Genomic DNA, 114,311 nt, shown 5'->3' with positions numbered 1-114,311 from the left:
TCACTGGCACCGGCGTAGGAGTGAAGGGCTGAGGAGTCATTCTGGGTGTAACCTCTAACAGCTGGTCCCGTCTAGGGCTGGGCGATTTGGCCTAAAATAAAATCGCAGATTTTTACCCACCAAACCCGATTATTGATTTTAATAGATATTCTTTTCTATAAATGAGAAATAAATATCTATTTTAAGTTTGGATTTTATTTGAAGATTAACAAAAAGCTAAATTTGGTTGCCACAGACTTTAGGCAAACTCTAAACACTAGATTTTTCCAGCGCATGCAGCCATGTTGACATTTTACTATTTTTACTTCTTTTAAATAATCTTTTTTTTTTTTTAAATCTATTATTGACCATAAATTTGAATAACGATTAAAAATCTATTAATGGCCCAGCTCTAGTCCGGTCATCCTCGCTGCGGTGGAGCCCCAGGCACAAGGTGCTCTCCCGGGGGCTGCCTTGTCCCTCGCCCTGCGTCGCGTCCTTTGGCCCCAGTGGATCTTTGTGAGAGCCGATGTGTTTCAACTATGTTTGTTTGTGTGTGTGTGAAGAGTAAAAAGTGTTGGCCAAATGGCCTCACCTCCGAGTGAAATCTGCGTGGAACGTGTCCCTCTTGATTCACTGTAAGTGTTTTGGTGAAATGGGCTGGGCTGGGGTTCTAGTGAAGGTGGACGTTTCATAAATCATGGGGCATTCACAGCCTCCTGAAGCTGGTGACCGGAAGAACATCTAAATCCACAAAGAATATTCTGCTTGGATGAACAAATACGCTTTATTGGTTGAGTTGAGGAAAATCATGAAACTAGTAACTGGTGCCGGGGTAAAATGTAAACTGTGGCGAAGTCCATTAAAGTAGAACCACAGTCCAACACCAACACATTAAAAGGAGCAGGTTCATGTTAGTGTTATGACACCTCTTTGGAAAGAGTATGGAAGAGCCGGCCACCCTGAGGTATCTGTACGGCCGTGGTCATTAAGGGTGTGGTCAGGAGATGGTTCCCCTAGTTTGGGCCCCTAATTGACCAACAGTTGTGAGTGGCTGGTAGTGGATAATAACACCTACACCTAGTGGTGAAATACGGGCCCTTTAGCGGAGTACTTGGTGGTTCTGCGGTTCTACAGGTGCATAACGACAAGCGCAGATCAAGCTCCTCAAAACAACGATCCAACTTTTATTTTGTAACTCACCATTTTGTTGCTCCTCAAGTAGAACACACAACCGATCAGGGTTTGGCCGTTGTTAATAAATGACAAAACAAAAAGACGATTTGTGCTTCACTTCATCAAGATCAGTTTAATAAAATCCACTCCAATGCAAACATGCATCAGTTTAGGGTGCGATTATGCTTGTTTTTTTTCCCATGACTTCAAAATAGATCACATAGATTAAATACAGTGCTTTTTTATTAATATACGTACAGCCAAGACAGCAAACAGTGGCTCGACGCCCAGAAGAAAAGCTGTATGCCTCGTGTCACACAGAACCTAACTGGGACGAACCGACAGGAGGATGAGGTTGAAGCCCAGACTCGTAAAGTGCTTGGATTTTAAGTTATTTTTCTAAAAGACAGGCCTCAGACACGTCAGTTGAAAGCGCAGCCGTCCATTTGGTCACATCGTTAAAACAGACAGGGAAGAATTAACAAAATCTTCTTTTATGTTCACCTGACACTGAAAAAGGGAAGCGAGTTGTCCCCGTGTCCACAACGGGCCGACAAGACTCTCTGCTCTCACGCGCACGGTAATAGCGTTAAATCTGTTCTCTCTAATCCTGGATCAGGGACCGCAACTAAGCACCATTCTAATCTTTGCATTCAACCGCTAAAAACGTCCACTCCAGCCGCCCCCCCCCCCTCTCAGTTATCCATCCTTACAAAAGCACGTCTTCTATGGTAGTGTTATGTCAACTGATAAAATATCTCATTTTCTTTACAGCCAAAAATCCTGTACACGCAAATAAATTATACAAAAATAAAACACTGCATTTCTTCTTGCCTCATTATAGGTTAACGGAGGAATAGTTTCAGTCTTGTTAAACAATCAGGCCAAGCTTAATCTATCGGGTACGGTGCAAAATAAACGTTTGAACAACTCGAACGGGCGATCACTGCAGGCTAAACTATAAGGTTAGACGACGTTGAGAACGCTCTCCCCTCGGGCCTGCCTCAATGCGTTAGCCCGACCCCTTGTATACAATCATAGCATCACAATAAAGACTTCCACTAACACCGGGTCGTCACGACGACCGCCGACTCATTCACATTGAGACGCGCTGAGCGTTACGCGAGGAGAGGATCAGTCGAGGAAAACCCGGCGCAGAACGAAGAAGAAAAATATACGATAAACACGGACGGTTTAATAATAATAAAAACAGCTATGTTTGCTATACTCGGCAGCCAATTAGCAAAGGAAAGAAACGGGGGAGTTAGTGTAGCCTGGGCAGGAGACGCATCTGAGCACAGGATGGAGAGAAAGAGGAGACTGGGGGTGGGGGGGCAGTGTCGCCGTCTACTGGTTCTTCTTGTCTTCGGGGGGGGAATACGGTGGAGGCTTGTCCTACGAGAGAGCACAAGGGGAGACAACATGAGGGAACACATTTGGGGTTCAAATGCAACAGGCCCGCTAGGGTTGCCTTGTGTCGATGGACGAGCCAGCCCCAACCACCCTCCCTCCCTCCCCCCCCCCCTCGGAGGACCGCTGGCAGGATCTCACCAGACCCCAGCCTCCATCATTGTACTAGGATTACCGATCCGTCCACAAAGGGATAAGAGTTGATGTGATCAAAGCGTCATCACTCTCTAAAACAAATGGCTTCCTTATAGTATAAGACAAAAGAAAAGTTTTTTGTCCCCTTTATTTACTTTATTTATTTATTCAATAACATTTCAACATTTGACCCACCCCCTGACCCTAGCCCCCTACAGGGCAAGAACAAAATAATCTTGAGAAGGAACGCAGAGTGGGAGATCCCTCCTTCCAGGTATGATCAAGACTCAGGAGGGGAATGGCCGCCATAATCGACGTACTTACATACAGACAAAACATTTTAAAATAGGTGACGGGGTGCTGGTTGATTTTGACCTGTATGGACTCAATAGCTGACTCTGGATCAGCCATTGAGTGTCAGCCCGCCTGGTGCCTGTCGGCCCCCAGGGGGCGCTGGGGTGGCGGTGAACTCACCTGCGGCAGGTAGACGTGGGAGGGAGGGAGCGTGGCGCAGCTGGCGCTGGCCGCGGCCTCGGCTGCCTTGGCCTCCGCTGGGGTTGAGACAGGGAGGGAGGAGGCGGGTGAGGGACAGACACGGGGGAGGGAGGGGGACAGAGACGGGAGAGACAGAGGGGGGGGGGGGGGGGGGGGGGGGGGGGGGGGGGGGGGGGGGGGGGGGGGGGGGGGGGGGGGGGGGGGGGGGGGGGGGGGGGGGGGGGGGGGGGGGGGGGGGGGGGGGGGGGGGGGGGGGGGGGGGGGGGGGGGGGGGGGGGGGGGGGGGGGGGGGGGGGGGGGGGGGGGGGGGGGTGGGGGGGTGGTGGGGGAGGGGACAGAAACAGAAGAGGGAGGGCTCGTTAGTACAATATGGTCGGCCTCAGCGACTTCATCCCCTAGAGCAGCTTTTCTTGAATCTCCGGGGCTGGAGCCAAACCGGTATTGATCCCGTTAGGAGGTGCGAATGCGGCTTGAGAACCCAAAGGAGTGATCTTGAAGCTCCTTCTATACAGCGCTTTTCTAACCAGTGGCCATCAAAGCGCATCATCTTATTGCCTCACATTCCCCCCTTCATGCACTGTGGCGGTGCCAACCATGCAAGGCGACGCCGCTCGTCCGGGAGCAGTTAGCCGTGAGGACGTCTCGCTCAGGGACACCTCGACACGAAGAGCCGGGGATCAAACTAGCGACCTTCCTCTTCCACCCGAGCCACATGCCGCCCCAATGAAATCAGAATGAATAAGTCTCACCTGCTGATGTGGACGGCAGGTCCGGGACATGTGGGGGCTGCTGACCCAGGGGGGCAGAGTAGGGAGGGGGGGGCATGTAGGCTGCAGGGCCGTCAAACGCTGGAGGGTTCGGGTAGAACCCACCTGGAACCGGGGGGGGAGGGGGGGGGGAGAGAGAAATGTCACCCAGGATCGCTACCCAACGAGCAGTGTGGATCGGCCAACAGGTGGCTCCGTTCCTGGACCAGATCCACCCGACACGCCAGAGATTGAGTGGTCGGAATACATCTCTGCTGTCACCACTCACTCCAACACAACTTGATTAGCTCCACTCCAACACATCATGACCTTGATTAGGCATAGGTGTCATTCAGACTGAATGCTGAATGCCCCCCCCCCCCACCTTTACTAGTAAAGGTCCTACTGAGTGTACCTGTGGGCGGGGCGTTGGGGTAGTTGTAGCCCGGCGGGGGGCCGGCCGGGTACATCCCGTTGGTGGTGGGGGGCGGGGGGTAGGCGTACGCCCCGTTGGCCATGTATGGGCAGCCGCCAAACCCGGCCGTGGCTGGCTGACCTCTGGACGCTGCGGGGCACAAGGGACCACAGGTGAGTTATCAATCACACGGTCGATGAATCTTCAACAATCAATCATCACACGCTCCGGCGTCACACAACTCCCCGCCCGTGAGCGATGATCAGTGATGGAAATGATCATCAACCACGTGATTATTAGTCTTCAACCACGTCTGGGAGCAATGACCTCCCCTCCATGCGGTTCTGTGCCCGTACCTTGGGCGGCCACCTGCAGCATGCACTGGCCGAATTCGATGGCTCCGCCAGCAGCGAAGACCAGCTTGAACGTCGCGGCGCCTTCCCAGCCGCCTGGAACACACGCAGCCCGCTTCAATATGATTACATCTCAAACAGGCGAATGTTTTGTGTGCATTCTAGTGCTTGCATTAGAAACACATGGATGTCCTACACTAATGTGCTCCTCCCCGTGTATCCCTGGTTAGGGTTGAGTGATTATTTATACATGATTCCCGTCATACACCCGAGCACTGCTCGGGAAACCAAACCCATTCATCCTACCCCGGTCCACGACAACAACGACCGCGCGGGATTCTACCCAGAGCTGTGACTGTCCTACAGAGAGGCTGTGAGGCCTGGGACTGCCTTGAAGAGAGGCTGGGAGGCCTGTGACTGCCTGACAGAGAGGCTGTGACTGTCTTACAGGGGATATGTACTGTAGGTGGCAGGGTGGCGGTCGTACCTCCGGGCTCGGCGTTGACGGAGCCCTTGATGTAGTTGGCTCCCAGGACGGGCTGCTTGATTTCACAGCCCTTCATCAGGTAGAAGGCATCATGAAGGACTGCAGGGCGTCCTTCCCCTTGGCCAGGAAGATCACCTGCGCCGTGGCACACACCAACTCATTTAAGCGGTTGAAAATGCAACGGAATTATCTAGAAGAGGCTGATGAGGCTGTGAGGCTAATACTGTTATGTGATATGTTTTGGGTCAATGAGCAAATCAAGTCCACACATTATTAACCTTTCTTCATTGACGATAACATCAAACTTACATTTGGCTTGCACATTAAAAGATTACTCAATCATAAAGAACGGGGTTAAGTCAGTATTGATGCGTTACCACCTTCAGATGGCAGCACAACAACCTAGCCTTGACTCGAGGCCTGTCTTTAAAAGCTTTTCATTTTCTCCACCAGCATTTAGTTTTTATAAAACTTCAAAAGGCTTCAGTTCCATCGGGTGAATGAACTGTTCTAATATAGCTACAGCATCAGAATGTAAAAGGTAACGATGAGGACGATGATGTGCGTGGTGGGCTGTGTGGCCCTCATCTCTCACCCTGTAGGGCGTTAGATAGATGCTTCCCTTCTTGCTCTTCCTGAAGGCCTCCGGGAGGCTGTCGGCCTCACAGAACACCAGCTCCACGCTGTCGTGGTTCATCAGGATACTGGAAGGAGAGCACACAGGAGGATCAGAGGAAGACACTAGGATGGTACCAGAGATCAGAGGTTTTCATACTGGGGCCGGATACTTTTTTCCCAGCTCCTAGGGTCTGGGGGGTTAATCCCAGTGTGTCTGCATTCCACCTCTGCGGAATCCTTGAGCAAAATGCCTAACCCCAACTTCATAATACACTATGTTGCTTTGGATAAGTCATCTGCTTGACGACTTAATGGTAAGGAGTAAAACAATTGCAAATACGAGTCCAAACCAGCTCCAAGTACTATTGCAAAACCATATGGTTTGGTTGTAGTCCATGCTGAAGGGTTTCATAACGTTGCATTATTCACCACGACCCAACAACACATGTGCATAACTCCACCAGTAAACTGAGATCCCAGTAAGCGCCAGGCCTTGCCCAGTGGCCTCGCTGTGGATCATTAACTCAAAGGTTCGTGACACCGTTTCCTCGAACGATAAAACGTCAGGTTATGAAGCCGTTAACTGTCACGTTATCCCGTTGTATGCCCGTCCACCGTCCATACAGTCCGTGGATTATGAACCCTGGCAGGGGATGTTGTTCATCCAGGAGCAGAAAGTCCCGAGTGGACCAGCCTCAGTCAGGACGGGACGCGGGTCCGATCTCCGTCCATGATGGACTGTCTGTCAGCTGATGTACGAGTAGTGTGAAGTAATGGACGTGGATCGGACGACATCGTGCCCACAGACAGCCAGAGAGGGGTGAGGTTGGTGCTTAGTTAACGAGCTGCGTGATGAGTTACCTTTCACTGTTGTTGATGATGACGCCCCCCGACTCGGAGCTGTTCTTGTTCAGCGCCATCTCGACGTCCTCCCACGCGTGTTGCTCTAAAGGACGGGGAAACGGATGATGTGACGGGAATCGAAGTGGTATCTTGTGTGTGTATGTCTGGCGCTCGTACTACGCTGGTAGTGCGTGAGTGTGTGTTGCGACGACGGAAAATACGTCGATGCACCTGCACTTCCGCATCAGGCTCCGCCCACACCGCGACGTCAGGGCGTCTGATCTATTAAATAGAGGCTCTGTAGCGCGGACGCTGCAGGATCTATTCCATATAATGATGAGGTGTATCCTTTATTATCCTGGAGTAATTTGCCCATAGTAGTCCTCTACTGTGATCGTTTTTATTTTATTTTACATATACAGTTTATACCAACAGTATAAAAGTCTGAGCTATTTAGTCTAGTCTCTCCCTACAATGAACATTAACATTTACATATAGGGCATTTAGCAGACGCTTTCATCCAAATTGACTTACAATGAGTACATTTGTCAGAAAAACAATAATTTATCTCTGTTGGTACATTAAGGATGCTCATAGAACTAAGTGCAAAGCACTAACCATCACTAGGTTAACCCATTCCCTGTATGTAACAAAGATATCGGTCACAGGATGTGTTTATCAGTTTATCAGACAATGTTTTGAAGACCTCCCAAGGAAGGTTATTCTTCGTATATTTCCATTAAACCGTGAGTAGCAAAGAGGTTATGGTGACCAAGAGACAGGGCGTGTGAGAGAGCTGTCTGTGGTCCCACTCTCACAGGAGGCATTGCCAGACGCAGAGAAGAGGCACTTTTGCAAACCCACTAACCTTCACTTCTTAATTAATTCCGAGAACTATGTGGTACTAGTGAAACTGGCCTAGAGTGGGGTTGGATGGAAACGCTTACTGGATGAGAAGGAGAGAAAGAACACATACATCTATTGACCGCAATCTCACCCTCACTGGCTGTATATTAGATAGGTTTTTTTTTGTAGAGGTTGAAAACTCCCATACACAAGGCCGAGGCAGACTATTCAAAGTGTCTCCAAGGGTATGGGTATTTATCGAGAGGACGCCTCAAAACTCTTTGCTCAAGAGCTGTGGTCAGGTTGGGGTAGGCCTTATATGTCCGTCTAGCTTGTGTCCACAGGATGTATTTGTGTAAGGCTTATGAGAAAAGATGACAAGCTGTTGAGATGTAATCAACCCCCAACTGTCCCATCGCCCCAGATGAAGAAACACTAATGCATAACAGTTACCGCCTTCGACAGGAAGTCAGGACTTCCTGCTCTGTCATAAAAGTGGATATCAAACAGCTCGTAGACGCCTCTCTCTCCTCCTCTCTCTCTCTCTGTATCTCAGTCCCTCTCTCTCTCTCTCTCTCTCTCTCTCTCTCTCTCTCTCTACTCTCTCTCTCTCTCTCCTCTCTCTCTCTCTCTCTCTCTCTCTCTCTCCCTCTCCTCTCTCTCCCTCTCTCTCTCTCTCTCCTCTCTCCTCTCTCTCTCTGTGTCTCTCTCTCCTCTCTCTCAGTGTCTCAGTATCTCTCCAGTGATAAGCTGGGACCTTTTGCACGTTTCAAGCGTGCCTTACCTCCTTCTAACTCCTACAGCAGGGGAGCACCAGCTGTTGATCCCTCGCCACCATGGCGTCCAAGTCGCAAAGTGGGTTGGCCGTCCCCGGAGACGGTTCCATGGATGCACCTGACCAGGTACGGGCCGTCCCATGACATGTGGACAGAAGGGGCTTTTGTTTTGCTCTGCTACCCTCAGCTGAGGTCTGTGGGCAATAACTGAGTCTGTGTGATCTGGGGGTACGATCTGTCACACTCAGTGGTTCTGTGTTCTGTCTGTATCAAATTGAATATTTAGATGACCAAGTGGTTGTGGTTTTAGTTAGTTTAAAATATGTAGAATAAGAAGGTATGTGCAGTATATGAGTAGAGGAAGTCATCGGAGGAGAAACAGGAAGTTATTTCGGCCTAACTGCTATTTTAAAAAATGTACTGTATGATTCATCTGAGCGATTCGTCAACTAATGCCTTATTAAGCATGTCACTCCTCTGTGTGTGTGTGTGTGTGTGTGTGTGTGTGTGTGTGTGGTGTGTGTGTGTGTGTGTGTGTGTGTGTGTGTGTGTGTGTGTGTGTGTGTGTGTGTGTGTGTGTGTGTGTGTGTGTGAGTGGGTAGTGGGTGTTCAATAAGAGAGAAAGAGGGCTCTGTTTGTTTTTGTTTCATTGCACACTCTGAATGTATACCTCCAGTATGAAAGAGGCAGTCAGAGAATGTCAGGTTTTGCACATCGCAATTTGAATACATGCCTGCAAGTATTGTGCTGCAGAGAACTGATGAGAGTGTTATAGCGAAGAGTCAGTTTCCTTATCTGACTCGACGAGGAAGCTTTTCACTGACGCAGCTGTCTTACCGGCATGGTGATAACTCACACACTTTGCTTATCTTTCAAGCCAAAACATAACGATTTTTATTAAATACAGTATTTCCTGTAAATTGAATAATTGAAAGAAATACAAACGCACAAATAACCTGTGCTTGGCAACAACATGTGTACTCAGAATGCAGGGTATTTTTGTATGAAAGGATAAATGTCAGTGTCAATGCTCAATGCTGTTTATTCAGTGTGTGTAGGTCGGTGTGTGTGTGTGTGTGTGTGTGTGTCTGTGTGTGTGTGCGTGTGTGTGTGTGTGTGTGAGTGTGTGTCTGTGTGTCTGTGTGTGGGTGTGGGTGTGTGTGTTTGTGTTTGTGTGCCGCAATACCTCAGCTTTGTCAATATTCTACATTCAATTTAATATTCAGTAGTCAACAGTTAGTTTGCCATTACTTATTTTGTTATTTTATTTGTTATTATGTGTGTGTGTGTGTGTGTGTGTGTGTGTGTGTGTGTGTGTGTGTGTGTGTGTGTGTGGGGCGGGGGTTGTGGGTGTGTGTGTGTGTGTGTGTCTGTGTGTTCCAGCAGTTACCCATTCATTCGTCATTCATTCTTAATGACCCTAACCCTCACCCACTCACTGTTCCTTCACAGCGGGTTCCTGGCTCCCCTCGGAATCGACACAGACAGGTAGAAGGACTCACGGTTCCACGCGTCCGTCTCCATCTCTCCTTATCGTTCTCCTGTCTGTGATGGAATATCTCCTCGTGTGTGTTTCATGTTTCCTCGCCTCGTTTGTCAGATCTCGCCCGGCAACACACGTAAGCTAGGAATGACCAGGAAGAAGGAGAGAAGGGTGAGATGGACGTGCATCCTGTACCCACTATCGATCTCAGATTACTGCGCTCTCTGGTGGTTTTGGAGTAAAGTCAATGTCTGACTGTTCTCAGGATCTACAAGATGATGAGGACCCAGAAGAGAGGAGAAAAACATAAAGAGCTTGAAGTATGCTGCGTCTCTTTACATAACTATTTCATGCATATAATATACCAGGATAATAACTACAAAGAATTTACGATACATCTCTGTATTTTTTATATATTCAGTGGAATAAAACAAGTCTTCAGGAACCACATAACTGAGGATCCATAAAGTAAAGGATTAATGCATTTGCATGCCATCCCAAACCACGTACAACGTCAAACATGTTGCAATTCAAAATGCAACATGTTTGACGTTGTACGTGGTTTTGGGATGGCATGCAAATGCATTAATCCTTTACTTTATGCGTGCTTGCATTTTGAAATGCAAGCACGCAAAGACTTTCTTTTCAAACCCGGTTCAAACCTTGGTTAACCAACCCCAGCCATAACCACATCACCTCACTTGCAATGTATCACGCACATCATGTCCACCCGTCAACACACAGTGTATATTCCTACACCACTTCCCTTTACGGAAGATAATATGATCAAAAACATTTAGGTATAGGAATCGGTTCTCTCTTTCCTCCTCGCTGCTCGTGCCATCGTCCAATCAGGGTTGAGCAGGAGTCAGGTAGCACCTAGCGGTGAGGCCTGACTTCCTCTTCCTGCTTTCTATTGGTGCAATAATGACCAATAGGGAAACCGCGGTCGTGTACAATTCGGTCACAAACCACGCCTTCACACACCGATGGTGGCGTCAGCCATGCAAGGCTACAGCCAGGGACAGCAGACTCCAGACCACTCAGAGTAAACCCAGGGAAGAGTCTGGATGGGCTGAATACAGCTGACACCTCTGACTCCATCTGCATCTCCTTTTGTACAGCTGAAGCCGTTGTATCGGGAGCTGCTGTACACCATCGTCCACAAGCTGGGGAAGCCTGCCTCCAGCGAGACCTTCTCAGACGGACAGCTCCACAGCTACATCAGAGAAGTACTAACCACCCCGCCCCGTGCACTCTGTCATTGTACAAGCTCATACTTAGTCCTGCAGGAGTCATCTAGAAGGCTGTCAGGTTTCTTTGGTGTCTGCCTCTCACTTTTTTTTTTTTCAGGCCTTCCCGATGAGCCAATCAGAGCACGACAGCTTGATGGAGAAAGTCCGGAGTTGTGAGGTGAGAACAGGAGGTTGAGATGACCCATTAACACTACTGACTAGACCCTACATCTCCAAATATGGCCTTCCTGTTCTACAAAGCGTCCGTTTGTTGGATGTGACGACGGTCTTCTTTCCACAGCCCCCTGTGTACTGTCTGATGGCCACGGTGAAGGAGGCCAAGGGGATTCTGGGAAAAGACGTCAGTGGTGAGAGCCTCAACCGGTTGTATTCAAAATATTACAGTCACCTTCACCTGACCTAAGACCTCCTGGTGTGTGTGTATGCGTGTCCGTGCGTGTGTGTGCATGTGTGCATGCATGCCTGTGTGTGTTTGTGTGTGTGTGCGTGTATGTGCGCACGTGTTTGTGTGCTTGCGTGTGCCTGTGAGTGTACGGGCGGACTGGCCATCGGGAGGTTCGGGAGATTTCCCGAACGGCCGGACGATTTCAGGCCGAGCCGCCGGCCGTAATTCTTTTCGATTTTTTTTATTATTATTATTATTATTTTAGATATTATTATTTATTTATTTTTGTTGTAAAAGATGTAAAAAAAAATGAAAAAGTTAAGTAAGCCCTGATTTGGGGTGGCCTGCTGCCGGATATTTGCTTACAGCGCGAAACGGAGCTCTTGCTTGAACTTGAAACGGGGCCTATGTATTACTGTCAATTAAGAGGGGGGAGCACCCCCACAGTGTATGGGGGCAAAGCGAGCGGCCAAAGCGAGCGGCCGAACGGCCCCTCCCAACTTGGACTGCTCCGCGGTCTGTCATTTCTGATTGGCTCAGCCTGATACACGGCCGGGTCACTTACTGACTCACTTACTGATCTCGCTGAAGTTACACAGAAATACGAAAATGTCAAAAGGAAAAAAGGTGGTGGAGAGGAAAAAGAATTGGGTGGCGCTCCGAAGTTGAGGTTGAAAAGGAAAAAAATGTTAGAGCAAGACGCAGCCAAATGTGCTAAATTAACCGACCTTTTCCGTGGAAAAGCCAAGGTTGACGGCGACGCCCCTGTCAGCAAGACCAATGGTGAGGCGGGAACAGGACACGGCATGCTCGCAGCAGCGAGCATGTTTGGCAATATAATAATGACTTAAACTAATTATGGAAGTAACAGAGACGTCGGAGAACTATTCATAATATTGTAATGACCACGGAAGAGGCAGTGAATGAAGTATTGATTAGCTAACTCTAACTATTTAAATCCAACTAGGCCTATATCAATAAAGGAAAGTCTGTCTGTCTGTGTGTGTCCTAATTTTTCTCCTAAACGGCTTGACCTATCACTCTGAAATGTTGCATAGCCCCTCTATATACCTGGCCAGAGACTGACAGAGCCATTTTTTCTAATTTGTCAATGCAAACGTTGGTTAAAAAAAGCTTGATTAGTGATTTATGTGAAGCAGTAACCAGCAGACAATTTTATTTCACTAAAATAATTCTATCTTGCACTATTAAGATCATTTTCAGCCTTGATTTACCTTTCTAGCCACTTGCAATTTCTAATATTTTGTACATGGACAAGATTGCTTATAAAATATTTCCCAGTGATGTTCACAATATCTAAACACATGCAAATCCCAACATTGACATGCAGTTGCAATGCACATATCCCAGATAAGGACTAGTTTTTATTATTTACACCGTGGCAAAATTCTACGCAGGCTATTCCCGCGGTCTCATAAAAGGCCTCTCCATCCCAAAGTCCCGGGCCAAATTTTTGTCCCAGTCCATCCCGTGCATGCGTGCGTGTGTTTGAGTGCGTGTACGTGCGCATTCATGTGTGCGCTCGTGTTTATATGCTTGCCGGGTGCGTGTGCGTTAATGCGTGTGTGTGTGTGTGTCCCAGGGTTCAGCGACCCCTACTGCCTGCTGACCATCCTGGAGGATGAGAAGGAGAGTCGCGCTCGGAGCTCCAGGGCCAAACCCCGCAAGTCGGTGGTGAAGGACGCCGCGGCGGACGAGAGCATCTACAGAACGGAAATCAAGTGGCAGACCCTCAACCCTGTCTGGAACGAGATCTTCATACTGTGAGGGCGTGTGTGTGCGAGTGTGAGTGGATGTGTGTGTGTGTGTGTGTGTGTGTGCGCGCGTGTGTCTGTTTGGTTGCAGCAGTCATCCCTTTAACAGTGTGTTCTTGTGGTTGTGTTGTTCCTGTCTCCAGTGAGTTTGAGGACACCGAAGGAGCGAGTTTCCACTTAGAGATGTGGTGAGACGATCTTTCAGAGTGCGGTTTTTCTCGTTGTTCCCATCATCAGTAGCTCTCCTCCCCTCTCCTCCACACCTCCTCACTGGCTCTGTTTACTCCTTCAGGGACAGAGATGAGCAGCTGTCTCTGGCCCAGAAACTAGAGGACCTCAAGACCAACTTCAACAGTCTGAGAAGGTAGGAGGACCTCAAGACCAACTTCAACAGTCTGAGAAGGTAGGAGGACCTCAAAACCAACTTCAACAGCTGAGAAGGTAGGAGGACCTCAAGAGCATCTTCAACAGTCTGAGAAGGTAGGAGGACCTCAAGACCAACTTCAACAGTCTGAGAAGGTAGGAGGACCTCAAGACCAACTTCAACAGTCGGAGAGGGTAGGAGGACCTTGAGACCAACTTCAACAGTCTGAGAAGGTAGGAGGACCTCAAAACCAACTTCAACAGTCTGAGAAGGTAGGAGGACCTCAAGACCAACTTCAACAGTCTGAGAAGGTAGGAGGACCTCAAGACCAACTTCAACAGTCTGAGAATGTAGGAGGACTTCTCTGAGACCAAGAGAGCCTCTCCTTAAGGAGGTCTTTACATTAAGCCTTTACATTAATTGATGCCCTTACCTTTACATTAACCCTTTACATTAAGGGATGCCTTTAACTTTACATTAAGCCTTAACATTAAGGGATGCCTTTACCTTTACATTAAGCCTTTACATTAAGACATGAAGACAAGACCACTCCTACTGCTGTCTCCATAGGATGATCAAAGACGCCAAAAAGGAAAAGGGGGCAGACGACTTTCTGGGAAAGATTGTCTTAAAGCTTCAGGTAAATCTTCCATCGACCGTGTTGTTCCTCCATCCGTCACACGTTGCTTATCAAACCACCGTTGTTAAGATCTCCTCTCCCCACACCCAGGACCTCCGATGCACAGAGGACAGCTGGTACGAGCTGGAGCCCCGGACTGAGACGTACCCCGACCGCGGGCGCTGCCACCTCAACCTCAAGTTCATCCACAAAGAGGTGGGCCCACAGCGAGCTCATCAACAACACGCAACGGCTTAGCGTTGTTTGTACGTTACGTTTTGCTCATTTCAGAGTGCGAATAAACACTTTAAATAAAAGCGAGCGGTTATGTAATGGAAAACTGTTACTTATGTTTGCACTCATTGTATGTTGTACGTCCTGCCACTTAATAATAGTACTTATCATTGTGTAGTGTCTCACCCTAGCTATCTTTGTTGTATACGGAGAATGGGTTAAACTAGCAACTGTAAGTGCATGGCACTTATTTACTTATTGAAAGTCGCTTTGGATTAAAGCGTCTGCTAAATGCCCTAAATGCAAATGTTAATGTAAATGTAAAAGCAATCGTATTTTGTCTATCATTTATCGTCTATATCATATACAAACAAAGAACATTTACATTCAGGGCTTTTAGCAGACTTTTCTACCCGAAGCCACTTACAATGTGTTCATAGGTCAGAAGAAAGAGGGACAACAACATATCTGTCGGTACGTAAAGCTATTCATAGAGAAACAAAACGTGACTGCGACGTTCTTTTCATATGGTTGTGTTCATGGGTGTGTTCATGGTTGTGTACATGGTTGTGTACATGGTTTTGTGATTGTGTACATGGGTGTGTCCTGATGTGTACAGGGTGGTGTCCTGATTGTGTACATGGGTGTGTTCCTGTTGTGTACAGGTGTGTTCCTGGTTGTGTTCATGGTTGTGTTCCTGGTTGTGTTCATGGTTGTGTTGGTTGTTTCCTGGTTGTGTTCATGGTTGTGTTCCTGGTTGTGTTCCTGGTTGTGTTCATGGGTGTGTACATGGTTGTGTTCCTGGTTGTGTTCCTGGTTTTGTTCATGGTTGTGTTCCTGGTTGTGTTCATGGTTGTGTTCCTGATTGTGTTCATGGTTGTATTCCTGGTTGTGTTCCTGTGTTGTGTTCCTGGTTGTGTTCCTGTGTTGTGTTCATGGTGTGTTTGTGTTACATGGTTGTGTCCTGGTTGTGTTATGGTTGTGTTTGGTTGTGTTGTGGTTGTGTTCCTGGTTGTTCTGGTTGTGTTCCTGGTTGTGTTCCTGGTTGTGTTCCTGGTTGGTTCATGGTTGTGCTGGTTGTGTTCCTGGTTGTGTTCATGGTTGTGTACATGGTTGTGTTCATGGTTGTGTACATGGTTGTGTTCCTGGTGTGTGGTTGTGTTGTGTTCCTGGTTGTGTACATGGTGTGTTCCTGGTGGTTCTGGTTGTGTTCCTGGTTGTGTTCCTGGTTGTGTCATGGTTGTGTTCCTGGTGACTTCCTGGCTGACAGAGAGATGCGACCCTGAGCGCCGGACGGGGCGCCTAACCAACTACTGCGGCATCCTGCAGAAGTTCGTCCAGGCGTTCATCACCAAGCAGCAGGTAGGCACTGCGCCCCCTCCCCCCGGTACACAGGCCGGGACACAACCCTGACTCTGTACCCTGGGCAGACCCCTTCATGCTGCCTTTGCTGTCCCAGGAAGGGGTCCCGTGGAAGGGAGAGATGAGCGGCGAGGGTCAGATGCTGCTGGAGCTGTACGCCACGCAGAACAACCTGCCGCTCTTCCAGCAGGACATAGGGTGAGCCACCCAACCCTTAAGGCTGCCTGTGTGTGTGCGTGCGTGCGTGCGTGCGTGTGTGTGTGCGTGTGTGGTGTGTGTGTGTGTGTGTGGTGTGTGTGTGTGTGTGTGTGTGTGCGCGTGCGCGAGCGCGCGTGCGTGCGTGCGTGCGTGCGTGTGTGTGTGTTTGTGTGGTGCCCGTTGTGCTGCACTCACACTATACTATCACATATGAAAGATCAGATGCGCTGAACAAAGAGCCAGAATGAGTACGCACAAAGATGGAGATAGTGGAGATAGAACCAAGACTGTGGTGGTAACAAACTTGGCAATGGACAGAGCCACTTGTTACATCATTTTTCACTCAATCAAACACCTATTCACAGTCATTTCCTGGCACATCAATAGGAAACAGAAACATCCTTAGTCATGTCATAGCTCTACAGTTTATAGAAGTGTTTAGTAAGGACAACTGACAGTGGCTGTGAGTCCTATTTAGGGATAGGGGTCAGTAGGTAAAACAGAGGGATGTTCCATGTTCAAACAGCCATGGTGATTAAAGTGGGACGGTGTACTCTTAGGTTTGTGGTGCTAAACCGTGCCATGTCACCCTGCCACTCTGTCTACCTGTGTTCTCTGACTTTTTGTAGTGCGTCATTTCCTTTTTGGCTTTGTACTGTACTTGTACTGATCAAGCTCCAGACTCCTGCACCACAGTGTGTCTGACGGCTGTGCTCTCTGGCAGGAAGTGGTGGTACAGTAAACTGTACCAGAGCTTAGAGGTGGACTCCTCTGTGCTGTTCCAGCAGATCACCAGCATAGAGTATCACTGGCACCAGCAAGAGCCGCCGCACCAGCAGGTGAGCCTCAGACACACTCACTCACTTCACTTCAACACTTTTATCTTAATTAGCATTCTCAAAAACATAAAAATAAAATGCGGCGGTAGAGCAACGACCTCAATGAAGGCCTGGCTGCTGCAGGACTTCAGGCAGAGTCACCGACGTGTCTCCTCTCTAGAAACAAGAGCTCCGGGATTCTCTGCACGGTTCCTCCGTCACGGCCTGGACCTGGTGTCCAAGTACCGGGACATCTTCCCCCACTCCGAAAGCCACCCCCCGACTGCACACCTGCTCAGGTACTGCACAGAGACGCCTGTAGCCCTGCCTCAGAGACCCCCCCCCCCCCCCCAAGGAGCAGTAACTGAGTCCAAAGCCGTCAGGATTGTGTGTGTTTGTCGTGGGGTGTGTGGGTGTGTGTCTGTCAGTCTTTCTGTCTGTCTGTCTGTGTCTGTGTCTCTGTCTGTCTGTCTGTCTGTCTGTCTGTCTGTGTGCCTGCCTGTCTGTCTGTCTGTCTGTCTGTCTGTCTGTCTGTCTGTCTGTCTGTGTCTGTCTGTCTGTCTGTCTGCCTGCCTGTCTGCCTGCCTGTCTGTCTGTCTGTTCAGAGGACGTTTGACCGTTCATCTGACCGTAGACCCTTCCCTTCCCTGAGTGGCTGCTTGTGGGTCTGGTTTCTCCAGGATTCTGGTGCAGATCTGTAAGATGAAGGCCTTCCAGAAGCTGAACCCAGCTGACTTTGAGCTGCAGGCGGAGGTCAGAGCTGCTGTGAAGGTGAGGGCTGACCGTACACAGACGATCCAGATGTTGTGGTGGTCGTTAGTGTCGTCGCTGTGGTTTTTTATCTCCCCTCCTCACATGTAGTGGTTTCTCCTCCTTAGGAAGGGACTGAGGACTGGTTCAAAACGAAGAAGGGTTTACACCAACCGATGACCAAGGTGATTATCACGACTAACCTTCTGGCTGTCAACGGACTGATGAAATAAAGGCTTTATTAGTTCTTCCATCCGTTATTACTCTATTCTTATCAAGAATCACTTGTTTAGAGTTCACCTCGACTCTAAATAGCCTCCCCTCTTTCCCCCCCCACACCCTCTTACGCATTTATTGTATGTTGTACGGCCTTACACTGAAAGATTTTACTTAGCATCGTGTAGCATCTTATCCTAGCTGTCTTTGTTGTATACAGGGAATGGGTTAACCTAGTGATTGTAAGTGCTTGGCAAGTTCTATGAACATCCTTACTGTACCGACAGCGATAAATTGTTGTTTTTCTTTATTCTGACAAATGTACTTATTGTAAGTCGCTTTGGATAAAAGCGTCTGCTAAACGCTCTCAAGGTTAATGTAACACTGATCCTGTGTTGTGCGTTTCGTACCCCAGGAACTGGCCGAGATTGTGGGCGCCCTTGCACACCTGACCAACGAAGTGCAAGAGGACGTGAAGAACTGCAAAACTGTCTATAACCGGGTGTTTGTCAGGTGAGGTAGAGCCAACACACCACGTGGGGGAAGGCAGACGCACTCAGACCAGCCCGAAGCAAATGCTCGGCTATCGAGTAAAACATTGATAGCACAATCCAAACAACACATGATCACCTATAGAGACTATTATACGACATATAGTACGTACATAGTGCAATGGATAATGAAATAGGAAGTACGAAATAGTGCAATGGGTACGTAGTGTCAAAGGCTTAATAAACACACGCAGTGTCAGTGAGTTTTTTTTTACAGTTCCCTTCCCCTTTCTTTCTTCTATGTTAAGCACTGTGCAGGTGGATATGTTCACCGTTGTCTATCAGCGGATTGACTCCCTGGTGAGTGACGCAGTTGCTCTCAGTGAACTCACTACCGGCCTGATTCGGAGGAAACATGTCCTCTCTCTGGATGTCTTTCCTCTGCCGTTCGCCTTCCACCTGTAATCGGATGTCTTCTCCTCTCCAAACCTGTCCCAATCTCCCCTCGCTAAGTCCTTTCCTATCGCCTCTCCCTTCCCTCTCTTCCCCTCTCTCCTTTCCATCCTCTTACCTTTGAATGTTGTACGTCCTGGCATTTAATGTACACACTTATGTAGATGTACGTCCTTGCTCTTAAATATTGTACCTAGCATTGTGCAGCGTCTTATCCTAGCTGTCTTGGTTGTCTACGGGGAATGGGTTAACCTAGTGATCTTTAGTGCTTGGGTTCTAGGAACATCCTTACTCCAACATCCAATATATCGCTGAATATTACTTCTTGACGGCAATATATTGTTGTTCCTCTTTCTTCTGACAAATGTGCTTATTTAAGTCGCTTTGGATAAAACCATCTGCTAAATGCCCTGAATGTAGATGTAAATGTTTCCCTCCTCCTCTCTCCCCTCCCCTTCACCTCACATCTCTCCAAACCTGTCCTCCCCGGGCCTGATCCTTTCCTATCTCCTCTCCATTCCCTCTCTCCTCCTCTCTCCTATCCTCCCTCTTTCCCTCACCCTCTTACCTCTCCCCTCTCATCCATCATACCTCCCACTCCCTCCCTCCCTCCCCCTCCCTCCCTCCCCCAGCTCGCTGAGGAGCTGCGGGTGTCCTTCCTCCTGATGGAGGGCCTGATGGAGCCGGCGTTGGCCAGCAGCCTGTTCCCCGTCTACCTCAGCCTGCAGTCCATCCACAAGGACAAGGCCTTCCTGCAGAAGAGGTCCCCAGGCTGGTCCTCAGACCACACCACAGATAGACACACACAGAAACACACCCCGGGACACACACACACTAATGAACCAGACAGGATATCAGAGGGTCACAATCGGTATGAAAACATTATGTTTATAGGATATGTATGGGATATATATCGCCTGGTTCAGGGTCAGAAACAAACTATTTTCAGAAACTTTACTATTAAATAATGTGACTATTATACAATTTTTAATAGCTTCCATATCTTACCAGAGAACAATTTAGTCGAATTTGAGCACTTTAAGGACAGAATGCTTCATTTGAACTTTTCCTCCGCTTAACAGAGAGATAATTAATAACTAAATAACGTGTGTGTGTGTGTGTTTATATATGTCTGTCTGTCTGTCCATGTGTGTGTGCGCTTGTGTATGTGTGTGTATATATGTCTGTCTGTTTGTTTGTGTGTGTGTGTGTGTGTGTGTGTGTGTGTGTGTGGTGGTGTGGTGTGTGGTGTGTGGGTGTGTGGGTGTGTGTGTGTGTGTGTGTGTGTGTGTGTGCGTGCGTGTGCGTGCGTGCGTGCGTGCATGCGTATATATAACATGACTGCTCTTTCAGGGACTACATAGAGCTGACCGACTTCCACGAGCGGTTCCGTGACGCCCTGCCCTACTGGCTGAACAAGGCCTTCAGCACCACTCTGGACCGGGTGGAGCGGGCGGTGCAGGTTGACCAGGTAGAGCCTCCACCCACAGCCTCCAGTGTGTAGGACCTCCACCCATAGCCTTCTATGTTCAGATGCGTTGTTGATACTTTATTCACCCCCTTGGGGAAATTCAGGCCTCCAGGAGCTGAACAAGTCAGTCAACAGACAGACAACAAAATGGACTAACAGTAAAAGTCAAAAGTCAATGAAAAGTGAGCAATATTGCACATAATTGAAATTGCATAAAAACATAAAAAGAAAGAGCCTGACTCAATAGCACATTGTCCAGTGTTTGTTGGGGTGGGGGAGAGAGAGTGTCAGAGTCCAATAAAGAACAGAGATCTTTCAGACATACCGGGGGGTAAAGGTCAGTTGGACAATCTTTCAATCACAACCGAGATACTGTGACTCTAAGCACCTTAGAAGTCCTCTCTCTTCTCTCTCTCTCTCTCTCTCTCTCTCTCTCTCTCTTCTCTCTTCTCTCCTCTCTCTCTCTCTCTCTCTCTTCTCTCTCCCTCTCTCTCTGGTCTCCCTCTCTGGTCTCTCTCTCTCTCTCTGGTCTCCCTCTCTGGTCTCCCTCTCTGGTCTCTCTGGTCTCCCTCTCCTTTGGGCCGTCCCTACGGCCCCTATGGTCCATCCTTACGGTCTCTCCCCTGGTCCGTCCTAACGCCCCCCCCCCCCCTGGTCCGTCCTTCCGGTCTCCCCTCTGGTCTCCCCCCCCTCTCCCCTCTCCCCCAGCTCAAGCCCCTGCAGACGGGTTCGGTGCCCATCAAGCACAGCTCCTCGGCCGTGGACCTGGTGACGTGTGTGCAGCCCATCTGCCGGCTGTGGGAGCAGCTGTCCTGGCCCGACCCCGAGGAGGGCTTCATGCTCATGGTCAAGCTCACCGAGGTGGGTCCCGCCCCCGCCGGGCTCTGATAGGCTGCCTGTGTCGTGATGTCACACGTGTTGTTGTAGGCGGGAGGAGGGCAGGGGTTGAGGGATCGATGAGGCGCCGTCGGAGCTGATTCTGTGGAATGTGTGCGTGTGTGGTGTGACAGAGTCAAAGTTAGATCATATGTCGTTTATTAGGCTAATAACATGTGTGTGTGTGTGTGTGTGTGTGTGTGTGTGTGCGTGCTTGCGTGTTTGTGTGTGTGTCCGTGAGTGCATGTTCACCTGTATGCGTGTGTGCGTATGCGTGTACGTGTGTGTGTCGTGTGTGCGCATCAGGACGTGTGTAGGATCGTGGTCACTACTGCCAGCTCCTGAAGGGGCGTGTCCGGGTGCTGTCGGAGGACTCGGACCACGGAGTGGCCGTCAACATGGTGAGGGGGCGGGACCTTGGATCATCTCAGCCAATCAGGGAGAGTGATTGCAAAACTAGCCTAATGTGGTGTTTCCCCGTAGTCGTTCGTTGCTCTTTAACTCGATGACATACTTATATTAAATACACATCACATATCGATATGTATTTGATATTTTGTAATTTAGCATGCATTCTTTTATCCATAGGGGCTAAATGCACATTTTCTGACAGATTACACTCCAACCACAGCTCTTAAAGCATGCCTACACCTTTAAGAGAACGCCCTGTTCTCACAAACGGCCTCCCCTTCTCTCCCCCCTGTCCCCCCCCCCTGCTCCCACCTGCCCCCCCCGCCTGCCCCTCTTGTCCCCCCCTGTCCCCCCCTGTCCTCCCCCCTCTCCACCCCCTGCCCCCCCACCCTTGTCTCGTCCCCCCCTGTCCTCCCCTCTCCACCCCCTGCCCCCCCCACCCTTGTCTCGTCCCCCCCTGTCTCCCCCCTGCCCACCCCCCACCCGTGTCCCCGTCCCCGTCCCCAGCTGTGCGTGGTGGTCAACGACCTGGAGCACCTCCGCTCCGTGCTGACCCGCCTCCCCACCCAGCTCAACTGGGCGGGGCTCCGGGAACGCACCAATCACGTGATCGCAGAGAGCCAGTTCAGCAACACCCTGGACTCCCAGCTGCGGCAGGCCCAGGGGGTGCTGGAGAAGGAGATCCGCTCGGCCCTGGACACCCTCAGCAGACAGGTAGGAGAACCAGGCGGTAAACACACACCCTCAGCAGACAGGTAGGAGAACCAGGCGGTACACACCAGTCAGTAAAGACGCAGGAGAACCAGCCAGTAAACACACACCAGGCAGTAAACACCAGTCAGTAAACAGGTAGGAGAACCAGGCAGTAAACACCAGTCAGTAAACAGGTAGGAGAACCAGCCAGTAAACACACACCAGTCAGTAAACAGGTAGGAGAATCAGCCAGTCAAAAGGTAGGAGAACAAGTCAGTAAATACCAGTCAGTATACCGGCAGGAGAAAGAGCCAAATATAATTATAATATTCATCTCTCTCTCTCTCTCTCTGTCTCTTTCTCTGTCTCTGTCTCTGTCTCTCTCTCCCCCTCTCTCTCTCTCTCTCTCTCTCTCCCCTCTCTCTCTCTCCCCCTCTCTCTCTCTATGTCTCTCTCTCTCTCTCTCTCTCTCTCTCTCTCTCTAGCTGAACACAGACATTGAGACCCACGTGAAGAGCATGACCACCAGGCGCCGGATCCCCTCCAAGTCCACAGAGGACGTAAGACTAACCCTTAAGACTAAGAACTCTCCGATCCACGCTCTCCCTTTTTAACGTTTGTTTTGTGTTGCTTTGCTTGTTTGTGTGTTTTGTGTTGTGCTGCGTGCAGGCGGTGGGTCCCCTCATGGTGTTCCTGGAGAGAGAGCTCACCTACCTGAACGAGAACCTGGTCCAGGAGAACTTCAACAGGTACCGTCTCCCTCCTCCCAGCAGGGGGAACAAAGACTCTCACTGGATCTTGGCTGTGGTTCCTACTCACTACAGAACCCTTCTCTCTCAGTCATAGTGCCTCTTTTCGGTCTCGCTGTCCGCTTGTCTCACACGGTTTGGATCTTGGTCCTTGCTCCACACACAGCAGTAGCGGCGGTAGCTCAGGAGGTAGAGCGGGTCGGCTGGAAAACCGCAATGTTGCTATAGTTCGATCCCCCGGCTCCTCTAAGCGGAGCGTTGAGGTGACCTTGAGCAAGACGCCTCACCCTGACTGCTCCCGTCGAGCTGGTTGTCGCCTTGCATGGCTGACTCCGCCGTCGGTGTGTGCATGAATGGTTGAACGTCAGGCAATATTGTGAAGCGCTTTGGATAAAAGCGCCGTATAAATGCAGTCCATTTACCGTTTCATTTACATTCACTCTCTGCTCCTCTCCCACCCCTGGGTGCTCCTCTCTCCCCAACGGTCCAGCATGCTGGCCCCTCTGTGGACCAACTCAGTGAAGAGCCTCCACCAGGTGGCCTCCCAGCACTCCCAGCTGGAGGGCCTGATGGTCTTCGCCCAGCGGCTGCTGTACACCCTTGAGGTCGGTCTGCCTCGCACTCGCGTCAAAACCTATGCAACAGTACCACCTATGGGCAGACACTGGTTACTGCGGCTGGTTTCTCATTGGCTTAAAGTTGAACAGTTGAAGCCTTGAACTGACATGTTGTTAGGGATTGTTCTGCCTGTGTTGGCAAGACATTTATTCAACAGAAGTTTCCTTTGTGTTATTGTACTGTGTGTTTACATTTAGGCCTTTAATAGCATGAGCATGACCTGCAGCGTGTCAGCTTGCCTCGTCGTATTCAGGCGCTGCCCTGCTGTCGTACTAAACACACACGCACACACCTGAGACCTTGGGGGGGGGGGGGGGGGCATCATGTGATTCTGGCAAGCAGAATCACAATGAGCTTTGCTGTTTCACTGTGCAAAATACAAGGGTTTCTTTCTGATAGTCGGGTGTAAGGTTTACCTCAGTGTCAGAGGTAGTCAGGTACACAAATACAAAAACACAAAACACTAATCTGTAATTGGATGCCAAATAATGAAACTGAAAATGAAATGAAATAGAGACGATATAAAATCAGTGGGCAGCGGGGCTGGTACTCACTGCTTGTGTTACGTTGTCCTGTTGTATGTTGTGGTTGTTTGTGTTGTGTGGTGCTATTGTGTTGTTCTGTTGTTGTTGTTGTTGTTGTTGTGTTGTGATGCGTTGTTTTATTGTGCTTCAGTGTCTGCAGCAGTGCTTCTATGCCGAGGGGAACGGGCTGCCCCTGCTGGCGCTGCAGTCTGAAGAGTACAAGGTGAGGAGGATTCCTGTCTTCAAGTCTATGATCAGGGACGTTTCCCCAGACTCGTACTCCTGTAACAGCTGATTATTAAACCGTCTGGGTTGTATTATATATAAATCCGATTTTGCAGTGCTTCAGTTTTCTTCTTAGTTGTGGTTTTGCTGCGTTAGGCCTCTTGGCACACAGGCCTTTATGTGGGTACGGCATGGGGCTCAGGAGGTAGGTAGGTGGCGGGTTGGCTGGTAACCGGAAGGTTGCCAGTTCGATCCCCGGCTCCTCCTAGCTGTGAGTGTCGAGGCGCCCCTGAGCGAGGCGCCTCACCCTGACTGCTCCAGACGAGCTGGCTGTCGCCCTGCGTGGCTGACTCCGCCGTCGGTGTGTGAATGTGTGCATGAATGGGTGAATGTTAGGCAATATTGTAAATATTGTAAGTGAGTGGCCACTGGTTAGGGAATGCGCTGTACAAATCCAGTTTGTCGATGTAGATGTATGCTCCATTAACCCCCTGGTGCCCCCCTCACCCCCTGGTACCCCCCTCACCCCCCTGGCCCCCCGCCTCAGGCCTGAAGGCCCACCTCACCTCCAACTCCCTCAGCAGCCAGCAGCTCATCGAGAGGTTCCTGGAGAGGAAGGTCACCCAGCAGGTGAGTGGGCCTCGTCCGTGCTCACGTTGACCTCATCTATTTGTGTGTGTGTGCGCTTGCACGTGCCCGTGAGCCTGCGTGGGTGCGTGTGTGTGCGATCCAATGAAGACATGTGTGGTGTGCTCACATTGACCTTATTTCTTTGCGTGTGTGTGTGCGTGTGTGTGTGCCCGTGTGTGTGTGTGTGTGTGTGTGTGTGTGTGTGTGTGTGCCCGTGTGTGTTTGTGTGTGTGTGTGTGTGTGTGTGTGTCAGAACGTGTACGGCGCGGAGCGCTACGGGGCCGTCACGCTCATCTCCTACCGGCGCTCGGACCACCGGCTGTGTGTGGAGGTCCTGAACGCCGTCAACCTCCTCCCCATGGACTCCAACGGTAAACACACCTGGTTAACCCTTAACCTGTACCTTAACCTCCTCCCCATGGACTCCAACGGTAAACACACCTGGTTAACCCTTAAACTGTAACTTAACCACCTCCCCATGGACTCCAACGGTAAACACACCTGGTTAACCCTTAACCTGTACCTTAACCTCCTCCCCATGGACTCCAACGGTAAACACACCTGGTTAACCCTTAACCTGTACCTTAACCTCCTCCCGATGGACTCCAACGGTAAACACACCTGGTTACCCTTAAACTGTAACTTAACCACCTCCCCATGGACTCCAACGGTAAACACACCTGGTTAACCCTTAAACTGTAACTTAACCACCTCCCCATGGACTCCAACGGTAAACACACCTGGTTAACCCTTAACCTGTACCTTAACCTCCTCCCAATGGACTCCAACGGTAAACACACTTGGTTAACCCTTAACCTGTACCTTAACCTCCTCCCCATGGACTCCAACGGTAAACACACCTGGTTAACCTTTAACCTGTACCTTAACCTCCTCCCCATGGACTCCAACGGTAAACACACCTGGTTAACCCTTAACCTGTACCTTAACCTCCTCCCCATGGACTCTAAACACACGGGGTTAACCCTTAACCGCAACCTTGACCAGTACCGTTAACCGGGGTCAGTCGATGTCTGGACGGTCCCAGAGCAGTAAGAGAATCATCTCGGACAATGAAGGACTTGTAAAGATTGTCCCGTTACCGTACATACCGGTTTTTGTCTGCATTAGCGCCACAGTCACTGATCCAACATCGGGGGAAAATAAGTACAATCCTCTCTAAACGTTTGCAACTTTCCTCTACTGATGACAGTTCTTTATTGAAGCAGGTTATGTCTCATTGAGATTTTGAAACCTATAAGTCAAGCAAGACTTGGCCAAAAAAAACAGGAGCTCAGGAGGTAGAGCAAGGTTGCCAGTTTGATCCCCGGCTCCTCCTCAGTGTCGAGGTGTCCCTGAGCCTCACTGCTCCCGACGAGCTAGCTGTCGCCCTGCGTGGTTGACTCTGCCGTCGGTGTGTGAATGTCTGCATGAATGGGTGAATTTCAGGCAATATTGTAAAGCACTTTGGATAAAAGCGCTGTATAAATGCAGTCCACTTACCGTTTACCATTTACAACAAGGTTAAGACGAAAAACCGAAACTGCCAGGAATCACATACACACACACCACATCACCTTCTACAGTCTGCAGAACACGTAATGAATGTGACACAAGGAGATCTGGTCTGTTTCTCGGTGCTCTGTTGATGGACCAGAACAGGGCTGATGTTCCTCCTCCTCCTCCTCCTCAGGCTTCAGCGACCCCTTTGTGGAGCTGAGCCTTGAGCCAGTCCACGTCTTCCCCGAGGTCGAGACCCGCCGCACGCAGATCCGGTACTGCGACCTCAACCCCCTCTTCGACGAGGCCTTCGAATTGTACGTATTCCCGCTCAACTCTATCACGTTTGCGTCTTACATCATGAATGTTAATCTCTCTCTCTCTCTCTCTCTCTCTCTCGCCTGGGAGAAATTAGAGAAAGGAGATTGGACAAAAGTCTGACCTGTCGTTATATTTAATAACAATGATTCTCCATTCCTCCACCTCCCTACTCTCCCTTTATCTCATCTTCCTTCCTCCATCATCACGCTTGCTCTGCCTCTCCTCCACCTCCCTCCCTCTTGCTCTACCTCCCTCCTCCACCTCCCTCCCTCTTGCTCTGCCTCCCTCCTCCATCTCCCTCCCTCCTCCCTCCTACACGGCCATTCCTCCCTCCTACATTTGCTCCGTCTCCCTCCTCCCTCCCTCTTTCTCCACCTCCCTCCTCCATCCCTCTCTCCCCTCCTCCCACCTCCCTCCCTCTACCTCCCTCCTCCCCCAGCCTGGTGTCCCTGGAGCAGTGCCGGGCCCCTGGGGCCTGCCTGGTGGTGACGGTGCTGGACTACGACAAAATGACCCGGGACGACTTCGAGGGCGAGGCCTTCCTGGCCCTGAAGGCCGTCCCGGGGGTGGCGGGGGGGGGGGAGGAGGCCGGGGCGCCGCCGCCGCCGGAGGAGGAGTTCTCCTTCAGTGTCAACACCCCACCTGCGCAGATCCGCCTGCCTCTGATGCACCCCAAGCCCAACGGTAACGCCCCCTCCCCCTCTCCCCCCCAAAGCCCAAGGGTAACGGACTCTACCGGTCAGCGTTTAAACTCTTGCCCTGGGCTCCATTACCCATAGTACCAGACTGTTTAGTACGCCAGAGAAGGACTCAGTATGTCCCAATACATAGTTTGGAGAATGCAGTATGCCAAAAACACATAAAACGTAACAGATCCATGAACGCGGCTTGACTTGATTACGCTGCCAAAAGACGTTGGACTACATCCGGTTGCTTTTCTCAGTATGCAAGCCAGCCTGCTTTAGGCTGCTCTGCACCTCAGTCCCCTGCAGGAGGAGATATGTTGCATCAACCGAACCCGCGAGTGTCGATGTGAGGCACGACGGGTGTGCTGATCAGTGAAATCACCTTTAGTGTGTCCCAATTGTGAGCATACTATGTGCAACACCACACGCTTTGCGAGGGCAGCTGCAGCATGCAGTTTGGAACGCAGCCTGGGAATTATGAACTCTGCAGGGCGATAAAAGATGAAGTGTGCGTGTCCGTTGGAGCCAACCGCATACTGAAAACTCTAGATTTTCTGTAGTTTCCTGTCCTGGGCATGCCGCGTCTGCGACACACGCATAGTTTAGAAAACACACAACACATACATCTACATACATGCGTCTAACTTTTGTTAGACTCTTTTGTGTGCTTCGGATTGTAGTTTAACCCGGGATTATCTTCGATTTATTTTTGCACCGGTGCAATTATTTCGAACTCAGCAGCTGATCTGTGTTTCTGTGATTCTTGTGTTGTCGTACGAGCAGACGACAGCATCCTGAAGCTACTGGAGTCCCGGAAGGGAGAGCGGGACGCCCAGGCCTTCGTGAAGACGCGTCGACGACGGGAGAAGCAGTCCCAGGAGGGGCTCCAGCAGTCCTAACCCAACACTGAGACACAGGCAGCGAGACAACAGCTTCTTCCAAAAATATACATTTATTGATGGATAACAAAAAACGTGGGTAGAGAATGAAACACTGATGCTGGACACGTTGTCGGGGTTGCGGACGGTCTCGATCCGGTTTGACCAGCGGCCGTCTGCATGACCTCATGTGTACCCCCCCCCCCCCCAATATTATTCCATGACCTCGTCTCATCAGTACAACAGAAGAGTCATCTGCTAACTATGTAAATGTTTGTATATTTCGTTTTTAATGGACTTTTTCTGATATATGGTAATATTTGAGAGATTACTACAAATGTAAAAAAAACAAACTAAAAACAAACCAAACAACATGGCCGACAAAATGGCGCGCCATCGATTTAGAAAGTCTGACGGTCCGGTCATGTGACCAGGCTCTCCAGACCAAAGATATGAAAAAATATAGATGTAATTTCAAAAGACTACACGAGTTGACTTGAGTACATTTGTGTTGATTGTGTCAAGTTGCCCTCCTGCTCCCGGTCGTCGTGGAAACACACAGAACCAACCCTGAGAGTCCCCATAAAAGAGCCCAACAACACTTAACTGTTGTTCTTAACGCTTGCTAACATTTAGCTTCTGCTAAAAGGGTAAGGAAAACCTAAAGTCTTCCAAAAAATATTCCACAGTATTCCTACCAGCTGTCTGGTAACTGTGCGCCCCCCCCTTCCCCCCGTTTGGTTGTAGCAATTATTTCTGAGGCTTAGCGGTATCCATAGCGATATCCTTCGGCACTCCGTTTCATGCGACCCTTTCTGACGTTGAGGAAGATGAGGCGGGATCAGCGTCTCTATGGGTGCATATCTGGTGAGTGACAGTGTGGCTGGCCAATAGGGTCGATGGATCTCTTTTCTACCCTCGTTTTCTAGAGAAGCGGTAGAGATGCAGAGGGGGCGTGGCTCCCGAGCGGTCATAATATATCGACTCGCTCTCCATCCATACTGCGCTGAATACTAATTGGAGTGATTGATTACAAGAGCTATTGATCACTAAAAACCTCTGGGATCGGAACCACGTCCGAAATGATTCTGACTCTGAAGCCGTTCCTGATTGGCTGAAACATCCCCTGACGCTGGCGTGAGCCAATGAGAAGAGCGAAGTGCATAACAAGGGCCTTTGTTCCGACACTCCTTCGCCCCAGAGGTTCTCCTTTCAGAATTTTCGCTCTTTTAGGCGAGTCGTCGTTTTGGTTTTACCCAAAATAAAAAAAAAATAAACATTTTGGTTTCAAGGCTAAAAATAAAAAAAGGAAAACAGAGTTAGTTTGCTGGTCCCGCTGTTGAATCAGGACGGACTGCTCCGGGACCAGCGCCCCCTGCAGGTGGTCAGGAGAGCTGCTGGTCCGGGCTCTGTTTGGGGCACAGCGGGCACGGGGCGGAGCCCGAGCAGCCGTCACACTGGAGGCCGTGAGCGCAGGGCAGGTGGATGGCTCCGGGGCCGCCGCACGACACGCAGCACGGCCGCTGCCGCCGGAACAGCGCCTGGGGAGGGACACGGAGCTGTCAGTCACACGGGGCTGAGGGTGGAGCTGAGGGCTCTAACAGAGAGCCTGGGGAGGGACACGGAGCTGTCAGTCACACGGGGTCGTGGGTGGAGATGAGGACTCTAAACAGGGTATCTGCAGGTTTCAGCAAGTCAAATTTAAGACTTTTTAAGACCTTTTTAATACCACCTTGAATGAAATTTAAGACCTATAACACGCGATGGTGGGGGTTGGCAACAGACGAGAGACAACTTCGGAAACGGACGTCTTCCAGCCAACTGTCCTTGAATTTGCACCTACCCATTGTCGCAGAATAGCTAGCAAGCACGCAGATAATCGTTTATATATGCAGCTAGCAAGAAAGAAACCTCTCTTCATGTCCTTCCTGGAAAGCTCCACAAGAAAAATAAATAAATAAATAGTCCTGCCCCGACAAATTGAAGACCTTGAGTCACAGTATTTAAGACCAGCATATGAGATTTGTAACGAATTTAAGTCTTTTTAAGGCCTTAAATTTAGAAACATCTTTTTAAGACTTTTTAAGGATGCGCTGACACCCTGACTCTAACAGAGCCTGGGTAGGGACAGGGGGCTGTCTCACTCTGTCTCTCTCTAACAGAGCCTGCAGGAAGGAGAGCATACTCAGGTCTCTCTTGTTCAGAGTTCACCTACTGTAGACTGCATAGCCCATTTCTCTTTCCTCTGACAAATGTACTTATTGTAGGTCACATTGGATAAAAGCGTCTGCTAAACGCTCGGAATGTAAATGTAAGCGTTCAGTCAAACAGGCTCCATGGTAGATAGGAGATACCGGATACAAGTCAAGCCGCTATACCTCCTGAGCCGAAGTTGACCACAGGTCACGCACTTCTTTAGGAAGATGCACAATACGTGTGTGCGTGTGTGTGTGTGTGTGTGTAGTCGTGTGCGTGTGCGTGCCGGTCACCTGCTCCACGGTGTGCAGGCAGCTCCCCAGTTGGGCCTGCAGGCTGAGGGCGGGCTCCAGGGGCAGGCGCTGCAGCAGCTGCAGCTGGTGGACGGCCAGGTGGGGGTCCTCCCCGCTCCGCAGGCTCTCCAGCGCCTCCCGCAGGAGGGAGGTCTGCCGCTGCACCTCCTCCTCCGCCTGCAGCCCCCGCTCCGTCTCCATGGCGATGCGCGAGGCGCGGGCCCGCGAGTCCTCCGCGTCTGCCTTAAGCGCCGCCCAGGTCTGGGGGGGGGGGGGGGTAGGCATACGGGTCAAACCAGTTAGAGATGGGTTAAACCAACAGTTGGGTTAAATTAGCGGTCGGGTTAAACCAACGGGTTAAAGCGGCGGTCGGTTAAAGCGGTGGTCGGTTAAACCAACGGGTTAAACCAGCAGTCAGTTAAACCAATGGGTTAAACCAGCGGTCACTTAAACCAACTGGTTAAACAAACGCTCAGTTAAACCAACGGGTTAAACCGGCGGTCAGTTAAACCAATGGGTTAAAGGCGGCGGTCAGTTAAACCAAAGTGTTAAACCAGCAGTCAGTTAAACCAACGGGTTAAGGCGGCGGTCAGTTAAACCAAAGTGTTAAACCAGTGGTCAGTTAAACAAGGGTTAAAACAGCGGTCAGTTAAACCAAAGGGTTGAACCAGCGGTCGGGTTACGATAACTTGGTTAAACCAGATAAGCGGTTGTGATTGGTCTATCTCCTAAATTATTTTCTATAGAGGGGGAGCCAGACCTTAACCACAGAGCAAAGGAAACATGAGCTAGCCAGATTCGTCTGGTTCCCCGGCTATTGGCTGCCCCCTTGTTGCCATTGGTTGATGTTCAAGCTTTTGATTAAATCAAAAGTCTTCATGAATCATAACGGGGCAAACACTATCCATCGTTACTTAAACTTTTGTCTAATGTAGGTATGTAGCTAATGGCATTTCATTCTGTCGACTATCAAAGGAGATGAGTCCAAACAGCTCGTCTTGCCAACTTCCTGTCTTGACAATAAGGATGATGGACTGCATTGCAAAACATTTTTTTAGCGGACGCTTCGGTCCAGAGCGACTAACAGTGAGAGCATTGAACCAGGGAGATACAGAGAACCATTCTAGTTCAGACGATTCTTCAGAACTGCCTCAAGTGCTAGAGGATACATCACACACACACACACACACACACACACACACACACACACCACACACACACACACACACACACACACACACACACACACACACACACACACACACACACACACACACACACACACACACAGAGACAGACAGACAGACAGACAGAGTGGTCTCCACTCACTCACTCATTCACCCTCTCACCTGAGCAGTGTGCCGCAAGTCACTCACTCACCCCCTCACCTGAGCGGTGTGCCTCCACTCACTCACCCCCTCACCTGAGCGGTGTGGCTCCACTCACTCACCCCCTCACCCTCTCACCTGAGCTGTGTGGCTCCAGTCACTCACCCCCTCACCCTCTCACCTGAGCGGTGTGCCTCCAGCTGTGGTCCCAGGACTTGAGGGTGCGCTGTGTGTCCTCCAGCTCTTGCCGTAGCCGGCTCATCTCGGCCGTCTGGGCGGCGGGGGGGGTCCCGGGGGAGCCCTGTCCAGACGGGAAGTGCTCCCAGATGCTGCTGCTCATCCCGTTCAGACCTGGAGACGTCAGAGCGTGACCTTTGACACATCGTACCTCCTCACACAACACAGCCTCATAACCTGCGACTACGGCTGGACCATATTGGAAGATAATCGTATAACGATATTTTGTCTATTATATTTTTGTATCTTTCATATCGACATAAATAATATACGGTTATGCAATATATACTCGTTATACAGAGCTTGATGATAGCGAATTAAATGGGATTTTTTGTTTTGAGGAAACAATTGCAACGCACTCTCGAAAAAGTTCCTGTTTTTGGAATTTTCTGTAACCCAGATAATTCCATACAACAGATGTTGTCACGGTTTCGATACGATAACGAAATATGACGTAGCCCTACATACGACTATAACATTATACACTACAACGTTAACGAAACTCTGGGAGGCTTTGTGGAAGTTGTGGAGCCACCAGACCATCCACAAGCTCAGTCCTCCTCCTTACAGCCCCTTAGAGTCAGGGTTAGCCCCGGGTTAGCCCTGGGTTAGCCCCAACCTGAGCCCTCGGGTCAGGGTTAGCCCCGAGTTAGCCCTGGTAAAGCCCCAACCTGAGCCCTAGGGTCAGGGTTAGCCCCTGGTAAACCCCGGGTTAGCCCCAACCTGAGCCCTCGGGTTAGGGTTAGCCCCGGTTAAGCCCTAGGGTTAGCCCCAACCTGAGCCCTCGGGTTAGGGTTAGCCCCAGTTAAGCCTATAGGGTTAGCCCCAACCTGAGCCCTCGGGTTAGGGTTAGCCCCGGTTAAGCCCTAGGGTTAGCCCCAACCCGAGCCCTCGGGTTAGGGTTAGCCCCGGTTAAGCCCCATCGGACCCCTCAGCCGTACCTAGAGAGCCGTGGGATTGGCCCATGTAGCCGCTTTCCGATTGGCCGAGCTGCGACAGGTGTGAGGAGAAGAAGGGCGAGGTGTGCGTTCTGACTGGTGGAGAGGGCGATGGCGAGCTGAAGGGGGCGGAGCTGCTGAGGGACCCTGGAATGTTGACGGGGGCGGAGCTCTGCAGATGGCTTCCTCCTGGAAGGACAGACAGAAGGACAGTTTCATTTCTGAGAAAAATATACAACATCTTTGTAGATAGACCTTGTTTCAGATCTGCATTCTCGCTTATACTCCGTGTGAGATACTGGTCCAACCCCAAATACCTACAGCCTGCTTACGTTTAGCACAGGAGTGTGTGTGTTTGCGTGTGCGTGTCTGTGCGTGCGTGTCTGTCTGTCAAACATAGACACCTAGTAGTGTGTGTGTGTGTGTGTGTGTGTGTGTGTACCGAGCATCACCCCCCCGCTGGGCAGGTTGGAGCTGCAGTCGAGGCTTCTCTCCAGCGCCGACACGCCAAAGTCGTTCAGGTCCAGATCGTCCAGCGCAGACTCTGCAACACAACACAACGCACACACTCAGCAACAACGCAACACAAGCCAGGCTCAGCAACACAACACAAGCCACGCACAGCAACACAAACCAACACTACCCACGCACAGCAACACAAACCAACACAACCCACGCACGCTCAGCAACACAACACACACTCAGCAACACAACACAACCCACGCACAGCAACACAAACCAACACTACCCACGCACAGCAACACAAACCAGCACAACCACCGCACGCTCAGCAACACAACACACACTCAGCAACACAACACAACCCACTCACTCAGCAACACAACACACACACTCAGCAAGGCAACACACACACACATGCACGCACAGCAACACAACACAACACATGCTCAGCAACACAACCCAACACAACCCACGCACGCTCAGCAACACAACCCACGCACACTCAGCAAAACAACACAACACACACACACACTCCAGTTCCCTGACAAGGTGAGAGGAAACCTAACGGTGCCTTTGAACAGAAACCAAAACAATGCGAGCGTGTTTCTCACCGACCACCGACTCCACCGTGTCGCTGGGGGGTAGAAGGGCCGGGCGTTGGCGTTCATGCCCGAGCAGAGGCCGGCCCCCAGGGAGGCGGGGCTGGGCGGGGTGGCTGCCAGGCTGGAGGGCATGCTGGAGGACAGGCTCAGGGGGCTGCCGACCGGCAGGAACACCAGGAGGTCCTGGGGGGGGGGGGGGGCATGGTTTATAGAGAGACTCAGTACGTTTACACGCACAGCTTAAAGGTGGGGTATGGGATTTGCGAAACGCCAGCAGATTTTGAAAATACACAACTCAAATGGTCCTACCCCCTCTCCTTCAACGCTGACTCTGACTCCACCCATTCCAAGTACATGGACGCGCAATCATGCACGAGCGAACAGATGCGCGAGAGCGAGCCATTAGCTAGTTAGCTAGCTCCAGTAGCTACCGCAGGATAACAACAAACAGAAGCATGCTCTGGGTCACTGGGTCACGAGCTTTCCCCCCCCTCGCGAGGGGAGTGCAGTACGACCGTTTGATTGACGTACTTACTGTCCAATGCCACTCGGTGGGTGTGGAAATCATTGGCTGGAGTTTTTCGAGCCCTGCCTGTTCCACAGGTGATTGACTTGTTTAATTTTCATCTCAGTTCTTCTAACTCAGTGGCTGTAAGTGGGTTATGATAAGGATTTCAAGTATTTTTGCAAAAATGCCCAATAAAGAGAATTCTATACCCAACCTTTAATCCGCTCCAATAGTGGACCAAGGACACGAGACTCTCTGTTCTACCTCTCTTTCTTTAACTCTACGCTAATGTACCTTTACATTTAGGGCCATTAGAAGACGCATTTATGCAAAGCGACTTACAACGGTTAATACACACATTCACACACCGACAGCGGGGCCACCCCTGCAGGTCGACAGCCAGCTCCTCGGGAGCAGTCAGGGTGAGGCGTCTCGACACAATAGAAGGAGCCGGGTTTGAACTATCAACCTTCCAGTTACAAGTCAACCCGCTCTACCTCCTGAGCTAAGCTGTTCCCTGTTCATTTTAGTGCAGCCTTTGGTACAGATGTACATCTGTCCAGCATGCTGGTACAAGCATACCTGAAGTGCATATCCTCGAAAATGCGGGGGGGGGGGGGGGTGGGTGTACCTGTTTGTTTCGCTGCTCCAGCACAAAACTCCTTTGCATCTGCTTCGCCTTTGAAGAACAGAAACAGAACGAGGTGAGCCAGAGGGCTGTGGGTCACGCCCGACATAACCAAAGAACACACAAAGAGCCATCCATCCCTTTCTGTTCAGAGATCACCTCTGCATAGCCTCCCCTCCCCCCCACCCCTTTTACACACCTATGGTATGAGGTAAGTCCTGTCACTTAGAAATAGCATCGTGTAGCGTCTTATCCTAGCTATCTTTGTTGTATACGGGGAACGGGTTAACCTAGCGATTGTTAGTGGCACTAGGCACTCGTTTCTATACTGTTCTATACTATACTTCCTTACTGTACCGATATATTGCTGTTTCTTTCTTCTGACAAATGTACTTATTGTATTATATTATATAATTATAGTGAGTCGCTTTGGATAAAAAGCGTCTGCTAAACGCCCTGACTGTAAGTGTACATTTCTACGATACATTTACCAGACAGAACAAATATGCAGAACTTGTGGATCAGTCAGGTGTGAGCGCCCCCCTCACCTGGTCTTCCCTCTCGAACCCCGGGGCGCGGCCGTACCCCCCCTCCCGCCCCCAGGGGGAGAGCGGCTCCCCCGTGGGCCCCCCCCCGCCGCCGCCGCCCCCTCCTGACGCCTCCTCGCAGTACGCCATCACTCTTCCCAGCAGCCCCTGCTCCGCATGCCCCGCCCCCCCGTGCCGGCGAGAAGGCCAGTCCCAGGCAGCTGGGGGCGTGCCCCGGGTCCCCCGGTGCCCCAGGGGCCCCCCGGACCCAGGGTGGGGCTGCCGCGGGGAGGGGGTCGGGGCGCGCTGGGGGGGGCTCCGGGAGCCGGGGGGGCAGCGGGGAGCCGGGGCCGGGAACGGGGGCTCTGTGTCGGGGACGAAGGGCTCTGAGGGGAGGAGGTCAGGGAGAGATGTGAATAGGTTGAACCGACTCAGTGCACTCATATGAAACCTGTCATGAGTTTGACTGGGAGGCGTTGATCACACTGCAAGCAGGAGGGCCCCAAACCAGACAGGGAAGTAGTCATTATTGATCCATCACCCACAGGAGCACCTGTGTGTATCCTCTTGAATATCGTTAGTCCTGATGTGAAATTTCATCAAATCGTTGCACAACGACATCAAACCACCTTCCTTTTGGTACTCCTTCACTATGGAAGACTTCCATAGTGAAGAGTACCATCCTGAACGTTTAAGGCTGCCCTGAAGCTCTGCCAAAACCGCAGTTGAACTGAACTGCTTTAGAAAATAAAGGAAAAGCCCGCTCAGCGTGACAGTAGCAGTGACTTCAGCGGCCTCCATGTTGACTACACTTCATGCTGCCTGTGCGACGTCGCCTGACACACGCAGTTCCTCACACTGAAATCTCATATCGGCCACATTTTTACAAACAGGCAATAAATCTGAACGAGAGTCTTAGCAGTGGTAGCGCAGCCTCAGCCTGTTGAATACGAGGCCTCTCATTGGCTCTTACTTTCGATGTGAGCGAAGGCACAGAAGGGCCCGCGGGGACAGCTGCCGCTCTGCTGCATGTCGTTGCACTTGGTGGACTTATAGATCTGGAGAGAGAGCAACAAACACACCCACAGAGAGGCTGTCAAACCACTGGGTGTTAGCATGTTAGCCTAGCCGCCATGTAGAGTCTCTGTCGTTAGGAAGCCAGGATGAGGAGCATCCTGACAGTTGGGCCAGGTCAGTCACAAGCCAGCCCTGATGCTGTGCTTGAGCTGTGATTGGTGGAAAGAGGAGCTCATCCGGTACAGCGTGGCGTCGGGGTCCTGATGAAAGCCGCTGATAGAATTAGGGCTGAACGATGAATCAAATTTAAAATCGAAATCGCGATGTGATAGAACGCGATATGCAAATCACAAAGGCTGTGATTAAATAAATAAATAATAATAACAATAAAAACTTATTCTTTTTTTTGATTTGTTGCCATTACTGATGGATTTCTTTTTTTCTTTAACAATTCAATCAAGATGTTATAATATCAACTCATCTCAAAACGTTAGCCTGGCCTAAGGGAAAGAGCAGTTTATATGTTGACTGCTTCTAATGTTGTGTTTGTCATACTAAAGAATGATTTATTACTCTCAGTGAATAATACAGAACATGATGGAACTCAATAAATAAAATAAAAATCACATTAAATCGCAACCGCAATATTGGCCAAAATAATCGCAATTCGATTATTTCCCCAAATCGTTCAGCCCTAGTTAGAATCCATTGTGCTGTTATGATTAGTGTGTGTGTGTGGTGTGTGTGTGTGTGTGGTGTGTGTGTGTGTGTGTGTGTGTGTGTGTGTGTGTGTGTGTGTGTGTGGTGTGTGTGTGTGTGTGTGTGTGTGTGACCTACCTCTGGGTGGAACTGTTGCTCGGTGCGTGTGTGACAGTACTGGCATCCCTCGGCCCCTTCACATTTACTGGGGTCCCCCACTCCTCGCTGTGCTTCACCGCCGGGCACGGAAGGGCTCTGTGGGGGGGGGGAACACAGCAGGTGGTCTCACACGTCTGTAATGACCCGTCCTCAAGCTGAATACACCGACGTGTGGTCAGAGGCGCTGTAAAGGTACTGTTTCTTCAAGGATTTAAATGTGACTGCCTTGTGTTTGTGTGTCACTACCTGTAATTGTGTGTGTGTGTGTGTGTGTGTCTCTACTTGTACTAGTGTTTGTGTGTCCTTATTTGTGCGTCTCTACCTATACTTGTGTGTGTGCGTCTCTACTTGTACTTGTGTTTGTGCGTCCTTATTTGTGCGTCGCTACCTGTACTTGTTTTTGTGTCTCTACCTCTACTCGTGTTTGTGTGTCTCTGCTTGTGTGGGAGTCTCGCCCTGTTCTTGTGTGTCTTTATTTGTGCATCTCTACCTGTACTAGTGTTTGTGCGACTCTACTTGTGTTTGTGTGTTTGAACCTGTACTTGTGTTTGTGTGTCATTGTTTGTGCGTTTGTACCTGTACTTGTGTTTTTGTGTCACTGTTTGTGTGTCTGTACCTGTACTTGTGTTTGTGTGTCAGAGTTTGTGCGGTTGTACCTGTACTTGTGTTTGTGTGGGCTGCGGCGGCGGTCTTTGCTGTTGTGGTAGTACGGGCAGGCGTAACCTTGGCGACAGAGGCGTGGCGGTTTCTTGCAGAGCTCTGTCTTGTAGTGGGAGAGGACGTAGGTGTTGTCTGGGGGGTGGGGGAGGGGAGACAGAGAGATGCCAGATAATTACCACCTACAGAATACATCCTGCTCCTTTAATTGTCTCCTTTAACGACCTCCATTAAGGTACTGGCCCCGCCCCCTTTCTTACATCACATCCATTATGTATCCTGGCCCCACCCCCTTTATAGATCCCACCTCCATTATGTTTCCTGGCCCCGCCCCCTATCATACATCACCCCCTCCATTATGTGTCCTGGCCCCGCCCCCTTCATACATCCCCCCTCCATCATGTGTCCTGGCCCCGCCCCCTCTCATACATCTGACCCATCCCAACCTGCTGAGTCCGGCAGTGACTCAATGAGCAGCTCATTTGAAGCTGTATCAAATGTACGTTATGTATCCCAGATTGGAAACTTTGGGAGAATCCTAGCTGAATGTATCCCAACATAAAGCTGAATATATCACAACATAAGGCTGAATCATAATGAAAGACAGCTGAAAAATGAGTCTGGGTTTAAAGTCTTCCTTTGACCGTTATGCATCCAGCCCAAAGGTTGTGTAGAACAAATCCATCCCGACTCAGTGTTACGTTTATGGCAAAGTTTGAACCTACAGACAGCATGTTACCATTACCACCATCAGCATATTTATGTAATATATACCATTATTATATTATTAGTTACTACCTTGCCACCGCGCTCCTCACTCAAGATCTTCTCTATGAGGGCCGTGCTGGCGGCCTGCCCTGATTGGCCGTCCCCGCCGCCGCCACCACCCCCACCCCCCTCCGGGACCCCGGGCCCCCCCTGGGACTCGATCACCTGCACCTCCCTGGAGGAAGGAGAGGAAACAACAGTCAGCCTGGAGGCTCACAGACCTGCTCCTGGGAGGACCTCCGTCACAACGTCCACTAGCGCTTCCACGTCGTGTAGTGTTTGGGGATGCTTCATACTTTACACTCAGGCATTTAACAGACGCTTTTATCGAAATAATTTACAATACAAACTTTTGATTGAGAATGTGATTTGTGTGTGAAATGCTCAAATACACATGACACGTTAAGAGACATAGTTGGAAACCATGTTTTAGTTATGTTCTGTGTCTGGATTTGCATGGACTTACACAGAACATAACTAATACACTTAATGATAACCAAACTCCAGCTCCATTGGCTGTCCCGTGGCACGATGTCAGCCATCTGCTCATGACTGAAACATGTACGAGGTCATGACCACGGCAGCTCAGAGACTACGCCTTAAGTGACACTCAGTCCAGTGTTTTGTGTGCACGTGTACACAAACAACCCCAATACAAAGTCCTTCTGACACACACACACACACACACACACCACACACACACACACACACACACACACACACACACACCACACACACACACACACACACACACACACACACACACACACACACTAAGATGGGGGAAAAAACCCTGCTTTAACGGATATAGAAACAAATATTCTCGCATAATGTTTTTCAATTATGTTTTTTAACCCATGTCTCACGCACACACACACACACACACATGTTGACCATGTTGTACACATAAAACGGCTTTTATGTGTACAAGCGTGCGCGTACCGGATGTCGAACACGGGGCTGCGTAGGTCATGCGAGCCGTGGGCGAAGGCGCAGTGCGAGCCGTTCTTGGAGCAGTGGCCCTTGCCGTCCGTCTCGTGGATGCAGGACCCCGTCTTGTAGTAGCGCAGGTGGTAGCGCCGCTCAGTGTCCCCGGCCGTGCGGTGCAGGAACGCACACCTGGGAACCGGAGCAGACACAACGCGCATGAGGGTCGGGGTACCACAGCCAATAGAAACACACGCTTTAGTCTGCATGACAACAGGAAGCGGAGACCCAATCAGACCAACCCAGGGGCTGCAGGGGATTCTGTTAACATTCAGGGCGTTGAGCCGACGCTTTTATCCAAAGCGATTTACAAAGCGTACATTTGTCAGAAGAAAGAGAAACAAAAATATATCGCTGTCGGTGCAGTAAGGATGTTCATTGAACCAAGCGCAAAGCACTAACAATCACTAGGTTAACGCATTCCCGTATGCAACAAAGATAGCTACGATAAGATGCTACACAATGCTAAGTAGTATTCTTTAGTGCCAGGACGACGCACTACATACAATAAGTGCGTACATTAAGTGCCAGGACATACAATATAGAATAAGGGTTTACATTGAGTGCCGGGACATATAACATACAATAAGTGTGTACAATATGTGCCAGGACGTACAACATACAAAGAGGGGTGTGTGTGTGTGTGTACGGGCTATGCAGAGTCCAGGTGAACCCTGACACCGTGGGAAGAGATGGCATCAACGTTTCTGTCTCGTACATCGAAAGCTCAAACATTTGAACCAATCTTTTATGATTCTATCCAGAATAAAACGACATATAAATCTAAACCCAGGTGATGCTTTTGTTTTGGTCATGTTATATGCGTCAGCCAGGTTATCGGTCTTTAAACACATGTAAAGGAGTCACTCTCAAGAAGAACAACAAATATTTATTCACAAATAGGCAGATTTATGATACTCAGCACTTTGTGTCAAAGTGCTCTTAATTTGACCTACTTCCAGAGGTGGATGATAAGCGAGTATAAAGCCTGTATTTGAGCACGTTATCAGTGGTTCTGCAAACAGCATAACGTGCCCATTGGTTCATATTAAATCAATACACGTTACACACCCATTACTTTTTCATTTTTCTGTGCTTGGGTTTGGCACATGTATACTGCAACATACAGAACATTCGGCCAAAACTGTGCAAACAATCTATTTATACTCTTTTCGCACCTCTGTGTAGAGGTATGCAGCCACTTTCGGCCAGAGAAGAGTTTGAACGGTACAGTTTACGACCCTTCCAAATGGTTATGAGGGCTCTCGCACATTTCCAAAGCTTCTGGTATCAGCGCGCATCAGAGCAGCATTTGCATTTGTTTTGTGTGCACAACTGGCCTCTGATAGCGGTCGTTACACCTCAACGACAACTCTATGAAGGGCAATGCAATGCGTCTTTCAACTGCTAATGCTAAGAATGACCTGTTGGGGGTCTGGTTTGATGCAATTGTGGATAGTTTCCACCTCTCAAAAGATTGCCATAAATGAATAGCGTGCACTTACACAAACCAACCTAAACCAAAACTTGTTTTTACACTATTTTACATGGGCCCCCAGAGTTTTCATATCATACAAACTCAAACCTTCAGCGTAGAATGGCCCTGTTGATTTTAACAGACATTAAAAAAAAACACAACACGGACATTATGTGTTGGACTTTATAAGGGTTTTAAACTGATGTTAAACACAATTAAAATACTCACTCGTCCCCTTCGGGACAGCTGCCCGTCCCCTCGTCGTATTTGGTGCAGTACACATCGGGGCTGTAGTTGAACGTCCCGTCCCGTCTGCGGATGGGTCTGCGCCGCCGCTGGTTCAGGAAGTGCCAGTGGAAGCAGGCGAAAGGCCGGTGCTGGGTGCATTTGTGCTGAACAAACAGCGGGCACTGCTCGGTCCGGAATTCCTTCAGGTACCTGGGGAGGAGGAGAAGGAACCATCACCGGGCCGTCCATTACGTACACACCGATAACAAGTGTTCTGAACTATAGATCGCAGCGGGCCTCCAACTCCAGACGCGCCAAACTTTATGCACACACTCATATTGTGCGTTTCCTGCAGCATGATATACATATATTCTGTCACGTATACGGAGTGGTGCATGTGGAGCATTTATGTGAGCGCACCTCTATGCATGTGTGTGTGTGTGTGTGTGTGTTTGTTTACGTGTGTGTGTTTACGTGTGTGTGTGTGTGTGTGTGTGTGTGTGTGTGTGTGTGTGTGTGTGGTGTGTGTGTGTGTGTGTGTGTGTGTGTGTCCCACACTAGTACGTACGTGTAATGCTGAGGTTTCTCGGGCTGGACGTTCAGCCCGTTGGCGGGAGACGTGGAGCCCCCCGCGGGGAGGAGGAGACGGAGGATGGGGCCGCTGCGGCGGTCGGGCACCCTGGGCACGACGGCGGCGGCTGCGGGTGACTTTTAGACATTTCCCCGCGTCAGGCCTCGTATCCACGATCTTGTTTTTAGCTTGCTGTGGCTATACTGTGTTAGCTCCCAAATCCGCATTCTGGAATGAACTGCGCATGCGTGCAAACAAAGGGGGAAGTGGACGCAAGGGGGAAATGTGTGTTGCGTGTCCCGCACGCACACACACAAACACGCACACGCTAGTGTTGTACAGCGCACATTACGGCGGGTAGAAACTACATACGCAGGACATTTCTATATAATGAACTCTGAGGTTAAAATTTTCCAACAATCCCATGGCTTTGTCAGAATAAACGGGCCAAAGCAGTTCGGATTGCAATAAATCTTCGTCTCCTTCTTGTTGTTTTTAGTCGGTTCTGGACCAGTCACATGGAGCCTCAGCCGCCCCCCTCTGGACTGGAGTCAGGACACAGATACATACAATAGAATACAGTTCAAATACCTATATCTCTTTCTATATATCTCTATATATCTCTCTCAATATATATTCTCTAGGCCTAAACTGAATCTACAGGGCATTTAGCAGAAGCTTTCATCCAAAGAGACTTACAATAAGTACATTTGTCAGAAACACTAGTTTCTGTATATAGATATTTATATCTATATATATGTATCCTTATATATAAAAACATATCACACATACAAATAATCCCACATCCTAGATCATGGATCGTAACAATTGAAACCCAGACGGACCAATCATAGCGTTCCCGTCTACATGTGACGTCACGCTGTAGTATTTATAGCCCTCACCAACTCTCGCTACACACACACACACAACCGAAGGAAGAGTTCAGACGTTTTTCTAATCCTCATCGTTAAATCCTCACACGGTAAGCCATTTAATTTTGTGTTTTTATGGTAGAATGTGGTTTTACACGGAGTCTGGCGGTGTTTCGGACCCCCAGGAACCGGACCCGGACCCGCGGGGCATGGGCTGGTGGTGCTAACGGCTAACGTTAGCTCATCATAGAACAATGGGTCCGAGCAGGCCACCGCCGCGGTCTATGGTCTACACACATAGTCAAACCAGTGGATCATGTGTTAGGCCTACAGGCCCTCACCCAGTCTGGGGAAGGAGCGCGTCTGTCGTCTTTACCACAGTCAGTCTGTCTGGCCTGCTTGTCTGAAATACTTTACAACTAACATGGCGCTGACGTTAATGTCGGTGGACCGCCTGCTCGGTCCCGGTCCTGACCGCCCGGTCCGCTGGATCCTTGCGACCGCTGGGTCTGTCGGCACCACCGAGCGCCCGCTGGGTCCCCCGGGTCCAACCGCCCTCTGGGTCGGCCCATACCGACCGTCCGGTGGCCCGTTGTTGTAGGTGCTATCCTCGACGGGGAGGCTGGACGTAAACCCAGCAGTGACACTAGAAGGGTGGAGGGCTGTTGGGTGGAGTGCAGCGGCTCTCCCTGCCTCCCCCACTGATGGGGGAGGGGCGTTCATACACAAGCCAGTTTGAGCGGTCTTACCGTGCGTCTCCCCGCGCAAGCGCCTTTGTGATGGTTTTGTTTCGGTCGATGTTTGTTGTGATCGGTGGCGGTAGACGTCAGCTATCGTCCAGGGAGGGGATAATTATTAATGATTCTGTGGTTTTATTAGTTTAGTGCGCCATGGCCAGAACCAAGCAGACCGCCCGTAAGTCCACCGGAGGAAAGGCGCCAAGGAAGCAGCTCGCCACCAAGGCTGCGAGAAAGAGCGCGCCGTCCACCGGGGCGTCAAGAAGCCTCACCGTTACAGGTAATGACGTCATTCGGGTCACATGTTATTGCTGTTGCCTTTTAAACGCGTAAATTGTAATGATGTCTTCATGCGTTGCACTGTTATGATACCTATATTTAGTAATTGTTCCTGTTTTTGGTTAGGCCGGGTACCGTGGCTCTCAGGGAGATCCGTCGCTACCAGAAGTCCACTGAGCTGCTGATCCGCAAGCTGCCCTTCCAGCGGCTGGTCAGGGAGATCGCCCAGGACTTCAAGACCGACCTGCGTTTCCAGAGCGCCGCCATCGGCGCCCTTCAGGTGGGCTAAAGAACCGCTGCGTTCACTGTTAACAAAAATACTCTTTCTTTAAATATACATCAAGATCGTTTAGGTAACACGACTTGACATAAGTGAATTTGACAAAAGAATGATACTTTAAAGTGCAAGGGCGTCATATTAAGCGCTATATACATTTCATTATTATTATTACGGGCGTTCATTGTGAAATGAGTGCATAGTTTTCGAATACCTAACCAATCTTTTATTTAAGTATTTATTCACGGTCGAAAATTAGGTTAAAGCATTCCCCATAGTCAAACAAAGACTGTTACGATAAGATGTTATTTTTAAGTTCCAGGACGTACAACATACAATAAGTATAAGAGATGCAGCAATCAGTAAAAGGCTATGCAGTAGTCAACAAATAAATGAGTAGAGTATTAACCTCCTTCCCTCTCTCTCGCTCTCCCTGCAGGAGGCCAGCGAAGCCTACCTGGTTGGTCTGTTTGAGGACACCAACCTGTGCGCCATCCACGCCAAGCGGGTCACCATCATGCCCAAGGACATCCAGCTGGCCCGCAGGATAAGAGGCGAGCGTGCCTAGAGGATCCCCCCGGGCCGACCAGCGACCCTATTTATCCCACTTCCAACCTATTGTGGACATTTATCATCAGAATTTATTTTTTATTTTAGAACGACACCAAATGCATCCGTCGTTCCTCAAACCGGAACTCGGAGCAAAGTGGTGTTGGTGGGGGGTGGAGTTGCTCCTGTTCTGGGGATTCGGTGGTGCATTATATCCATACATTCTTTACCCCCTCGCCCCCCACGGCTGGCTGTTGGTTGAGCCATCAGGGCCTTTCCCGAAGGCGGACATGACTTCTTCTTTACATCTTCCATGAAGGGCGGCCCCCTCTTATCGGTCTACTTCCTCCACCAGCCTGTTTCGATGTAGCGTTCGGTTATTGTTAACAGTTCACTGTACACCACGCTCCCCAGCGGAGAGACAACCCGCCTGTATTTTTCTTGACGGCTTTTTACATGTTATTTTTCCAACATAAAAATCTTGGCAGCTACATTTAATACTATTTATGAAGTGGTGTCACATGTCTTTCTAGTAAAGTTCTTTACGAGTACAACATGTCTTGTGTTTTTAATGTGAGCAATGAGGGTGCTAGACTGTTAATTCAAAACCATTTTTAATCTACACATCGACATGAACAACGACGTCATACTTGGGTTCTCCAGGTGGCTCTGGGAGTCTGTTCATGACCGTCATACAAACCACTCTGTGTGTTTGAACCCTGTAGCTGTAGAACAAGAGTGACAGGTCAATACTGGACAGCTGTTGGTACCATGGGTGTTATAGCGTGCCTACATCAGCGTCTGGTTACCTATTCGGCAGACAAGCTCTTCACACTCGGCTGGCAGATTTGTCCTGAGCGCCACGCAGCAGAAGCCAGGCGCTAGATGTGTTTCTGGGGAGTCTCTGTGAAAGCACCAATCATGAGCTTGGATTACTGAGCCAATGGCAGGCCAGGGTTGCCTATGGGGAATTATGTCACTAGAAGGGCAGACAAATCCATTTGGATCAGTGTTTTTTTCTTCTTTCATTAGGGATCCTGTTAATGTTCAGAGTATTTTAAATGCTTCAACTGCCCACCTTTAGAGCCCTTTAATTTGTTTATTTCTAGTTTCACTAGAAAGAGAATTCTCATACTTACGCCACGCAGAACGCAAAGATGGTATAGTCTGGTTTGCCAAACCTTCCAACACATGAGATCTCGGGATAGTGATGCTGGAAAAGTTCCTAAAGGAAGAACATTCAAGCCAGATCAGTAGAAGCTCTTGTCATTATCTAATTGGGCATTGCATTCAATTTGTGAACTACCAGTGGTATATGACTTGTATTGTTACACCATCTGTTTATTTATGTACAGCACATGGTATTTTGGCGGTATAGAAAATCAAATCAGACCTGCCTCCCACCAATAAAGTATTTTGTAAAATACGCAAACTATGCGCACCATAATATATCCTAATCCTAACATTTGAATGGTCAGAGCTACCTACCGTGTTACTGCTTTTTTCTGTGCAAATCAAATGTGTTTCCTTCAAGTCCAAGTACACTTCCTGTCAGCCAGATTACATGAGTTTAGCATTTATGGTAAAAAAGTAAACCAGGTCTTCTACATGATAAACACCAGTGGTTATAATGCATCATTATGTGTTTGTAGGACAGGAGTGCAGGGAGGGGGGACTGACACCTTGCTTGGCAGGTTCCTCTGCAACACTTGTGGGATGGCCTGTTGCAGAACCTCCTTGCCACCGCACTGGAAAACAAACAGGATAGGAGGAAGGATAGAATTATCTCTGTCTGGCACACACTCATTCACTCGTTCATGCAACCATTTGTTCGTTTGTGCAAAAAATGTGCGCAAAAAGGATAAAAAACGAGTACAAAGAGAGTCATTGAATGCATGCGTAAGACACAGACACTGAATAATAGCACATATCTACCATTCCAATATTGGCCTTTCCCAAGTACTGCAGAACATACACAATCCTGCAGGAGAGAGAGGGTCAGTCTCATCTATACAAGACTGAATAATGAAACAACTGGTGGTATAGTGTAGACGACATCGCACAATCCGTGTCCATTTAGGGAGCTGTTTAATGCTAAAGACTCATTTAACCAACCCTTTGATTAAAACAACTCCAATAGATTTACAGTGAATGTTTCTCAAGTACGCTGCAGACATTGGGGTTCATCCCCGTTCATCCCCCAATCTATTATCCGGCCCCTCATCCCCCCCTGCTATTTCTGGGAGCACACGTGCACACAACCCCCCCCCCACCCAACGAACCCCCCCAACCCGCCTTCCGTCTCTGAGGCACAGCGTGGAGGAGGCGGGGGGGCGGTGTGGGCCGGCCTGGGGGGTGCGGACGGGGCCAGACCCAGGTCCAGGGTGGGGTTCTCCGTCCGCAGCTCCCGCAGGAGCTTGATCAGGGGCCGGTACGAGGAGCCGTCACGGGCCCGCCAGCGCAGCACGCGCAGGGACAGCGGCAGGCCCTTCAGCCTGGAGAGGACCACGCCCGCCTGGAATATCAGGAGAACACGTTAGACAGGACCACACCCGCCTGGAACACCAGGAGAACACATTAGACAGGACCAGGCCCGCCTGGAACACCAGGAGAACACAATAGACAGGACCAAACGGTCTGGAACACAAGGAGAACACAATAGACAGGACCACGCTTGAAGAACACATTAGACAGGACCACACTAGGTCACCAGGAGAACACATTAGACAGGACCACGCCGGCCTGGAAGAGCGGGCAGACACAGTAGAATGTAGAACGGAGGTAAACAGCAGGGAGGGCTTGAGCCTGGGGGCTAACTGCTGCGGCTGGGTCTCAGAGAAACAAGGCAAACATCACGAGACTGGCTGTGGTTATCTGTCTATCAATGGCGTGGCCTTCCAGGAATGACTGACTTAACATTTCACACACTCAGCTGAACATTGGGCCCTGGCAGTGTACAAACTAATTGTGGCAATGTTTTTATACGACTCTATAACTTTAAATGTCACTGGGTTCTGTATAACTGAAATGGGGCTCCGACGTACTTGTCCGTTCTTGGAGTTGCGCAGGGAGACTCCATTGATCTCATCGATGATGTCCCCAGGGCAGAGGGCGCGGTCTACCTGAGCTTGGCTCCCCGGTAACAGCTCCAACACAAACACACGACCTCTCAGATACCTGAGGGAGGGGGACAGGAAAACAGAGGAATACCTGCACATTAATGTACTGTTACAAATCGATTGTTTGAGCATGTGCGTAAATCTTTTTTTACTTCCCTTGAAGAAAGGCAGCCTCACACTAAACACAAAATAGGTCAATTTAATCATTTAAAGTCACAAAATGGACGGATACGCTACCTATTGATCGCTCTTTAAAAAGTGATGGGAGTGAATCTTTATGATGACGCGACAACGGCATTAGTATCCACACCTTTACAGGGGAAAACTAACCTCAGCACCATTCCCAGTTCCCGACAGGGCACTGTCTCGTATATCTCACACACCTGTGGACGACACAATCTCTAGTCACACTTCCCTGCAGCACCACATTCAGAGTGAATATTTCCCCATAAGACACACTGACAGTGACTCGGCAGTAAAATCCATCATGGTATTGTTTTCTTACAGGTAAGAGCCAGCTCTCGTCTAGAAAACTGCAATTCTGTCAAGAAGGAAAAAGTGAATAATGAATGATGTGCCTTCAACTCTATGACACACACACACACACACCACACACACACCACACACACACACAACACACACACACACAACACACACACACACACACACACACACACACACACACACAACACACACACAAACACACACACCACACACACACAACAAACAGATGTTGACATGTCCTTACTTCTATTTCCAGTTGGAAGTCCATCTGAGAGAGGACGAGGAGCAATGACATGAAGGGTTCTGAGAAAGGGGAAGAGGGATTCAGACATCAAGGACTGACGAATCCTAACCAGTCAGTAAACCAGTGGTTAGCTAGTCATTGACCATAGTTTACTCACTGTGCAGTTTGCAGGTTCATAAATTTGAATAAGAAGATGAGAAATGAAAGAACTACTCACCCACAGATTCCTCATTCCTTAGGATTGAACAAGATGAGCTGTACCACTGTGAAAATAACCGAAATAATACTTTTAACAATGTTATAAGTACCCCCCAAGCCCCAACACACACAGGCAGATCTGTATGGCTAATGCTGAATTCAAACCGGATAACATAAGCACACAACACACAATATTAAGCCGTATCCCATAGAAGACGGTTCAACATTTTCATCCAAAGACCCAAGACACCATTTCAGTGTGTCCACAGGAACGGAGGTTCTTGGAGTTCTGTCCCCCCCCCCCCCCGAGTCAACCCCCTTAGCTGCTGAAACAGAGGACAAGCAGAGGAGGCCGACCTCCAGGACCCGGGGCGTGTGCAGCAGGTGTGTGACGAAGCGCCCCAGGCCCCGGCGGCTCAGGGCCAGCCGCAGCAGGTAGCGCCCTCTCCCCTGGGGGCCCAGCAGCTTCTTACACCCTCGGCTCTGGTCCAGCGCCAGCGCCAGGGCCGAGAAGCTGGGAGGCAGGGAACACGTGGGCATAAGGAGTTAGGACGACAGTGGACCACTAGGGTCAGGGTAAACGTGTCGTTAGCCTCCTCGTAGCATAATTAAGGTTCATCTGGTATTTAGCATAAAAAAAGATGTCGCAGTCGTCAGATGGTGATTATGGAGTGTAAAAGACAATCTGATTGGCCCAGGATATAGCCAATGAGGCACAGTGAATCAGCAGTGTTGGTGGAGTTAGGTTAGATATCACAATTTGGCCAAAATAGGACGCAGGCAATTATGCTTTTGAGGCTACATGATGTTGTTATCATGTGATGATGAATGGTGTTAGGATGATCTTGTTGCATTCATATTGTTCTTATAATGGAAAATGACTTTCTTTTATCAATGTCCTCCTCATAATGTGATTTTGTAGAAAGCATGACGCATTTTTCTGGGTCAGAGAAGCCTGACCTCATAGAGTACACTGCCGATGTGACAGCTGTAGCAGTTATGTCATGTATTTAAGTGGTTTCCTGAATGCAGCTGTGCCTCCGTTCGGTTTGAGTGGGAGGGGTGAAGGGACGCCAGAGGACTCGTACCTGCCACAGCTGTCGTACTGGGGGAGGAGCTCGAAACAGTGCCAGTAATCCCTGTGTACCAGGCTGAGAACTGGCTCTAAATCAAAACAAATAGAGGAATTAATAATGACACTTACCTGACACCACACCCATATCAAAAGCGGGCAATAAGAATGCCAATAACCATGTAATATACTACTATTACAAGTATTAATGAACGATAAAACAATAAAAATATAAACATCATCTATGGCAACCAGGAGTCATGATATGAAGAACAAGTGAATAAACATACGATCAATTGCGATAATACAGACGATACTTGGTGAATATGTGAGGACTCAGTATGATGGAGTACTAACGCTGTAGTCCTTTCCTCAAGATGAACTCCAGCAGCTCGCAGCAGGAGGGCAGATGCGCACTGCTGTCCGTCACTACGTTCCCGTCTGACTGGAGATTCATGATGCACACTAGAAGAAAATAAGACCGTGGTTGGATTCTTGAGCGCAGCTAAGGCTGATCAAAGAAGAACATGTCTCGATATTGCCTTGGATGAGTTTATACACACTGGACGTTTAATAACCACAATTAGGAATGTGTATTTATTTCATTGTACCTTTAAGAGTACCGAGAAGCGCGTCTTTCGGAGCCATGTTCCTGTGTGCGTCTGAGGTCGGAGGCGGTGGAGATGCGCTCCTCCTCGGCTCCTCCTCACCCTAACAAGTGGACAGTGGACACCCTGTCACTCTCCTCTATCCTCACTTTCCGTGTGTCAAGGATAGAAATACCGAAACACTTCCAACAATTCCAGCACACGGTATACCCTACAGACGGGGTGAGGTCGTTAACCACGGCGATCAAGGTCAATTTCACCATATATGTACATGATGTTTATCGGATGATGTTTGTTGTCCAAAATACGCTCCGGCTTTACTGACGCTCCTGCAGAACCGATGGGAGCGTAGAATGAAAGGTATTGTTTACCCTGGAACAGTAATAAAATGTGTAAGGGTGGGGACAGTGACATGCCGTGGCGCTGTGTGTAATTACACCCAAGGAGACACCAATGAATCACCCAAGTGACAGTTGTAAGAGGAACGCCCATCTAATGAGTTGCATGCCTCCTTTCCATACGAATCGAAGATTTTTTAAATATTTAGTACAGATAGTTTGTACAACACAAAATATCCATATTTGTATTTACTCCTGAACCAAATGCTGTCCAATCTTTAGATTCGTATTCAAGATATTCAGCGTTTTTTTGTGCTGTTATGCATCATATATCAAAGGGGACGCCGCTGTTTTGAATTAACATGTTTATTTTAGTTACTGAAAGGTTTTCCATGAAACATGTTTTTTCCCTTTAAGCGGAACTATTCACAGAGATCCGTGCTGTCTGCGGACCGCTGAGAGCGGACCGCAGCTCGGCTCAGCAAAACAAACCACAACAAGCGAGCATCCGGCCCACAAAACAACAAGACAGTCACGCAAGGCTGCTAACAGGACAGATTACCATGGCCCCGGTTCAGCTCTAGGTTACACAACCCCGAGGACGATGTAACCGCACCCGGCACAAACAGGTCAGGGTCTGGATTGGTTTGTCTTTATATAATACATTGATGAGATTATTAAAAGAACCGATGCTAGCTAACTGGCTAACAGGAACGCCCAGGTACGTGGATGCTCGATATCGATAAGGATATCGATCTGATAATGTGGTTCTGGTGATGACGTACCGAAGGCATATAACCTTTAGTGGGTGAAAGACATCAGCTCAACCCCTTTCGCCACAGTGTTTGAAAACCTGCACGTAAGTGAGACTAGTTGTTACACCTGCAGGGTGAGTAGAGTCCATGTAAGACCTACATGGTGATTAGAGTAGAGTCCATGTTGGACATACAGTAGTTATTAGACCTGCATTGCGAGTAGATGTAAGACCCTCATGGGGAGTACAATAGACTAGAGTCCATGTTGGACATACAGTAGATATTTGACCTTTATGGTGAGTAGAATGGAGTTGAGTAGATGATGGACCGTCTTGCTGACTGTCGGCCACATCTGTTTCTCTAAACAGCGAAGTACCTCAGTCTCATCATGCCGGGCATGGTGGCCTTCGGTCGCCGGTGGGGGATCGCCAGCGACGACCTCGTCCTGCCCGGGGCCTTCGAGCTGTTCCTCCGAGTGATCTGGTTCGTTGTAAAAACAAATCCTCGTCTGATGGTTTATGCATGTCCTTTACAAATGGATGGACAATCATTATGGACGTTCACACGTCCCAACCTTTCAAACTCAAACGCACCCGTTCACTGTCGTCCCTCAGGTGGATCGGAACCCTCGTCCTGTACAGCCTGCACAAAGGCAGCTTCGACTGCCCCGGCGGGGGGGTGCTTCACGGCTACCTGGTGGTGCTGCTGGTCCTACTCGCTCTGGTCATCCTGTCGCTGTGTGCCATCATCTACGTCAGTGCTCAAGGTGAGAAACCCGTGGCTGTCAGGATGCATAACGGCACAATTTGTTTCCAAGTTCCTAAAGACCTTCCCTTATTGACCCGTTGCCAAAGCGGATCCAAAGTCTACAGCGTTTTATAGAGAAAGGCTTTTGGTTTCCCCAGGTACCATTACCAACCCGGGCCCCAGGCGGTCCATCCCGGTGCTGGTGTACCTGCGAGCGCTGCTCTATCTCCCGGAGATCGTGTGGGCGTGTCTCGGGGCTATCTGGTCGGCTGACAGCCAAGGCTGCGACCCCGCCACGGTGGGGGCCGTCATCGCTGCGGTCGTAGCGAGGTAGGCTCATCCGAACTCGACAGCGGAAACTATTTCCCCAAATAATATTAGACCTTATTTTTCTAGATAGCAACAAATATTTATCCTTGCATAGCCTGACGCACAACACACAAGCTGACCTCAGAAGTAAAGGGTCTTGTGATTAGACACGGCTGGCCCATGTACGTCTACTTCAACCCCCTCACAGGCGGATACAAGCTGAGCTGAGACTGGCAAACCGGTGGTTATTAATATTCATTTTGATCCGTTTCTTGAAAAACTGATGCAGAAATACAATGATTGTTCACAGATCTGCATTATTAATACAGATAGTGTTTTAATAATAACAACACATTGCCGCGATGAAACCTTTGAGTCTTTTAGCGGTACTGCAGTCTGATGGGGGGCAGACTTAAATGCGACACTCGTACCCTGACTGTGGTGCTTCCTGCAGCTGGATCCTGCTGCTCTCCACGGGGCTGGGCGTGGTGTTTGTCTTCGACCCGCTGGGCGACTCCCGGCCGCGGCCGCCCGCCCAGGAGCAGCTGGGCGTGCGGGACCTGGAGAGCAGCGAGGGCAGCCAGTTCCTGTCCACGGCGCGCTCGGTGGCCACCCAGGTGTGGGAGAGCCGGCTGCGCCTGCTGTGCTGCTGCCTGCCGCAGGACGAGAGCCACCGGGCGGCCTTCTCCAGCATCGCTCAGCTCGTCAGCGGCTTCTTCTCTGTGAGGAAAACATCTCTCTGTGGGACTCTGGTTCTCTCTCTCACTGTCTCTCTCTCCCTCTGTACCCTTCTCTCTCTCTCTCTCGGTCTCTCTGTCTGTCTGTCTGTCTCTGTCTCTCTGTCTGTCTCTGTCTCTCTCTCTCTTTGTCTGTCTCTCTGTCTCTTTCTCTGTGTGTCTCTCTGTCTGTCTCTGTCTCTGTCTGTCTGTCTGTCTCTGTCACTCTGTCTCTCTGTCTCTGTCTGTCTGTCTGTCTCCTTTTTATTTATTTAACTGTTGATTACATAACATTTCATATGCTTCCATTCTCTGCTTGTGTGTGTTGTGTGATAACAGGACACAGACCTGGTGCCCAGTGACATTGCGGCTGGGCTGGCTACTGCTCTACTTCACCAGGAGCAAGACAAGATGGCGCACCACCGAGATCCGGACGACATTCTGGCCCATAGCCCCTCCTCCCCCATTGTAAGAGTGTGACTGCCAGCCTCATCATGTGACTGGTACTGGTCACTGTGGTTTTGGTATCCGGGGTTTATTAACAGTAGTAACAACGTCAGACTGGTTATGTTTTTTTAAGCTCATCCGTTTACAAGTTAGAACAACTTGAGTCCACACGGAATGCATCCACCGAAATATTTTGCAACCTCATATTTATGTATTTATTTAACATAATTATCCTTGGTACGGCAATGTTTCAGCGCCGTATCACCGGTGGGATTCAGCTCATGATGTTTGACCACATGTCCTGCGTCCCTGTGCTTGCAGGAGGCCGAACTGGAGGTGGAGCTGGGCAGGCCGCCCACTGCATGCAGTTCGCTGCCGCGGCATAGGCTGGCCCATGTACATCTACTCCAACCCCCTCACTGGCCCCTGCAAGCTCAGCGGAGACTGGTAAACCGGTGGTCAATAGCGTTCATTGAGATGCATGTCAGGGAAACGGACGCAAAATTGCAACGATTGTTCACAGTTCAACAGATTCAGTGTATTAATAATCGACAAACAAACATCAACATAAAAGAAGATGGATGGGTGTACTTTTGACGTGGCTTTTTAACAGCGTGTGTGTGTGTGTGTTTGTGTGTGTGTGTGGTGTGTGTGTGTGTGTGTGTGTGTGTGGTGTGTGTGTTGTGTGTGTGTGTGTGTGTGTGTGTGTGTGTGTGTGTGTTGGCATGGTGTGCGTTCAGCTGCAGGAGCCAGGCGGCGGAGTACGACATCGTGGGTGGAGATCACCTGGGCTGTCACTTCTCTTCTTCCGTGCTGCTCAGCACTGGCCTGGGCTACAGGGACTTCATCTACGTCAGCTTCCACAACCAGGTGGGCGAGAGCTGGAACGGGCGGCCCTCCTTGGGTCTGCTGTCCCAACAGAGCATCCAAATGGATCACGTGAAGGGAATACACTTTGGAATACACTCAGGAAAATAAGATTGCATATAAAGTCTTTTTGACAAATGACATGGTCACAAGTGTAAATCCATGTTCAGTAGCAGTTATCTCAGTTATGTGAATTTTGTGAACTGTGAATCTCAACTTGTATAACTGAACTTGTTTTTTTTGTTTTTTATTTATGGGATTGTAACTATTTCACAGAAGTCAAACACCATAATGAATGACCAGTGACCAATGTACGCGATGTGTTGCAGATCTACGAGATCCCCTTCTTTGTGGCCCTGGATCATAAGAGGGAAGCTATACTGGTGGCTGTCCGTGGAACGCTGTCACTAAAGGTGAGTCCCACCTCATCTACCCTGCCACCACACCACCACAACATAGAAAACACTCACAGAAAAGGCGTTGCTCATTTCTATATGCTTCGACTTTCTTACTATACTATTTTGCTGTAGTCTTGTAGCTCACTATTCAATAGGATACCGTTGTTTTTATTTAATTTTGTACTCGACTGTCGCTAGTAGTTGTCTTCTAACTCAGCGACCGGCTCACGTCCTGTGCCCCTCTCTGTAGGACGTCCTCACAGACCTGTCGGCCGACTGTGAGAACCTGCCAGTGGACGGGGTCTCTGGGACCTGCTACGCCCACAAGGTGAGCCCACGCCCGGGCCGCGGGCCCCTGGTCAAAGCAGAGGCGGCTTGGTCATAGTGAGACCGATAGGGATGGGGATGGGCAGAGAGGACCGGGGGTGAAGGATTTAGATGGAGACAGATGTATAAAGGGAGAGAGAGATGGAGGATTGAGATGGGATTGAGATAGGAGTTGTTCGAGCAACGTATGGAGAGGTGTGGCATATGGAGATATGGAGACTGACAGAGTGACACAGACAGAGACATAAAGATATACATAGACAGATGAAGGATGAGAGACCGATGGCGAGACGGCGTAGTGAGAGACGTATGGAGAGTGGAACTGACGGCGATTGGATCCATGAAGTGCGTGCGACGGACAGAGAGCGGGAGATAGAGAGACATGGAGTGAGACTCGGATACTAATGCTATGTTTGTCCGCTCCATGCAGGGCATGTCCCAGGCCGCCCGCTACATCTACAGGAAGCTAGTCAACGACGGCATCCTCAACCAGGCCTTCGCCATCGCCCCGGTAACGACCCACCACAGAGGACCTGTTGATGAACGCTGAATGAACCGTAGATCAACCGCCTCTGTTCTTTACTCCACTGCTTCACTGAGTCGCCTCGTACTAAATAACCCTTTACACTTAGTTATTCCTCATGGAGCAATTTGGTTAGTTGTTAATTAAAGTGCGTACCTATCGTATGTTGTGCGTCCTTGCACTTAAAAATAGTACTCGCATTGTGTATCATCTTATCCTAACCCTTACCCTATCTTCATTGTATAAGGGGAATGGGTTAACCTAGCCATTGTTAGTACTTGCCACTTGGTTCTATGAACATCCTTACTGTACCGACAGAGATATGTCGTTGGTTCTCTTTCTTCTGACAAACTGACTTGTTTTAAGACTCTTTGGATAGAAGCATCTGCTAAACGCGAAAAAAAGTTGCAGTTCGATTTTCAACTTTCTTTTTCCATGTAGGCCGCTATAACGTCCGATGACTCATGTGGGCCCCGGTGATGACGTCGTGTGTTTGGTGTTGTTTCTCTGCGTCTCCAGGAGTACAAGCTGGTCATTACCGGCCACAGCCTGGGAGGGGGGCACCGCCTCTCTGCTGGCCGTCCTCTTGCGTCACTCCTTCCCCAACCTGCAGTGCTACGCCTTCTCGCCACCAGGGGACTGCTGAGGTGAACTTTCCACTCGGCTGACTGGAGTTACAGGCTGACATAGGCCCCATCCCATTTCTACCCCTTACCCCTTCCCCTTACCCCTCCCCCTTGTTTTGAAGGGGTAAGGGGTAGAAATGGGATTGGGCCTTATGCTTATGAAATGTAGAAACCTTTAGACCTTTACCTTCATGTAGAAACAGTCGTGTCTCCGGAACACTAAACCTGTTAGTTTGTGAACCTCGCAGAAAGCTCAGCCTGGCGAGGTAATGTAATAATACTGTAATGTTAGACATCAGAGGTAACTGTCTCTAATGCCTCTTTTCGTTTCCTCCTGCAGTAAAGCCCTGGCCGATTATTCAAAGGACTTTGTGGTTTCTGTTGTGCTGGGGAAGGACCTAGTGCCCAGGTGAGCATGAGAGCATAATCTGGGCATACCCCCCACTGTGTGTGTGTGTGTGTGTGTGTGTGTGTGTGTGTGTTATATCCATCCTTTTCATGCTTGGTCTTGCTCCATGTGTTGGAAACAGACTCAGCATTCCTAACATGGAAGACTTGAAGAGGAGAATCCTCAAAATGGTGTCAAACTGCAACAAACCAAAGGTGAGGACTCCTCCAAACCCCATAGCACACACATCCACTATGAAGGATTACAATTCATTTAGTTTTTAGTTTGTTTTCTCTAACAGCATATTTATACCAAAGTTTAACAAAACTGATTTAGAAATGTAAAACATATGTGTTAATGTATGTTGAAATGCAAATAGAGCTAGTTGAAGTTCATCAACAGGTGATTATTATCCAAATCAAAACTGGAATTGAATAAATTATTTAATCCCAATAGAACAAAACCATTCGCTGTACTTTAGTCCTGTCAGCTGACTTTCTCTCCCTGTGTGTGTGTGTGTGTGTGTGTGTGTGTGTGTGTGTGTGTGTGTGTGTGTGTGTGTGTGTGTGTGTGTGTGTGTGTGTGTGTGTGTGTGTGTGTGTGTGTGTGTGTGTGTGTGCCCCCCCCCCCTCAGTACCGTATCCTGCTGCAGGGCTGCTGGTACGAGGTGTTCGGGGGGGAGCCCGACGACTCGCCCACGGAGCTGGAGCACCAGCGGCTGGAGGAGGAGCTGAGCCAGCCGCTCCTGGGGGAGGAGTCTCTGCTGGTGCGCCACTCCACGTCCTATCAGAGCCTGGCCTCCGACGACTCCCCCGCCCACGCCGCCACCCACCTGCCCCTCTTCCTGCCCGCCGCGTGCTGTACCTGACGGAGGACGGGCCCTCCCGCAGGTGGCTAGAGCCTGGGGCTGGAGTAGAGTCTGACACCCACAAGGAGCCAACGAGAAGATAGTAAAACATTAACCACGCTCCTTCTCCCTCCTGCTCCCTCCTTCTCTCTCCTGCTCCCTCCTGCTCCCTCCATTTCCCTCATTCCTTCTCCTCCTCCTCCTCCCCACCTACTCTTCCCCTCCTCCTCCTTCCTTCTCCTCCTCCCTCCTTCCTTCTCCTTCTTCCCTCCCTTCCCCTCCTCCTCCTCCCTCCTACTCCCTCTCTCCTTCCCTCTCCCCTCTCTGCTCCTCCTCCTCCTCCCCCTCTCTCTTCCTTCTCCTCCTCCTCCTCTCCCCCCCTCCCCCCCATCTTCTCCTCCTCCTCCTCTTCTCCCTCCCCCTCTCCCCTCTCCTCCCCCCCCCCTCTCCTCCCCTCCTCCTCCTCCTCCCTCCCCCTCCCCTCTCCTCCCCCACCTCCTCCCCCCCAGGTCCTGTTTCGCCCAGGTCCGGTACCGTGCCGAGTGGTCCAGCGAGGCGGCGTTCCGCAGCGTCCTCATCAGCCCCCGGATGATGGCCGACCACATGCCGGACGCCGTGCTCCGTGCGCTGCGCAGCCTCACCGCCGACCGGCCCTTCAACCTCTGCCCATCCTCCTCGTCACTCGGCAACAACCACCACTACGTCATCTGAAAGCCACCCCGTGGCCCGACGCCGTCTCGATCGAGACCCCTGGTTTTGTCCGGTTTTCTTTGGGGTCAGAAAAAACTCTTCCTGGGTCTCCAACTCCACCCTGGCCCCGCCCCGCCCCGGCCCCGCCCATTCCACGGGCCCCAGCGTCGGGGCCCTTCCTGTTCCTTACGGATCCGGCCCCAGGCTTTCCTTCCCCAGAGCCAGAGGGATTTGAACTCTGCTCTCCGTGTTCCAGGGACGTCAGGGAGCGGTTGCATGGATGTACGGCAGGAATGAGTCTGAACCTGTCGCCCAAACTTCTGGGCAAACCTGATTTTCCCCCACGAGGACGGGTCTGACGGAGCACTCATTTTAAACTCCCTGAACTCTGAGTTTGACTCGCACTTTTTAGTTTTTTTCCATTTTAAATTTAATGTATTCATGATTCAACAGCCAATTCTAAGCAGGTGAAAAAAAATATAATACCTTGCCACGTGGCGTGGGCATTGATTGTGCGCTGTGTACAGCAGTGTTCGCTTAGCCATGCAGTTTAACTGCACTTTTAAGTGTTATCACTTTAATTTAATGTTTGTGTGTGAGTGCTGTAGTGTTGGTAGAGACTCGTGCACCTCGCAGGCACATCCACCACATGCTGCGACCACAGCTCAGCTGCCCGCAGGACCTCCACACCCACGCAGATGCCTGCAAGATGAGGGGGAGGATATTAGCTTGCCAACGCATGGACTTGTGTTCCTCGGTTCCTGTGGTTTTGTCTCGTGTTTGAATGTCTTAAAAAAAAATCAGGGTGTTTTAGTGCCTAATGCATCGCAGAGAAAAAATAACTGAGTGTTTGATCCAAATTCTATAAACGTGACGGGTTTACATTTCAGTGTAGGTTTACAACGGAGCATGCATTGCAGCCCACTTTTTTTGCTTAGAACAATGGATGTAAAATAGTAATATGATATCCTGTACTTGTGGAAGGCTGTGGACATTTTATCAGTTGTTAGAAACTCGGACTCCTGAGATGTATGCACAAGTTTTCAGATCTGAGAAAAAAATGCAAATGAATAAACATCACACATATTTCAGCCTCGATGTTTTTTTTTTTTTACAAAAACGTGTAAAACCAAATTATGAAATATAATACTTTTTTTTCCCGTATGTCGTGTGTTATTCAAAGTTACAATAATCCAAAACCGGGATTTGGTGGGGGTCGTCCCATGGCGTACTGAACCGATCACCAAGTTCAGCCCGTCGAGTCCGTCCCTCCCAGGCGCAGTGCTGGACTGGAAGGAGGGCCACTGACGTCAGAGGCCAGCCCATCGACAGGAGGTCCGCCGTGACGTCAGAGGCCAGCCCATCAACAGGAGCTCCGGCGGAGTCGCAGCAACAGGGAGAAGAGGAGCCAACTTAAGACTTTCCAGTTCCGCTAGCGCGCCCAGACCAGCCTCCCCAGGCGGCCCCCCACCGCCGTCCCCTGTGCGCACCGCTATACGAGCGGTCCTGAAACGTAGCGCGGCTTTCTCAACACATGTTGCTGAACTTATATCCCAGGGAGATCACTGAGTTGTCCCTAAAGTAGCTCAGAGGAGGGGGGTGAAGCCGAAGAGCTTCGGCTAACCCGTTAGCTGGGTCCGAACGGACTGAAGCGAAGGGGAAGGAAATGGAGCTGGACGACGTGGTGCTGTACCAGGACGACTCGGGCGCCTCGGACATGATGTCCGAGCGCGTCTCGGGTCTGGCCAGCTCCATCTACCAGGAGTTCGAGCGGCTGATCGGCCGCTACGACGAGGACGTGGTGAAGCAGCTCATGCCGCTTGTGGTGGCCGTGTTGGAGAACTTGGACTCGGTGTTCTCCATCAACCAGGAGCACGAAGTGGAGCTGGAGCTTCTGAAGGAGGACAACGAGCAGCTGGTGACACAGTACGAGCGAGAGAAAGCCCTTCGGAAGCACACCGAAGAGGTAAGGTCGACCCGGACCCCGTGTTGTGTGTCGGTCGTTAGGAGTCGCTGGACACGGAACATGAGTCCCTTCTGCAGGCCATTGACCGTCTGGTACTGCTGCTCCAGCTCTGTACTGAGTGGGTGCACGAACGGGTTCTTTGGGTCTTAGCATAGTTTTGTAACAATCTATTCCCTGTGTTAATGTGGGATTTGGTTGGTGTGAGAATGCATGAAAATCAGCGGGGTGTCTCTACTGTTGCGGCCGAGTGCAGCCTCTGTGCACTACAGTCTGATGGACATCTGCAATGGGGTGCCCGACTCCTTTGAAATTCAAACTAAACTTTTTGCGTATTCACAATGAACACCTGCACGTCGTAATGCATCTCCTGTTTTTGCATTGATTCTGCAGCCTTGTCCGTTCCCACAGTTGATCTCTAAACTAATGCCAAATAGGTCAATCTTTTAATGCTCATGGTATAACTATTTTGTGATGCTCATGGAAAAGATGAATTTGCAAGTTTTCTTTTAGTCCATATTATAAGCATATTAATAATAATAGGCGTAATCTTTACTTGTATTAATATGCTGTCTACGCAGTTAATATACCGTTGTTAGTTTAGTTTTCTACTAAAGAGACTATAGAGTTCCAGCTTTGCTTAACTTTGCGTTCTTGGGCACAGTTTGTATTCACTGTTCACACACCAGTCAAACACCACGACTGGAATCAGCAGGATAAGGGCTCTTATGAACGTCCACTGGGGTGTCACTGGTCAGAGCAGAGCGTCCACTGGTGTCACTGGTCAGAGAGTTGTCCAATGTGGTGTCACTGGTCAGAGCGTCCACTGTGGCGTCACTGGTCCCACTGGTTCCCGGACCAGAGATGGGTTTCAAATCCGACCCATCGCTGGTCTCAAAACTGTTGTTTTCTTTTGAAAAACAAATAAAAGTTACATTTATTCAAAAGCATAGAGTTCAACAATTGGGAAGGAATGCCGATTCAACTCCGAAATGTGACAGTTTCATTCAATTCAATATCACCACCATGACGCATTCAGGCATTCAAAAGTTAATATGCAAACGTATGACCAAACGTATGAAGGCTACAAACGATGCTTAATGCAAGACAGCTCCTGTCTCCTCAAAGACTATTCTGAGTCAAACATGGCGGGCAGTGAGCGCTTATTCACACACTCCTTTTTAGCAATAACCTCATCCTTAACACATCTTGCTGCATCACAAAAACAAGCATCAGTCACTCTCTCAAAACGTCTCTCTGATCCACCATACGAGTAATGTCACCAGCGAAGTGTTTGTGTTCCTGCCGACCAGAAAGGTCCCAGCCAAGCAGCCGTTGGTTTTAGCAGGCCAGGGCAGACGCTGACAGCATTACCACCGATAACAGCCTTGCCCTGGCTCTGGACATGGGAGGATTCCCTGTGGCTGCGGCCGCTGGGAACTCTCCTTCAGGTGGAGAGACACAGGGGGATGGTTGTCGAGCCACCTCAGGTCTTCAGCCCCGCGGTGGGGACGGCGTTAACCCCTCCCGACGCCACATGCGGAATGGGCCACAGGGTGTCGGTTAATAATTCACACTGGGCGGGGTGAGGGATGCATATGGTCGACCGATGCTTTCACATCTTTGCCAACTTCTGGAACGTTTCCAGGGTGGGGTTTTACAGACGAAAACAATTTAGACCGTTGATTGTTTTATACCTTGATACCTTGATACCGTATATACGGAATATGGAGTCACGATGACTGTTGTTTTCCGGTCTTAACTGTATAAAACAACTTAATACTTGCTAGTCCGATCCCCAGCTCCTCCTAGCTGAATGTTGATGTGTCCCTCCCTGAGCAAGACACTTAACCCTAACTGCTCCTGACGAGCTGGCTGTCGCCTTGCATGGTTGGCTCTGCCGTCGGTGTGTCAATGTGTGTATTAACACATGTAAGTCGCTTTGGATAAAAGCGTCTGCTAAATGCCCTAATTGTAATTGTAATGATAAAATAACAGTATCTTATGCTGTTGGTTACACCAGAAGCGGTCGTCTTGAGTTAAAACAGTTCATACTATTACTCATGATCACATTCTCAGGGAGTGAGTTCCATTCAGCTACAATTCTTTGGCTGAACAGTGAGCCTTGCTGATCAAGCCGCTTGTAAATCTTTTGGAATCATAGTGTTTGTATTCAGTCAGCCTTTAATTGTCATCCATAATTTGACATTGTAATATATAATATAATAGTACAACAATAAGGTTGTATTGTTTTTACAAAGCAACTGCACAGAAAGTGAAACTAAATGTATTTTTAAAATTGCGGGGAGTTAAAAATAAATGAAAAATACTTTGTGGTGTTGGATTTTGCAGCTCTGTCGTGTCATCACAACCTATTCTGTGATTTATAAGCAGACAGAGTCGTCTTGGGAGAATCGCATTGTGTATCCGTGCTATGCATTACACGCCAACGTCATGCACACTAACATGCATGTCCTGGGGAACCACCAACCAGCTAACCCCAGAAAGAAAGACTCCTGTCAGGGTAGACTCCATCGGCCCCTCTTAGCTCAGAGCGCTGTGAAGCAAGGGTGCATTTGACACACACACACACACACACACACACACACACACACACCACCACACACACACACACACACACACACACACACACACACACACACCACACACACACACACACCCACACACACACACACACACACACACACGCTGGCTCTATCTAGAGGAATGCATGACAGTTCACTCACCATACTGTCCCACACTGGTTAGTCACGTGAATGTATGATCATGTCCCTCCCTGCCCACTCCCCCCCCCCCCCCTCCCTGAACAGGGCGGGCCCGTCCTCATGTGGGACGCTTCTTCCACGCCTGTTGAATCATCTCAGCGGTGATCTGGGCTCAGCCTGGTGGACTATAGACCAGGCGCATATTACAGGATGGTCTGAGCTGTGGTGGCTCCTGTTTGGTCGGGCGGTTTGACTCATGACTCATAATGTCTGTATAGGTCACCAGCTCACTGCCGAGGCCTGCCTGCCAACGTAGTGGTTTGGCCCGGGGTCATAACAGTAGAGCGGAGCGAAATAAAAACAAACTATGATTTATTTTTTCCCAGATTTAATCTGTACTTTGAAATGATTTAGAACAGCCTCCATAAAACAGCGTCCATCTTGTCTGTAGCCGTCGCAATTGTTGCTACTACCCCAGTTGGTAACAACACACACCTCGAAAACAGCTTGAGAACAGTGTTCGGCCCGCCCGTGACTTGATTGGCTAATCATTACTCCCGCCCGTGACTTGATTGTCTAATTAGTCCCCCTGCAGCACTCATTGGACAATTGCTTTTTCAACCCAGAAGCCGCTGTTTCATGTCACGATGACAGACCGGAATCGATCAGTGATTCCTGAAAGAAACGTCTCGTTCACTCTCCGTCTGGCCGAACCGACGGGAGAGGGAGAGGGAGAGGGCCAGGCAGGAAGTCCTCTGGACAAACGGCCTTCTCCCCCTGGAGGAATCCCTCTCTGTGGGGAGAAGCCCTTCCCTCACAACAATGTCCCGGGCCGGGATAGTCCGGGGGCATGACGTCAGACCCCGGGGTGAGATCAGAGGTTATCTGGGGGTCTACAGCTGACGGGATCGGCCTTGGCTTCACCGAGACCCTGTTGACCACCCCCCTATTCCCCTCACAACCCTCTTAAGCACTCATTGTGTTGTACGTCCTGGCACTTAAAAATAGTACCCTAGCATCCTATAGCTTCTTGTCTTAGCTATCTTAGTTGTTTACGGCGAATGGGTTAATCTAGCGATTGTAAGCGCTCGAAATTTGGTTCTGAACATCTCTACTGTACCGACAGCGATATATTTTTATTTCTCCTTCTTCTGACAAATGTACTTATTGTATGTCACTTTGGATAAAAGCGTCTGATAAATGCTCTAAACGTAAATGAGAAGTTCCAGTTCAGGCACGCGAAGCAGAGCACAACACTCCAGGTTTCCTTTGGGGGTTTTTACTATCAGGTTCATGGTTAGGGTTAGGTGTGAATGTTGCTTCGAGGCGTTGAACTGACACCATAAAGGACATTAGTAATGGAACCGTCACAAATGAGGGATAATTGACCAGCATGCGTGCAGGAAAAACGTCAGTAGTAGTGGGTTATCTGTTGTTGCAGTTTGACACTTTCTACGATCATTCACATGATCACAAAGTCTTTCCAAATTTGTCAAAGTAGGATATTATTAAAACCAGATGCTTCATGATTTATAACAATTCAAGAGAATATCTACTATTGGAGCCGTGACCAGCAGTATAAAACCGTTAACCGTATGGTTAACTCGTCTCTCCGGCTTTCGCTCCGAGCCATTGAGGAGATTATTGTGTGTAATTCATGGATTATTGCCATAATCAAGATTTTCTTGGAATCAGTTATTCCATACACATAAGTGCGCATGCGCGCACACACACACACACACACACACACACACACACACACACACACACACACACACACACACACACACACACACACACCACACACACACACACACACACACACAGGCCCCACTACAGCTTGGGTCAAATAATTCCCCCGATTTGGCTCCAGTGGCCTTCTGATCTCTGGTTCCTAGGATTCCCAACAGCGCTAAAAACCACAGAACACTCAGAGTGTCTCTCTCACACTCAATGAAGTGCCAATAGAGAGGGAGGGAAAGAGTGTGAGAGAGTGTGTGTGTGTGTGTGAGGGGGTGAGTGTGTGTGTGTTTGGTGGGGACGACGACGACAATGGGAGCGTTATATACCAGTCGAAGGGGAAGAGAGGAGGCAAAAACACTAGTTCTCTGGATCGCTATCATATGCGTGTCCCACGTCATGTGATAAAGCACAAGGTGTGTGGTGGTGTGTGTGTGTGTGTGGTGTGTGTGTGTGTGTGTGGTTGTGTGTGTGTGGTGTGTGTGTGTGTGTGTGTTTGTGTGTGTGTGTGTGTGTGTGTGGGTGTGTGTGTGTGTGTTAAGCCAGTCCACTCCTTATAAACTGAAATGGAAAGCGTGTTTTGAAGACCAGCCATTTAGATTGAAGCTATGCGTGGAAAGTCTTTCTCTTCTTCTATGGTCAGACTGTGTGTTTCCTTTAATCCAGTTGATGTACAGACTGACCCTATGACATGTATGTGTTGCTAGTTGAAGGCCTCTGACACTGATGCGGAGGGTCTCTTAATTCTGTTAACAAACGTACACAGACTTCTGTCTGTCGCAATGCTAATGCTCTTAGTCGACTTGCATGAGAACACGCACGCAAGCACACGCACACACACACCCCTCCACATGCCATCCCTACATTGATGGATTCATTTGTTTTGATTAACAACCTCAACACAGTGACGTGTGTGTGATATTTCACAAAGCACAGAGTGCAGAGCTCTGATATTTGAATCCATCCCGTAAACAAAGTCAAACAAGCAGAAGTCCTGTGTAGTTATTTCTAATCTGATGAATAGCTTAAAATGCTGACGACCTTTGACCTATTCTGCAGCCTCCTCTCATCCTCCCCCCTAATGCCTCCGATCTCAGACGTTTGCCCCCAGACTTATAGTACTGCTGAGCGCCTGATCTGCTGCCCTGAGCACCTCAGGTTCTCTGGAGGAACGCTCCCAGCGCCTAACTAAGATAGGGTGTAGATATTCTAGGATTGTACGTTTAGGTGTAGATGTTGTAGGTCTAGGTGTGTAGATGTCACAGGTTTAGGTGTAGATGTAATAGGTTTAGGTGTAGATGTTGTAGGTTCGTAGGTTTAGGTGGAGTTGTTCTAGGATTGTAGGTTTAGGTGCAAATGTTGTAGGTTTAGGTGTAGATGTTGTAGGTGTGTAGATGTTATAGGTTTAGGTGTAGATGTTGTAGGTTTAGGTGGAGTTGTTCTAGGATTGTAGGTTTAGTGTAAAAGTTGTAGGTTTAGGTGTTAATGTTGTAGGTTTAGGTGTAGATGTTGTAGGTTCAGGCGTATATGTTGTAGGTTTAGGTGTAGTTGTTATATGGTTGTAGGTTTAGCTGTAGATGTTGTAGGTTTAGGCTTAGATGTTGTAGGTTCAGGTGTACATGTTGTAGATTTAGGTTTATATGTTGTAGGTTTAGCTGTAGATGTTCCAGGGTTATAGCTCTAGCTGTAGATGTTCCAGGTTTGTAGCTTTAGCTGTAGATGTTCCAGGGTCGTAGGTTTAGGTGTAGGTAGACGTAACCGTTGATGTGCAACAGTTAAAAGGCGTTCTCCTCTGCCTGTCGCCAGGCCACAGAGCACCTCACACTGCAGCCCCTAGACGTGTTCGGTGTGATCAGCACCACGAGTCCTGTGTGATGTCTGCCGAAAGAATGGAGCCCTTGTGTCTCTGTGAGAACCTGAAGGAGGGCAGGGGGGGGGTCGGTCACCTGAGCTTACAGCTGGCCTGCCATCCCTGGGCTGTAGGCCCACCGGCTGCTGATATACGGCCCCCCTGACTAAACCCTGTGGAGGGCAGAAACCGCCGTTTATTCGTCCTGTTCGTGTTCGTCGTACGGCCGTGCTGTCGTTGTGTGGATAAACACATTTAGCCTCTCTGCGTTACTGTGGTATATAGGGTACACTGAGATGAACAGACGTTACTCTGTAGTATATTGGGTATACCCAGATGAACAGACGTTACTCTGTAGTATATTGGGTGGGTATAGGCCTACTCAGATGAACAGACGTTACTCTGGTATACTGAGATGACTCTCGACATGTTTATGGTCAACACAGGCAAATGGCACTGCAGCCTAGCACTCATGCATCAACATGTAGGTCAGGATAGGTAGGTTCTTGTAGACGGCAATAGAATTACTGCCTCTAGTGGTCCGATATCAGATCGATATATCACTCTACAATAGTTAGATTAAGCCTGATAAATGTAGTGCCATCGGCTGTCTGTCTTGGGGTCAATAAAACAGCTGTTTACTGGGGAGTGCAGTGTGCATTGGTTGGATGCCAAAAAGTTCAGCCCCCATTCTAGGTCAATGATTTTGATATATTTCTCATAATGTAATTTATTTCTTTGTTTGGTTAGAGATTTAGTGGCTAGTTAATCTCCATTGGTTTTGTGAAGACCCACTGACAGTTTAATTTAATTTAAGAGTTATGAAGGATTTCATTTACGTTTTGGTTACTGTGGGGGCGGCCATTTAATTCCCGTCCTTTGAGTTGAATACTAATACAATATCGTTTTTCCCGCTGGCCGTTTTGCAAAGAATCTCAACCAATGGTCGTCCACAACGTGACATCTACATCTTGTAACGTTTGAACGCAAACCATGGTTTTACGTGTATGTGCGACGCACAAACAGTTCCCCAATTGCAGTTCCTCCTGTGATCAGAGTTCCTAGGGTGTGGAGAAGGATAGAGTACATCTTTACATCATGAGCATTTAGCAGACGCTTTTATCCAAAGCGACTTTCAATGAGGTACATTTATCAGAAGAAAGTACAAAAACAATATGTCGCGGGTAACGATGCTCATAGAACCAAGTGCCAAGCACTAACAATCGTTAGGTTAACTCTTTCTCCATACACAAAAAAAGGATACCTAGGATACGATGCTAAGTACTATTTTCAAGTGTAAGTACGTACAACGTACATTAGGGATGCAAATTATCGAGTAATTCATTAATCGATAGTTGTTTTCATCTTATCAGATCGATGATCGATTAATTGATAAGCTGGCAATTTCTTCTGAGAAGCTGAATTTCCTTCTGATGTGACACATTTAGTGGTAATTCAACGAAGTCGTTTAGTTGTTGTACTTTAAAATACTTCCACATATTGTGCATTTGTGCGTCTTTGGTCGTCATTAACCAACTTAAAGTGGCTCCATACTGCACTCCCGTTTTGCCCTCTTCATCGTGTCAGTGTCCCGCTTTTCGTTTGTCTTGTCCGGCCGTGTTCCAATACCCGTACTGTCCGTACTTACTAGCCAAAATTTGAGTACGCAGTACTCCAATTCAGATCCGGCGAAAAGAAGTATACTTCAAGGACCCGGATGCCGTACTCAAAACGGGCTATCGTGAAGTGTGGATCGAAGGACACTCCCGTACTGAACGCAGCCTTCTTAGCTACGTAGCAGAAGAGGCGGAGCCAGGCAAAGCCAAAGTCGGGCATTTTCCACATAGCCTCATTAATAGAGTCATTTTGTAGTTTTTATAGTTTTTATAGCTTTTATAGCTGCTAGGCGTAAATAGTTCACCGTTCAAAGCGGATGTTTATTGCGGGGGAGGAGCCACGGCGGCAGTCGTGATCGTAATTTCCGGTTAGTGCACCACGGAGTACTCGATTTGGAACAGCACTCACATTTGAAAAATTAACGGTAGTAGCCAGTGCGGATAGTATACTTCCTTTAAGTATACTCATGAAGTACAGGATTGGAACACGGCACTGCTTTGCTTGTGTTCCCGCTTGTGTTCCCAGCGTGTGCGTCAAGTACGTCTGGCGTCAAGTGCGCCCTCACGTGGACGGTTGGGGAATTACGGGTTAAAATGCGATTAATTGCAAGTAATTTATTTTAATCGAGTAATCTCTTATCGACAATTAATCGATAATCGATTAATTGTTTGCATCCCTAACGTACATAAGTGCGTAACATTAAGTGCCAGGACGTAAAAAATACAATAAGTATACAGTACATGGTAGTACTGAGCAGCAGCTCCTAAGGAGAGGCCACAACATAATGTCATTAGTTTCATTAAATTAAATGATGTTGGAAATGTACTTCTCCAGTAAGTAGCCATAATGCATCGTACATATTGCGCCGGAAAGAAACGTTTGTATCGAGGACGTGCCCTCAAACGCCATCGCATGAGACGGCGGCGCTGACGATCAGTCTTCGGCCCTCCGGCGTTGATCCAACAACTTCTGACCCGGAGGAGGAACACGCGGCGCTCCGTGAAGGAAACTTTCTGCAGCGCCGGCCGCCTGCCGATGAGCCCCGAGCATAGCGTCAAGAACTGCAAAGCGTCAAGAACTGCAAAGCTTGACCTTTTTTAACCCAACTCCTGAAAACAATGTGTCTCTGCTGGGGCTACTGAAGCAGCTTCCTCCCGTGGTACTGAGGATGCCCATGTGAGCTGGTTTGTTGTTGTTCTGAATGAATATTTTTGTTCATATCAGGCCTGGGGGTCTGCTGCTCTTTATAGCACCGGGTTCAACCAACCATAAAAATGCTTTTCTACTGGGAGAGTGGGTCCGAAACATACTGGCCCCCCAAGACAATCTTTACTGCCCTCACTTAAGTTATTATTACATAAGCATGTCTTTTGCCACACGAAATGTTTAATGTTTTATTCAACCCAACCCTCAGGGAGGGACGCGTTGTGTTTTTATCTGTTATTTGTGCTGAAGTGTCGACACTAGAAGCTGCAACAACACACTTCACTGCTGAATGGAGAGTGCTGCAGGTCAGGGGGGAGGTGGGCTGGCCAGACGCTTCCCTGGCTGACTGACACGGACAGACACGCACACGCACACACCCGTGTGGTGTGTTGGTACAAGGACTATAATACCTGACTGATAAAATAATATGGTGGATTATATGACACGCACCGCACTGTCACACACATGCAAACCTTGCATAAGTAACATGACGGAGAGAGCAGTGCATATAGCGTTATGACAGCTGCTGCAGAGGGGAGCAGCCTGGAACAAACCATTTCCCTCAGCGATCACTGGACTGTACCACATGTCTGCATACAATTGTTCTTTGTGAAAACCCCCGAGAACACATGGACCCACACTGAGAGAATGAGATAGACTCACTGTCTACCACTAGGATAGTCTTAACCGTAAACTGGCCTTCCATGGTCTGGGGTGAGGTTACTGTTGGCTGCCCTTATTTAACTTCAGGCTGTGTGTGTGTGTGTGTGGTGTGTGTGTGTGTGTGTGTGTGGTGTGTGTGTGTGTGTGTTGGTGTGTGTGGTGTGTGTGTGTGTGTGTGTGTGTGTGTGTGTGTGTGTGTGGTGTGGTGTGTGTGTGTGTGTGTGTGTGTGTCCGTCCATTTTAGAGACTTGCTAATGAAGTCATTGTCCTAACTCCAGTTTCCATTGAGTTAGACAATTTCCAACTCAGTTTACTATTTTCAACATGAGGGACACACACACACACTCACCAAGACGCGTGCTGGCCACCTGTTGACTGCGACGTGGTATTGAATGACACCCACAATAGAGGTGGACCTTTCGGTGTCAGTGTGATCTCACACAACCTTGTTCATTATGCCCGGCTGAACGGTACAACATCTCTAATCGTAACAGTCTCGGCCTCACGTACCTGCCTCAGCACGTCTGTTAACGGTTCACACTGGGGAAAGCCCAGGGTCAGAGAGGTTGGACTGATGATAGAAAGAGGAAGTGACCTATTTGGGTTCCGCGCAGGTGTGTCACATTCTCCCCTCTCGTCACGCTATAAATCACCCGTTGAGTTCATGTTGCGCACGAAAGACGTGGGTAGAAGGCTCTCTCCCTCTCCAAAGGTAGATTGTCCTGGAGGCCTCAGAACAGAGGGTTTAACGCCTGCTCTCTCTCTCTCCTCTCCGAGGTACATGTCCTGGAGGACTCTGGGTTTAACACCTGCTCTCTCTCTCCCTGTTCTCCAGAGGTACATTGTCCTGGAGGACTCCCAGGATGGAGAAAAGAAGGAGCTGCAGAGTCGTCTGGTGTTGCTGGAGTCTCACACGCGTCAGATGGAGCTGAAGGCCAGGAACTACGCAGACCAGAGTAAGTCCCCCCCCCCCCTCCCCTGACTCAGCCTTACACTCATCCACTCACACACTCACTCACTCACGTCACTCATGTTTCCAATCCGTTCAGCCTGTATTTGTGTTCCAACGTTAACATGTTGGTAAGGTCAACATGTGGCAAGCAAAGACCAATAGTGAATGCAAGGTATTTTAATTTTTTGGTATTAAACCGTTGTTTAACCAGGTCAAAGTCCCATTGAGATCAACGTCTCTTTTTTAAGAGAGACCTGGCAAATACTGCAGCATACAAACCAACTAACTTCAACTTCACACAAACGCATGGAGCCCTTTAAGGCCTGAGACCTGCACCACTGTGGGGAGCTATCCTCTGAATGCGTGGTGCCACGCAAGCGGTCCGTGTTCATTTCTGCTGGTTGAGCCTTGTGATGGGTTCATGCCGACTGCAAGTGGTCTGGGTGCCGATGCTCTCGTTTTGAACGCCTCTTGCATCGATGTGTGAGTGTGGTTGCGGGGCTCTTAGTAATAGAGAGAAGTCGTGGTGTGTGACGTGGTGTGTCTCCAGACCAACACTTTGGCGGAAGAGAACAGTGCTCTCAACGCTCTCCCAAACCAGCAGGACCGGCTGAGCAGCACCGCCAGTGTTGGCAGGCCTCACGACTCAGGCCGTATCAGTGCCTCTGCCTCCCTCTTCCTCCGAGGCTGATGTGGTTTAACGGCCTCTTAACAGCCGTGACTCCTGGACATCACACCAGTCCAGGTTCCCATCTCCTCCCCGCCATACTTAGAGCGGAACGCGCTACGGTCCAGCTGGGAGGGTGGGACAGACGTCAGTGATACCTGAGAAAGACCCCAGTGGGAGGAAAGAGGAGTCACTCTAGAGTCTAGACCAACATGTTGAGAGATAACGTTTACTCTGTTTGGCTGTGGGACTTAACACAAGGACTATAATACTTGACTGTAACCATAATATTGTGGATTATATGAGCACTTCTTTCTGAACACGCGACACTGGGGGTGAGCCGGAGTGAGTTGAAGTTAGGGCTGGGCGATCAATCAAATTTTGATCGCGATTTCGATTATAGCGTCAAAACGATCGCAAACTAATATAATCAAGTTCTCTTTTTTTTATTTTTTTTATTAAATGTTATATAGAACAGCTGGATACATATCTGTACATTATTTTAGATTTGAACATTTTCTATTTGACCCTTTTGTGTATTTTTTTAAGGCGAAAATTTCAAAGTTCTCAGTTACAAAGTGTATAATAATCGTGATTTCACTATTGACCAAAATAATCGTGACTATGATTATTTTTCCATAACCGAGCAGCCCTAGTTGAGGACTCCCGCCGGGGTAATGTGTGATGCTTTACAGAGTCTTAACCACTAAACCCACATGATGTGAGTGTGACTGCACAGCGCACGGCCGCGTGTGACTGCCTGTTCTGTCTCATCGGCCGAGCAAAACACACACAGAGCTCCACAGAAAACGTTGAATTTCTCAGCGGTTTCAATTTCTTTTACAATTCCCGGCGTGGGTTTGCTTCCTCATTCGCTCTGGGTTTTTTGTGAAAAGGTTTTTAAAATAGTGTTTTGCAGAAGTGGCACACATGTGTGATAGCTCAGGCATAACCTTGCTCCGCTGGGTGGCGGGTAAACATGAACGGGACCGCAAAAATCTCAACGCTCACTCCAAACGTCTAAACACCCATTATATTCTCTGTAATGTCAAACGCACATTATATTCTCTTTCATGTTCTTGTTAAACCCACATTATATTCACTCTAACATGTTCATGTTAAACCCACATTATTATTCTCTGTCATATTCATGTTATCCTACATTATATTCTGTTTGTCAGGTTCATGTTGAACACGCGTTATATTCTCTGCGTCATGTTCATCCCACCAGAGCTTCAGAGAATGCGTACGTCTACGTGTTGCATGTAAACACGGCACAAAGCTTCATAAGTCGTGGCCTCATCCACGAGTGACTAAGCAGATTAATACAAAAACATGAAAACGAGAGACTTGGCGACAGCTCAGTGCTGACATAAAATAAGCTCTCAGAACTTAATACTTGGTACTTAACTGCTAAGCCCCTCTCCTAACCTGGTGCCTAACCCAATTAGTTTTACCTATAACCCAGATTCTCAGCATAATCATGAAGTGCCTTTATTCATTAGATTGAGTCCAAAATCCTCAGGAGTACAGTTCTTAGTGTGTGTGCTTAACTCGCTCTGTGCTCGTGTGTTAAATGCTTTTCTTGAGTCTCGAGTTTCGACAAACGGGTCTAAAATGACTTTTCTTTCCCTCCCATCTTCGCCACCTGTTGATATCCAGGTCGATTGACACGCATGGTTAGCTTGAGTTTAGCTTCTGTCACAGTCCAGTAGCTCTGACTCCATGTTGACCGATCGCTAAAGTGATGGTTACACACAGGGTGCTATAGTATGGATGCTGTGTGTTAAAATGACGGATAAAGATGTCATTGTGGGGACCTGTGTTTCGCCCCTGTGCAATTTGGTTTTATTAATTAGTGATAATGTAAAAGATTAGGTCTTTGGGTTACTCCCCATTTATTTGACGGGGCCCTGAACAAATGCAGGCAGGCAGGCTGACTGACTGACTGACTGACTGACTGACTGACTGACCTGACTGACTGACTGACTGACTTTCTTTGTTTATTACTTTTTCTTGAGCCATTGTTTGGTTTGAACTGTTGCATAGTGGTGTGGTGTGAGGGCCTGTGGTCCTCCATCTGGTTTGCTGGGGAGGCCTTTTATCGTAGCACTGAGGACCCCTAGTGGACGTGAACTGGTATTACAGCAGGTAGAAAGGGGCCACAGCAACTCGAATTCTAAGGAAGGAATTGTTGATTTGATCATCATTTTAACCTGAACAATTATCGTTCTTCTCCATAAATAAAGGAACCGTTTGTTGTCAATGCTTTCGTCACAGAGAATTTCCTGATGGTCATACCTCCATAATCATACAATGTATTTTATGCTAGATGTCCATTTTTATTCGCTGGTTACTTAATTCCTTTTCAATGGGATTTGCTTTCAGTGTTTTTAAATTGTTGTTTACTATTCTGTGTCTCTCTCTCTCCCACTCCGCTCCCCCTCTCTCCTCCCCCCCCCTCCCTCTTCCAGTTAACAGACTAGAGGAGAGGGAGGCCGAGCTAAAGAAGGAGTTTACATCCCTACACCAGAGACACACAGAGGTATGCTGGAAAGAAACACATATTGTCCAGATCTCCCACAATGTTCTGGAAGATGGTTTCCCGCCACTTGAACAATATATATTCTACAGTAATTAGAAAATGTAGTAACTAGGATCGGTTTCATTAAATAGAATTCCGTGAGGTTTAAAGTTAATGGGATTTTTTTATGTGCACAATTTGTGTTATAATTGTGTCATAATGTAAGTCTAAAATGTATTTAACATCATATATTTATTTTATATATAATAAATAATTTCTACCTGCCTTTTAAATCATGAAATGGTTGCACCACATAGAGAATATGACCTCAAACAAGCTAAAAATATTGAAGACTGTATAGATCATGGAGGTCTGTTTAAGACCTGTCACATGCACACTGGACTGAGGTTCATAACCAATCAGGTTGGGCCTGTCACATGCACACTGAGCTTTTTAGCCAATCAGGATGTACCTGTCACATGCACACTGGACTGAGGTTCATAGCCAATCAGGATGTACCTGTCACATGCACACTGGACTGAGGTTCATAGCCAATCAGGATGGGCCTGTCACATGCACACTGAGCTATATAGCCAATCAGGATGTACCTGTTACATGCACACTGGACTGAGGCTCATAGCCAATCAGGTTGGGCCTGTCACATGCACACTGAGGTATATAGCCAATCAGGATGTAACTGTCACATGCACACTGGACTGAGGCTCATAGCCAATCAGGATGTGCCTGTCACATGCACACTGAGCTACATAGCCAATCAGGTTGGGCCGGTCACATGCACACTGAGCTACATAGCCAATCAGGTTGGGCCTGTCACATGCACACTGATCTACATAGCCAATCAGGATGTACCTGTCACATGCACACTGGACTGAGGTTCATAGCCAACCAGGATGTGCCTGTCGCATGCACACTGAGCTACATAGCCCATGAGGACGTGTCTGCCCCAGCTGTTCCCAAAACACACACAGCTAAGGCATCACAGCCAAAGGCTCAAATGCAGGCCGTTGTGTGAAAATAAACAACTATACATTTCCATGTGCCCAGTAATCGATCGCTATAACATTTAACTTGAAGATGAATTCTCCTCTGTACGTACCACTCCCACCACATCTACACTGATCCCTGACTAGCCTTTTGGGAAAGTGTTTGGATGGTGTTTTATTTGTGCCGACCCCCCTGTGTTGTGGGACAGATGATCCACAGCTACATGGAGCACCTGGAGCGAACCAAGCACCAGCACGCCACGGCCGTCACCCCCAGCGAACCCGCCGACACCGGGCCCAGAGCACGGTGAGAACCCCCCCCCCCCACCCCACCCCGACCCACCAGAACCCTAACCCTAACCCTGAACCATCACCACCAGAACTACGTCACCCCCACCCTGACCACCAGATAACACATCCGAACCACATGCTCCAACCCAGTGATATCCTTAGTGGGAGGCTGTTCGTAGAGAGAGGACGTTTGAGTAGCCACGGTGTGAGTGCTGTTCTTGGCACCGTCCCTTCCCCTCTTTGGGCGGGAGTCGGCCAAGAGCCGCTGCTCTGAGCTCTGAGGTCCTGAGTTGTACGAGGGAACAACCAGGATGTGAACGCAGTCCAGGCCTGTGATACTACGGCTCGTGCTTTGGCCGTGTGAACTTCAGTTGTTGGCATGGTGTGAATGACTTACCAACATGTGATTATTTGAACGAAACATTTTCTGGTTCCTCTGTGCCTTCACGAGTCCCACGATGGCCACAGTGAGAGGAGCTCTGACCAGTTCAGTCCTGCCCTGTGCAGACTTTATCCTCTGTATTTCATAGCCAGGCAGTCTGGCCCCTGGGGGGGGACGGGGGGGGCCTTTGTGGTGGGACTGAAGCCCGGTGCCCCCCCAAGCACCCAGCTCTTTGTAACCTCTCCGTTCTCCTCCCTGGCCTCTGACTGGCTGCCAGCTAACTGGCGACCACACGGGCCAACCCACACCTCAGTGCGGGCCTCCCGTATCGCAGCCAATCAGAGCGGCCGAGCGGGCCTGCCTCAGCATCTGTGAGCGACTGTGTGTGAGAGGGAGAGAGAGAGAGAGAGAGAGAGAGACAAAGGGAGAAGAAGGGAGGGAGGGAGGGAGGAGAGGGGGGTTCCCTTCAGAGAGCCAGAGAGTTCTAGACCCCACAGTGAAACCAGCGCAGTCACAGCTACCCTGGCCTAGCGGGAACACAGTTAGACAACAGCGGGATCACCGTGGCTACCGTAACACACTACTGTCCCTCAGGGGAGGAGGAGGAAGAAGAGGAGGAGGAAGAGGAGGAGGAAGAAGAAAAGGAGGGGGAGGAAGAGGAAGAAGAGGAGGAGTCATGAGTGTGCGGTTGCTCATGTTTGTGTACCTCTGCTCCTCTGATCCGTGAAACAGCCGCTGGGATTAGTCCTGTTGTGACGGCTGCTGGAGCTGCACTCGGCCAACATCACTTTCCCTCCCGCTGTCTCACTCCCTCCCTCTGTCTCTCTCCCTCCCACTCTCTCCCACGCTCTCTCTCGGTCTAAATCCGTCTCCCTCGCGCTGTCTCTCTTCTCCGGCCTAGCGCTGTTTACCTCCGACATCCACCGGGGTGGTCTCTCTCTCGCTCTCTCTCTCCTTCTCGGAGGACTTCTGACAGCGCTCCCTCGTCTTCCTCCTCTCGACCGGAGAGCCAGCATCCCTTGTTTTCCTTCTTCCGGGGTCTTCTCGGTCTGCAAAACGCTGAAAGAACGACTCTGCCAGAAGAGCACAGACTCCAGCTCCCGTCGTCGTGACAACCCCCCGCATCCCTCTTTCCTCCCGCGGCTCCGAGCCCCTTTGGGACCCCCCCCCCCCGCCGGGCCATGCCCTGGGGGTAGGAGGACATGAACCCCGGGTGCATGCTGCTGCTGGTGTTCGGCTTCGTGGGGGGCGCGGTGGTGGTGAACTCGGCCGTGCTGGTCTCCCTCTCGGTGCTGCTGCTGGTGCACTACTCGGTGTCCACGGGGGGGCTGCCCGCCCTGCCGCCCATACCCCGGCCCTGCAGGTACCGCCCGGCGCGCGTGGATGGGAGGGGGGGTGATGGTGGTGGTGGTGGTGGTGTTGTTGTTGTTGTTGTTGTTGTTGTTGTTGTTGTTGTGGCCATGTGACCTCAGAACAAGCCGTTGCAGGCGACGCCATCATCTGGCGTCCGCGAGTGAGACGATTGGTCGGTACTGCTGCCCACATCCCTGTGTGTGTGTGAGGCATGTGCGGTGCTATGCTGTCGTCAGCTCGTCCGAGGGGGAGGGAGAGAGAGAGAGAGAGAGAGAGAGAGAGAGAGAGAGAGAGAGAGAGAGAGAGAGAGAGAGAGAGAGAGAGAGAGAGAGAGAGAGAGAGAGAGAGAGAGAGGAGAGAGAGAGAGAGAGAGAGAGAGAGAGAGAGAGAGAGAGAGAGAGAGAGAGAGAGAGAGAGAGCACACACACAATACCCCCTGCGACGCGGCAGGACAGCACTGCGTCCTGCTACCTAATCAATGTCGTCGCAGCCCGCTCTCTGCTTCCTGTTTCTGTTATGAAGCCGTTGGTAAACAGACTGTATTTATATAGCGCTGTTCAAACCAGTGGCCACTGCCTGACTCTCACCTACTAATGCACACATTCACACACCGACGTCGGAGTCCACCAGGCAAAGCGACAGCCAGCTCGTCGGGAGCAGTCAGGGTGAGGCGTCTCGCTCAGGGACCACCTCGACACTCAGATAGGAGGAGCCGGGGATCGAACCAGCAACCATCCTATCAGCAGCCGACCCGCTCTACCTCCCGAGCCCCATGCCGCCCTGTCGTATCGATTCTAACCCTGCCCATTACAGAGCGAACTACGCAGCACGGAGCCAAACAATAAAACGCTGCCCTGCCTGTGACCTCTGGGCGCTGGACACTATTGTCCCTCGCTGGCTTTCAGTGCCCCCACCACTGGCTCTGCCACTGCTGCAACGAGGCTCCTCACCCCACCGGCCTCTCTACTGTAGTAGACTTAATGCCTGCTGTGTTATTTATGTTTTCATTAGAAGAAGAAGAATTGTAAGAAGCAGAGCTAGGGGCCCGTCGTACTGCAGCACTGAGAGGCTTCCACTGGCCAGAACGATTTGAGGAACCTTATATGCAATGATCGCCTGATCTGCTGCGACCTGTCCCGGAGATGATGGATACCTGCTCTTTTTGGGGGGCGGGGGAGTGAGTTTATTAACGCCACAACGCCACTCGCCATCGGGACAGTCGTCCTCACGTCTTTAGTCATAGGGCGAGGAAGTGCTGGTTCTTCTGCCTGCTCTTCCACACTCCATGGCCAATTGGAGTAATGCTGATTGGTGCTCTGATAGATCTATTTCCTGTTGTCATGTGTGCAAAAATCCAAACGTATGCTCGAGACATAAAATTCCATGAGCATGTGGAATCACGTGTGGTTCAGTGATGACTGCTTGTGGAATAGGGAGCTGGGCTTTTTGACCACCGAGCAGGCTGACCTGGGGTGAAGTTCTGTCCAGCCCTGGTCCTCCGGGCGCATGTTGTCCCCTGGAGCGGGAACCAACACATCCGCCTCTAACACTCCCTGTGAGGAGTGATCAAAGGATCTGTTACGCAAGGAACCATTCATCCCTCCCACTCAGTGGCAACATCACACCATGCAGAGGGAAGCCCCCCCCCCCACCCTCACCATTCAGGGGCCCGACTGCACTGGGGGAGGGGGTTTACCATCAGTGTGGAACAACCGTGGGTCTTCTGGGATAGGTATTCTTTTAAGCAACCTACCTAAAGCCGTTAGCTAAAGTGTGTGTGTGTGTGTGTGTGTGTGTGTGTGTGTGTGTGTGTGTGTGTGTGTGTGTGTGTGTGTGTGTGTGTGTGTGTGTGTGTGTGTGTGTGTGTGTGTGTGTGTGTGTGTGTGTGTGTGTCTCAGGAAAGAGAGGCCCATCTCTGGGGGTATATTCCCGCTTCCCGGAACCGACAGCGTGACCTCTGACCTCCAGAGGGACGTCCCGGAGTCTCCGTCCCAACCCTGGAGGTTCGCTGGCCAGAGCCAGCCCCGCTGCAACGCCAGCCTGCAGGTACACACACACACACACACACACACACACACACACACACACACACACACACACACACACACACACACACACACACACACACACACACACACACACACACACACACACCACACACACACACACACAGAGAGACACACACACAGAGAAAGAGACACACACACACACACACAGAGACAGAGAAGAGACACACACACACACACACAGAAAGAGACACACACACACACAGAAAGAGACACACACACACACACAGAAAGAGACACACACACAGAAAGAGACACACACACACACACACACACACACACACACAGAAAGAGACACACACACACAGACACACAGAAAGAGACACACACACACAGACACACAGACAGAAAGACACTCGCACACACACTTACACAGACAGAAAGAGACTCACACAATCAGAAAGAGACACACACCCACACATAGTGACAGTCACACACACACACGGGTTGTTAATGGGGGGGGCTATCGCCCCAGGACCCACCTCAACCCCCTCTTTTGGGCCCTGGGTAACGGTGACATCATCGCCCACCTCCGCCCCCCACCCCCCCTTTTAGGTTCCCGGGTAACGGTGACATCATGGGATAGTTTCACCCGGGCCTCTGGTGTTTAGTGTGGACCGGCTGAATGCCAGGCGAGAGACAGCCAAAAAGTGTGTGTGTGTGTGTGTGTGTGTGTGTGTGTGTGTGTGTGTGTGTGTGTGTGTGTGTGTGTGTGTGTGTGTGTGTGTGTGTGTGTGTGTGTGTGTGTGTGTGTGTGTGTGTGTGTGTGTGTGTCTGTCCAGGGACACGGTGTTTTTCACATTGTCGTTTTTGCTCGCAGCACTCTGCTGCTGAATATTAACGAGTTGTCGGGATAACGTTGCACCCAAACCGTACGGAGAAGACAGGAACACAAGCCTGGATCACAGTGGGGACCGGCCAATAGGATGTCGCCACTGGGCCGTCTGTCACCTCCTCATTCTGTACAGGTTCTCATTCTGTACACCTAACCCTCTATTGAGATTCTTGTTGCAGAGTCAGACTCACGCACGCAGACTTTCACAACCAACCTCACGGTTGTAACCAGGCTAGCTCGCAGCGATGGAGTCGATAGCGTGGCCTTTGTCTCTCGCACTCTGACTTGACATTTTCCAAAGATTTACAGCCAGCGATCGCTCTCATTGTCTGATCCACACAGTGCTCCCACTGTCTCGGTCTCTCTCTATCTCTCTCTCTCTCACGCTCGCTCTCTCTGTATTTCCCTAACCCTTTCTCTCTAAAACATTCTCTCTCTCTCTCTCTCTCTCTCTCTCTCTCTCTCTCTCTCTCTCTCTCTCTCTCTCTCTCTCTCTCTCTCTCTCTCTCTCTCTCTCTCTCTCTCGAAGCACTGTATGTGAGTGGAGGACGAATTATAAGAGCGATGATGACTTGCATCCAATTTTTTGTGCTACTATGGCAACAACAAGAGAACTGTCACCTGCAGGAGGGAGAGGGGGAAGGAAGGGAGGGGGATAAAGGGAGAGAGAGACTCCTCCTGCGCTCCATTTGATTCCATGTCTCGAAGCAGTTTTTGAAACATAGTTGGCATTAGCTTTAAGCTTCGCGTCTCGTCTGTTGTTTCCTGGAAACCGGGAGGTGGTTCATCAGGGACATGGCGCTCGGTACAGTTTTAATCAAATGTACTATTTATAGGACGGGAGGTTCCGAAGTCCCACCGTAATCCGATTAAAGAGGGCCTGAAAGAGCAGCTGACTGCGGCGTGAGCCAGGCTGCTCCACCTCCTCCTGACCCTCAAAGTGAGGCACCGCTGTTAGATGATGAAAGGCTCCGCTGGCCGTCCGAAGGCCGCCCTCCTTGGATCCCATTATGCTTTGCGGCGTGTGTCATCCCCGAGGCCTGGATAGATTAGGTTTCTTTGTCATAATAAACTTAATCCTAGCTAACCCAACCATGACAAATTTCTAAAGGTACTTTTATTTTGAATGGGAGGCTATTTCATTCACACAAAGAATGAAGCATTCCCATTACAAAATGATTAGATTTTATTCACATTGCTGAGATGTTTTAACGTGAACATGCGACACGTTTACGTTCAACATTTAAATCCTTGATATGACCCGGCACCATCTTCTTATTCAAGTCAAAAGTTTCTATATGTTTGTATGATATCAAATGAATAAAGCCCTCTCTGGTGCAGTTCATAACTTGCCTGAGACCCACTGCCTCTCTCCCAACCAGTACAAGGCACTGGTCTCCCAGTGCCGATCTGAGGGTGAGGTACCCAGTGAGAGTCTGGCCCGTCTGCCCCCTGACCGGCAGCAGCAGGTAGACCCCGACCCGAGCCCTCCCTGGACCACCAGGCCCAGCTGTGGTGTGACCCCGTGTGCTGTGAGAATGACAATGACAATGAGCTACACCTGAGCTGCATGCCACTCACAAACAGCCCGGCCCTGAGATTATACACAGCCCTGGTCTTCAATAGGGGCGCAATGCAGTTAAGGAGGTAGATTGGGTTAGCTGGTAACCTGAAGGTTGCTAGTTCGATAACCGAGTACCAAAAAGTGTGTTTTCCTGTACTGCCCAGAGGGAATCAAGATGTGTTATCTCCTCAAATGTGACTCACCGTCCGCCTGGTTCTCAGTGTGTTTGGCCGGTGTTGCTGCAGGTGGAAGGAGGGAGGCTGCATGGGGAGCTCAGCCTTCATTGAACATACGCTCAGAGAGACATACGCTATAGAGGAGGCGCATGTCGTGCAAGTTGCATTTTGGAGTTGCAGTTGGCAATCGTTTTCTAACACAAAGCTCTTCTGTTTCCTGTAACAGACACCCCCCCCCCCCCCCCCCCCCTGGTAGATGTAGGGTTTTATATTGGTCCGTTTGTCTTGAGGAACACGTTGGTTTGAAATAACATTTTAGTTTGCATTGAGTGTTGACAACAACCTAACCCATTCCAACACTGGTCCAACCGTTCTCGGCTCGGTGTCCAGCTGGTCACCACTCCGTCTCCGTCTCCGTCTCCAGGATGAACTGTCCCACGTCCCCTTGGGTCCCGGGGTCAAGGGTGAGCCCTCCTCGCCGGGCTCCAAACCCCGCAGCGCCCGTCTCCCTCCGGACGGCTCCCCCGGCAAGGCCAGCACCCCCGGCTCCGAGCGCCGCGGCCTCCCCCGCTCCCCGGGGGTCCCTCGCTCCCCGGGGCCATCCCGGTCTCCAGGGGTCCCCCGCTCCCCAGGTGTCCACCGGTCCCGTCAGGACCCGACCGACGACCGGACCGCCGGGCTCGGGGTCACCCACGCCAGCGTCCACGCCCCCGGCTCCGCCTCGACCTCGCCTCCGTCTACTGCCGGCGCCATGGGCGTCGCTATGGAAACCGCCTCAGCCTCCCTCAAGGAAGGGGCTCCCGGCGAGGGCGTCACCAAGGACCTCGGCTTACCCGGCAAGGAGCTGGACGGCAGGGAGACGGCAGAGGAGGAGGGCGGACTGGGACCAGCTGGGACTGGCCAAGGTGGACTGGAACCAGCTGGGACCAGCCAGGGTGGACTAGGACCTGATGGGTCCGGCCAAGGCGGACTAGGACCCACTGGGTCTGGGCAAGGTGGACCGGAAGCGGGGAGTCCTTCCGACTCGGCAGAGTCGGCCCTCGCAGGTGAAGGTGAGTCAGGAGGCATCAGGGTCATCGTCACTACTGTTGAAGGGTGTTGACGTCTTGAATCGCGTGTTATGTGTTGTACAAGCCCCCTCCCGTCCGTGATGGATCAACGTGTATCACATTGTTATCTCCCTTCGCTCCTCCGTCCCGCCAGATGGAGAAGACCAGCTGGAGAAGTCTGAGGTTCAGGCCATCATAGAGTCCACCCCTGAGCTCGACATGGAGATGGACGGCTTCAGAGACACCAGGTACTGTACTGTGGAGAGCTTCATACTGTATAGAACTTCATAGATACTAGGTACTATACTCCATAGAGCTTCCTAGCGGGATAGTAAACACACACACAATGTCATCATGGCCTTTTGTAAACATCCATGAACAAATATTTTCATCCCTGAACTCTAAGCACATTACTCTTAATTAAATTGTATGTTCTAGATTTCACTAGGCTGCTAATTGAGGAAAATTAATGAGAAATCGAGAATATAATTGAATAAACATTTTCAAGATCTGTTTTTCTGACCCACCGGGTAACAGAAACAGGCTTTAGAACTAGTTTTAGTTTTCTGCTCCTTTTCATCTCGTTCCCCCCCCCCCCCCCCCCCCCCCCCCCCCCCCCCCCCCCCCCCCCCGCCTCTCCTCTCCTCTCAGCACGCCCACCAAGGGTATAGGGGGGGTGGAGAACCTGGCCTTGGACCGCAACACAGAGTCCCTGTTTGAGGAGCTGTCCTCCTGCGCCGGGAACGACCTCATCGGAGACATGGACGACGGAGCCGACCTCCTGGGTAGGAAGCACCTTCCCCGTCCTGGTTTAACGTACCAACATGGGGCTGGCGTTCTGCCTTTCAGACCCCCCCCCACACCCCCCCACCCCCCACTGCACACGTCACTCCCGCTCCTTCTGAACTCATCGTTTCTCACTTCTCTTCACCGTCGCACTCCTTTTGGCAGAGACTTCTCGGGTGTGTATCATTTGCTTGGAATCCTTCTAGATCTTTCTGGTTCTTCCGGTCTTTTTATTCCCGTCAGTGTCCAGATGTAGGGTTGGGTGGCGACTGCATAAATGGATTTTCTGCTGTATTTACCAAAATTAATGTCTCACATTTACATTTTCTTTTTTTAACTTTAATGCAAAGTGGCCGAATCTGCCCATTTCAAACGTTACCCAACTCTACCCGGTAGTATGTTGCTGACTCCATTTCAGCTACCTTCTGTATTTCCATAAGAATACATTAGTGTAGATTATCATGGCGCTGTTGTATTGTTAAAAACATAGTTGTTGTTGTAGTAGTTTTAGTTATAGTATTTATAGTTGTAATAGTTTTGGTTGTAGTTGTAGTAGTTTTAGTTGTAGTTGTAATAGTTGCAGTTGTAATAGTTTTAGTAGTTGTAGTTGTGATAGTAGTAGTTGAACAATTATATATGAATTACTTTATTGGACACCTTGGTGGAAATTTGTCTCGGTATAAGGTGTTTGTATACACTATTAAGGCGAACATCTCCTCTTGTCCCGGTATAACGTGTTTGTACGCTCTTTAGCAGAACATCCTCCTCTTGTCTTCCAGGCATGGGCCGTGAGGTTGAGCATCTCATCCAGGAGAACACACAGCTGCTGGAAACCAAGTGAGTACCGCTCACTAAACACCAGGTTATGTTAACGTTCTGATCTGTTACAATCTTATTCGGTCAAGTTCTGTTCTGTTCCAGCTGTGTTTTGTAGAAGTTGTGTTTTGTAAAGTTTTGTTTTTGTAAAAGTTGTCTTTTGTAAAAGTTTTGTTAGGGTTAGCCTCTGTTCATGTTGTGTACAAGTTGAATGTGCCAGTGAGCTAAAAAACAATTATACTGTTGCATTAAGGGAAATTATCATGCGTTCGTTCGCCTTAAATCCTAGGCAAACGCAACTATAATAATAATCAACTATTTCTATAGCAAAGAAAAACATTTTCGATGTGCTTTAGCATCTGAGCAGCTTTTCCTTGTGGCTAACGGACAGTAATAACATTGTGTGTGTGTGTGTGTGTGTGTGTGTGTGTGTGTGTGTGTGTGTGTGTGTGTGTGTGTGTGTGTGTGTGTGTGTGTGTGTGTGTGTGTGTGTGTGTGTGTGTGTGTGTGTGTGTGTGTGTGTGTGCGGTCCAGAAACGCCCTGAACGTGGTGAAGAACGACCTGATCGCGCAGGTGGACGAGCTGGCGTGCCTCCGGGAGGGCCTGCAGAGTGAGCTGGAGGCCGTCAGCCAGGCCAAGGCCAGAGTGGAGGACAGGAACAAGGAGCTGGAGGAGGACCTCAAGAAGTAGGTCACTTCCTGCTCCCGCCTCGCTCACTTCCTGTCTCATGTCGTCATATCCTGTGGCCTCATACATGAGAGTTGATACCCTGACTCCCCATAGCTGCGTCTCAAGCTAGTTAGATCCTTCGGTGTGTTTATTTAGATGTAGGCGTTTAGATTGACGGATGGATCCTCTAGGACTGGGTCAGCAACCTTTACAAACCTGAGAGCTACTTCCAGTGTACAGATTAATACGAGGGCGAGTTGTTTGATACAAACTACCTGAATGACAAATGTTGCACGGCTTGTCTCAGAAAAAAGTGCGCACGATATTGTTCTTTCCAGACATGGTCAGATTTCAGAATATATTTTTGTTTTTACAATTTAATATTGAATATTGCCATCGCCATCAAATCAACATCAATGCAAGTGTTCACAAAGGACATCAACACAGGCCCCGCCCCTAGAACAGGCCCCGCCCTTAGGACAGGCCCCGCCCCTAGAACAGGCCCCGCCCCTAGAACAGGCCCCGCCCCTAGAACAGGCCCCGCCCCTAGAACAGGCCCCGCCCCTAGAACAGGCCCTGTCCCTAGAACAGGCCCTGTGGGCGACCAGGTGCCTGTCGGCACACTGTTGGCTCCCCCTTATAGATCGATATCGCTCCAAGTGTCTAGTGGCCTTGTGATGAGAATCTTCAGAGTGACCTTGTTTTACTGGACATCTAAAACCCTCTGGATGTCAATAACCTGAAGGATGTTCCTGACGATGAGAATGATGATGATGTTGATGATGATGATGTTCTATTCGTCAGGCTGCGGGCCGAGCTTGAGGAGGCCAAGCAGAAGACCAAGAGTGACAACGGAGAGGATGTGAGTTTGAACACACACCCATGACTGCGGGCGCGCACACACACTCACACAGATACTCACACAGACAGACAGACTGACTGACTGACACACAGACATAGACATACAGACATACAGAAACGCAGATATACAGTCAGTCACACAGACAGATGTACAGTAAGTCACACAGACAGATATACAGTCAGTCGCACAGACAGATTGACAGACCGTGCTAACTGCCCCCCCCCCCCCCCCCCCGTGCCCTCGGACCCCCAGCAGAGCGACGTGCCCACGGCCCAGAGGAAGCGTTTCACGCGGGTGGAGATGGCCCGCGTGCTGATGGAGAGGAACCAGTACAAGGAGCGGCTGATGGAGCTCCAGGAGGCCGTGAGATGGGCCGAGATGATCCGGTGAGCCGCCCGTCGCCATGACAACCGTCTCCAAACCCTATCCGGTCTTTATCACTTTAGAGGAGAGGGGTGTTGTTCAATTGTGGTAATTGTAATTATTTAAATTGTGTTATGGGATGAAACATTTTAATATTTTTTTAATTTCTTTTTGGGTTTGTGTTTTATCGTTATTTTTATTCAGGCAATCCAAGGAGAACCCAGCTCTCACAGAGAAGAAGAAATCCAGTCTTTGGCAGTTGTAAGCACTATCTTTTGTACTTTCATCATTCCTGTGCTACTGTTGTTGTCACACACCAATCCATGATGTATTTCGATCTGCTTAATTAATTAATTGTTGATTTATTTTGTTGTCTCTGTTCATTCCATGGTTTGTGAACCGGTTTGCTCCAGGATGTAGGTAAATGTTTGGGGTGATGTAGTGGTGCTGGGCCCTGATTGGCCGACACACGCGCTCGTAGAGAGACAGCCAGGCCAGGGGGAGTGGCTTCTATCAAAGTCTTGCCTACTTAACATTGAAATGGGGGATTTTCATCTGCAAATCCAATTTGTGATTCCAAAAATCACAAATGTGTTGGTTAACATCCAACGCTGTCCCGACCTTGGCTGTCTCTCTTACTGCATGGGACTGGGAATGAATTTGGTTTGGGTGGTTGTGGGCGGGTTGTGGGGTGGTTGTGGTTGGTTGGTTGGTTGGTTGTGTGCTCTGTTTCTGTGGAGGAATGGGAATACTTTTGCTATCAAGTTTTTTTTTTCAATCACCGGAGTCGCATTAGCTGATAGGACAATGACTAGTGCTACCTCATGACAAACGTGTTAACTGAACTTGAGATTTATACTAACGGAATGAACTAACTGAGATACGACGTATTAGTGGAGACTTTAATCATGAAAACATAGACTGACTGGCTGCCAAATTCTAGGACCAAATGTTTGAGATAGTGTTCATATTTTAGTGCCAATGATTCGTTAGTTCTTTAGTTCTACATGCATGATGTACCTGTAAACAACATGGCGCCGTGAACCAGCAGCTGTCTTCTGCTAAAGAGCATATTGTGACCATCTGACCCGGGCCTTGAGCCAGGGCACCTGGACATGTCTCATGTGTGGAATCATCTGCTAAAATGTGTGTGTGTGTGTGTGTGTGTGTGTGTGTGTGTGTGTGTGTGTGTGTGTGTGTGTGTGTGTGTGTGTGTGTGTGTGTGTGTGTGTGTGTGTGTGTGTGTGTGTGTGTGTGTGTGTGTGTGTGTGTGTTCCCTGGACCCGTTCCCTCCCCCTCTTCCCCATACTCATCTCTATTTCCTCATGTTGTGTGTGTGTCTGTTGGGCAGGAGGTGTGTTGGGGAGGGTGTGATCGGGGGGGGTCCATTGATAGACAGGAACTCCAACTATTCTATGATAAATAAGAGCTATACTTTAATGTTGCTACAACGTATTATATCATATTATAACATTTTACATCATATTATGATTTATTATAAGGAATCAAATCATATTATAACATATTACATCCTATTATAACATATCACATGATATTATAACCCATTTTCTCATACTTTAATGTATGAGATCATATCATAACATATTACATCATATTTTAACTTAAAGCATGTTGTATTTTATCAGAGCGTATTTCATCATAAAATGCATTATAAGATGTTATATTATAGGGTATTGCATCATATTATAACTTATTACATCCTATTATAGCGTACGACTATAGTGTATTAAGTACAGCGGTCCCGATGCAGGGGGGGTTTCAGACGGTAGCAGAGAGGGCTGGGCTGTGTGCTGTGTTGTCTACTAACCGCCTGGTCAACCGTACAGCCCTAACCCGTACAGCCTTGACCCCCGCGACCCTAGCAAACCCCCCCCCCCTCCCCACCACCGCCGCCGGAGACCAGCTCCGATGTCGGCTGCATCGAAGCTGGCTTTCTTTTTGGTACCCCTCAACGGTCGTCATGACGATGGGAAAAGAGAGAGATAATTGTTTTCAGACTTTTGTCTGGAGTTAAAAGTCTGAAAGTATTATTTATTATCAGTACAATCAGTGGGTTAGGGTTCCAATGGCCAGTCTCTCCCCGGGTACCTCACCGTCACATCCCCATTAGGAGACCAGGGCCTTTCACTGGGACTAACTATGATGGGGCAAATTATGAGCTGCACCAAGGGAAAGCTGGGATCTCTATTCATTGATTATTTTAAATATAATGCATCTGGGCATGTAATAATAATAATTAAAAAGTAATCCTGTAAGGAGTGTCTCATTGGGACAAAAAAAGCACTACAGGCAAGAAAACCTCAAAGAAAGATACAGAGCGAGAAACCCGAACCCGATGGCATGTTGTGTCCGAACCCCCGGTCTGCCGTGGCTACTGCTTTGTGTCCACCCCTCTATATGTGTGTCTCTGTTTGTGCTTTCTCTCTCTCTCTCTCTCTCTTCCCTTCCCTCCCCTGGCCCCTCCCCTTCACCCCCCCTCCCCCCCCCCCGACCACACCCTTCCCTGACCCGGCCTCGCCCCTTCTCTCCCCCTTCCCCGCCCCTTCCCTCACCCCGGCCCCGCCCCCCTCTCCCCCTGCCCCGCCCCTCCTCCCCCTGCCCCCGCCCCTCCTCTCCCTGGCCCCGCCCCTCCCCTCCCTGGCCCCGCCCCCTCTAACGCCTCCAGTTTCAGCCGTCTGTTCAGCTCGTCGGGCGGCGCGGGTAAGAAGCCCGCGGGCGACGCGCAGGTCAACCTGAAGTACAACGCGCCGAGCGCCCAGGTGCAGCCGACGGTGAAGAAGAAGAGCAGCGCGCTGCAGCAGCTGCCCAGCGACAAGAGCAAGGCCTTCGACTTCCTCAACGAGGAGTGAGTGCCGGTCGCCTGGGATCTCGTACCGGATGGGTGCTACACTACCGTTCCAATGTTTGGGGTCTCCCAGGCCACTTTGTGTTCTCCATGAAAACTCACTTTTATTCCAGAGTTTTCAGCTGTGCTAACATAGTGCACAAGGCCTTTTTAATAGTCAATTAGCCTTTTAACACGATGAGATAAACAATGTAGCATTAGAACACAGGATTGATGGTGGCTGGAAATGAGCCTCTGCACACCTCTGTAGATGTTCCATTAAAAATCCGCCGTGTCCAACTAGAATAGTCATTCACCACATTAACAATGTCTAGACTGCATTTCTGATTAATTTAACGTTATCTGCACTGAAAAAATTGCTTTTCTTTAAAAAATTAGGACATTTCCAAGTGACCCAAAACTTTTGAACGCTAGTGTACAGTTTATGCTGTTGTTGTTTGTTTGTCATGATATCCATGGGAATGTTTTATGCAAGAGGACCCTGGAACAAATACACATCAAATAACACAAACAAGGCCATTGAAGAGACACTGAGGCCAAGTACAGCATTCACAAATATCGACACAGTTATTAGCAAGCGACTTTAAAGGAATGTATGATTTCAGTTTCACATTTTGCCGTGGTTCATTCCAGCGAAGGGATGATTCCGAGCTTTTTGAAGGGGTGGGTGTTAATGCATTCTGCCTCTTGTTTGGGGGGCACCACCGGCCTGAGCTGACGTGTTGTGAGGTGGACGGTCTCACTGAGCTGCTATGTTCTCCGCGTCCCCCAGGGCGGCAGCAGACCCGGCGGTGTCCAGGAGGGAGCAGAAGAGAGCGCAGTACCAGCAGGTCAAGGACCACGTTCAGAAGGAGGACGGCAGGGTGCAGGCTTACGGCTGGAGCCTGCCCCACAAGTACAAGGTATGGAACCGCTGTAGAAGATGGATTTAACAATTATTCGCCAAAGGTGAAGTGAATAGTGGGGGCCATTAACAAAATGAACACTCCAAAAATAAACAAGAAAAAACTTTTTGCCGGGATTTATTTTATTTAGTCTTATTATTTATTAGCGGTTTATTTGTTTTTAGTAGTGTGACGAGACGAACGTCAAACAATATCCCGAGTTTGAGATCTCAATCATAGGATATTGCCCAATACCCCAAGATAGCAAACCAATCAAATTGCGCCATCTTAGGAGGTTCACATGTAGTGTATACTAAAGATAGATGGATGTATACTAAAATGATCCCCAGGGGAAATACAAAGTCACAGTCGCTTCAACACGTCACACACCGCATTCACATACAACATTATCAAGATGATGAAATAAAAAATATCCACATGGATAATATGGACGATACAAGATAGTTGCTCTTGGAGTATGTGTGTCATGATGGTACTGCAAAATGGTAGTTCAGAGCTCAGTTGTTCTCCAACAGGCTAAGCTCAAGCCCAGACAGACACTCCAGGAGAACTCTAATGTTATTGGAATGATTTGATAAAAGTCCCACAGCTCATTACTAGGATAATGTTTGCAGTAACGGTCATAATATTTCACAAGCAGTGGCAGTGAAATGTAATTAAATCTAGGGGATCCAGGCTCATAAAAACCAGACAGGAAATTGCATTTTTCGACCAAAGTCTGTATTCAATTTGGGGAAGATTAATCATTCATTATAGATTAATTGTAACACATGGTGAAGCAAATCATGAAAAGTGCTGCTATGTTTCACTTGTGCACTGTGTTCCGCTCCCCCGTCTAAAGTCGGGTTCTTGTGGTCTTGTGGTCGGTTCCCCAGGTGGCCAACGGGGGACAGTCGGAGACCAAGATGAGGAACCTCCCCATCCCAGTGTTCCTCAGACCGCTGGACGAGAAGAACACATCCATGAAGGTACCGCTGGTTCTGGGGTTGGACCACTAACCCTACCCCTAGACCCCTAACCCTAGCCCTACCCCTAACCTTGTGGGGTTAGACCCCTAACCCTAACCAGGTGGGGTTAGACCCCTAACCTCGTGGGGTAAGCCCCCAGCTTGAGGAACCCATCGACTTGTGTTCAGTAGAACCAGAGATCTATGTGGTGTTCTGCGCTCGCTGTGTACAGAGGAGTGAATACAAACTCGGGGTCTGATGCCCGGAGAGGGTGAACATGATGGATTGATCGTGGCCGTTCTGTGACACACGCATCTATGAGACAGCGTCACCAATCAATCCACATCCAAAGATCAGTATAATGCGTCACGCAGCCGATCAATTCATCAGTTCCACTACAGTATACACGTTTTGACACGATGTCAATGTTATTATAGATATATCTCTTGAATAACAAATATTGGTAGAATATGAAAAATTATATTAGATAACTATGGTCAATAATATGATAATCATGGCTTTATCCAATGACACAGTTTAATTATATGCGTAGTACTACATTTTTTAATGTGTGTGTGTGTGTGTGTGTGTGTGTGTGTGTGTGTGTGTGTGTGTGTGTGTGTGTGTGTGTGTGTGTGTGTGTGTGTGTGTGTGTGTGTGTGTGTGTGTGTGTGTGTGTGTGTGTGTGTGTGCAGCTGTGGTGCGCTGCGGGGGTGAACCTGTCGGGGGGTAAGACTCGGGACGGGGGCTCCATTGTGGGGGCCAGCGTGTTCTACAGCAGCGCCCCCGGGCCGGCCCCCCCCCGGAGGAGGACCGGCTCCCAGAGCAGCCTGGACAAGCTGGACCAGGAGCTGGAGGTACGCACTCACTCACTCACTCACTCACTCACTCACTCACTCACTCACTCACTCACTCACTCACTCACTCACTCACTCACTCATAAAATCACTCACTCACTCACTCGTACGCCCGCCCAAGCTCACTCACTCACTCACTCACTCACTCGTACGCCCGCCCAAGCTCACACACACACACACACGCACACGTGCACGCGCACACACACACACACACGCGCCTCATAGCTTTATTGCAATGCCATGTCACTGGTACCTTGCATATCTCATTACATATCTCGTTTCATATATTTTAACTATCCTCATATGCAAGGTGATCAATCTGGATCATTTATTTGATGCAGATTATGTTACTCGACACACCGACATGTATATATAAATATAAGTAATATTAGTGTGTGTATTTGTGTTACAATCTGGGCCCCTTATTCGACAGAACTAGGCCTTTTCATGGAGCAAACTCTCGTTCTGCATGAAAAAACATCACGGTGCATTTTATTCTTTACATCGTCCTTGACTGCTATTGGATAAGGCAAACCCGCCCACTTTCACCTGCTCTCTGAGGGCTGTGCTGAAACACTGCATCAATAGGACCTGCTGCCGTACCTGCTCCACAGGGAGCCCAACACACTGCCTTCCTAACAACCGATGCAGTGCAGAGAATGATGTCATGATCTCAGAGCGAGACTGTGGAGGTGACGCTAGCGTTGGCCACGGGCTCTGGGCTTCTGCTGGAGGCACCTCTCACCTACTTTGATTTGGGCGGCGTTTCCCAGCCGAAGCAAACCGTTGACAGAACGTGTGTTTTTTAACAGATTGACTTCCACTAGATAGTGTTTGTGTCTTTGTCTTATTTCAGTTGTGCTATTAAGTCATGATACTTACTTCTGAGTGTGTTCACTACAGACAGCATCGTGTCAGCGCTGTCCCCCGACACCACAGCCTTACGTGTGTGTGTGTGTGTGTGTATGCGTCTGCCTGTGTGTGTGTGTGTGTGTGTGTGTGTGTGTGTGTCCAGGACCAGCAGGAGGAGCTGCGGCAGACGGATGAGTTCTCTTCCCTGGTTTGGATCTGCACCTCCACCCAGAGCTCCACCCAGAGCTCCACCCGGGCTCTGGTCATCGACGCCAACCAGCCCGGGCACGTCCTGGACAACTTCCCCGTCTGCGACTCCCACGTCGTCTGCATCGCCAGCGTCCCAGGTGTGTGTGTGTGTGTGTGTTGGATCGTTCCACTGCTGTTATACAAAGGGGGGATCCAGTAGTTGAAATAATTTGTTCAAAGAAAAACTTGACACAGCAAACTGCACACACAAGACCGAGCCAATCCCACACCCCCTCAAATCATGTTTTAGAACTTCTAGTCTTATCCTTCTAGGAGCCAATCAGCGCTGTGGTATCGAGCGTTTTGACACACGCACGGTTTCCCTGACCAAGTTGTTTCCGCCATAAGAGACTATGTCCTCTAAATGTCGTTCTATCGAATACTCAAATCGTCCGAGAATCCGAGTCACCCCTAGATTAGACATTGGTTACTTCCGCCGGTGGTAGAAATTCTCTAATCTCTAAAAAGTAGTGGTTTAAGAGATTTAACGGGAAGGAATTGTAATATTGTTCCACGATCCTTTGAGAATATTGTTTTAGTGTTTTCAAAGAAATATCTGATTGATAGCTGATACATTTTACCTGGTTATATAAGGATATTGATTGATTTATTAATTGATTGATTGAAAGCTATCAGTCTGACAGTTGAGTGAGGTGACCCTTGTTTGAAAGACAATGAACCTGTGGTATGTTGACCAATCAGGTTAAAGTATTCTTTTATTCTTTAAAGTTATAATGCGTGTTAATCAATTCCATTAATTGTAGGTGCGAGGGAGACGGATTACCCGGCTGGAGAGATGATTCCTCTGAACTCTGAGGCGGGGCCAGTGGAAGACAACGGCTCCGCCTCTCTGAACGCCTCGACCAATAGCGTCGGAGAGAGTGGCGAGGGCGTGCTCGGGGGCATCACCGTGGTTGGCTGTGATGCTGAGGGGGCGGCGGCCATCCGTCAGACGGCAGGAAGTACAGCAGAGACCTCCGGGGACGAAGGTAAGGACCACTGGAATCAGGAACCTGTTCATCAGTACCGATAATGGTGTTGCATACCGTAGACCTGATTCAGTAGAACTACGGCGCTTCATTGAGCAATCTCCTACTCTGCATAAAAAATTATCTATTTTATTTTATTTCATATATTTTTGGCACTTTTATATTTTGACATTGAGGGCATTTAGCAGACGCCTTTATCCAAAGCGACTTACAATTAGTCAATTAGTAAAACATCCTTACTGTCTCTGTCGGCACAGTAAGGATGTTCACAGAACCAAGTGCCAAGCACTAACAATCTCCAGGTTAAACCTTTCCCCGTAGACGACAAAGATAGCTAGGAGAAGATGCTACACAACGCTAAGAACTTTTTTTAAGTGCAAGGACGTACAACATACAATAAGTGCGTATATTAAGTGGTATAATACACCATTGGTTCCTGTGAGTGACCATTCGTTTGGAGTGACCATGAGCCAGACCCACAGATAAAGGTCCTGTTCAGGTGGACAGAACACGCGCATTTAGACCTTTAACATCGTCCTTCGTTCCTATTGGATAAGGCAAACCCCGCCTCCGTTCACCGGCCGCCTCCCCCAGGGGCTCTGCTGAAACACTGCATCAATAGGACCTGCTGCTGTACCCGCTCCACAGGGAGCCTCACACACTGGCGGTGCTTTGTGCCTTCCTGACAACCGATGCAGAGCAGAGAATGATGTCGTGATCTCAGCGTGAGAGTGTGGAGGTGGTGCTAATGTTGGCCACGAGCTCTGGGCTCCTGCTGGACGCACCGTGCATTGATTACGGCAGCGTTTAACGGTCGTGTGTCTGTCTGTCTGTCTGTCTGTCTGTCTGTCTGTCTGTCTGTCTGTCTGTCTGTCTGTCTGTCTGTCTGTCTGTCTGTCTGTCTGTCTGTCTGTTTGTGTCTCTCTCTCGCTGTCTGTCTCTCTGTGTGTCTGTCTCTCTCTCTTTCTCGCTGTCTCTCTCTGTCTCTATCTCTGTCTCTCTCTGTCTCTGTCTCTGTTTCTGTCTTTCGCTCTGTGTGTGTGTGTGTGTGTGTGTGTGTGTGTGTGTGTGTGCGTGTGCGTGTGTGCGTGTGTCTCCAGACACCAGGCCCATCGAGGAGGCGGGCGAGGCGTCTGAGTCCTGCACGGGGCCCTCAGGCCGCAGCAAGGGCCCGCGGGGAGCCTACACCGAGCACATCTTCGCCGACCCACTGGGGGCCCAGAAGACAGACCTCCCGGCGGGCTACACCCAGAGGTACGCTGACGCTCGCACTTCACTGGCTCTGCAGAGAAGGTCTGCCTCCCCTCCGCGATAGACCGACCAATCCCAGCCGTGTATCTCATATGAGGGCGGGGCAAATACGATGACGTCCAGAGGATCGCCGTGGAGGCATTGTCAACAACAACAACAACAATAAGAAATATGTCTGCCACTGATGTAGAACGATCTGTTTATTAACTGCACGAATGCACTGGAAGGAAGATGTCTCCTTGAGATTAAAATATATCGTCCCGAGTGCGACCGGGCCAAGAAAGCAGCACAAAAATCTATGTGCATGAGGGACAATCGATTCCAGGCTCTGGTGAAGCACACTTCACCATCGCCTGATTGGCCGCTGATGTCCTCATTAACAGGCCGTGTGTTTCTGACACCGCGTAAGAGTCCTGAAGATCATTCTACGAAGCCCTCCGTCATCTATCACTGTGGAGGACAAAACTCCTGTCTTCTGATACTAAATCGCTCTCTCTCGCTCTCTCTCTTTTTCTCTCTTTTTTTCTCTCTCTCGCTCTCTCGCTCTCTCGCTCTCTCCCTCGCTCTCTCGCTCTCTCCCTCGCTCTCTCGCTCTCTCTCTCTCTTCCCCCCTCCCCCCCAGGGAGACTGACCTGGTGAAGGACGGCCTGGGGCCCAGCACTGGCCCCACTGGCGAGGAGGAGCAGGACCTGAAGCTGATGGAGGAGGCACAGAAGATGACCAGCGTGCTGCCCACCATGTGGCTGGGGGCGCAGAACGGCTGGTGAGCCGCCGACCCGTCGTTGGCGTTGTCATGGCGACGTTTTGTTGCTTCGTGGGTAGTGTAGTGCAGTAGGTCGTCCCTCCACTGATGGCTGTGCTCTCCATTGACGTTTGTGTGTGTGTGTCTCTCTGTGTGTGTGTGTGTGTGTGTGTGTGTGTGCGTCCGCAGTGTGTACGTTCACTCCTCGGTGGCCCAGTGGAAGAAGTGCCTCCACTGGATCAAGCTGAAGGACGCGGTTCAAGGCATCGTGTGAGTACGGCCCTGAGAGACGAAGGGCCGCACATCAACCACAGGGAAGGGAATACTTTAGTAGTTCATATGTTTCTACCTCACCAAGGGATGATAAGAACCCTTTCTGATGTCTGCAGGCATGTGAAGGGCCGTGTTCTGGTGGGCCTCTCGGACGGCACCTTGGCCATCTTCCAGAGGGGAGCAGGTGAGGGAGAGCAGAGCACACACCCCCCCACCAGCTCTTCTTCTGTGTGACACCATAACCTCCCTCATGACCACATGACCGTACCAGGAAACCATTCGATTTCCACTCAACCCCGCGCTCAGAGTCGTACGCTCTCTCCTTTTGTAATCGCCCGAAGTCATCGAGCACAACTCATATCCCCCACGCGTTGAAAACGATTCCATCTCGGTGTGTGTGAACAGACAGGTTGCCCCCTTAACATTCAGGGCGTTTAGCGGACGCTTTTACCCATAGCGACTTAAAACGGGTTCATACACACATTCACACATTCACACAGCGACGGCGGTGTGAACCACGCCAGGCGACAGCCAGCTCGTCGGGAGCGGCCAGGGTGAGGCGTCTCGCTCAGGGACACCTCCACACTCCGCTAGGAGGAGCCGGGGTTCGACTAGCGACCTTACGGTCAACCATCCAACCCCGTTTCACCGCTGGTCTCTCCCCCAGGGACGGGCAGGGGACATTGAGCAACTACCACCGCTGGATCCTGGGCCGGCCGCACAGCGGTGCGATGCCTGGCGGCTGGTCCACGATCTACGCCGTGTGGTGCGGCCTCAGCAACAAGATCTACGTGGTGCAGCCGGAGGCCATGAGGGTGGAGGTGGGTCCCCCGGGGCTGGTTCAGGGGGCATTGACTGGGAAATACGGACTGGGAACGGGCGGGGGGGCCCGAGGGCAGGGGCCCAAGACCAGGGGCCAGAGGGCAGGGGCCAGGGGCCAGGGGCCAGGGCTTCGAGTAGCATCTACACAGACACGTGGTCCAGACTCCACACCTCAACACTCGAAGCAGCCTGCTGTGCAATAGCCCTCCTCTGCCTGTCCACTGCCCACTGTGACGTTGGAGGGCAAACCCCTGTCTGCACAATAATGAATAACGGTTTTATGCATACTTTTATTTTGCTGTAAGTTGATTTGCTGCGTGACACACATACAGATTCAGAGTTTGTCTTATTTCATCTCAGCGTACACAAGAGTACAATTCTTAGGCTTGGTTCCTCAACAGACCCATAGCAGCAACAATACAGGATTATGATAACAAAGTTAGAAGATATAAGTTAAAATAAGTAGAAGCGTCAATACAAGATCCAAAATAATACATTTGAACACAGTAGCTCATAGCAGGGGGCTCCGTGGTCATGATTGAACATTTGGAGGACGGTGTTTCCAACAGCAGGACCCCAGTGTGCTCACAGCGGCTCGTTGTGCTTTAGGCAGTGTGAACACATGAACACATGAACGTTTCAAGTAGAAGGGTCCAGTCCTGAATCCCAGGCCAGTGCCCCTGCTTGCAGTCTTTAACATAACACAACTCTGGACACTGAAATGGATCCACTCCCCCCTTCTCTCTCTTTCTCTTCCCCTCCCTCTCCCTCTCTCTCCCCCCCGCAGAAGTCGTTTGACGCCCACCCCCGTAAGGAGAGCCAGGTGCGGCAGCTGGCGCGCGACGGGGACGGCATCTGGGTGTCGATCCGTCTGGACTCCACGCTGCGTCTGTTCCACGCCCACACACACCAGCACCTCCAGGACGTGGACATCGAGCCCTACGTCAGCAAGATGCTAGGTGGGGCCAGAGCTCCACCCATCAGCCCGCATCTGACTGTTGTGTGTTTAAGAAACGCTCATGTAAACAAGTGGATGCATTTATGTTTGCATTGGTTTTTTTGTGTTTGGTTGAGGATCGTTGTTTTCTCGCAGTGTTAAGAACCTGTCGTTACCTGCAGGTTAATGAAGTGTTGTCTTTGTTTGTGTCGTGTCCCTCCCCCTCTCTTCTCCCTCCCTTCTTCCTCCCCCCTCCCTCCTCTCTCCCCCTCTTCCTCTCTCCCTCCCTCCTCTCTCCCCTCCCTTCCTCCCCCTCTCCACCCTACTCTCCCTCCCCCTCTCCCCATCTCTTCCTCCCCCTCTCCCTCCACCCTCTCGCCCACTCTCCCTCCCCCCCCTCTCCTCTCCACCCCTTCCCTCCTCTCCCCCTCTCTCCCTCCCCTCCCTTCCCCCCTCCCTCAGGAACCGGTAAACTGGGCTTCTCCTTCGTCCGCATCACGGCCCTCATGGTGTCCTGCAACCGCCTCTGGATCGGGACGGGGAACGGAGTCATCATGTCCGTCCCTCTGACCGAGAGTACGTCCTCTGTCACTCACTCACTCACTCACTCACTCACTCACTCACTCACTCACTCACTCACTCACTCACTCACTCACTCACTCACTCACTCACTCACTCACTCACTCACTCACTCACTCACAAGGGTGTGATCATATCCGTCGAACACGCACACCCACATATGGACGGATTACACTAAACACACACTCGCTCTAAACACACACTATACACACAATCAATCACACACACTCACACTAAACACACACTATACACACAATCAATCACACACTCACCCCTGCTCCCCCTCCCTTCCCGCCAGCCTCGGAGGCCAACCAGGCCCTGGTGCCGGCCGGCGCCGGCCAGCAGCAGCCTACAGGGGGCGCTGTGGTGCGGGTGTACGGCGACGCCGCCAGCGACAAGGTGACGGCGGGGACGTTCGTGCCGTACTGCTCCATGGCCAACGCCCAGCTCTGCTTCCACGGGCACCGCGACGCAGTCAAGTTCTTCACCGCCGTCCCGGGTACGGCCCCGGCGCGCACACACAACCACATTACATTTTATTAGTGTTTATCCCTTTGAGGTGAATGGACTGCATTTATACAGCGCCTTCGTAACCAGTGGCCACTCAAAGTACTGCACAATACTGCACTCACGTTCACGCAAACATTCACACACCCGACGGCGGTATCAACCACGCGAGGCGACAGGGGTCGAACTAGCAACCTTCCGGTTACCAGCCGAGAGGACTGAATGACTGACTGCATCAGTAATGATGATGTGGTTCTACGGAGGACGCCCTGTAGCAACCAATAACGTAATAACGGCCATTGACGTAATAACTGCCAATAAAGGATTTTTTTTATATAATGCCAATAACTTAAGTTATTATATTTTTGGCTCAACTACTTTATAACATTATTGGTTACGTTATTGGCAGTTGTTACATTATTGGCAGTTATTACGCCATTGGCGGTTTTTACGTTATTGGCGGTTATTTCGTTATTGGTCGCTACACGCCCTTCTTAAGATGTTCTTCATGCGTTGGTGTGCCCTCTATGGTTGGACTTGTTTGGTCTCCTCCCCCTCCTCCCTCTCATTGGTTTGTTTCTTCCCCCCCCCCCCCCCCCACAGGCCACCCCAACCCCCCGCCTCCCTCGGAGGGGGGTGCGGCCGGGGGCGGGGCCGACGGTTCCTCCCAGGACGGGCCGGGCTCCATGCTGGTGATGAGCGGGGGGGAGGGCTACATCGACTTCAGGATGGGTGAGGAGGGGGAGGGGCTCCGGGGTCACATGACCGAGTTACACCTCAACCAGGAAGACACTAAGGCCTGGAACTAATGTGTGTGTGTGTGTGTGTGTGTGTGTGTGTGTGTGTGTGTGTGTGTGTGGTGTGTGTGTGTGTGTGTGTGTGTGTGTGTGTGTGTTTCTCTGTGCGTCATTGTATGTCTGTCTGTCACTCTGTGTATGTGTGTGTTTGTCTCTCTATGCGTCTCTGTCATTGTGTGGCTCTTTCTCTGTGTGTGTGTGTGTGTGTGTGTGTTCCAGGTGACGTTGCGGAGGAGGGGGAGGAGCCTCGGCTGACCCTGCAGCCCCTCCAGGCGTCAGCGGAGAGCAGCCACCTCATCGTGTGGCAGGTGCTGCCCCACAGTACCTGAGAGGGGAGGGGGAGGGGGGAGGGAGGGGGGGAGAGAGGAGAGAGAGAGAGGGGGAGAGAGGGGGAAGAGAGGGGGGGGAGAGAGAGGGGGAAGAGAGAGAGGGAGAGGGAGGGAGAGAGAGAGGGGGGGAGGAGAGAGGGGGAGAGGGAGAGAGAGAGAGATTACAGGCGTCTTATCATGATGTGAAGCTGCAGAAGTCGCCCATTTTTTGACCTATAGCTCTTGTTTTCTTTGTCCTCGAATGCGCCGCCCTCTAAACCCAACCCCCTCCTAATCTCGTCCAATGGGGTGATTGAAAGCGATCTTGGCGTGGACGGGGCGACATACGGGGCGTTGTGATTCGTTCTCGTGTGTCAGCCTCAAACCGAATCACAGAACTGCATGTTTTAGTTTTTATTTACAACGTTTGGTTAATTGAATTGAATTCGAACATATGTTACAAACCAATCACTCTCCATCACATGTTTTGCTAGAGGAGGCAGAGAAAGAATGAGCCTGGATTGAGTTCTCACCCTTTGCAGTATGCAGCAGAGTTTAACGGTTTGCTGGGCTCTGATTGGTTCGCAGAAGAACGTATTCAATGACTCTTCTTGATGAGAAGGCGGGGCCTGTTTAATTTTGTACCCTTCGCTAACTCTTGTTCCTTCCTTCATAACCACTAATGTACAAACCCACCTAGGCTAAGGCTGCTCACTGTGCATCCCTTCCAATCCTTCCTAGTCCCTCAGTCTTGCGTCCTCTGTGAAGTAAGCACGGCCATGATGATCAAAAGAGTTCCTACGTACCGGGGTAGGAGCATTACCAGTCCGCTGGTGGTGATGGGGCTGGGGGGGGTCCTTGGAATGGGAGGCTGACGGCAGATGTGTCTGACCCGGTCTTCCTGAACGGCCCCTGATCCAGAATCAGCAGGCACCCATCTCTGGACGGAGAGCTCCAGTTGCCTTCAGACTATCTCGTCTCTTCTTGACAAATGACAGAACTATTTATTCTTTCCTGAGAGAATGTTACGGGGTTTCGCTACCAAAGGAAAAAAACGATCGGTTGACGTGAAAACTCGACGGCTTCTAGACCGTGATGCCTTTGGTTTTCTAACGCATTTCCTAATGTACAGATAGATCTATTTTTGGAGTTGGATTGTTTGCAAAGTTGACAGGTGTGTTCAAGTGTTTTCATATGGGGGCGGGGGGAGGGGGGGGGCGTGGCGGAGGTGAGACTGACATATTAGTCGGCCAATCAGAAACCATCCAGAAAACGCTGACGTCCAGTTCAAAACTGGACGACGCTACTTCACAGTGCCATGATTGGCTCGCTCTGGTTTCCTGGACAACGTTTAAAGCAATAGACGCGAGACGCACTCATTTACCTGGCCCCTGCCTGGGTGCGCTGTAGACACATTTTACGCCTATTTTTATGAACTTCTTTTCTTTTTTAACAATATTTTTATGTAACTGACCTCTTGGGTGCGCTGTCTCGGACGGAGGAAAGAGTGTGTCCTGCCGGGACGTTCGCATCCCGTTAGCTGTGTTCATGTCCTGCCGGGACGTTCACGTCCCGCTGGGTGTGTTCATGTCCGCTGGGTGTGTTCAGTCCTGCCGGGACGTTCGCGTCCAGCTAGGTGTGTCGTGGAGAAGCCGTCCAGAAGATCGGGCAGAGTCTTGTGTGTTTCCTTCTCTCCTCTCCTGTCCTGAAGAGTTTTGTGTTTGTAAGCGAATGCCTTCATTCTCCCCGCGGGGCGAGAGCTGTTTATTGTTTGACAATATTGGCCACTTCAGTATTTATTATTATTATTATTATTATTATTATTACTACGGTGAATGAGCTTTGGCAATTCAGAATGTAACTTTGTACATTGAACACATGATGATATATATACATATGATTATATATGAATCATTTAGATGAACTGGGGTGTATTATTTTGTGAAATGCTTTGTTGCATTTGGAGGCAAATTTTATGAAATATATTTGAGTTATTCTGACGGTTAATTTGACTGAGCTATGCACTATCTTTAGGAGGAGCGGAGAGAGTCCGGTTTGGGGGTGGAAGGGGGGGGGGGATGGCTCATTTTACCGTCGCCCACCGCCTCCAAACTGGTACTGGTGTGTGTGCGCGTGTGTGTGTGTGTGCACTTGCACCCCACTGCAGCACAGACACGCCCATGTTTCCTACAGCGACTCTAGCCTTACTGTGTTGAATATGCGATCAATAAATCAAACCAACTTGTGTTGGGGAAACTAACCGCCGTCGTTGTTGTGTTTTTCTTTCCTTCGCTTGTCTCCTTGGTAACAAGACAGAAGTTGTTTTTTTAAATTGCCTGCCTTTATCATAACCTCCGCCCATGTACTTGTTGTGGGCCGATGTATGTTCATCATGTAGATTATATTGACTCCCATGCTGGCTAGATGCCTGTAATCACCAGCAGTAAGTTATTGCTTTCCAATGACCTGTTGGGGGTATTTTTTCTACCTGTCCTGAATTGATGTTGAGATTGAACGGGTTTTTACAACGCCCGAAGGAGCCTGCAGTTCAGTTCACTTACCGCTAGAGAGCGAAGTTGAGCCGTTTCGTGTGTGCGGTGCGTAAAATGACTTCATTACAACGAGGCACCACTCCCCGCGATGTGATTGGACGACACGACGTGTTCTATTCGGGGACTTGGTTCCATCCCATTTAATCGGCCTAAAGCGCAGTTTAAAATCGGTAAATAGGGAATCGATAGGCTTTAATCTCTTCCCAGGCTCCTCTGGGAGAATGCGTTGCCGCCAGGCTCGGACTGGTAATCTGTGATACCGGGCATTTGCCAGAAGGGCGGTCCACATTTCAGCGTGCGAGGCCGGCCCTCCTTCATCATACCGGCCCCAATACTGATTATACGACCGCCTTACTTACCTGACAATACGGATAACTCAAAGAGCCCAAGAAAGAACCTAACGACAAATTGTTGCAATGGTGCATCCAGTATATATAGGCTTCCTTGTCATGCACATCTATGTGACGGTTCCTATATGGTATAATTTTCTATTTCTTCAAACTGTAAAATCCGTTTCTTCAAACTGTACAATCATTGCAACAAACTAAATTAAATGCTAACTAAAATGCTTTCTTTAAACTAAACTACGATTTTTCTTATATTTGGCGAATTTATGTTCGAATATTTTGCAAAATATGTTGCGTGCACGATGGGATTATACATCTAACAGCGAACGTTAACGGTCCATGGATGCTGCGGATGTTGCTTTGCTTATATTTTAATTTCAGTGGATGGGCTAAAAATCATGGAAGGAGTTGGCAAAAAGAAGAAAGGGGGAGCGGAGAAGATTCGGGACAAAAGGCAGAAATCTCTACAAGCTGAGGCGTCTGGATGTTTTAAAATAGATCGCTTGTTTGCTGTGGCCAGTGCTTCAACCGTTGCTGCTAGTGCCCCGACGTCCCTGCTAGTGCCCCCGACGTCCCTGCTGCTACAACCTAACATAATCCATTGCTTGCTAGCCTAGCAGGACTGTCCGGGTATGTTAAACCGTGTGGATTAATGTGGAATAATTGCAACTTGCAAGAAGCCCCGCGATCAAGACAGCGTCAAGGTAGGCCGTTTGGTTTTTAATTGTGCCCACCGCGACATGTTGAATTCGGCTCACAGGTCTTTCTTAAGGGGTAGTTCGGAATTTTGGACATAGGGCCTGATTCCGAAGTGAGCATTGGTATTCTATATCACTGGAGACAGTTTTCAACACATTTCATTTGTATAATTCCTTCGTTCACTGTACTCTGCGTTTGTAGCAATGACAGCAGCAGGTAACCTAGGTTTCAGCCCGCCGCTGCCGTAGCCTACGTACAGGAATATAAACACTGCTGCTGAGACCCCGCAATTCCCTCAAAATGCAATGCAATGCAAGGTTGGTTTTATTTCTAACATTATTCTATAAACAGACATTTAGATTTATAGTCTGTCGTTATAATTGATTTACCTCGGGTGTACTGTGGAGTGGGTAAGACTGTTTTTAATAGCAGGCTGCATTGCCCGTTGACTTGCGCTAGCCTAGCACGAGCGAACTCTGCAACTAGAAGGACTGAATGAAATGTGTTGAAAACTGTCTCCAGTGATATAGAATACCAATGCTCACTTCGGAATCAGGCCCTATGTCCAAATTCGAACTACCCCTTTAAGTAGGTTCGCTGAAGTTGGTTCGGCTCATTTGCGCTAAAGGGGGGGGGGGGGGGTCGGTCGTCGGTCCATAAGGGGCCGGTGTAGATGGAAAAATGCCAGGGCCGAAAATCGTTCCCAGTCCGACCCTGGTTGCCGCTATCGCGAATGATAGTCACAGAGCAACGAGGCTTTAACAGCCGGGAAAGGAAACGTCTCTGTAGTGACTGTTTCCTTAAATGAGAAGTTAATGAAGTATGCTATACGTCTATCATTCTTTATTTAAAGTCCCTGGAACGTCCCGATCACCCTGCGTAATGGCCAGCTGGTGGCTCTGTGCGCTGTGTCTCGCAAGACCGTCACCTTTTGCCCCTTGTTCTTCTTATCTTCCAACACAACCACCGTTTCAAACAAACACGGTTACCGTCTAATTTTCAAACCCTTCCGACGAATATCTCCATCTGTCAGACCCGCTGAGGGTTTTGTTATTTCAGATTATCTCAGCACATGGATTCGCAATGCGTCGGTCCGCCGAGTGTCTCAGTACAGGGAGTGCAGGGAGATGAAAGAATCGTAATCTTCTTAACTTTCTTTGGTATCTAGAAAATGAAAATGACTGATCCGAATAGAATATATTGTTTGCATAGAGGAAGAGTCCATTTCCAAAATAGGGTCGGAGTCACAACAGGCTCTGCTTGCTAAATAACCATGGTTGTGCTCCACTTAAGTATGCGGTGGCACCACTCTCATTCAATTAACCTGAAACTTCGGTTTAATTCGGTTAGGCTTCAATCAGATCGCAATGCAAAAATATTGCTCATCCCAACATATTCAAAACAGTTCCAAATGAAATGTTGATAATCGAGATAATGTGTTTGTTTATTGTATCGTGTGTGTGTGTGTGCATTGTATTGTGTGTGTGTGTGTACTCGAGTAGGTTTGCAGTGTACGTGTTTATGTATGTGTGTACTAGTGTAGGTTTACAGTGTGTGCGTGCGTGTTTGTGTGTGTGTCCGAGTGCTACTGAACCATTACATAATATCCCTTGTAAATATGGGGTCACCCAGGGGCTGTTAGTATGTCTGAGGATGCAGTGACCCCACACACACACACACACACACACACACACACACACACACACACACACACACACACACACACACACACACACACACACACACACACACACACACACACATAACCATGCACGCACGCACACTCAGTTGAATTCTACCGTCGTCGACACACAAGCGAACTCACTTTAAGTTTGTGAAAGTCGCTGCTGGATAACCAACGGTGTTCTTCAGGAACAACCTTCTACCTCGATCCGTCAATCAAACATAGGTACATGGAAAGGTTAAAGGTCAAGCTCCCCCCGGGGTCTCTTGTTGTCAAGGCAACGTCACACGAGGTGACACCGAAAGGAAGGACACCAAGGGGGAAAATAGGACATAAAAAAAAAAAATCAGACAGACAGACAGAAAGAGAAAGACAGACTGACTGTCTGTCTGTCTCAACATCAATTCATGACAGACGCTAGAAAAAACGACAGCTCTCTCTCTATCATAGCCACTCTCACTCTCTCTCACACACACACAGTCACTCTCACAGACAATCTTTCACTCTCGCACACACACACTCTCACTCTCGCACACACAGACACTCTCACTCTCACACACACACACAAACACTCACTCTCTCTCACACAGACACCCTCTGTCTCTCATACACAAAGTCACTCTCTCACACACACACACACACACACAAACACACACACAAACACACTCTCAAACCCCCCCCCCCCCCCCCCCCCCAATGGGTGCAGAGCCGTGCCTGCCCAGTCCATAAGGGACTGGGAGGATCCCTGTTCGACCTCCCAGCCTGACGGAGCGTGACGACCCGCCACCCACTGGTGTCTGTCCCCTGTCCCTCTGTTGTTAATGAGCAAGGCATACCGGACCCCCCCCCCTTTTTCCCATTGGCTGCCTGCTCGCATCATTACATCAACATTTAACCATGAATGTCGTCCTGTTCTCCGGGTGTCACGGCAACCGTGGCCCCCAACTGGGCCTTATGCAACGAATCACACCCAATGAAAGAAAGGGAAAAAACACGAGAGTCAGCGTAAAAATGTCAGTGTGTCAGTGTGTGTGATTGTCAGTGTGTGTGCATATGTGATTGTGTGTGTGTGCGCGTGCTTGTGTGTGTTGGAGTGTGTGCTCTTGTTGTGGCACATGCAGCTGTGGTTCACGGTGACCCTGAAGTCAGTGGGTCACTCCTCCCTCTCTCTGGGGGGGAGGAGGAGGAGAGAGGGGCGGGGGAGACATGGAAACACTTACTCCCTGCAGTCTGGTTGACCAGGGAGGGGGGGGGGTCACACTCATTGCTCAGTGGAGGTCATGACCTCTGCTGGGGCCACACACACACACAGAACAATAACACACCGAAAAACGACAACCTCAGCCTGGGACCTTGACCTGGGCTAAAGGTCACCCTGCTGGGACCGTCTCAACTAGACCGTGTGTGTGTGTGTGTGTGTGTGTGTGTGTGTGTGTGTGTGTGTGTGTGTGTGTGTGTGCGTGTGCGTCAATTCTTTGAGATACAATGAGTTTGGTGTTTTTCTTCAGCTTGGAGTATTCTGTGTTCTTCAGTATTCTAGAGAGCTGATACCAAGGCTGTTCTCTTTGCACCTCGACCAGTAGTTCCTAAAGGCTTTACAAAGTTGTGCATTGTGTGTTTACCTCATCCAGTATCCCAGGCAGCAGCAGCAGCACGCCTGAGATCTCCTCGCTGCTCGCTTTGTGTACCTGAATGGCGGACATGGCGCCAGGCCGCCTTGGGGACCTCTGTTAATATTTTCATTCTGTTTGTTCAGTAAAGGGTGCTCTGTGCCTTCCAGGGCTCACGGTCACTCCCTGTTTGCTCTGTAAGATACACGCTCCCAGCCGGGCGACGTCCAGAGTGGAAAAACACACACTGGATATTGGAACTTTTTCCAGATGTTCTTCTGCACACTACATACGTTATCGCTGTGCAAATCCCGCCGTTTGCGAACGTAAACCAACGAGAATTTGTTGAGGACATTTGATCGCATCGAGAAAACACAACTATAATCAGGAGCGGATTTTTTTGGTTCCACCTTCCGTGTGACGTTCCACCGAGGGACTGGAGGAACGTCTGAGAACTGACCTCAATGTTCTGTACTTTCATTTTTACATTCATATCTAGCATTGAAGTGTGTGTCCTCATGGCCCCTGAGGAGATGGTCGTCTAGCTGTGGTGTAGTCTGGCGGTCGTTGAGCCGTCTGAACATCTTAATCCAACAGACGTTCCTCTCCCTCGTTCTTTCAGCAGAAGCTCCACCATGGGGGCCCTGAAGCAATGATTCATTCCCTAAAAGACCCACTTGTTCAGAGAGGAGAGTCCCCAGCCCTCTTACTCACTTGTTGTACGTTGTACATTCTTGCACTTAAAGATATTACTTCCATCGTGTAGCATCTTATCCTAGCTATCTCTGTTGTATACGAGGAACGGGTTAACCTAGTGATTTGTTAGTGCTTGGTACTTGGTTCTTTGAACATCCTTACTGTACTGATAGGGTTAGATATATTGGTTCTCTTTCGTTCGACAAATGTACAAATTGTGTATCTCTTTGGATAAAATCGCCTGCTGGCCCTCAATGTAAATATAATTCCCAATCAAGTTTTAGTTGTTGGCAAACTGTTTGTTAATTGTCTTTCCTTAGTTGAGTCCTTGGTTTAGTGTTTCTAATGTCATGTTTGATTGGAGGATACCGTAGCTGGAGGTATCTGTGCATGATGGCGCATTTGCATGAATTACAGGCTTGAGAGACGAGATGAGGAGAAGATATCAACGAGTTAAAAAATACTTCTAAGAATCCTTTGATGATCAAGGAAACCTATCGCTAAAAAAAGTTGGTGCAATAGTGTGTGTGCGTCTGTGTATTCGATGTGTGTGTGTGTGTGTGTGTGTGTGTGTGTATATATTTGATACTTGAAATGCGTTTTTGTGGGTCATGTCCCAATGGGCCCGGCCTTCATGGATTTACAAGACCCTCACTAGCAGACAGTACCGTTACCATGCTTTACAAAATGAGCTTATTTTACAGCCTTGTGTGTCTGTATATATGTGTGTGTATATATGGATGTATGTGTGTGTATATCTTTGTGTGTGTGTGTGTGTATATGTATATGCGTGTACGTGTGTGTGTGTGTGTGTGTGTGTTGGGGGCCCCAGGCTGCAGAGCACGGTGTGTCTTGACAATCTGCAGGTGAATGCATAATGAATGTCCCGGAGACGAGTCAGACGCCTCTGTCTCTGGCCGTCGCGCCATGAGGTCATGCCCTCCTCCTCCTCCTCCTCCTCCTCCTCCTCCTCCTCCTCCTCCTCCTCCTCCTCCTCCTCCTCCTCCTCCTCCTCCTCCTCCTCCTCCTCCACTCCCAGCAGCAGCAGCGCCTTCATCCCTGTAGGACCCAGTAACAGGAGACCTCCGCCTCCGGTTCTCTCTGACCTAGTTCTGCGCTGCGTCCCCCCTCCCCTCCCCTCTGGAAGCTCCCGTCACCTGGAACCTCTGGACCTGCTCCGGACCTGCCCTGGTAGCTCAGCCATCCGTCGCCTTGGTGTGAGGCCAAACAACATATATGCCTTGAGAAGGTGGGCGACGGAGAGTCACACGTCGGGTGAGCCACCTCGTGCTGTCGTCACATGGAGAGCGAGGCCGTCCAGACCTGCCCTCGCTTTAGTGGCTGGCGGCTGGCCTGGTTGTAAAGGGCAGATGGGCGAGGGACATGAATGTGAAGACACTGTATAGGTACCTGGATCGTATGTCAACAGGGCCGCCATTTTGGAAAGATCAAGACTCTCCTGTAAACAAATACGGGTAAACAGAGGAGTTGTGTTTTTTCTCGATAATGGCGATATAAAGTTTATACTTCCCCGCGGATTCATATTTAATGTTCATATTAATTCTAGTATATTTATTTTGTATAAATAAAATTGTATTGGTACATTTAGGGGTTTCTACTTGATAAAAGACAATATAAAGTCTACATTACCCTACCAATTCGTTTTTCATATGAATATTAATTATATTTAATGTATTTTGTATAAAATAAATCCCCCCCCGGAATGAGCAATGTTTCACATCATGCACCGATTTAGGTGGATAATGCATCAATATTATCCTTATTACACTTTATTACACTTACTCCAGATATTAGACTTTGTTTATGGTTGTTTACTAAACCATTCAATGGAGCACACAGAGTGCTCTGCTGGTGGGAGTAAGGCCCAATCCCATTTCTACCCCTTACCCCTCCCCCTTGTTTTGAAGGGCTAAAGGGAAGGCGTAAGGGGTAAAAATGGGATTGGGCCTAAGGCCCGATCCCATTTCTACCCCTTACCCCTTCCCCTTACCCCTTCAAAACAATGGGGAGGGGTAAGGGGAAGGGGTAAGGGGTAGAAATGGGCGCTACAGACACACAAGTGTCTGTAGCGTCTCTCACTGGGAAGCCTGCGAAAGAAGAAGCGAACCGGTTGGCCGATAATTGCCTTATTGCAGCTTGTTTATTTACCTGTAGGAAAGAGAATCTGGCGTTGTGTTAGATAATTATTTAATATTTAATTATAATTGTTAAGTGCTTTGGCCCACGTTAGAACACAGCTGCCGGAGGGGATGCTAAAACACAGCTAACCCTAGCAACACGCTCAACAAGGCATGCTGTTCTGGGTTTGTGTGTGTGTGTGTGTGTGTGTGTGTGTGTGTGTGTGTGTGTGTGTGTGTGTGTGTGTGTGTGTGTTGTGGTGTTGTGTGTGTGTGTGTGTGTGTGTGGTGTGTGTGTGTGTGTGTGTGGTGTGTGTGTGTGTCCCAAAATGACAGCCGGTTCTTGCTGCTATTTAGTGAGTTTCTTCCCCAGTCTATGAATGAGGCAGAAATAACCTCCTCACGTTGGAGACAAGAGGCTGGTTCAGAATGTCTGAGAGTGCATTTAGAGTGCAAGACGCACAAGGACTTCCGTAGTGTGTGTTTGTGTGTGTGTGTGTGTGTGTGTGTGTGTGTTTGTTTGTGTGCACGTGTGTGCGTACACAGCAGCCTCAGTATCAGCTGCATCAAACATTCATGAGGGAAACAAAAAGAGTAGGAAGGACAATGTACACCCAGGGAGAGAGAGAGAGAGGGAGACACAGAGAGAGAGAGAGACGAGAGAGAGAGAGAGAGGGAGACAGACAGACAGAGAGAGAGAGAAAGGGAGACAGAGAGACAGAGACAGACTCATAGAGAGACAGAGAGAGAGGGGGAGAGGGGGAGAGAGAGAATATTTTTTAGATGGGTCCTGCCTACATTACCTCTCCCATTACCTCCCTGGATTTTTGCATTTGTTTGTGTGTGTGTGTGTGTGTGTGTGTTTGCGTGTGCCTGTGGTTGTGTGTGTGTTTGTGCATGTTTGTGTCTGCGATTGTGTGTGTGTGTGTGTGTGTGTGTGTGTGTGTGGCGCGTCTCCATGTGAGAAAAACAACTCGGGGTCGGTTGAGGCTAGCAGGAATTGAGTTGCTGTCGCTGCCTAATACCTCGTCCTGGCCGGCAGGCAGCAGCCATTAAAGCAGATCTAACAGACACACACCCCAGCTCGGGGCTGGACGGTGGCTGACCCCCAGCAGACCTCTCGCTCACACATCCTCAGAGCAGAGCAGGTGAACACGGCCGGAGCTGCCAGTATCCACACGCAGGAAAACACTTCAACACATCCTCTCTCTGACCCTTTAAAATAAATGCTCTGATGTGAAAAAAATATTTACAAATATATTCTATTATAATATTATTATAATAATTTAAAATATTATAACTATTATGTTATCATTTTTTAGCATAATATATTATTATGTTATTATAATATATGTAGTACATGTATTATATCATAATATAATAATAATATAAAATTATTGTTATGTTATTATCGTATGTGTGTTAAATCCATTTGAGGGCCATGGATGGCTGTCAAACTGTGGGCTTATGGGCTTATGCAATCGATGGAAAGTGGAATGCATAAAATGCGTTAAAGAAATGACATACATAGCATACATGATTAACACGGTTATACACAGCGTACAACACAACATGCCTAGAAACCCAGCAGTAGCTGCGATGGGAATGGATGAGGTGTGCGTCTATTAGCAGCGAGATGAGCTCCAGGCTGAGCCAGACAGGAACCAGGAGCATTAGATGGATTTGCAGCTCGTCACAACCAGAGATAACCGCGGGCTGTATTAATAGCCCCCAACGCCGTGGTGGAGGTGCTATAAATACAGGGACATAGTACTGAGTAAAGCCCCCACAACCAACAGACAAACAAACACACAGACACACACAGACACACACAGACACACAGCGTCCTATGAGGCCTCCCCCTGATCACAGACCAGATTGAGGTCAGCTAGGCAGGTGTGTGTGGGCGTGTGTGTGCATGTGTGTACAAGTGTACTTGTGTGTGTGCTCGTGCGTGGCCATGGGTGTGCATGGTTGTGTTTGTGTGTATGTGTGTAAATGTGTGTGTTTGTGTGTGTGTGTGTGTGTAAGTAAGTCTATGCGTGCTTGTGCGTGGGCATGCGTGTGCGTCTGCCTGTGTGCGTGCGTGCGTGCGTGCTCCTGCCTGGTAACATGCCTGTGTGGGTGAGTGTGTGTGTGTGTTTGTGCGTCCGTGCCTGTGTGTGTGTGTGTGTGTGTGGTGTGTGTGTTCTCCTGCCTGTGTGTGTGTGTGCGTGCGTCCTTACCTGTGTGTACAGGTCAGCTCCGTAGCAAAAGGAGAACATCTTAAGGTCCGTGCTATTAGCCTCATTAGCTCAGCTGCTAATGCTGGCCTCTCTCTGACATTGATCCTCCCTGAGGGCCCACAGGAGGCCCCTGGGTTGGGGGGGGGGCTCTGTCTTAGCTAGCCCCCCCTCGCTGAGCAGGTGATGGGGGCTGTTTACTACACCGCTATCACCCCTACTGTTTACTATATGTTTGTGTTTCGGTGTGTGTGTGTGGGTGGATGTTTTAGTGTGCATGTGCCTGCGTGTGTGTGTGGGTGGGGATTGTTGTTTTTGTGTGTGTGCATGTGTGTCAGGGTGTGGGTGGGGATTGTTGTTTTTGTGTGTGTGCATGTGTGTGCGTGTGTCAGGGTGTGGGTGGGGATTGGTGTGTATGTGCGTGTGTGTATGGCGATTGGTGTGTGTGTGTGTGTGTGTGTGTGTGTGTGGGATTGTGTCCATGTGTGCGTGGTTGTGTGTGTGTGTGTGTCTGGGGTTGTGTCCATGTGTGTGTGGTTTGCGTGTGTGCGTGTGTGTGTGTGTGTGTGAACGTCTCCCTCTCCGTGAGGTAGACCGGCCGGCTCTCACTGCGGCGCTCCGCGCGTTGAGAGCGGATGACGCGTAGAAGGCGTCAAACAAGGAACCGCCTGCACCGAGGGGAGGTCGGTGTGTGGGTGAGGAAGACATTGGCAGTCCGCCAAACAGACACACATCCTCCGCTGACAAAGGGACCAGCCGCGGCGGTGTGCTCGGAGTGTTCAGCTCGAGATGGGGTCTCCTATCACAGGGGTCCTCTCGATAAAGGATGCATGAAGGGTTGTAGTCGATGGAACCAGTGTGTATGGACACAAGGACCAAAAAAGCTGTTATTTCCTGTTTTGTCCCTAAACCCTCAGTCTCTCTCTCTCTCTCTCTCTCCTCTCTGTCTGTCTGTCTGTCTGTCTGTCTGTCTGTCTGTCTGTCTGTCTGTCTTTCTGTCTGTCTGTCTGTCCTCGGTCCTGTCTGTCTGTCTGTCTGTCTGTCTGTCTGTCTGTCTGCCTGTCTGTCTGTCTGTCTGTCTGTCTGTCTGTCTGTCTGTCTGTCTGTCTGTCTGTCTGTCTGTCTGTCTGTCTGTCTGTCTGTCTTCTCTCTCTCTCTGTCTCTGTCTGTCTCTGTCTCTGTCTCTGTGTGTGTCTCCCTCTAGTTTCTTAGCTTGAAGGGTTTGTTGTCTTTCTCTCTCTTTCACAATCACACACACAGGTGGGGCCTCATGATTTAAGTTTGCTCTGCTCTTTTCCAGCCCCCCTTCCCCCTTTCCCCCCTTCCCCCTCCATCTCAGTCCTTTCATCCATTCAGAGACAGAGCGATAATGAAACA

At 49.5% G+C, this 114,311-nt stretch overlaps 4 protein-coding genes and 3 pseudogenes across 4 annotated transcripts; 4 read left to right on the top strand and 3 right to left on the bottom strand.

The window, feature by feature from the left end:
* Positions 1-1,261: 1,261 nt before the first annotated feature.
* On the bottom strand, positions 1,262-6,814 carry LOC130371534 (WW domain-binding protein 2-like). The gene is given in 9 exon segments (XM_056577345.1): positions 1,262-2,550; positions 3,175-3,251; positions 3,945-4,067; positions 4,357-4,506; positions 4,713-4,805; positions 5,197-5,280; positions 5,283-5,331; positions 5,792-5,900; positions 6,676-6,814. Coding segments are annotated over 9 exon segments (792 nt in total). The 5' UTR covers positions 6,735-6,814; the 3' UTR covers positions 1,262-2,502.
* A 1,406-nt stretch (positions 6,815-8,220) lies between these two features.
* LOC130371537 (protein unc-13 homolog D-like) lies at positions 8,221-29,337 on the top strand. Its single transcript, XM_056577349.1, is given in 38 exon segments — positions 8,221-8,405; positions 9,732-9,767; positions 9,880-9,933; positions 10,028-10,053; positions 10,055-10,082; positions 10,887-10,994; positions 11,116-11,175; positions 11,299-11,365; positions 13,007-13,187; positions 13,322-13,366; positions 13,471-13,542; positions 14,113-14,182; positions 14,273-14,377; positions 15,666-15,696; positions 15,699-15,757; positions 15,855-15,955; positions 16,680-16,794; positions 16,955-16,979; positions 16,982-17,072; positions 17,454-17,544; positions 17,652-17,708; positions 18,155-18,252; positions 18,539-18,590; positions 19,316-19,446; positions 20,037-20,154; positions 20,863-21,015; positions 21,337-21,355; positions 21,358-21,431; positions 21,949-22,155; positions 22,620-22,694; positions 22,804-22,883; positions 23,374-23,488; positions 24,177-24,263; positions 24,806-24,880; positions 25,134-25,251; positions 26,571-26,694; positions 27,138-27,382; positions 28,168-29,337. Coding segments are annotated over 38 exon segments (3,375 nt in total). The 5' UTR covers positions 8,221-8,339; the 3' UTR covers positions 28,284-29,337.
* LOC130371758 (RING finger protein unkempt homolog) lies at positions 28,320-42,795 on the bottom strand (annotated as a pseudogene).
* A 678-nt stretch (positions 42,796-43,473) lies between these two features.
* Positions 43,474-45,838, top strand: LOC130371536 (histone H3.3A-like; annotated as a pseudogene).
* A 1,653-nt stretch (positions 45,839-47,491) lies between these two features.
* LOC130371757 (uncharacterized) lies at positions 47,492-51,146 on the bottom strand. The gene is made up of 10 exons (XM_056577620.1): positions 51,007-51,146; positions 50,753-50,860; positions 50,412-50,487; positions 49,681-49,837; positions 49,343-49,388; positions 49,126-49,184; positions 48,883-48,918; positions 48,708-48,760; positions 48,303-48,435; positions 47,492-47,773 (listed from the first exon to the last, which is right to left on the bottom strand). Exons 1-10 carry the CDS (start codon positions 51,041-51,043, stop codon positions 47,492-47,494), a joined length of 987 nt encoding a protein of 328 aa, XP_056433595.1. The 5' UTR covers positions 51,044-51,146.
* A 709-nt stretch (positions 51,147-51,855) lies between these two features.
* LOC130371174 (diacylglycerol lipase-beta-like) lies at positions 51,856-60,164 on the top strand (annotated as a pseudogene).
* Positions 60,165-60,451: 287 nt separating this feature from the next.
* LOC130371756 (C-Jun-amino-terminal kinase-interacting protein 4-like) lies at positions 60,452-101,007 on the top strand. The gene is made up of 30 exons (XM_056577618.1): positions 60,452-60,947; positions 71,581-71,701; positions 74,839-74,909; positions 76,102-76,199; positions 79,817-79,964; positions 82,202-82,288; positions 82,984-83,611; positions 83,763-83,856; positions 84,260-84,393; positions 85,174-85,231; positions 85,745-85,897; positions 86,685-86,742; positions 86,995-87,128; positions 87,310-87,366; positions 89,792-89,971; positions 90,744-90,873; positions 91,752-91,844; positions 92,519-92,680; positions 93,696-93,879; positions 94,546-94,770; positions 95,871-96,024; positions 96,644-96,784; positions 96,953-97,033; positions 97,153-97,230; positions 97,704-97,857; positions 98,646-98,817; positions 99,258-99,371; positions 99,673-99,873; positions 100,485-100,613; positions 100,898-101,007. The coding sequence occupies exons 1-30, from the start codon at positions 60,648-60,650 to the stop codon at positions 101,005-101,007; spliced, it is 4,449 nt and encodes a 1,482-aa protein (XP_056433593.1). The 5' UTR covers positions 60,452-60,647.
* The last annotated feature ends 13,304 nt before the right edge of the window (positions 101,008-114,311 follow it).

Source organism: Gadus chalcogrammus, chromosome 18, assembly GCF_026213295.1.
Source record: "Gadus chalcogrammus isolate NIFS_2021 chromosome 18, NIFS_Gcha_1.0, whole genome shotgun sequence".
NCBI lineage: Eukaryota > Metazoa > Chordata > Actinopteri > Gadiformes > Gadidae > Gadus > Gadus chalcogrammus.
The sequence above is the reverse complement of the archived record's forward strand: the minus strand, read 5'-3'. Positions and strand labels throughout refer to the sequence as shown.

Coding starts and splice junctions, on each gene's coding strand:
- LOC130371756 (XM_056577618.1), top strand. CDS start 60,648: ATGGAGCTGGACGACGTGGTGCTGTACCAGGACGACTCGGGCGCCTCG. Junction 83,612..83,762: donor GTCGGCCCTCGCAGGTGAAG/GTGAGTCAGGAG, acceptor CCGTCCCGCCAG/ATGGAGAAGACCAGCTGGAG. Junction 97,034..97,152: donor GACGCGGTTCAAGGCATCGT/GTGAGTACGGCC, acceptor TGATGTCTGCAG/GCATGTGAAGGGCCGTGTTC.
- LOC130371757 (XM_056577620.1), bottom strand. CDS start 51,043: ATGGCTCCGAAAGACGCGCTTCTCGGTACTCTTAAAG. Junction 50,488..50,752: donor CTTGAGGAAAGGACTACAGC/GTTAGTACTCCA, acceptor GTTTTGATTTAG/AGCCAGTTCTCAGCCTGGTA. Junction 48,919..49,125: donor ACTTCCAACTGGAAATAGAA/GTAAGGACATGT, acceptor CCTTCTTGACAG/AATTGCAGTTTTCTAGACGA.